Source organism: Vulpes lagopus, chromosome 13, assembly GCF_018345385.1.
Source record: "Vulpes lagopus strain Blue_001 chromosome 13, ASM1834538v1, whole genome shotgun sequence".
Taxonomy (NCBI): domain Eukaryota; kingdom Metazoa; phylum Chordata; class Mammalia; order Carnivora; family Canidae; genus Vulpes; species Vulpes lagopus.
The window spans coordinates 42,938,974-43,083,152 of NC_054836.1; the positions used below are offsets into that span (position 1 = coordinate 42,938,974).

A 144,179-nucleotide genomic window follows, 5' to 3' on the forward strand; every position below is an offset into this window, starting at 1 on the left:
CCCCAGTATATTTAATATATGTCTTTCTGATTTACCTTTTCTATATTAATTAGATTTTACGCATCTCTGAAAAATATATATGATTCCTTTGAGTATGTTTTTAAAATGTACATAAATGCTTGTCTTTCATTTGGATTATTCATTTTTTCACTATTTTTTGGAGATCTATTTATGCAGCTACCTATAAGTCTAATTCATCCCTCCTGATTGCTTCAGAATACTCCATTCATATTCATTCAACAATTTATTCTGCTGTGTACCAAAGACAAAAGCTTTCCTGATAATGTCATGTTTATTCTTTCAATTATTTTTGCTGCATAGTAAATCACCTCTAACTTAGTGCCTTAAGATAACAACAATAATTCATTTTATTCCTAAATTTGCAATTTGGGCTGGGCTTGCAGGGACAGCTCATCTCTGCTCCATGCGTTATTAGCTGGAGCTGGCAACAACTCCCTGAGTTGGAGCCAGAACCAGCTGAAGGCTCAATCTCTCACATTTGCTGGTCGGTGTTAGCTGTTGGTTGTTTGCTGGCACATTTACATGTGACATGTCCGTGTAGCTACGTGGCTTCCCCATAGTGCAGTGGCTCGATTCCAAGAACAGTTGTCCCAAAAGGACAAAGAAGTATATGGCTTCCTTGTGACTTTGAGACAAAGTCACACACAGTCACTTCTATGGTACCCTGTTGGTCAAGGAGGACACAAGTCATTCTCAGGTTCACAGGGAGAAGACATAGACTCTACTACCCAATGGAAGGAATGTCCATGTTACATGGTTTAAAAAAAAAAATGTGGGATGGAATATGTTGTATTATCTATCTTTAGAAAGGACAGTCTGTGACATTTGTGACAATAAAAAAATCTGATTTGGATACAAGATTATTTGAATATCAAGACTGATTAGCAAAGGTTTTAATTGTAAAAGTAATATTCCAATATGCTCTTTCTTCTTGAACAGAGTACTAGATTGTAGTCAACAAATGCTTGCTTCCTATATATCCTTAGACTTTTTTTCTAGGATTATCAATATCTTCCCTCTCAGTCCTTATTTTTTATGTGGACAGTATAACAGATGAGATCAACCAATTTATAGGACATGATTACAAATAATGTAATACAGAGAAATTGATTTTTTTTTCTTCAGAAAATGTATTCTATAGTGACATGATGGCAATCATCTTTTGGGATTGACCTGAAATGAAGAGAGTACTCATTGCTGATCGCTTGGCTATTTGGGGAAAAAAAAAAAATCTTACAGAGTAGTAGCAAAAAAAAAAAAAAAAGAGTAGTAGCTGTTCTCAACCATTTTTATTTTTTGCTGCTGACAAGAGGATCTCTTATGTACTGGATATTCTGATTAGATACCCTAATATACATGTGACTATCCTGAGTTTCTTGTCTCCATCACTAGAAAATAGATCTGTAATTTTTGTGGTTCTCATGCTTTTTTCTCTGATCTGTTCTCTCCTGAGACTATTAAATATGAAGGTGTTTAAGGAAAATGCTGCCAAGATATCTCTGCCTTTCTTAAGGTGATACAATGTGAGGAGAGCAGGGAAGTGTTTTAGCAATCGGTAAGGTCAAGAAGTAGTTGTAGTTGGATTCATCCAACCCTGTCAAGTCCTGATTTCTGTAGATCACTTTAGCCATTTCTCTCAAAATCCAGAAAAACCACAGCCAAACAGATGATAATGCTGATCATGACAGCATTTCCCTTTGTAGTACATAGAGTTTTCACCAAAGAAGAAAATTACTTGTAATTTAATCACACAATTAAAAGTGAGATGTAAACGGGCCAGTCAAGTCCATCCATCCTTCCTTCTTGAATCTCTAAGTCAAGATGAGACCAGTCTTGGGCTTCTGTTTTCTTTTGTTTGTTTGTTTAGTGGAAATTTTCAAATGTATACAAAAGTAGAGAAAACGGTGTGGTGAACTCCCATTTACCCATCCCCTAACTTAGCAATTACCAACTCATGGCCAATAGACACTCTTTAAAAATATAACCACAATAACCTTACCATACACTTGAAAATTAGCAATTCTGGAGCCTGTTGAAACATGCAAAGGGTGTCATTGGAGAAAGGGAAGCAAAGATATGTAAATGGCATATACATGAAAAAGGGAAAGAGTTCCAATCTCTGACATCTTGGAGAAGGTTCCAGTTTGGCAGGTCTTCTTTTGACGTGGAGAACTACACCCTGTCTTTCTATCCTAATAAATCCTCTTCTTTTTTTGATAACACTTGTTTGAGTTGGACTTCTGTGATTACACTTGGACATGTCATGACTAATGTTCTACTATCTGGATAGCTTAGTGTAACTCCTCATCTCCATGTTCTTTGATTTCTCACACCATCCAACTTAGTAACAGTAATAATGCTTTTATTTACTTTTGTGCTTTTATTTAGCTACCATTTTTTGAAAGCCTATCACTCTAACCAAGTGTTTTACATTTAATCCTTATAAAATGTAGCAAAAAGTTATTTCTCTGTGTTGTAGATGAAGATTTATATGGATTAGCTTCCCTGTATTCTTGGGCCTAAAAGCTAATATAAGTCTGTAAATCAGACTCTGAGTTCATCAGACTGTTTCCTTGCCTTCCTAGGCACAGAGAGACTCCTTCATTGCACTTATGGTTGGTCATGTGATTAGGTTCTACCTTTGAAACGTGAATAGAAGAGATGTGCCCTGTTTCTTGACCAGGCCCATGAAACATCCCATTTGCCTTCCCTCTGTGCTCTCCCTGTGTTTGCTATCTGGTTTACCATGCCTGGATGACCTTGGCAACCACACGTTGAAGGTGGCAAAAACTGATGGAGTGACTGTATGCAACAAAGCCCCCTACCACCAATCTGAAACCTTCTTGAGCTGCTTTTATGAGTGGTAAACTTCTATTGTATTTAAGCCACTGTGTATTAGCGGTCAATTATTACAGCAGCTAGCCTTCCTTAAATTTTTATATACTGCTTCAGTTATCCCTCACCAAGTAACAGACCATCCCAAAATTTTGTGGCTAAAAAGCACAGCCTTAACTCATAGTTCTGAGAGTCAGAAATGTAGGCTCCTGCCTATACTTGTTCATGCAGCTCCAGCCAGCAGATGCATCAGCTGGGGGGGGTGTTGTCTTAGTCGCACATTTCTGGAGATACGTGCAGGCTGGCTGCTGGCTGGACCATGTGTCTCCAGCAGCGTTGCCTGGGATTATTGACATGGTAGTGGAAGGGTTCCCAGTGGCAAGGGAGGACAAGCTGCGATCTGCAAATACTTTTCAGGCATCTGCTTGCATGTGTTTGCCAATGTATCATTTCATGACCCCTTGCAAGTCACAAAGGTAGAGGGAAATGTAATGTATTGGGGAAGCATTTGCTATAATGATCTACCACACATATTATAGTACTAATGCAAATCAAGTTAGACAAATCATTCACAGATCTATAACATCTTGGACACGTATTGATAATATAGTCCAGCTACGAGGCTGTTTTCATAACCTGACTCAAGTTCTAATATCAGTGTTGGTTATAGTAAAAATCATGTTGATTTTGTTTCAAAATTACATTTCAGGCCTATTTATAATGATGAAATATTTACAGATACATCATAAGTTTAGGTTAGTAGAATTGGCATTTAAAGAAATAAGCCTTGGGGCACCTGGGTGGCTCAGTGGTTGAGTGTCTGCCTTTGGCTCAGGTCGGGATCCTAGGATCCTAGGATCGAGTCCCACATCAGGCTCCTCACAGGGAGCCTGCTTCTCCCTCTGCCTATGTCTCTGCCTCTCTCTGTGTCTCTCGTGAATAAACAAATAAAATCTTTTTAAAAATTAAAAAAGTAAAGAAATAAGCTTTCATCATCATTTGTATTAACCACTCCAGTGATGTTTTAGCTTACCATCCAAGTTAAGGTGGCCCTTCGTACCTGATGCTTAACGGATCCACCTGTTCCTGCAGCCTCAAACTGTTCCTCGTCTCTCGCTGAAGGTCTCCTTGTTCCTGCTCATCTTGGGATTACTCTTTATTGGTGCTCAGGGATAGCGGTCGTATGGCGTAATGGTTGAGCATACAAACTGGAGCCAGATGGCTTGATTATCTGCGTCTCACGTACTGTGTGATCTCGGGCGAGTTACTTTAACTTGCAGTAGCTCAGTTTCCTTGATATCATCAGGTTACTGTAAGGAGTGGAAAAAAGTATATATAAATGATTAGAAGAGGGGCTGAAATACTGTGAACCTTCTATGGGCGTTTGGCACAATTACAGTAATGTTTTGGTGTCCTTGACTTTGTTCAGTGAAGTAGGCCCTGGAGGCTTCCTTCTGAGGAAAGACAGTTGGGGGAAGACTGTAAGTGCTGCCTACTTAACACCTTTTTTTGTCTTTTCAGAAACCAAAGGAATCAAAATGGGCAAAAATCCTCCCGAAAAAGGTTTCCACATTTAGAAGAGATGTATTCTATTCTACTCTGTTTGTGGTTCCCCTTCTCCATGAAGAGATGATTGTTTCAGAGTCTGGCATTAGCCCTGGTTGTTGACAGTGTGCCAGCATCCTCCTCCTAGCCTCACATACCCCTCTGGTCCGCACCCCACCTTAGCAAAGCCTTGCTGCTTGTGAAAGCCTCAGTCTCTCATTTGTTCTACAGGCTGAGGCCCAGCTCACCTCAGGAGCCTCGAGTTCTCAGTCACCACCTCACTCCCTCCTACACCTGCCACTCCTCCTACACCTGTCTCTCTCTCCCAATTAGCGTTTAACTCCTGGTCTGTCTTTAGATGAATGAACCCTCCCTAGATTCCATATCCAATTTGAGCACTGTCCTATCTTTTCTTTCATATATTTCTTGAAAGACCTCCTAAATTCAGTTACTTCTCAACCCACTCCAGTCTGGCTTCCCTGCTATCAGTTTACCAAAATGGCTGTTATCCAGGTGATGCTTAGCCTCCATGTCACTGAACCCATGGGCACTTTTCAGGACTAATCTCACTTTGACCTTACAAAAACATTCAGTGTTGACTAATTTCCTTATTGAGACCAATTTTATTCACTATCAGCTCTCTGCTGTCCTGTGGATGGTAAAGTCTTGTGTCTCTGACTCAGGAGTCTCTTGTGTCATGCCAGCATCCATGAAACAGTAACAGTCTAACTTATTAACTTGTAAATAGGGTAAAATGAAATTCCAGACATTAAATTAATCATTATATTCCTACCAGCCCCCCAAACACTTGGGATAAAGTAGGTCTTCAATATTTATCTCTGAGAGGGAGGAGTTGGGGGAGGACGGATGGAAGGATGGATGGGCGGGCCTTCTCAGCTCTGCTTAAGAGTTGCAAGGGTCAGCCCTTTCAAAAGAGCCCAATGTGTTCTGGAGTTTTTCTCCGTTGAGGATGCCGATATAGGAGTTAGGCACTCTGGGCTTGCAGAGAGGCTTGGGTTCTATGGGTCTCTTGGATGTGTTGTGAGGGTAGGGGAATTAGGAGGTGAGAAAGGGAAGTGGGACAACAGCAAAGGCAAATTTGGTCAGCCTTCAGTTCTGCCCACAGGCCTGGGGCAGTCAGTGAAGTTCAGCTCTGAAGCTGCTGGTGCTGGAAACTTCAGGTAGGAACCGTCCCCGTTAGGACAGCCTGTTCCCCTTTTACAATTAGCATTTTTTTAAAAAACAAGACCAGCAGTGTTTTTGCACAATGATTAAAATTGTTTTAGAAACAAAATTGCTTTAGGACAGATAAAAGTGAAGGAAGGAATAACAATGTTGTAACTACGAAAATTTATTAGACTAGAAGCTGAATAATGTGTATAAAGGCAGTCTTTAGGTGGCAGAGGGTTTTTTGAGATGGCAAGGGTAACAAGAATTATCTTGGGTTTGACTGGATCAAGCATTCTCAACCAGGAGGGTATCACCCCTAAGAGGGTGAGAACTGGTTCATGGGGGACCAGAAAGAACTTGGGTATTCAATGATTTGTGCCCAGGGGCCATAAAGAGAAATACAGTATAACTGTGGTGTTAGAATTTCATGGTGGGGAGGCAGATTAGGAAAAGATGTCTAAAAAGTCTCCTTAAAGGGACAATAATGGAAAAAAAAAAGGGGGTTGAAAACTAGATGAATTTCACTGAACTAGATGATTCAAATGGAAGAATGCTGTTGATCACCAATGAATCCTCCTGGGAAAATGAATTAGAAATAAGTGCATTATCTTGACGGAAGGAAAAAAGACCTTACACATTGCCTTAGGAATGTGGGAAATAGAAAATAAAACCCACTGGGAAATATAAAAGTAGCAGTGGGCAGCTGGGATATCCCCCACAGCTGCTCAACAGATAATGAGCCGCTGTCTCTGTAGATATCAGGGCCCAGGACACTGGGCTGATGGCCTGAGCCACACTGCGCCAGCCCCCGGACAAGGTGCTAGGAGCTGACACAGCTGGGTGCGAGCCAGGATTCAGTTCACATCCCCCCCCCCCACCCCCCGATCTGTTTTGTTTTCCCTTGTCTACCTCCCTTCCTACTGTCCTCTCACGACTCCCGTCATTCATTCCTTCAACAGGCTGGGGAATCAGGAGCAATGTTAATGAATGAAAGAAAAGAATGCCAGAAACAGAGAACCACAGGCTGACATCAAAGAAATGACCTCCAGCCATATGATTGTGCGTAGAAGGCCAGATAGCACATGCTGACATCTGTGAAATCAAATCATGATGCAAACAGGCTTTTGGCTTCCCTCATCCACATTTCTGGGTATGACACGGATAAATAAAAATGAAAGCAAAATAAAAATGAAAGACGATGTCAAGTACGGGGAATGCATCTTATCCCAGAGGTATTCAGCCTTGGAAATGGCTTCTGGCTCGAGGCTGCTTAACAGTCCAGAGCTTGTTATCAGTCTGAAAATGGTGGTGGTGTTTCAGAGGGGCTCTGAAGGACAGGGATGATGGCCCAGCACGGCCCCTCTTTTCTTTTGCCTTATCCCTGGTGCTCATGAAGGCAGTGCTGGAAGGAAAATGTTGTGATCAGATAATAAGAGTTACTATTCTGGAACCCTTACTACAGGTTAGGTACTGTCTTATGTGCTTTACGTATATTAATATACTCTGTTAACCAAACAACCCTCTGAGGGGAATACTGTTATTAGAGTGGGAAACCCAAGCAACAGAAAAGCTCAGCTACTTGTCCAAGGTCACATGACTACCCGGTAGTACTGAGATTTGAACCTCAATCCTGGGGCCCAGGGACTTGCAGTCAGTACTACTCTTTACTGAGCCTTCGCCAACTCTGCTTACCCATGTCTTTGAACACAAGGATGAATGGGCTTGAAACGAAATTGCTTCTTTCACTGTGTATTTGGTATGAAGTCTTCATTAAAGGACAATGTGTCGGTCACGAGGCCCCCAGCACAGGTGGACCCTTGGGGGCCACTGACAGAATGGATTAGTTGCTTGCTGGACACCTGCTGCCCTCTTGTGATGAGAACCATCCAAATAGGATCTTCTCCAGCTGTCTGGAATGCACCTACTTCCTTCCTTTGGTCCAGATCCATGGTTGGGGGGTTGGAGGATATGTGGCCAATGAGGAAGCTGTGGGCTCTGGAGAGTCAGACTCGCATCACCCAGCCTTCTCCAGAGCGTTCCGAACCTTGTGACTCTTGGTGACGCTTGTAAACATGACTCCAGAGTCTTGTAACTTTTAGCACCAGAGATATAAGAGACTTTTCTTATTGTAGGCTTCCTGAAGAATCCCAGGGACACTGCAGAGATCTCATCTGTGGTCTTAGGACGAGTTTATTTTGTTTAGGTTGCCCTAGTGGATTGGACCAGATTTACCTGATTTAGCAGGAAGATGGTGAGTTGCAGAATGAACTGAAGGTCATAAACTATTAGAACAGAGGGAGGGACGCCTGAGTGGCACAGCGGTTGAGCATCTGCCTTTGGCTCAGGGCGTGATCCTGGGGTTCAGGGATCGAGTCCCACATCGGTCTCCCTGCATGGAGTCTGCTTCTCCCTCTGCCTGTATATTCTGCCTCTATGAATCTGTCATGAATAAATAAAAACTAAAAAAAAAGGGGGGGGGGGACCAAACCACACAGACCTGTGTTCTAGTTCATGCTCTACCAGTAATATGCTATGTGACCTTGGGGAAGTTGCTTTTGCTCCAACACGTTTCCTCAGTGGTAGAGTGTGGGAATTGAATAAATGAGCTCAAAAGCTCAGGTGTTGCCAGCTGTGGCTTTCTACATTTGCCAAAATCCCTTTCCTGAAGGGTTTTTCTCCCCTACCCCAGCCCACCACACAGGCGCACACATTTTTATGCACATCCTGATTAGTAAGAAGACCTGCACCCATAGTCACAGGTTTTTAGTTTCCCTTGTTCATGAAGTCATTTCTACTTTGTAGGGTTGTTGGGGAGAGAGAGCTTCCGCTTGACCCAGTATTAATGGGTCCAGTCAGACTAGGTCTGTTCGGGCAAAGCAAGGACATAGATACATATATATAAATTTTTTAAAGAAAACTGATTTTAAAGATACTGATACCTACACTAATGAATTACTATCTTGCATGGTACCAGTTTCAAACAGATACTGATATATGGATCATTCATTCTTCCCTAAAGTTGTAGTGGTCACCAGTGCCAGTCTGTAGCTATAATCTGTTGGGTGGGGAGGCAGGGGCAGTGCCTAAACACTGTCTAGGGTCAGGGCCCAGGACACACTGCTGGCTTCATGTGACCTTGTTCTGTAACCTCCACCTGCTTCCAGACCATTTAGTACACCCCTAGACTCTATAGGCTGACACAGGTTGGAAAATGAAAATTTCATAGCAAGAAACTTTGATTTGATAATCCCACTCTGAAGAAATAATCCTAAAGAATTTTCTACTTCCACAGAAATGTTGTATAAAATAATCACCACCAAACCAATCTGGAAGACAGGATTTCTAACATTTGGAGCATAATTAAGCAGACCAACAATACGAATGATCATTATAAAGCCTATGTAACAATGTGGGAAAATGCACCTGAGGACATTATGCTAGGTGAAATAAGCCAGAAATAAGCCAAAATAAGTTTGTTTTGTTTTACAGAAACAAAAACAAACACTGTGTGATCCTACTTATTATGAGATACTTAAAATCCTTGAGACAGGGTGGTTGCCAAGGGCTGGGCAGAGGGGAGAATGGAGAGTCATTTAATGGGAGCACAGAGTTTCAGATTCTAAGAAAATTCTGGAACTGGATGGTGGTGTTGGTTGCACATTATGAATATATTTAATACCATTGAACTGTACATTTCAACATAGTTAAGATGGCAAATTTTATGTGTATTTTACCACAATAAAAAAATTGGGGGAAATGTCATAGAGTAAGCAAAACCTGGGAAGATGACCCGCAAAAAATTAAAGTAACTTAGTACTGTGTTATTTATAAGCATTATTTTAAAAATTTCCTTTAATATTGTGATACTGCTTTTTGTAATAAAAAGGCACTGGCAGGGAAAAAACCAAGGAAAAAACTCTGAGACCTTTTGATACTTGTTATTTCCTCCCCCCCCCCAAAAAAAAAACCACCCAAGTAGTCATGGGAAAAACTTGTTTAACATCCTTCCACTTATTTTATGATTTACTGTTGTTTAAAAAATTTTTTTTATTACAGATCACTGGGGACCCATAACCTTTTCAGTGCTTAGCGCCTCTAAAAGTTTTAAGCTGGTCTTGGGTGTAGTCAATTCCAGTTCGAGGCTGGGAGACTCATGCTGGGATGGCCCAGGGGGCCCTGCTGCTCTGCTACAGCACGTCTGTGGTACCTTGGCCTCCTCGCCAGCAAATTCCATTTTCATTGAAATTCCTCTCTCTGGACCTGGAATGATGATCCTGGTTTTGCCTTTCAGCTCCAGGGCAAGGGCTTTTGTCTGTAAGCGAGCACTCAGTTACCGGAAATAGACATGCAGCGCACCTGGAAATGGACCAAAATATCCAGGAGGCAAATGCTTCCAGAAGGGGACACCGGTAGAAGGCTCCTGGGCTCCTGCTCCATTCTTTACTGTGTGAGGACGACACGGCTGTGCCTCCCCCTCAGTGTGGTGAGTAACACTTGAATGGGTACAGGGCTCCTTGGTGATCATGATGGAAACTGAGGGCTATGCCTTTCTCTGTCAAAGCCAGACTATTCCAAGCAACGTGATGGGGAATATTCTTGGACCTGACCTGGAGAACTTCCAGGCCCATACGTGACCCCATCAGGAAGTTCCCTAAGCCTCCGAGCTGAGAAGGGCACCCCCCAGGGGGTTCTACTGTGAGCTGAAAGGAACAGCAGTGGTTACAGTGACGAGCATGGGCTGACCCAGGCCCCACCGCTACACCACCTGCTTTCCAGAATGTCTGAACCTCACAGCCACCCCGGGGATCAGTGCTGGGATTCCCAGTTTTCAAAATGCAGGTTGAGCTTCCCACAGCCTTACCACCCAGCCCAAAGCCACCTGGCGACTTGACATGGCTTTTCTTTACTTTCTTTTTCTTTCTTTCTTTCTTTTCTTTCTTTCTTTATGGCTTTTCTTTTCTTTCTTTTCTTTCTTTTCTTTCTTTTCTTTCTTTCTTTTCTTTCTTTCTTTCTTTCTTTTCTTTCTTTCTTTCTTTCTTTCTTTCTTTTTCTTTCTTTCTTTCTGTCTTTCTTTCTTTCCTTTCTTTCCTTTCTTTCTTTCTCTCTCTCTCTCTCTCTCTCTCTTTCTTCTTTCTTTCTTTCTTTCTTCCTTCCTTTCTCTTTCTTTCTTTCTTTCTTTCTTTCTTTCTTTCTTTCTTTCTTTCTTTCCTTCCTTCCTTCCTTCCTTCCTTCCTTCCTTCCTTTCTTCTTTCTTTCTTTCTTTCTTTCTTTCTTCCTTCCTTTCTCTTTCTTTCTTTCTTTCTTTCTTTCTTTCTTTCTTTCCTTTCTTCCTTCCTTCCTTCCTTCTTCCTTCCTTCCTTCCTTTCTTTCTTTCTTTCTTTCTTTCCTTTCTTTCTCTTTCTTTCTTTTCTTTTCTTTCTTTCTTTCTTTCTTTCTTTCTTTCTTTCTTTCTTCCTTCCTTCCTTCCTTCCTTCCTTCCTTTCTTTCTTTCTTTCTTTCTTTCCTTCCTTCCTTCCTTCCTTCCTTCCTTCCTTCCTTCCTTCCTTTCTTCTTTCCTTCTCTTCCTCTTCCTTCTTCCTTCCTTCTTCTTTCTTTCTTTCTTTCTTCTCTTCTTTCTTTCTTTCTTTCTTTCTTCTTTCTTTCCTTCTTCCTTCCTTCCTTCCTTCCTTCCTTCCTTCCTTCCTTCCTTTCTTTCTTTCTTTCTTTTCTTTTCTTTCTTTCTTTCTTTCTTTCTTTTTTTCTTTTCTTTTCTTTTCTTTTCCTTTCTTTCTTTCTTTCTTTCTTTCTTTCTTTCTTTCTTTCTTTCTTTCTTTCTTTCTTCCTTCCTTCCTTCCTTCCTTTTCTTTCTTTCTTTCTTTCTTTCTTTCTTTCTTTCTTTCTTTCTTTCTTTCTTTCTTTTCTTTCTTTCTTTCTTTCTTTCGTCAGCACAGACATGCCATAACCGCATGTCTGAAATGTGGGAGCTGTCGTTTCTTTCCCAAACGAACCAAAATGTCCCGTGGGAAGAGAGAGTCCTATCCTAGGTTTGTGGAATTTTTTTTTTTTTTTTTCAATTTTCAATGGTCTTTCTCTTGGTTAGGGAGTGTCTCCTCTTGTCTGCATAGAAGTTCACCAGTGAGTAATGGAGAACCCTTCTGGAAAGTTAGGAGACTGAGTGATAGAAAATCCGTTGTTCACCATCTAGAAGACCAGAAGTATTTCCAAGTAAAATTTAAGCCAACACTACACAAATTCTAATTTCCTTAAATTTAAATAATCTGTAAAGGCAGTACTATTTGGTAGTTTCTGAGTAAACTTTAGTCTCTCAAAAGTTTAGTTTTAGTGGTTTAATGAAATCTGAATCTATCAGCTGTGAAGTACAGTTCTTTGACTCAGGAGGTCATCAGCTCACCACGCTCATTCCATACCTCTTGCCCAAAATCTCTAATAGGGAGAGAGTTGCTGCCTCAGGGAGTGACTATTGAGTGAATACTCAGGTCTGGGGTGAGAGGAGGAATAGGTCAGAGCTAAGCCCCTTACTTAGGGGAACTTCCTCAGTCGCACGCTTCCTGACGGGCTGCTATACAAAGCCAGACTGGACCTCAGAATTCAGAGGTACTGCTGGAAGGTTCCCTCATCCCTTCCCCTCTTGTGTTTGGTCCTTATCAGCTTGGTGCCTCTTGCCACGGTGGGTGACAGGTCCACTCAGCAGTGAACAGCCACAGAAGGTAATGGACATTGAGCCTGGCCTGCCCTACCATGGCATAATGGTGAGGGCTGTGGAATTTGGCCCATGCAGTCGATCCTGGCCCTAGCCACCCCTGACCAAGTCTGCTCCCCTGGGAAGCCAGCTGTATGGATTCAGAGGTCAGATGGAGGAAAAGGCCACAGTTGCTTCCTTGGCTTTTTTTTTTTTTTTTTTTTTTGGTCCCTTGGTAGGTGGAGAGGCCTGCAAAGGACCATAACATTGACACCCCTGGCCTTCCTTCACCAGGCTCTTCACAGCACACACGCCAGGGCCCCACCCAACACAGTGATTATCTCTGAAGGGAGCCAGGCATGGAGTCCAGAGATGCAGTGTGCTTAAATTCCCTTTTAAAAGTCCCAGGCACGAGGGGTGCTAGGGTGGCCCATTTGGTTAAGCGTCAGCCTTTGGCTCAGGGGATTGAGCCCCGAGGGGGAACCTGCTTCTCCCTCTCCCTCTGCTCCTCCCCTTGCTCGTGCTCACTTGCTCAGTCTCAAGTAAATAAAATCTTTTAAAAATAATAAGGGACGCCTGGGTGGCTCTGTGGTTGAGCGTCTGCCTTTGGCTCAGGTCGTGATCCCGGGGTCCTAAGGTCGAGTCCCACATCGGGCTCCCCACAAGGAGCCTGCTTCTCCCTCTGCCTGTGTCTCTGCCTCTCTCTCTCTCTCTCTCTCTCTCTCTGTCTCTCATGAATAAATAAACAAAAATACTTTTAAAAATAATAAAAATAATAAAAATCTTAGACTAGGGCAATTAGAAATAATATTTTCAGTATTTTATTAAATGAATTGGCAAAAGAAACGAGTTATCTGGTAATATCACTGCCCCCTCCTCCATTTAACATCCAGCACATGACTGCCATGATGGTCGCTGTAACATGCTCTGCTGGCTGGGTTCTCAGCAACCGCAGCCTAAGTCCACTTGGGTCATCCTCACTACTACTCCGGGGCAGGGAAGAGACTGTCTTCCTCACGAGGGCAAGAGACAGGGAGAGAAGCTTCTGTTTAGACACCAGGGCCAACAAAGGCAAGCCAGGCCTTCTGCCTTTTGGAAGATGGGCACGGTTCTTCCTCAGGCCTGCCCTTATCAGCCTTCCTGAGCAGAAACTCAGCATGATGAGGACATCACCCTATCTCTTAAGCCTGCTTAGGGGGTACCCCGTGATCTCTATCAACAGACGCTGAGACTCCAGGAGTAAAACAAAAGCCTACGAAGAGCCCTTGTTTTGGCAAAACGGTGGACATATAAAATCCTGACTCTGCGCATTCCTCAGTATCCACAGCTGTGATGTGGGCAGACGGTCAATGTGTTGGGAAGACCTGAGGAGGAAGAGAATTTCCAGGTAAAACACTTGTTCGTTGAGTACCTTTTCTCCAAGAAGCTTGGCACTAACTCTAAACCATGTCCTCAACTCTTCCATGAAGGCAGCATGACCAACTCACTGCCCTGGACCTGAGGGCCGTGTTTGAGCTCAGTCTTCCTCTAATGTCCGATAAAAATAACCCTGGATGTGCCTTATGTCTCTTCATAGTGTATTTACAGTAACTAAAACGGCTCTCCAGGCACACTCCTGCCCTGTAAAATTGTAACAGCTACACAGGGAGGCTCATCTGGGTCATCGAGGCAGCGGGCTCTCCCGGACCCCCCACAAAGAAGTGGCCTCTCAGAAGCAGATAATCCTCTTCTCATCTTCAAAGACTTTGGCCTCCTCTGGCTTTATCAAGTTTCCATTTAGGCTGTTGGAGAAAAAGAACACAGGTAAAATGTTAAGAACTCGTAGGGAGCCTTGCCAGTGTGTGTTCCTAACAGACTCCGATACTTCACGTGGCCCCGAAGTGAAGGAACGTGCTCTACTCAGACACTTGTTTGATAACATTACTCCTTCCCAGCTATCATCACTCTTTGAACTGGCTCTCACTAAGGTCACCAATTAGCCTCTGTGACCCTGAACTTAATGACATCTCTCAGAACCCGTGTGTCCTTCACAGGCATTTGGCTGTCCTGCCCTCTGCCTCCTTGAAACCCCACACTCGCTTGGTTTGGTATTACGCTCTCTGGTTTTCTCCTCTGTCTGCCACTCCACCTCTGTCTCCTCTCCCATGTTCTCCTGCATGTAGCTTCTACATACTGGATTTCCTCCAGGCTCCCCAGCGATTGGTCCCCCAGGCGACCTCATCCCTACATCATTGGACTTGCAGCCCAGACCTCTCCTGTGTGGCTCCACCTACCTCAGCATCTTCATCTGGATGCCTTGCAGGCACCTTAAGGTGGCCATACCTGCCTAGGGCCCCTCACTCAGTGAGTCAGACCCCTCTTCATCCAGCTGTGCAAGTTAGTGACCTCGGGATCAGCCTTGACTCCTTCCTCCTCATCTTCACATTCTGTCACGGAGTTCTCTCTTTAAACATCCCCAGAATGCTTCCCTGGAACTGTCCCCATCCTCACCACCATCATGGTGGTCTGAGTGCCATCACCTCTTCTCTAGATGTCTGCAGTGTCCTCCTGACTGGTCCCTTTACTTGCATTCTTCTGGCCCGTTCCAATCCATTTTCCTGGAGGACCTAGAGTGCTTTTATATATATATATATATTTTTTTTAAGATTATTTATTTATTCATGAGACACACAGAGAGAGAGGGAGGGAGGCAGGCAGAGACACAGGCAGAGGGAGAAGCAGGCTCCATGCAGGGAGCCCGACATAGGACTCTATCTCAGGTCTCCAGGATCAGGCCCTGGGCTGAAGGTGGCCCTAAACCACTGAACCACCCAGGCTGCCTGAGTGCTCTTTTTATAATGCAAATCTGGTCATACTCTGCTTCAAACCCCTCCATGACTTTCCATTGGTTTTGGGATAAAGACCAGTATATGTAGCATGACCCACAAATGTCTTATGTTCTATTGTGCCTCATCTCCTCTGCCCCCTGTTGCCTCTTCTTCCATACTGTCTGAGCCCCAGGGCACATCAACATCTCGCTATTCTTCAAGGATACCGTGCTCCTCTGTCCTGCCTCGGAGCCTCTGCATATGCCGTTCCCTCTACCTGGAACACTTTCCCCTCACCTCAGCAGACTAACCCCTATTCAGTCTTCAAGGCTTAGCTTCAATACCACTTCCTTAGGGAGAAGTTCCCTGAACTGTCATCTGTATTAGGTTCCCTTCTTAGCTTTCTCCTTAGAGCATCATGAATGATTTTTTCTTTCCTGTGCCTGTCACTAGGTAGTGAACCTCTGAGGGCAGGTCCATTTCGGTCACCACTAGATGGTGCTAGCACAGTATCTGGCACTCAGACACTTGGTCATTCAGCCAATAAACTCGCTCAGCTCTGGGGACAAGAAGTGACCACTGTTTTTTTTTTTTAAAAAGAAACCACCCCAAAAAAAAAATAAATAAATAAAATAAAAATAAAAATAAAAAGAAACCACCCACAGGCCCCAGGTTAAGGCCCCATCCCAGGAAGCTGGGACTTAATACCTCATCTAACTGCAGTTCCACGTCCCCAGGAATACCACCTTTAGCCAGGCCACAGGACCAGGAAATTTCCTGAGAGACCCATTCTGCGCCCCTCAGGAGGGCAACCTTGCCTACACAATGCATTCCTGGCCAGTCAATTCCCTTTTTTTTAATGCTCTGAGTCCTCTGGGTTTGTGCCCTCCTTGCTGCCCCCTCGCTGCTCACCTAATGGGTCAACAGGGTGGTGTAGATGAGGGGCTCTCATGGAGCGCCAGGCCTGAGCCCTGGGCCAGTCCACACTGGGATCCCTCCCTTCCCAGCTCCCATGCACAGTCCCCACTTACTGGGCTTTGCTGTTCTCGCCCCTTCCCCATTTGCAGTGGGCAGTCCCACCATGGGGAGCGCTGGGCCAGCCCATGCTGTGGGCCAGTCGCAGGTTAAGGCCCCGTGGTGACAGCCCCGCTGGGTTAAGGTGCGCAGGTGCGCACGTTTAAGGGTCTTGTTTTGTGTAAACAAAGGCTTGTTAGCTAATGGGATCCTTAAATTCTGAAGTGTCAAACATGCCACCTCCCGGCACACCTGCTCATTTTATGTCTAAACTCTATGGTGCCAGAAGCTGTATCTACAGAAATGGCAAAAGTTTGCTAAAAACAACCTAGAAGTACAATGGCCACAATGGGGGACGTTCCCATTAGATAAATGGTTGTTGAAGAAGTGCATTTGAAAGCCTGGGTTCCCAAAATAAACCGAGCAGGACACCAGTTTACATTGGCCAGCAGAAGCTCCAGAAGTTTTCAAAATTCCAAAATCTTTTCATTAAAAGACATTTAAAGAAAACGAAAGGTGTAAGAGGTCCCTAAAACGAGGCTCCAGTAACTCCCCGCTGTCCTCTCATTCTGCTAATCCTCTGTCTGCTTTGTCTTCCCTCCCACCCCCGAAAAAATGCCACCAGAAACCAGATTCACCTTACAGGCGCCCCCCCATATGGACCCTTCTCAGAGTTAACGAAACCAGAGGATTTTTTTGGTGAACTGCTACATTATTCCCTTAGACAGCCAAGAGGAAACTCCGGTAGAGAGCAGAGCTCCCTCAGGGGACCCTGGAAGGACTGGCAGCGGAGGGTGAGGGTGAAAATGCTGCGCAGAATCACTTCTCCTGGATGTGCCACAGGGCCCAGTGCAGAGGGAAAAGCAAACCATCCATCACCCTTACCTTCCCGAACCCAAACCCCTTGTTCCCTGATCCCCTCCCTCCCAGGGGCAGCCGTCACCCTCTTCCTTCCTCATCTGGTTTTGTGCAACCAGGCCTGGCTCTCTTGCCTGCCTGGCACCGGCAGGTGATTGGTTCTTTCTTTTGACTATCTTCTGGGAGTGACTCTGGATTTTGGGAAGGTAATATCCTTTGCACCCTCTTTGGGAACCCAGCTTAACACCCAAGGGGAGTTGTTATTCAGGACTGCCAGAAATATCTGAAATTAAAATATGTGCCCAGAGGGAAAGAAATGGATGGAGGATAATGTAGTTGGGGTAGGCCGGTCGACCTATGATGTCATTCAAGTTGGAGCCCAATTTGAGAAATTGAGGGCAACTGTCCTTATCTGCCTTTTTTTTTTTTTCAAAGTAAAAGTTCACTCCAGACACAATTCAAAATTCACCTATTCCTTTACCTATTCCAAAACTTCCCTTATGTATCTCAAAAGACTCGTAAATGATTGGTCTTGGGAAAACCCAAGTACTTCTTCCAGGAACTTATATTCTTTCCCTGTCCCTTGAAGTTCTACATCTATCATGTCTTTGAAATGTAAACACAGCCCACAGTTACCTGAGACAGAGAAAAAAGGAAAAAAAGAGGCCTTTTGAAAGTACAGACTGCTTTAAAAGGGCTGTTGTGACCATATTCTAGCACAGCCTCCATCAGCTTGATTCCACGGACAAATACAAATCTTAAAACCTCTTCTCCACAGATAAAAGTAACCACAGGGTCTTTGCCTCTGTGTGTCTGTACGTATGTCATAAACGTGACATCGTGTTTCTGGATGATATTACTAAAATCAATTTGTAGAAGAGCTCTAGTCAGTTGCTTTTGTAGGGGCCAAGGGCAGGCTGCTCCAAAATGGGCCACTGTGGCATACTGATTATTTTAAATAAAACGTATCTAAGAGGCAACCTGTATAAGGATACTCAGAAAGCAGGGAATAATTCGCCAGGTGAAAGTCACCCTCTACGAGAGAGGTAGAGACCTTCTTATCACCAAAGTTAGGAAGTTTAGAGCCAAGAAAGCCATATAAAAACAACCCTTGTTAATTTTTTACAGATTTAATATCACACCCCAAATTCTGCCTAGAACTTCTTACTAATTGGAGCTCCCAAAGTTCCATTTTCTTGGTCCTATCAATTCCTCATGAATTTATTTCTGGTCCCTGTCTAAAAAGTATAAAAACTACCCACCTTACTCATTTCTTTAGCTCTCAATTTCATTATTGGCCCGCTTGTGCACACGTAATAAAACTTGGGTTTATTCCTCTGGTTAATCTGTTTTATGTAAATTTAACTCTCAGTCCAGCTGGAAGACCTTGAAGGGTAGGGGAAGAATTTTTCCTTCCCTTTGGTTGGCACAGTGGGCAGGATACTAATCTCCATTCTGCTGCAACATGGAGACCCTGGGACATCTGCCATCCAGCCAGCAGAAGGGACGATTTCTGATGGCATCAGCCTCCTGGCTTCTCTGCAGGGTCTGGTGGAATGAGAGGGGTAAGAATCTTTCTTTCTCTAACTTAGGTTAGCAGGAGAAAATACTATAGAACTGGTTCCTTGGGCTTAGCAACTGTTGGTGAAAATTTGGTAGCGTACTCTTTGGTTACTGATCATTCCCTCCCAGAGATGGTCACTGTTGTCTATTGTGTTGAGTGTCACAGAAAGGATTTCTCACAGGACCAAATGTAGGCTTCGGCCCTATAAGCCTGCTGTGTAGCCAGCCTCACAGGCTGGTGAGGTCACGGTTCTCCTCAGACCAGTGTCTGTTTAGACAAATTTTGCTGTGGGTTAACATGAACACGAGGTAAAGGATGTTACTGAAGAAACATCTTGGAAGCCCAAGCTACAAAATTGGTGGTCACGGGTCAGCACTTAGAAGCTGTTAGAGTGCTTATCATTAAACTCAAAGACTTCCCGTTAGGATAATTTGGCCATGGAATGGGTTAGATTGATGCTCGGTCCCCTGCTGGCCTCAAGAAAATGTCCATGCAGCAAGGTAGATGGTAAAACACCACACAGTCCCCAACCTCAAGGCATATCCCTTCTAGGTATTGGGATACCCAATACCCAAGGCTTAGGCAGGGCTGTTAATGTGAATATAAGAGATTTTTCCTTTTGTTCTGTGTCCTAAGAGCTTGGCCTTGTGACCAGTGAGAATATTTTCTCTGGTCTCTGTTAGTCGGGAGGGCATACTTACTAGGGTGCGTCTTGGTGGCCAGTCCAATAGACTGGGGACGCAAGATGCACAGTTACAAGCAGCACTCTCTGTCCAGCCATGCCAGCTCTAAGGAAAGTTTCTTACAAAAAGATCCCAGCCCATAATGGGCCTTTGTTGCTTCAATCTTCGTTGCTCCTTAGTGCTGGAAAAATCTCATCCCATTAGCACCTGCCTGATGTCACAGATTAATTAGCAGGTCTGTGACTAGAGGCATCTCACACTCATGGGAGACCAGAGGCACCGTAACACCACCTCGTTCTTATGGCCTGTAAAACGAAGGTGTTTGCTTTCTCAGACTATTCTTGGGAGTAAGCTGTTGGATCATGGGGGCTGCATCATCTCTGCTCTCTCTAGGGATGCCTCTTGGGTCTTTGTTTAAGCTGTTGGGTTTGAATCACTATTGAAATTGGTAAGATACTATTTGTCAATGGCCAGACACTAGGTCCTTTAAATTGGCTGTCTGAAAGCAGAAAATCATCTATAAAGAGCTCTCAATTGTCTTTTTAGTATATAATGGCTAGTCTTAGGGATTCCCTGGACAAGATAAAAGGACAAAAATTCAACTTAAGACAGATAAATGTCTATATCCCCTTCTTAAAATCCAGCCCAACCTCTAGATTCAAAGTACACAGGCTACTCTTATAAATCCTAAAAGCCAGAAGGTGAATTTCACAGAAGCACCTGGGACAAACAGAAGGGCATGGTTTACTGGAATTGACCCATCAGCCTCAGACATTTTTATATGCTGACGTTTGCAGGTGGATCCTAGACCCCGTCCCCCACCAAAAAAATTCACATCCACAGATCTTTTACAAAGCCCTTTTTCCTCTATTTTCAGAAGATCCTATCAAGCTTAGAGAAACATTTAAAAGATTTGACTATTCACAACCCCCCTTCACAGAGGAAAGAGATGACCAATACAATTTCTCCTAGGCCCTCCTACAAATGATCAGAAGGCTATGTTGAGAGGCTAAGAGAAGCCAAGGCTGAACTGTGTAACCGTGAAGAAGGCTTTTGTTAAAATGCTTTATACAGACTGTAAAAAAGCATAAATCTTTTGATTCCCATTTTAGTTAAAACTCCCCTTGATACAGAGAAGCAAATTTAGTTAAAAGGTTGGCCAGTCAGGCACCTGGGTAGCTCAGTGGCTGAGTGTCTGCCTTCAGCTCAGGTGGTGAACCTGGAATCCTGCGATTGAGTCCCACATCGGGCTCCCTGTGGGAAGCCTGCTTCTCCCCCTGCCTATGTCTCTGCCTCTTTCTCTGTGTCTCTCATGAATAAATAAAATCTTAAAAAAAAAAAAAAAAAGGTAGGCCAGTCCCTTGATATTCAGCCTGGAATCTAGTTTTATGGGGGAAATTAAAAACAACTGTCTTTGTCTTACAAATCTCTATAAAACCAGAAATGAAACTCTAAAAATAAGTCAAAACCCACCTCTCTTTACCAATCTCCAAACCTCACCTGTTCCTCTCAAAATACTTATGCATATTACCAAGGTCAGGATATTGGAACAAAATTGCCCTGTACTTAAAGAGAAAAAAAGGTAAAAAAAATTTCCCCCCAGAGGAATCAAGCATTTTATTTTTTTTATATTTTTAAGATATTATTTATTTATTCACGAGAGAGAGAGACAGAGGCAGAGACACAGGCAGAGGGAGAAGCAGGCTCCATGCAGGGAGCTCGATGTGGGACTCTATCCCGGGACTCCAGGATCACACCCCTGGGCTGAAGATGGCACTAAACTGCTGAGCCACTGGGGCTGCTGGCATTTTATTTTAAAAAGAACAAGGAAGCACTCACTTATTCTCTCCTTAAATCTACATTCAGGCAGAGCTAATAATATTCAGGCCTATATAAGAAAATACTGCCCTGATAGTTTCCAGAACATTATTTACCATTCTGGTCCCAAGCTGCTGAGATTTAAACTCACTTTTGGTAATGAACCACAGGATGGTAAATAAACAAGACTCCAACCACATCACTTTGAATTTCTTGATGTCTTGTGTTCTATCACCCATCAGAACAATTCAGCTTCCTTGAAACATTTGAATAGAAGTGTGTCCAAGAACCTAGCACCACGTTTTTAAAACTGAGGAAGTTACCTGTGCAAGTCAGAATCTAATATCCATTACATAGTGACAGCTTGGCCAATAAACAAGAATATGCTCTTTCGGGCAGCCTGGGTGGCTCATCGGTTTAGCGCCACCTTCAGCCCAGGGTGTGACCCTGGAGCCCTGGGATCAAGTCCCACATCGGGCTCCCTGCATGGAGCCTGCTTCTCCCTCTACCTGCGTCTCTGCCTCTCTTTCTCTCTATGTCTCTCATGAATAAATAAATAAAACCTTTTTTTAAAAAAAAGAATATGCTCTTTCATGGCTAGGAAGAGAGACTGCCACGCTGACATGTAAAAAAAAAAAAAGGTCGATTTTAAGTCACAATTACCCCAAAACTCTTAGAAATAAAGTATTTTTGCATTATTTTTCTATTCCTGTAAATCAAATCTTATCTCACTTTTGAAATGTGAACATAGCCCACCATTGCCTTATCTCACTTTTGAAATGTGAGGCTGAAGGAAAAATCGGAAGGGAAGAGAAGAGGCCTTTTTAAAATACCAATAGCTAACAGGGCTCTGGTGCCCACTCTAGCGCCTCTGATAAAAGGCAGATACGCTCCAAATTTCCACCTTGGACAAAGCTTGGATACCTTCTCCATACATTTTCCACCCCCATCTTCTCTAGGACTTAGGTAGGAACCGTTCTTTGAAATGCAAACTTGAGAGGGAAGTTTTTCATCAGAAAAAGGGAGAGAGGGAGGAGGTATTTGGAAATTGAGCACGTAATCTCTCTACAAACATTAGTAAAACCAAAAGCTAGAAGATTCTGTTTGCATCTGGTCTGTGTATTTGTTGTGTGTATGTGTCCACATGTGTTGTAAATGGGAGATATTTTCTATACTTCTGGATGGTGTGGCTAAAATTAATTTATAACAGAGCTCTATTTAGTTTGTCTAAAGGCAAACGCTAGTAAGAACTGGACATTCTAAAACTCAGAGAGCTAGGGGCTTGCCTGAGTGGCTCGGTCAGTGAAGCGTCTGATTCTTGATTTCAGCTCAGGTCATGCTCTCAGGGTCATGAGAGGGAGCTCTACGTCCAATTCACTGGGAGTCTGCTTGAGATTCTCTCTCTCTCCCCCTGTCCCTGCCAACCCACCCCCCACCCAGGCCTGCACACATTCTCTCTAAAATAAACAAATCTTCAAAACTCAGAAAGCTAGAAACTAACCCAAATGTTTTGTTTTTTTTTTAATTCACATGATCTGGGAAAATATTTGGTATTAAAACTAAAGTTATTGGTTTAATTAAAATAGACCTGTCTTTAATCAGCATTAAATATAAAACTTTTACCTGCCTGTGTTTACTGAAAGTCAAATGGGTTTCATATTCTCTCTATTGCAAAATCTGTCAGAAAAAAAAAAAAAAACAACCCAGAATAATGGTTAAGTTTGTCTAATCCCTGGTGAGGCTTTATGAGTGGTCCAGATATAATTATTAAGAACAAGTAAATTAAATAGACGTAAAGATTAAGAGGTTTCTAGGTAAACTTTCTAAGTAGCTTCCAAAATCTTTTGAGTAGTAACCCAAAAACTTTGAAGTTTTGCTAAATTAAATGGGTAGTTCAATTCATTGAGTATCTAGATCATTGCCAAATAAGAAAAATTAATACAAGATTAAGTATTAATAAAGGTTAACTACTTTCACCTTTAGTTTCTCTGTATAAGACAAAGTTGACTGTTAGCAAAACCTGTTTTGTGCTATTGTACTATGAAGAATCATGTTTCTAAATTACGAAATGTATTCATAAATTTGTTATTCTAGGGGTGCCTGCCTAGCTCAGTCAGTGGACCATGCGATTCTTGATCTCTCAGGGTCATGAGTTCAAGTCCCACATTAGGCATAGAGCTTACTTCAAAAAAGTAAGAGAAATTAAAAGTAATTTTTTTAATTTGCCAATCTAAAGAATTCTGATATAACAGTAAGCAGTTGTAAACTACTTACTTTTCACTAGAAATTAAGGTTTCTAAGAGTTAAGAATTCTAATAAATGTAATTAAGGCTACTGAAAATAAGAGAGACAAATCTATATACAGGACAAGTAAGATATGTGTTTTTGATAAGAAAAAATAGGAATAAAAGCACATTCTTTGTAGTGGAAAAAGAAATAAATTGGTCCTGAAGTGAGGTTGAAAACTTAGGGCAAAATCTGAATGTAAAAAAAAAAGTTGTAGAAGGTTTATGGAAAAGAAATCTTTGGAAAGAAGTTTTCTGTGTGGCTAGTACTGGGTAACGGTAAATTTAAGTAAATGAGTTTTATTATCAAAAGTACACTGGTACAAAATTAGAATTATTTTCTCTGTGTTAAAAAGGACAAAATTTTCTTGGTCTGCTCTTAGTAAGAAATTATAAGCAAAAGTTTTTCTTTACCTTTAAAGTTACCTGCCTAGAAAACAAGGATTCTGCGTTTTGCCAAAATAATTTCCTATGTTTGCCAGGCCTTTGATTACTTAAATAAAACTGAGTCTTAATATTAAAAGGGCTAAATTTTGCTTACAACTATGTAAACTTCTATTGGCCTTTATAATCTTTTATTGTCACTTTGGTTAAATGGATAATTAACTATTGTTTTATAATGATTCGTGTTCCTACTTAACCAAATGTCCAAACCTTTTATATTTTTTGACATAACTTCCCAAAATCAAATTCTAAAATGAAGTTGTTCCGACCACAATCTTAACTGAAATTTTCCAGAGGGCTCCTTGCACATTTCAGAGATTTTGTGAGTAATTAATTAGGCTTGTTTGTTATTGTGTTTAATCATATGGACAGCACTGTCAAATAAGTGCTACCAAAATTTATATAGATGTTGGTTATCAAAATAAGTGTTCTAAAAATTGTATGAAACTCCAAACAGTCTGATAAGTCCTGGTATGTTATTATCTTAAAGCATTATATGTCACAGAAATAACCAAACATCCTTGCCACTTGCATCATAATAAACTCTAATCATATCTTTAACCAAATGGCCATTTTTAAGACTTCTGTCATTTACAGTTCTACTTTCCACAGTCAGATGCTTTTACAGAAGCTTCCTGCAAATGTATTTTGTCTTAAATGAGACTCAGAAAGACCTCTCAATACAGGTTTCTGATAACCTTCAGCTCATAAAACTAAACTGGGTAAGAATTTCCAGAACTCATAGAAGAACTCAATTCATGCAGAACAAGAAAAACATGTGATTAAATGCACTAAAGGGGATAATTTTTATAACTTTTCATTTAAAATATCACTGACTTTTGGGGGATCCCTGGGTGGCTAAGCGGTTTAGCGCCTGCCTTCAGCCCAGGGCCTGACCCTGGAGACCTGGGATCGAGTCCCACGTCGGGCTCCCTGCATGGAGCCTGCTTCTCCGTCTGCCTGTGTCTCTGCCTCTCTCTCCCTCTCTCTGTGTATCTCATGAATAAGTAAATAAAAATATTTAAAAAAAAAATATCACTGACTTTTTAAAAATGTTTTGTTTTCTCCAAATTTAAGGAAACTTCTTTTCTTAAAATACTTAAAACAATTACCAAGCATAGGTTTATCTGCATTTGACTACTTATTACAAGGAAACTAAAAATTTAGATATCTTAGTGCTACTTTGGGAAACTGAAAAAGGCATCTACTTCTAGAAATTGTGAAACATACTCATAAGTCTGAAAATCTAAAGAATGCTGACATGACAGTTCACAGTTGCTTACTTACTAGCTTTCACTGAAAATTAGGGTTTTAAGAGTTAAGAATTCTAATAAAGGGGCACCGGGCTGGCTCAGTCACAAGAGCATGTGACTCTTAAAAAAAAAAAAAAAAAAGAGCATGTGACTCTTAATCTCAGAGTCATGAGCTGGAGACCCATGTTGGGTGTAGAGATTACTTAAATAAATAAAACTTTTCTTTTAAGATTTTATTTATTTATTCATGAGAAACACAGGCAGAGGGAGAAGCAGGCTCCATGCAGGGAGCCTGACGCAGGACTTGATCCTGGGACTCCAGGATCACACCCTGGGCCGAAGGCAGCGCTAAACCACTGAGCCACCTGGGCTGCCTCCAATAAATAAAACTTAAAAAAAATGCTAACAAATATAATTAAGGTTACTGGAAATAAGAGAAACAACGCTGTATGAAAGGAAAGAAGGTTGTGTGTTTTTTGGTAAGAAAAAATAGGAAAAAGGGAAAAACACCTTTGATGGAAAAGAAAGGACAAAATCTAAATGTAAAAAAAAAGTTCTAGTAAGTTTTTAGAAAAGAAATCACTGGAAAGAAATTTGAATGTGTGGTCAAAGTGACTTTGGTGCAAGACAACAGAATCTATAAAGACGTGTAATAACTCCATTCTCCTTCTCCTTCCGCAGAAAATGGCCCCTCATTGCCAGACTTTTGCCATCCTGGCGTCCTTAAAATATGGCAAAGATCTGCTCCAGAACCAGAGAAATTAAAGTTGGATGGACACTTGGTTCTTCCTTGCTCCTTGACAAACTCTGTTTTTGGTTTTGGCCTTCCTGTACCCATCACAGTGCATTCAAGATGACTCAAATCATATAGACACTGCTGAAAGACTCTTTTTGCAACTTTATAGAAGTTTCCCCACTAATGTCTGACTGATCAAGTCCCTATCCTGAAAAAGCTGTTTTGTTTGTCCCAGAGGCCTCTGACCTCCCTGCTCTGGACTCTTTGAACACCTGCTCTTGGTACCAGTCACCAATAGTCTGGTTATTGCATGAGCCTCACCCTCCCACAACACTTTTGCCCTCCCTGTGGGAAATTAAAAAAAGAAAAGAAAAGAAAAGATTAAAAGTGTTTCCCACGTGAGGTATACCCTATATAATCTCCAGTGATCAAGGTACCCTCTTCACTTAATGAAATTACAGGTTTCCTGGAATTCTATCCATGTGCAACCTTCTGCTGACCCCTTCTTGTTTTCATGCCAGTGTGACCAGCCACAGTGAGTCTTTCATGTCCTGTGCCCAATCGTTTTTTAGGAACGATTTAAGATGCCATCTGGGATCCCAATTTAAAGGGTCCTGTTGGGGATCTCTGGATGGCTCAGCGGTTTAGCGCCGCCTTCAGCCCCAGGCGTGATCCTGGGGACCCGGGATCGAGTCCCACATCGGGCTCCCTGCATGGAGCCTGCTTCTCCCTCTGCCTGTGTCTCTGCCTCTCTCATGAATAAATAAATTTAAAAACAAAAACAAAGAGTCCTGCTGGTCACAGTCTAGAGCCTGGAAGTGATCAGGTATTCGGGCAACATCACCAGAGAAAGACAGCTCTCAGGACCTGACCAGTGACACTGATGCACAAGTAGAAGGTACTGAGCCTTGAGTACCCGTCACATGGCTGAAGAAGGCTCTGCCGGAGCTCTGGTCCCTGTACCGACGCTGGAGACCTACCAGTACTGACCAGGGAGAGAAACAGCTGCCACCAAGGTAGACTGCTTCTGCTCATGCACCAGATAAGACTTTACCCTGGCATGAAAGTGACACCTGTTCTCCTCTCTTCCTTCTCTTCACTCGGGCACTAGGTTGGAGAGATAACAGCCTTATCTTTACTACCTCCCAAGCCATGCTCAGGGGGGGGCAACTCTGGACTTGAGAGCAACCTTTTATTTCAGGCTAGGAGGAAATCTAACTTTTATCGTTGGTCGGCTCTTGTGATTTTACATTGTGAGTTAGAAGGGAACTACCAGGAGGCTTTCTTGATTCAGGACTCTCCTTTTGGCAGATCCCTACTCCCAGGGATAAATATAAATGAAGCTACGATCAGGAGCTTCTTAATTCTTCAAATTTCTGCTGAATCGCCACTAAAGCAAGAACTGCCCAACAAAGATCCTCAGACTCTCGGGCCAAAGCTATTCACGATCACAGAATAGCCCTTGACCATCTTTCAGCTGAGCAAGGAGCCTGCTGTAGCCAATACCACCTGCTACACCTGGATTAGCCCTTCTGGGAAAGTTGAAACTCAGTTACGTCAAATCACAAAACAAGCCAATTTGCCTTAAAAAAATGACTCCATCCATGGGGTCTTTGACATATTTGATTTTGACTGGACTGGCTTCAAGGTATCCTGCAAACATGGGGAATTATCTTGCTTATCGTAATCATAATAATCTCCCTGGTGCATTATATTCTCAAAGATTTTATTTTTTTTTCCTCAAAGATTTTAAATGTGTGTTTGCAGCCCCTGACCACCAAGCAAATGGTCTCCCTCAGACTGGACCAACAAAAAAGGTACAAAGAGAATAACCGACTTAAAAGAATATAAATCTGGGGTGCCTGAGTGGCTCAGTCGTTTAAGTGTCTGCCTTTGACTCTGGTCACAATCTCTGGAGTCCTGGGATTGAGCCCCATGTCAGGGTCCCTGTGCTCTGCAGGGGGTCTGCTTCTCCCTCTCCCTCTTTCTCTACTTCCCCACCTCCCCACTTGTGCGCTCTCTCTCTCTCAAATTAATAAAAATAAAATATTAAAAATGCAAAAGAATATAAATCTGAAGTTGTAACCTGTGGATATCAGAGAGAGAAAGCCAAAGCATCATGACCTGAGAAGGCCAAAGATCAACCAAAGCTGTGAGAACTACAGAACAGTAGCGGAGAGTGGCACTAATGCCTTAAATTGTGATCACACCAAAAAAAAAAAAAAAATTGTTTTGATCACACCTCTCAAGCGGACAGTCTGGTCAGAAGGGAGCTACACGCACAGGCCCAAAATGGCATCACTTAGTTAAGGCCCCAAATCAGCAAACCAAAACTTAGTACCTATCCTAAATTTTAACACACCAGGAATCACTGTAACCTCTAATCAGTCAACCTAGAATTTCTTAGTCAATGCTAGGAAATTTCCTGAGAGGCCCCTTTAGCTCCCCTTAGGAGAGTAACCTTGCATAAAACAATGGATTCTCTGCTAATAAATTCGTCTTTCTTTATACCCTCTGACTTTAAGAACTTTTCTTTTGTTCGGCTCAGCAGAGCTCACCTGTATTTGCTAGATGGAATGCAGCCCAACTCATGAATTGCCTAATGAATCCAATTAGACCTTCAAATGTACCCAGTTGAATTTTTTTTTTAACACTGTGACCCAGGCCCCACCCTCAAAGACCTCATAGTCTGGAGCAGCAGCCTCACAGGATAAGTATGTGTGATAAATGCTGTGCACCATCAAGTCCTGAAACACCTGACCTGTCTTTAAAGGAGAATTCACAGCGGGACTTCAGACTGCAAGTTCTTTGGGACAAGGGCAAGGAGATGTCAGCACAAACAACGAGTGGCTGTGCCGCTGGTGCCTGCGGACTGAGCGTCTCCCTCACTCCCATGGCCCTGGACAGGACTTCATGGAGCCCAGTTCCATGAAGTCTACACACGTGGGGCCAGCCAGGGACTGAGGTGAAGCAGCCCCCAGGCCAGCACCTGAGCCCTCCCTCTTGCCTGCTCTATGAATCCACACCTCCCAGCCCTCCCAACCCCCCTGCCTCCAAACACACACAAAGTGCCTCCTTCACGCCCTGGGTGTAGCACGGTTTGCAGCTAAGGACACCTGGCCCTGCACACACAGTTCCTTGTGGTCCATCAGAGGCAGCAAAGGCACATTTTCAAGCTCAGCAGAGTTCAGTAAAGCAGCTGTGTATCCTTGCAGCTGTCCTAAGCACCTTCGAGAAAGGTTGAGGCCAACCACTGTCTGCAAACTTCTGCAGCCTGGCCTGCCTCCTCCCCCTCAGCCTGCTGTCCTGCAACAACAGAAGCAGCAGGACATGAAGGGCTTCTAGGGAGGGGACCACTGGCAGAAGGGGGGCTGGAGATGAATGCAAATTCAAGTTCCATTTGCTCTCTGGACTGAGGAGTGGGTACGGCCTCCCAGACACACAGGCCACAGCACCTCCCTGACTCCTCAGAGCTGGGCCTTCTCTAAGAGTTTTCCAGAAGTCTTTTTCAACCACCACCCAAATAAGAATTACATTTTGCATTGTGAACCAGCATCTGTGCATACACGCATACCTATATTATAATTCCGAAATGGGATTAAAAATATTACTTCATGCTGTACACAGCACTTTCTGGTATTCTGTTCAAGCTTGTTTTTTTTTTTTTTTTTAATGATGCTGGTTGCAACCCACCAAACTCCTTTCCAGATCTGCTAACAAGTCCCTAAGCAAAGTTCATCAAACACTGTTGTGGGAGCCAAGGTCAAGAAGCTGTATCGAGACTTACTTTTTTTCTTTCTTTTGGCTTGGAAGTCCCCCCCAGTCATGAAGAAATAAAGTAGTTAATGAGTCACTACACCCTGAGCTGAGGATCTGAGTTCATAGGCTGCCCTCTGCGTCTCAGACAAGCCACTGTGAGAGCGTGAACTCTCCCTCCTGGTCTGTGTCCTCAAGGGAGGTCTGGCTCTGCCCCCTGCCAGGTCCTCCACACATCACTCTGCGGGGCTGTCTCAGGCCTGAGGTGCAGCACAAATCCCAGGGCACTCGGGAACCTGCTGGGCACAGGTCAGCTCAAATCCAGCATGGAAGTATCTCTTCAAGCCCGGGGAGCCCAGAAAATGAGAAGAATGTGCCCCGAACTCCAGCTAGCACATCCATCTCTCAGCCTCATGAGTCCCCAAGTGATTCGCTTCCAGTGGGAATCCCTTTCCTGGGCTGTCTGCCCCATGCAACCCCAGGAAGGTGGATGAGGACAGGCGGCCTGGGATGAGAGCACTGACCACAGAGTCAGCCAGTCTGGACCAGATTCCAGTTCTCCTCTTAGGTGGTACCTTGGGCAAGTTTTACTTCACTGCACTGGGCCTCAGTTTCTATATCTGTGAAATGGAAATAATACCAGCTACTGGACAAGATGATGGGAAAGATGAGGGGTAAGTGCAAAGGGCTCTACATTGTGCCTGGCACACAGTGGTGCTGAGTACGTACGCAATGTTACCATTATGACGAGCGGTGGATGTGTCTTACCAAATCTCCATTATGCCAGTGTTCTTCTGTAAGGCATCCGCCAGCTGGGCAATCCCCTTGGCTGTGATCTGGTTCTGGATAAGCCTGAAAGAAGAACATATCTTGGAGCAGATACATAATCCTGGACTAATTGCCTCCTCCATGAGGGAGCTGTGAGGGATGATGGGAATGAGACACGGTCAGGGGAAGAATTGTGTCCACGTGGCTTTAATCTGGCTAAGACGGTCTAGATCAGATCTACGAGAATAAAGGGCATCCTTAAAAATGTTTAATTTTTTTTAAGAGTAAACAATGTATCTGTGCATTTATATGAAGATAACTTACTACATGAACACATTTCAGGGTGCACGCTGGCATTTTTTGCTGCAGAGGTGCCTAGTCAAAAATGTTTGGAGGCCTCCAGCCTGAACAACAAATTCTAGGAAATACCCAGGAGACAGGCGGCTCCTTCCAGCTGGCTGGGGAAGGCAAGGCAGTTTTCAAAGGGCGGCCAACTGGCCATTCACTTCTTTGGGGGAAATGAAGGCATCTAAGAACGCACCATGTCCTCTCCAACATCTGGCAGGGGAGGGAAGGGAGCAATCATCCTGCTGCCACTCACGGGTCCCAGCAGGAAAGCACCAATAATGGGTCCTCCAAGAGAGCACCCTATTATGTCAGGTAGCAGTGATCCAAATGAAACAAAGGTTTCTGATATCGCCAAGGAGCCCCGGCAGTTTCTCAAGTGCCCCCCGGGGCAGCCGTGCTTCCAACCCAACCAAGAACACGCTGCCAAGGCAGCCGTGGGTCTCTATTTCATCACAGACCCACTCCTCATTCCCGGCCATCTGTAGAATAAAGCTACTGCTGGACTTGTCCCTAAGAAACCCTCAGTGGCCCTGGAAAGTATGACCACAATGTAACTTGCACGTTTTTGCAAAAGGACCAAAGGTAGAACCTGCAAGTGGACACAGACCCGTGCATTTGGCTAAACTGCTGTGTTCTAATCACCTCCACGGCTGCTAGCACTGGCACCACCTACAGTTTGCGGGGAGAGCTGCTTCCAGCCAAGACCCGGCAAGAGACTGGGTAGTAAGAGGGCCCGAAAGTGTGGCAGTGCTCAGGCACACATGTCCCTTGGGGCCTTCTTCACAAGAGCCAGTGTGGTCTGTCCACGCACGGAGCAGCCAAGACTCCCTCTCCAACCCCTTTCTAGCTCTGGGCTGCCTGCAGAGGCTGGCATAGCACCAAGGAAAGGAGATAAAAGACAATCTACAGGCCAGAAAAACTACAACAAAACATACGTAAAGGGGCAGCCTGGGTGGCTCAGTAGTTTAGCGCCGCCTTCGGCCCAGGGCGTGATCCTGGAGTCCCGGGATCGAGTCGCATGTTGGGCTCCCTGCATGGAGCCTGCTTCTCCCTCTGCCTGTGTCTCAGCCTCCCTGTCTCTCGTGAATAAATAAATAATCTTAAAAAAATAAAAACATGTAAAAGCAGAGTCTGGCTGTTTTACCGAAACTGACAAGGCAAGCTAAAATTCATATGGAAATACAAGGGACCTGGAATAGCCCAAACGATCTGGAGAAAGGACAAAAGTTGGGCTACTTCCCACTTCCTGATTTCAAAACTTGCTACATAGAATTAATGAAGACAGTGTGATCCTGGCACAAGGATAAACAAATGGATCGATGAACTAGAATAGAAAGTCCAGAAATACACCCACACATTTACGGTCTATTGATTTTTGGCATGTGTCAGGGCCATTTAAAAGGGAAAGATAGGCTTTTCAACAAGAGGTACTAGGACAGCTGGAGAGCCACACGCCAAAGAATCAGTTTGGACCCTAGGCCTCATGCCGCACACAACAACTGACTCCAGAAATTAACATTTAGGATCAAAGACCTCAATGCAAGAACAAAACTGTAACACTTAAAGGAAAACTTAGGTGTAAATCTTTGTGACCTTGGATTAGGCAACAGTTTCTTAGTAAGACACTTAAAGCACAAACCACCAGAGAAAAAACCAAATTGGACTTCCATCAAAATTAAAAACTTTTGTGCTTCAAAGATCACTACCAAGAAAAGTGAAAATCCCCACAGTGGAAATATTTGCAAATATTCCATCTAGTAAGCGTCTAGTACCCAGAATATAGAAAGAGCTCTAACAGCTCAGCAATAAAAATGCAAATAAATTTATTCAAATTTAAATTAAATTTGGGGGAAGGATGTGGAGACATTTCTTCAAAGATACACAAAGGCCAATAGGCACAGGAGGGGCACCTGGGTGGCTCAGTAGGTTAAGCGTCTGCCTTCGGCTCAGGTCATGATCCCAGGGTCCTGGGATGGAGCTTCAAATTGGGCTCCCTGCTCAGCGAGGAGTCCACTTGTTCCTTTCTCTCTGCCCCTCCCTCCTCTCATGCTATCTCTCAAACAAAATCCTAAGAAAACAGGCACACGAAGAGATGCCCAATGTTAGTCACCAGGGAAATGCAGATCAAAACCACAATGAGATACCACTTCACACCCACTTAGAGTGACAAGATTCGAAAAATGGACAATGACGACTGTTGTTGGTGAGCATGTGGAGAAGTGGGAGTCTTCCCACATTACCGGCGGGAATGTAAAGTAGAGCAGCCACTTTGGAAAATACTTCAGTGGTTCCTCAAAAAGTTGTATCCAGAGTGGCCATTTGACCCAGCAATTCTAGTCCTAAGTTTATACCCAAGAGAAATGAAAACATGTGCACACACAGACATGCACAGGAACGTTCATGGTAGCATTATTCACAACAGTCAAAAAAGTAGATGCAACCCCAATGTCTACCAACCGACGAATGGACAAAATGTGGCCTATCTGTACAGCGGAACATCAGCCACACAGCAATGAGGTTCTGACATGGGCTACAGTGTAGATGAACCTTGAAAACTCATGCTAGTGAAAGAACATGGACAAAAAATCACATGTTGTAGGATTCCATTTCCATGAAATGCCCAGAAAAGGCAAATCCATAGAGATAAAAAGTAGATCTGGGGAGGGGGCAGAAAGACGGGGAGGCACTGCTTAATGCATACTGGTCTCTTCCGGTTGGGAGTGGTGGGGAGGTAAAACCATCTACAATTAGATGGAGGGAATGGTTGTGCAACCTTGTGAAATACTAAGAACCACTGACTTGTGCATTTTATTTTTTAAGATTTTTTTTTAAGTGATCTCTACACCCAACATGGGGCCTGAACTCACAGCCCCAAGATCAAGAGTCACACGTTCCACCGAATGAGCCAGCCAGGTGCCTCATCTCAAAAAATATTTTTTTTAAAGTAGCACAACCTGAAATTCTGAGGTTCTCGGACTTACCACAAATGTTTCAACGTCTGGTTGACTTTCAACATCTCTGCCAAGCTCTCTGCCACTTCATCATCAAGTTCATTTTTGGTGAGCCTAGAAAAGAAGTGTTTACTCAGGAGAGACCTACCTGGCACACATTTTTAAATGAGTTCTCAGAAGTGGGATCCCAGCCCAGATCTTTCCAGCTTAGGCTGCTAATCACTTGCTGAACTAAGCAAACAGCCAGGTCCCTGGCTCAGCCTCTGAGCCCCATAGACAATAAAGGGTGATTCATTTCTAGTGCAATCCTGTACCCAAGCTCATATTTCTTAGTCCTGCTGCTATAGAGGAGCACTTGCTTCTCCTCCCCATCTTTCCTGGGGCCTCAGATCCCAACACCTGCTTCCCAGGCTTCCTCCAGCCCCCAAGGTCCCTTGAACACTCCTGACAGCCTGTTACCAAAGTCAGTCATATGAAAACCTAGAAAAGCTTGTCAACTACATGTTAAAATGTGCTCAATGCTTTGCTCTGAAGCCCATTGTGAAGGACCCAAGTTCAGTGACTCAAAGTTCAGGAAGTCTCTCAATTGTTCTTAAAACCAAAAGTGGTCTGGATAAAGCACAGAGAACTAGAAGTTCCCAGATATAAATAGGATTGGACTTTGTCGTGCCAATGGATGGAAAAATAAATTAGGAAGGAGAATGAAGGGATCCCTGGGTGGCACAGCGGTTTGGTGCCTGCCTTTGGCCCAGGGCGCAATCCTGGAGACCCGGGATCGAATCCCACATCAGGCTCCCGGTGCATGGAGCCTGCTTCTCCCTTTGCCTGTGTCTCTGCCTCTCTCTCTCTCTCTGACTATCATAAATAAATTAAAAAAAAAATTTAAAAAAAAAAAAGGAAGGAGAATGAAATAGAACGTTAAAAAAATAATTCCTCAAAGGGCAATTTGGTAGCATCTATCTGAAGATAATTTTAAATGTGTTCTACTTGGAGCCAACAATGGCGCTTCTGGAAACAGACCCTACACTGTGCAAAGATGTGCACACCAGGACCTGTACATGCAGTATCGATGGCAGTGTTATCCGTTGTAATGTATGTGAGCCCGAGTAAATAGCAGTAGAAGCTACTAGGGAAATAAACTGCAAATATCCATTCAGTGGGACGTTGTGCAGCCTTTAGAGGGAATGAGGGGTAGAGAGAATCAAGCAAAAAAACACAGTAGATGAGAGGACCCTGGAGCCAGACATGCCATGTGCATGTCACTTTCTAGCAGGACAGCTTCGGGCAGGTGTTTTAACTTCTCTGGGCCTGAGTTTTCTCACAAGAAAAATAAGGATGAACAGTCACAGTACAGACATTATGGGGTGGCTGTGAGGGTGAGTTAAGACATACAAGAGGCTGAGAATAGGGGCACCTGGATGACTCGGTTAAGCATCTGACTCTTGATTTCTCTCAGGTCATGAGCTCAGAGTTGTGAGATTGAGCCCCGTGCCAGGCTATGCACTGGGCATGAGACCTGCTTAAGATTCTCTCTCTTCCTCTCCCTCTGCCTGGCCCCCACTACCACTTCATCTCTCTTAAAAAAAAAAAAAAGTAAAAGGCCAAGAATAATGCCTGGTGTACAGTCAGCACTCAAGAAATGCTGGGTGCTAACATTATTACTATCCATGTAGAGTAGTAGCTCTCATCTGGGTGCTTTTCCCTCTAGGGGATATTTGTCAACATCTGGAGACATTTTGATCATCACAGGTGGAGGCTACTGCTGGTATCTAGGGGCTGATGCCCAGGATTCTGCTAAACATCCTATAAGGAACAAGACAGCCCCTCACAAGAATGATTTGGACCAAAATGTCAACAGTGGAAGGTAGGACCGAGAAACCCTGATATAAAAGGATATGTAAAATGTGGACAATATATGGTTAAGGTTTTCTTTTTAAGATTTATTAAAAAAAAAGATTTATTTATTTTAGAGAGTGCACGTAGAGGGGAGGGACAGAGGGAGGGAGAAAGAGAGAATCTTGAGCAGACTGTATACTAAGTGTGGAGCCCCCCATGTGTGGCTCAATCTCTCAACCCTGAGATCAGGACCTGAGCCAAAATCAAGAGTCAGATGCTTAACCAATCGAGCTACCCAGACATCCCTTAAGATATTTTTTAAAAGCCACCTGCTAAATGCTACTCTATTTTGTAAGAAAAGAGACATATATGAATATGCATTCAAATACTAGAGGGCTAGAATATACATTCAAAGGCTAGAAGAAAAAGGTTATATCTGGAAAACATGAAGGAGGAAGTACTGTACTTCCTACTTTTTGGACTTCCTTAGTTTTTTTTTTTTTAATATTTCAAAATATTTTTAAAAATATTTTTTAGAGGAAAAGAATTAAAAATCCATTTACTGGCCAGCCCATCTAATAAGAGAATTCTCAAAATGATGGTGTTATATATTAACTAAGTCAGCTGATACCTCACATGCCCTGAGCCCTAATATAATTTCCTTACCCATAAAGAATTTATGATACAAGCAAGTAAATAAAAGTTCAAATAAATAGAGTAGATGACAAAAACAACAACAACAACAAAAGCACTGTCAGAGGGCAACATATACTAAATTAGTACCCCTAGAGGACAGGGAGGGGTGAGGAACGTGGGCTTCGGGTGGCCGGTGAGCTGGACCAGATGGTGCATGGGGAGAAAGGCAGCTCAGGAGGAAAAGGAAGCGTGAGCCGAGTGCACTGAAGTTGGACTCTACAAGGCATCTCGGAAGGTGTTCTGAGGATAATCCGGATAGAACCACCAACCTTCAGGTTTCCCTGAGGCCTGGGTTGGCAAAGGCAGCTACAGTCAAACATCATACCCCTGGGACACACTTCCCCCTTCAGTACCTGTTTGTGCTTCTAGAAATGGCTGTTTTCTTATCTAGGAGGAAATTAAATTACCAACTTGACACTGAGGAAAAAGCCTTTTCAGTTAAGAGTCAGCTTTTCAGTTAAGATTCCAGGCTTTTCAGGGAAGATTGCACATCCAGCGAAGATGCTGGAATAATGCATCTTTGGAATAATCCCTGAGACCCAGCTTTTCAAAAGGACTCTGGTTATTACCAGAATATTCTCAGAGAGGTGTTCCGCTGCAGGGCCTGCGCGAGGCTCTTTCCTCCTTCTGTGGAGATGCCGTTGAATGCAAGACTAGGAAGGAAAACACCTGGGGTCAGTATTTTAGAGACACGTCTACATTTGGCTTTGGCTTCAGCCACCGAAGCACCCAGAAGGTGCCACCTGGAGGCGGGGCCTGCCCAGGCTGACATGAGGCAGGAAGCAGAAGTACTCGGTCTTGCCAGCAGCCGCTCCAGCTTGGTTGCTCCAGAGCCCACGCTCCGAGCATGAGGATAGGCACAAGACCACTCAAGGAGAGGCCAGACAGGAAGTGAACATCAGGCCAATGTCACAGGCCAATCAGGGGCTACGAGGGCTCCACTTCAGGTGGCTGACATTTTCAAGGTGTCTGGCAATGAGACCTGGAGAGGTGCCCTCTGTTCTCATGAAGAAGAAACTCTGCTATTGCCTCCACTGTCTTGGATTCTTTTTCAGTGTTAGGAAGAACCCGGGCAACAGGAGACACCTGAGGCTCTGAGATTTGGCCAGAGGCCTAAGAGGCAGCCAGGGAGGAGTAGGTCTCTACAGAGATGAAGGTTCCCCTTCCTTCTCAGCATCATCCTGTGAATGAGGAAGGGCCAGCATCCCTTTCGGTTTTATCTAGACTCCCCACTTCCCTACTCCCAAGAGGCCTGGGGATACCATTGAGATGCTGGCAAAGTCCTACATCTGGGTCCGGGTGGTGGTTATGTTGGTGTGTACATATGGCAAGTGGCCGAGCCAAAGAGTAATGTACTTTGACGTAGGCCTCTTATATATCAATAAAACTGCTTACAAAAGAAAAATCACACACACACACACACACACACACACACACACATGCGCACACACACACGCACACACACACCCCTTCTCCACTGTGAAAGCCAACCGCTCTCTTCCCCCTGGCAAACCAAGAGGCCCACGGAGTGACCAGGTTGGGCCCCGGTGACAGCGGGTCTCAGAAGGCAGCAGTTACCTGAGGTTGGTCAGACTGGGGTGGTTCCTCAGAGCCTCTGCAAAGGCCTTTGCTCCTTCATCGCCGATTCTGTTACCCCACATCCTGAGGATAGAGGCAAGATGGTGAACATTAGCTAGTGCCCACCCCTTCCTTTCTGCTGGTGGCCACGCTTGGCGCTGCACTCATGGGCAAGGGTCTCTGCTCTGTCCCTGGAGCTCTGGCCTTGAGTAGATTCCCAGACCAGGCCCTTCATGAAGCTGCTCTAGGTTCCAAATTCAAAGGGAAAGGTGGGGTAAGGGCAGCAAAAAGGCTTGTGAACAGAAACCCAGCAGGTGGCTGCACAGAGACTGAGATATCCTGGGCTTTCGGAGAGCTGTCAGAGGGCCTGAGCACACGACGGTCCCAGAAATGCCCCCACCGAGGATGCAGGTTGGCAGCAGCCTAAACGGGAGGCCTATGGAGGCCTATGGAGGTGCAGACTGCCAGTGTCCATCTGACCCTCTGCAAGGGTCTGAGACATTCGTGAGGACACAGTGGGTCTTCCAAGAAGCAAATATCAGGAAGCACCCTCAGGAACCTCCCCAGCAATGCTGCTTTTAGGTGAAGAGGACCCTACTCTCATGGGCTGGTGCACTGTTGCAGTCTGGGGATCTCGGGAGGGAGCTGCAGTGATGAAGTCCCACACCCTCCCTCCCCACAGCAGATGACTTGTGAGGCTCTGGCAGGAGGAGGCTGGCCTCCTGTTTTAACTGGAATTTTTTTTAAGATTTTATTTATTCATGAGAGACAGAGGGAGAGGCAGAGACATAGGCAGAGGGAGGAGAAACAGGCTCCATGCAGGGAGCCCGATGTGGGACTCGATCCGGGACTCCGGGATCATACCCTGAGCCAAAGGCAGACGCTCAACCACTGAGCCACCCAAGTGTCCCTTTAACTGGATTTTTATCTGGATTTAAGATTCACTCTGGTGAATCACATAATGTCTTGGACCTTAGTCTACTTTCTGTAAAAGAGGGGCTACTAATAACATTCCCCCTAGAGTTGTGGGGATTAGGTTAGTTAATAGATGCACAGCACTTAGAACAGCGTCTGGCCTACAGCAAGCAACAGCTGTTTTCAACAGGCTGAGAGCACTGTCTGCCCAGCCCACACACAGCAGAGCCAGGGCCGCCTGGGCAACGTGCTCTCACCGCACCAGCGACCCACTGCCATCCCTCCCAGGGATGCTGGAGCCCAGCCATGAGTTCTCCGTGTTTTGCATAAAAGTGTACTCCCATGCAGAGAAAGGGGAACCTCTTACACTGCTGGGGGAATGCAAGCTGGTGCAGCCACTCTGGAAAACAGTGTGGAGGGTCCTCAAAAAGTTAAAAAATAGAGCTACCCTGTCACCCGGCAATTGCACTAGGTATTTACCCAAAGGATATAAAAATACAGATTCAGGGGCACCTGGGTGACTCAGTGGTTGAGCGTCTGCCTTTGGCCCAGGGCATGATCCCAGAGACCCGGGATCAAGTCCCACGTCGGGCTCCCTGCACGGAGCCTGCTTCTCCCTCTGCCTGTGTCTCTGCCTCTCTCTGTGTCTCACATGAATAAGTAAATAAAATATTTTTTAAAAATACAGATTCAAAGGGATACACACACCCCGATGTTTACAGCAGCATTATCAACAATAGCCAAACTATGGAGAGAGCCCAAATGATGTCCATCGACTGATGAATGGAGAAACAAGATGTGGTGTGTGTATATATATATAAATATTACTCCACCATCAAAAAAAATGAAATCTTGCCATTTACAATGAGGAGTATCATGCAAGAGAGTATCATGGAGCAGAGAGTATCATGCTAAATGAAATGTCAGAGAGAGACAAATGCCATATGATTTCACTCATACGTGGAATTAAACCAAAAAAGAAAAAAAAACAACAACAACAAAACAGATGAACATGGGGGGATAAAAGAGAGGCAAACCATAAAACACACTTAACTACAGACAGCAAACTTTGCTGGAGGGAGGTGGGTGGAGGATGGGCGAGATGGGTGATGGGCATTAAGGAGAGCACTGGTGATGCACTGGGTGCTGTATGTAAGTGATGAATCATTAAATTCTACTCCTGATATGAGATTAAATAAAAAAAATAATAAAATTCTGTACATATAGCTTGGCCTTTACTGTATTCAAAATATATTGGATATTTTGCACACACCCGTGTGTGAGAGCAAGAAAGCTTAACTGACCTCAAATGTTGACAATATTTCTGAGATGATTTTCAGATTTTTTGTATTTTTCCTAGTTTACAGATAAAATTATCATGTTTGTTTTATAATCAGATAAAAATGATAACAATATAAAAAGGTTTAGGGCAGCCCAGCTGGGTTAGCGGTTTAGTGCTGCCTTCGGCCCAGGGCATGGTCCTGGAGTCCCAGGATCGAGTCCCACGTCAGGTTCCCTGCATGGGGCCTGCTTCTCCCTCTGCCTGTGTCTCTGCCTCTCTCTCTCTCTCTCTCTCTCTCTCTCTCTCTCTCATGAATAAATAAATCTTTAAAAAAAAAAAGGTTTAAAAAGCCTCCTGAATCAAAACCACAATGAGATACTACCTCGTACCCGTTAGGATGGTTACTATTAAAGAACAGAGAGTAGGGCCACCTGGGTGGCTCAGCAGTTGAGCGTTTGCCTTTGGCTCAGGTCATGATCCGGGGTCCTGGGATTGAGTCCTGCATTGGGCTCCCAGCCGGGAGCCTCCTTTTCCCTCTGCCTGTGTCTCTGCCTCTGTGTGTGTGTGTGTGTGTCTCTCATGAATAAATAAATAAATCTTAAAAAAAAAAAAAAAAGAAAGAACAGAGAATAACAAGTGTTGGCAAGGATGCTGAAAATCCGGAACCCTTGTGCACTGTGGGTGGGCATATAATGTGGTGCAGCTGCTGTGACACTTCCTCAAAAACCTTAAAATAGAATTACCAGCCGATCCTACAGCTCCACTTCTGGGTATATAGAAAAAAAAAATCAAAGAGGTATTGGTACACCCACGTTCCTGGCAGCCCTACTCACGACAGCTAAAATGTGGAAGCCACCCAAGTGTCCGAGGACAGATAAATGGACGAAATGTGGCACATACACACCGTGGACTGTTCCTCAGCCTTAAAAAGGAAGGAAATTCCAATACAAGCTACGGCATGGGTGGATCTCGAGGAGAACACTGTGCTGAGTGAAGGAAGCCAGGCACAATGACCCAAATACCTCGCATGGCTCCATTTCAAGAGCTACCTGTGGTAGTCAAACCCCTGGGGACAGGAAGTCCAAGGGTGGCAGCAGGGGCTGGAGGAAGGGAGGATGGGGAGCTGTTGTGTGATGGGTAGAGAGCTGCTTTTTTGCAAGATGAAGAGAGTTCTGGAGATGGTGGTGATGGTCGCACAACTACGAGGACGCGTAATGCCCCTGAACTGTACCGCTACAAATGGTTCAGATGGTAACTTCTGTGTTAACAGATTTAACCACAATAAAAAAAAAAAAAATTGAGTGCAGCCCGGGTGGCTCAGCAGTTTAGCACCACCTTCGGCCCAGGGCGTGATCCTGGGGACCCGGGATCGAGTCCCGCGTTGGGCTCCCTGCATGGAGCCTGCTTCTCCCTCTGCCTGGGTCCACTCTGCCTCTGTGTGTGTGTGTGTGTGTGTGTGTGTGTGTGTGTGTGTCTCATGAATAAATAAATCTTTTTTAAAAATTGAATTTAAAAAAAAAGCCACAGGGCACTTGGGTGGCTCAGTGGTTGAGCGTCTGCCCTCGGCTCAGGCTGTGACCTGGGGTCCCAGGATCGAGTCCCACGTCGGGCTCCCTGCGTGGAGCCTGCTTCTCCCTCTGCCTGGGTCTCTGCCTGTGTGTCCCTCATGAATAAATACATAAAATCTTTAAAAAAAAAAAAAAAAAGGAAAAAAAAGCCCCCGAGGAATATACCGAACGTCGCCAAGAGGGATGTTAGTTGCCACACGGGGCTGGAACGGCTCCCTCTGTTGGCTGCGGCGAGAAAACCGGACTCTTGCACCAGGTGTCCCGGGCCTCGGGCACACGGGGCGGCGGGCGTGTCCCACGCGTGCCTTCGCCTCTACTCACCCGATTTCTAAGATGGAGCTGCTGTTCCTCACGGCCAGGGCGAGGCACTTCCCCCCTTCGCTCGTGATCTTGTTCTCCCCCAGCCTGCAGAGAGAGCGGGCGGGCAGCCCCGGCGTGAGGGGACCCCACCGGCCCCCCGACCCCCGGCAGGCCCCTCCCCGGGCGGCGACCCCGGCCCTGCCGGGGGTTCTGGAAACGGCCCCCAGAGGCTCGCTCGCACCCCCCAGGGGCCCGGGGGCTCCGCTTCAGCTGCCAGCGGCCCTGCCGCCCGTGCCCTGTCGCCTTCGGAGGGCAGCCCGGTGACAGGGCCGAGGCCGGGCTCGCACTGGCGACGAGGCGGGTGCTAGGCCCGAATGCCCGTGTCCCCCCAAGCCCACATGCTGAGAGCCGAACCCCTGAGGTGACGGGATCAGGAGGCCCTGGAGGCGACTAGGTCACGAGGGTGGAGCTGTCCCCTACGGTCCGTGATTCCTAAGAGGCCCCACAGCCGCTCCCTGGCCTCCTTTCCCACCGTGTGAGGACGCAGCAGGAGGGCCCCGGCCATGAACCAGAAGCCCGAGCCTGAGCAGACACCGGATCGGCCGGCACCTCGGTCCTGGGACTCCTCAGCCTCCAGAAGGAAGACCACGAGGGGCTTCCTTGGGGGGTGAGGAGGGGGAAGCCTTCGAGAAAGGGTGATAGTTGTGGCCTTTCTTCCCGTCAGTGATCAGTCAAATGGGAATGCCAAGCTTCCCCCAGGTGGCCGGCCCAGCAGAAAGCCGAGCCTCCCCCTCAGGCCGTGGTCCCTCCAGGCTGAAGGCCTACCTCCCAGCACAGGCCTCTTAACTTGACCAATGTGGCCCCGGGGCAAGCAGAAGGCTGTGGGGTGACTGCTCTTTATGGTGACGCCTATTCTCTGTCTAAATAATGAAGGGGTGACCACAGAGGCTGCAGGGTACCCTGCCATGCCCACCCCCACTTACTTCAGGTGTGTGAGGCCTTTGCACTCATCCAGGATTCTGGCGACGTACCTGGCTCCCACATCCGTGATCTGGTTGCTGTACAGGCTTCAAGAAAAAGCACAGCATGAGACTTTAGGACTCCCAGCCTTTTTTTTTTTTTTTTTTGTAGAGGTGACACAATGTTACATTAGTTTCAGGCATGTGACATAGTGACTCTACAAGCCTCTAAGCTATGCCATGTTCATTCTGAGTGTAGCCCCCACCTGTCACCACAGGATGCTCTTACAGTGTCACCGCCCACATTCCTTGCCTTTTATCCCCATGTCCCAGTGTCATCTTAATGACCCCCATTTTTATTTTTTTAATTTTTTAAAATTTTATTTATTCATTCATGAGAGACACAGAGAGAGGCAGAGACACAGGCAGAGAGAGAAGCAGGCTCCCTGCGGGGAGCCCGATGTGGGACTTGATCCCAGGACCCCAGGATCACGCACTGAGCCAAAGGCAGACGCTCAACCCCTGAGCCACCCAAGGCATGCCAATGACCCCCATTTTTTGACCCCCATTTTTAAAATGGGTATGTGCTGGCTGCTGATTTCTGAAGTCTGGGCTGAAAGGACAGAGGGACGACACAAGGAGAGCCGTTTGGGGCTCTGGGGTCTCGCAGGCCGCATTCAGGGCCAGCTCTGCCGTTTCCCCGGCTTCTGCTTCTGCGTCTGTAGTAAGGAGCAAGAATCCCAGCGCCCCACAGGGTCATTGGGACAATTCCGCACGGTCATTCCAAGCCCTCGTGTGCAAGGGCCCAGCCGGCGGCAGGGGATGGGTATTTTTCTATTAAGGTCACAAGCAGCAGGTTGAGGGGGAAATGTTTGTGAGCTGGAACCTCCTCCCCGCGGCTCCTTGTTAGCCACCTTACCACCTGATTCCAGTTCAGCAAGGCGGCAGAAAGAAGCTGAAAGTGGTAACCAGGCAGGTCACACCAAACTCCTGGGCCAAAAGGCCCCCCGGGGTCATGTGCTCCCTGGGCCTCAATCCAGGGATTAGGTCTTTATCCTAACTGCTTTGAATATTCACACATTTTGCTGCAGAAATATTAAATTATTAAATATTAAGTATTAAAGTATTTGAAACCAGGGTACTGCCCTTGACCTCCCTGGTCGTATCACCACGGAACAGCATGTCCACTCAATTCGGATTGGTGTCTTGCCCTCCGGGTTCTGGATAAGGGATCATGGGCCCAGAGTGGTGAATCTAACACATAAACAGTATCTGGCATTTATAAAACATATCCCCAGGGGCGCCTGGATGGCTCAGGGGGTTAAGTGTCCGACTCCCGATTTCAGCTCAGGTCACGATCTCAGGATCCTGGGATTGAGCCCTGTGTTGAGCTCCACTCTCAGCAGGGAGCCTGCTTATAAATTTTTTTTTAATTTATTAATTTATTTATTTATGATAGTCACAGAGAGAGAGAGAGAGGCAGAGACATAGGCAGAGGGAGAAGCAGGCTCCATGCACCAGGAGCCCGACGTGGGATTCGATCCCGGGTCTCCAGGATCGTGCCCTGGGCCAAAGGCAGGCGCTAAACTGCTGCGCCACCCCGGGATCCCAAGGGAGCCTGCTTAGAAGTCTCTTCCTCTTGCCCCTCTTTCTGCTCAGTGTGTTTTCTCTCTCTCTCTCTATCTCTCTCAAACAGTTAAAAAAAAATACCATATTCCCAGCTACTTCCTCAGCAACCCCAGATCACCACTCGTAAAATACTTGCCTATATTAAGATCCCAATATGCGACTGAAAAGGCAGCTCAGCAACATTTCCTGACTTGCTCAAAGAGTGGGCTGCTGGCGGAGCCCAGCTCATGAACCCAGGACTCCCTGCTCCCAGGCCAGGGCTCTTCCTGGCGCCTTGGCCATCATTCCAACCGTCCAGTGATCCCCACGAATGGCAGCTCCCCACTCCTCTGTGTTAGTACTACATCACTGGCTCGCCACTGTTGAGGAATACGTACCCTAAGAACGTCAGAATTTTGTATTTGGTCAGCTCTTCATATAGCACCTTTACCCCGCTGTCAGTGATCTGGTTTACGCTGAGTCTGAAACCAAACAGCAAAGAAAGTCATAAATCACCGCAGCTGTTCACATGCAGAAGCATTAATGCCACAAGGATCCAGAAGCCTGTAGGTCCAGGAGATTTCCCAGCTGTAAACAGCTGCTGACAGGACAGCCAGAGCAGTCAGCCGAATAGCTCCTAAAAAGCCCCGTCATTGTGGGGCCAACAGGCCTACCCAGAACCAAGGCGACAGCGCAGCCCTGACTCAACACAAGGGCTCCGAAGGACACATAAAGGACACACGAGGCCAGCCAGCCCTGACCTCCTGCATTTGTGGGTGATCTCCGGGTCAGCCAGGCCCCTCGATGCGGTTCTCACTGCACAGGAGGGGCCGTGGGATTCGGAAATGTGTGGAGCCGCTTCTAGTGATGACAAAGCTGGAGGAAGGAACGCTCCACCATCTGGCAAGTGGAGCCAGAGATACTAGGTGTCCTGCAAAAGGCAAAACAGTCCCCACAAGAACCGCCTCACCCACAGTGCCAGCAGCCTCCCCATCTGGAAGTCACATTCACAGAAGGGGGCAGGAAAAAGCCTTCAGGATGATGGCCGTCTCCTACCCAAGGGCCAGCCACTCGCTGGAACTGTTCTGCACAATTCATAGACTAACAGGATATTCTTATATGGCTAAATGTGACTTTTTTTTTTTTTTTTTACTACCAAGTAATCTGTATGACCAACTGCCCTCATTTTTTCAATCCTCCTCTCCATCATTTAGGTGAGGCTGCAGGACAGAGTAAAGCTCAGGGATAGATGAGAGTGAGGCATCAGGGGTGGGTGAGATAACAATCCAAGGGTCAGCAAACTTTTTCTGTAAAGGGCCAGAGAGCAAATCTTTTAGGATCTGCGGGCCATGTGGTCTCTACTGCAACTACTCAACTCTGTAGTGTGAAGCGGCTGATATGTATGCACGTGGGTATGGCTGTGTCCCAATAAAACTTTATTTTTTAAAATTTATTTTCCAATAAAACTTTATTTACAAATACGAGCCCTGGGCCAGACTGAGCCCATAAGCTGCCTCTGTAATATGTGAAAGGCTGAACAAGCGGAAGTTTGATTTTTAGGCCACATCAGGTCAGATACTCAGGAACTCTCCTCCCATGGTGCCCACTTTGGTGCTGGGGCACAAAGTGTACACACACTGCACGCCATCTCAGGGTGGCCATCTCAGGAAGGCTACTAGTCACTTTCAATATCTGTGCTTTCTTAGGAATAGAACCCCCCATTTTTTAAACTGGACACATGGGATTAAGTTGTGTCCCATGAAATCTAAGCAGACATCTCATTAGCAATAGCTGAAAAATTCTTCTTAGAAGAATGAGGTGTGTCCTTTGCCTTTCCTTCTTCTTGGTGGCTAGAATGTCAACTGAATGGCTGGAAGAAGTGAGCAGTCATCTTGGGCCAAGAGGCAGAAATCGCTAGTGAGGGCAGTAGGGTCACCACAGGGCAAAAGAGAGCCTGGGTTCCCAATGGTCATGGAGGCACCACGGCAACCCTGAACCACCCTCCTCTGTGCTTGGACTTTTCCATGAGACAAGCTTGTACCTATCTAAGCCACCTCTATTTTGAGTTTCCACTAACTTTCAGTCAAAATTAACCCTACCTGGTGGTCTCGGGGAGCTCAAAATGCTTCTCTGGAGTTGCCCATGGCCTCCTGCTCTCCCCTTCGCTGGTGTGGAGGAGAACTTCACCCGAGGACAGCCGCCTGAGGCAGGAGCATCACCCTGGTGCACTCCATCGCCTGAGATGAGCACAGGGGTGCCCAGGGTGTGAGCGTGCCCTGGGCTGAGAGCAAAGAGAACAGGCCAAGGCAGCCTTGGGCTCCCTACATCCCACTGTCCCCACCTAATGTACACTCTGGCATTGGTGTAACCGGTTCCAAATTCCCCCTGTTCTTCAGAAATACCTGAGCCAGGTTATGGAGAACTGAAGCCCTCGTGAGATTTACAAGGTGTATTTTATCCAGGAAATGCTAACAGAAGAAAGCAGACTAACCTCTTCTTCCCCTAAACCATCAAACAGGAAACCGTTTAGTTTGGACTAAGATCTACGGCAGCTCAGGGCTGCTGGCTTTGATCATGGAAAGTAACTGGGGCCAGTAAGCACGGAGTCTGCTTTTTCTGCAAACACAAAAGCTCCCAGAAACCTTTCACAGGCTATCTCCGAGCCTCCCACGAATCTTAAAAGGTTGGTGCCTTTTGATTCTGGCTCCACCGTGGCCCTGGCATGTGACCTTGAGAACATCTCTGTGCCTCCAGTTCCTCCGTCGCCAAAATGAAACTAGCAGTACCCACTACCTTATAGGGTTGCTAGTATTTGTAGTGCCCTTCACCCACTCCAATGAATGCTGTTGTTATTACTGTAACTGCTAGGATACCAGCATCTCCCTTTTTCAGATGAGGAATCAGAGAGGTTAAGCAATTCATTCAAGGACACCCAGCCAGGGCTGACCTGGAGCCGCCTGCCACGGAGGCACTGCTCCTTGCCCTGTGCCACCCTGAGATAGAACAGGTGTGGGTGTGCCAAGACCAGTGGTCACAGGTGCCAGGGTAATTCAGGAGGTCCTACCCCACGATGCTCGTCCTGGTGTCTCTGGGGCCTGGCCCTCCCCGCCCCACTGGCTGCTCCCTGTGCCTAGCCTCACCTGATGACGGTGAGGCGGCTGAAGCAGGGCTGCAGCTCCCGCACGCCGTAGTCGTTGAGATTGTTGTTGTCCAGGTCGAGCGCAAGCCGCTTGCGGAAGTGGTGCAGGACGAAGGAGAGGGCGCTGCAGTCGGCCGAGCACGCGTTGCAGTAGGTCAGCTTGAGGTAGTTGGCGCAGATGCCCTTGGCCGCCAGCCGGCCCACCTTCTCGCTCTGGGTCTCGTAGATGCAGCGCAGCATCCAGATGAAGGTGGGCATGGCCTGTACTTGGCTGAAGCCCCCGGACTGAGTTCGGGGCAGGTTCTTCAGGTGGGCCCGCAGGCTGGCAAGCAGGTGTGCCCACAGGGCCTTGCGCTTTCTGCGCAGGGCAGCGGGGGGCACCAGGTGCCGCAGGAGTTTCTCTTTGGCCTTGGACAACAGGCCGCAGAGGAAGAGGTTAGTGAACTGAAAGTGATCCTTGTTCTTGAAGGGGTCTTCCCCCGCCAGGCCACCGCCCTTCAGGCACTGGAAGGGGAGGAGAGGGGGATAGCAGGACTCTGCTCCCGCCTCCCCGGGAGGCGCCCACTCCTGAAAGAACCTGAGCAGCTGCTGAGTGCCCACCTGGTCGTCCACCACGAGAAAGAAGGCGGTAAAGAAGGCCTGCAGGGTGATGTGAAAAAACTCGTAAGACTGCTGGTCGCCGCCCACGCCCGGCTCTGGCACGGCCCGCAGGAAGCCCAGCTGCAGCTCCCCCTCCTGAAACTCGGCCGCCTGCACCTCCTCCTGGCCAAAGACAAAGAGGCTCTTTTCCATGCCCCCGTGGGCCACCTGCCCCAACGAGCGCAAGGTGCCCCGGCCGGCGCGGAAGGTCTCCACCTGGCTCCGCGTGTTCCGCTGCACCAGGCTGGTGGGCTGCGTCCTGTTCAGGTGGACCTCGGTGACCAGCAGGAAGACATCGGTCAGGGTCACCGTGCGGCTGGGCAGCTGCGCCGCGCTGTCCCACACGCTGTGGAAGTGCTGGAAACAGCGGAAGATGATCCAGCAGAAGAGGGGCACGGCGCACAGGCTGCAGAGGTTGGGGTTGGCCTCCAGCTGGGCCAGCAGGTGCTGCTGCACCGCCCGGTCGGGGAACATCCTCCGGGCGTAGGCCCGCAGGTGGCTGGGGGCGAAGCCGCGCAGAAGCACCTTCTTGCGGAGGAGCTGGCGCGGGATCTGGACGCCCGTGCGGGCCGTGAGCAGCTTGGCGGCGCCCTTGAGCAGCTTCCCGCTGAGCAGGTTGGCCAGCAGGACCAGCGGGTGGGCGGGCTCCCAGGGGGAGGAGGTGTCAGGTGCGCCGCTCAGGTCGAAGTCCGAGTGCAGCTCGTCCAGGCCGTCGAAGGTGAAGAGGGCCGTGTGCGGGCAGCGCAGCAGGAAGGCGAACACCTCGTCGGGGTCCTGCTCCGGGTAGCAGTAATGCTTGAAGAGCAGGTCCTGCAGGCACAGCGCGTCGCCCTCCTTGAAGCAGCTGAACACGCGGCAGCGGAAGTGGAAGAAGAACTTGAACTGGGCGTCCAGCCGCCGCGCGGCCCACAGGCTCTGCAGCCGCTGCAGCAGCATGGACTTGCCCACGCCCGCGTCGCCGCAGATGAAGATGGTCTCGCCCTGCTCGCTGAGGACGCCGCTGGAGCGGTCCAGGAGGCAGGCCAGGCTGCCCAGAGGGCCCAGGCTCTCGTCCTTGAGGCCCACCAGCTCCGCGATGGTGTCGGTGTACATCTCCTCCAGCAGCAGCTCCTCCTTCTGGGCGTAGCACAAGATGAACTTGGAATCCCGGCCCAGTTGCTGTCGCAGCTTCTCCGTGTACCTGCTTACTGGAGGGGTGGGGAGGACAGCCAGTTCCCAGTGAAATGCTTTTTGTTGTTGTTTTGAAGTGTATCTATTTATTTAAGTAATCTCTACACTCAACAGTGGAGCTTGAACTCACCACCCCCGAGATCCAGAGCCTCTTGGGGGCTCCCCGGACTGAGCCAGCCAGGCACCTGGAAACGTGTTTGGTTGACAAAGAAATAACCCTAACCTTTCTTCTGCTTATCAAGTTACTCTGAAAACAAGGCGTAGTCTCAAAACTAAATGCCAGAACTTTTAGTGAGAAAATACATTACACAGTAGCCTGGGTTACAAATGAGCTGTGCCAAAGCACAAAAAGAGAGTAAATTAGGGGGATCCCTGGGTGGCTCAGTGGTTTGGTGCCTGCCTTTAGCCCAGGGCCTGATCCTGGAGTCCCAGGATCGAGTCCCACGTCGGGCCCCCTGCATGGAGCCTGCTTCTCCCTCTGCCTGTGTCTCTGCCTCTCTCTCTCTCTCTTTCTGTGTCTCTCATGAATAAATAAATAAAATCTTTAAAGAAAAAAAAAGGACAGTAAATTAGGATAAAAACTACCTTATTGAACTCCACAGAGCACACTAGCCCCAGGACCCCAGCATCTGACACTTTAGCATCTGTCCACAGGGGAAGAGACACAGTAACGTGCTCACAGGCGCATGGAGCTCAGCAAACCTGAGCTAGAAACGGACCTTACCCCGCAGAGGGAGGTGGTCTTTCCCCAGCCAGACAAAAGGCTGTTCCATAAATGCCTTTAAAATACTTCCTAGCATCTGTCCACAGGGGAAGAGACACAGTAACGTGCTCACAGGCGCATGGAGCTCAGCAAACCTGAGCTAGAAACGGACCTTACCCCGCAGAGGGAGGTGGTCTTTCCCCAGCCAGACAAAAGGCTGTTCCATAAATGCCTTTAAAATACTTCCTGGATTTTAATTATAAGTCAGTTAACAAAAACGAGATGCACGTGCCCATTTCCAAATTCATCTGTAACCTTTTCCCATCAACTTAGTCTAACTTGGTTGTCTGCTTAAAATTTGTGAATTACATTTTTTATATCTTTAGTAAGGCATAATTGATGTACCATAAATTCACGTATTTTACAACAGGTGCTGTGTACTACTCACTGATTTTTAGTAAATTTACCAAGTTATGTGAACATCACTACAATCCAGTTCTAAAATATCTCGGACGTAAGCCCACTCCTAGCCAGTCTCTGCCCCGGACCCTAGGCCACTGCCAATTTGCTTTCTATATCTATTAATTTGCTTTTTCTGGACATTTCATATAAATAGGATCACACAGTATGTAGTCTTTCACATCCGGCTTTGTAGAGTGACTTATACTTTAAAAGCTACTGAAGTGGGCAGCCCGGGTGACTCAATGGTTTAGTGCCACCTTTGGCCCAGGGCCTGATCCTGGAGACCCGGGATCGAATCCCACGTCGGGCTTCCTGCATGGAGCCTGCTTCTCCCTCTGCCTGTGTCTCTGCCTCTCTCTTTCTGTGTGTCTCTCATGAATAAATAAATAAAATAAAATAAAATATGTTTAAAAAAAAGCTACTGAAGTAAAGGAACCAGTGGAGATGTCTTTTGAAAGAATTATCACAGGCAGGACCATTTTCCTTTTCTCCTGGGGAAGGAAACAGGATGAAGTGCAAAGGAGCAGTAGGAGTAAGAAGCTAACAGTGGCCACAGGTATCTGCAGGGGCGGCTGCAGAAGAGCTGGGCCCTGACACTGCTGGTTGGCCTGGTTTCCCCCAAATACACACCTGACTGTCAGGAACATTGTCCTTTGTCTCTGTGTTCAAGGTCAAACTGGATGCTTTAAACATCCCAGTTTGGGAGCTCAGTGTTGGTATATTGTCAACACGTGTCTCAAACTAGAGAGAACACGGGCATGGAAAGACCTCCTGGCTCCCAGGCCAGATTGTGGCACTGGTGTGCACTGCAGCTTCAACTGGTCTTGTCCTTGTCATCACGTGCAATCACATGTTCCCCTGATCATGTACCAGTGGGCCTCCTGCACTGGCATCCGAGCTCCCTGAGAGCCAGAACCATAACCAGTCCGCTCCACATTGTAACCCTGGCATCCAGCGTCACAGCTCGGCACATGGTGGGCACATCGTCAATACTTGACCTAATGGGTCAGCTAATGCGGTACCACTGTGCTTCAGAAATAAGGACTGGCAACTTGGGGTGACAGAAGAATACTTGGCCCAGGATGAAATTTGGAAAGATGTTCAAAGGGAAAAGAATGCAACCTGGAATTTGTGCAACCACTGAAATGTCTCTATATGTCAGAATGGCAAGTAAGCAAGAGGCCAGGAGAGAGGCCATGGCCGCACTTCCACAGGCCTCTCCATAAATCAAACCAGCCCCGTGTGGTCAGTTCAGTCATGCGGCGGGCGGCACCCAGAGGACCGGGATCTACTGGCTGAGGGTGCGCGCAGGGCTGCTGGTGCCGACCCCCCGCCCTGTGGAGCCCAGATGCCGCAGCATTTCCAAGCTGCAGGGCTTTGCTTGCTGGCAGTCTGCAGTCCCCCTGGGGGAGAGGGGGACTCATACCTGGGTCGGTGTTGACGACAACTTTGCTCTGAATAAGCTCTGACGGGGAGAAGCCAATCTCTGACAGCCAAGGCCTGAGATCCACATAAGCATCTTCGAGTTGTTGGAGCACGTAGAGGAGGAACTCGGATGCTTCTTCACCCTTGCTCTGTACCAGGTCCAGAATTTTGCGGACCTGGTGGCAGCGTAAGCAAGAGGGGGTGAGCTAGTGCTTGGGGAGTCTTGCCACCGTACAGGCCCACACAAGGGCTCCAAGCTCTTACTATGGCCTCGAACTTGGCTGTCCACCCAGAGGTGTGAGATGCTACCTATGAAGGCCTAGAATCTGGGAAGGGGACCCACCTTAAGAAGAAATTAAACCATGCAGCTCTAAAAAGCTGGGAGGCGGGGGATCCCTGGGTGGCTCAAAGGTTAAGCGCCTGCCTTTGGCCCAGGGTATGATTCTGAAAACCCAGGATAGAGTCCCACATCAGGCCCCCCGCATGGAGCCTGCCTCTCCCTCTGCCTGTGTCTCTGCCTCTCTCTCTCTCTCTCTCTCTCTCTCTGTGTGTGTGTGTGTGTGTCTCTCATGAATAAATAAAATCTTAAAAAAATAAAAATAAAAAGCTGGGAGGCTTCCATGAACTTAAAAGTACAAAGTCAGACTCACAAACCAGAGCTGTGTCCACCCCTGTTAAGCTAACACTGCTGCTGGCCAGGAATGAGCGGTGCTGGGACAAAGTAGCTGCATAGGGGAAAGACTACCCACTGGAAAAAGGACAGTCTCTTCAATAAATGGCGCTGGGAAAATTGGACAGCCATGTGCAGAATGAAACTAGACCACTCTCTTACACCACACACAAAGATAAACTCAAAATGGATTAAAGATCTAAGTGTGACACAAGATTCCATCAAAATCCTACAGAACACAGGCAACACCCTTTTTGAAATCGGCCAAGCAACTTCTTTCAAGATACATCCATGAAGGCAAGGGAAACAAAAGCAAAAATGAATTATTGGGACTTAATCAAGATAAAAAGCTTCTGCACAGCAAAAGAAAAGTCAACAAAACTAAAGACAACCTACAGAATGGGAGAAGATATTTGCAAATGATGTATCAGGTAAAGGGCTAGTATCCAAGATCTATAAACAACTTATTAAACTCAACAGCAAAGAAACAGACGATCCAGTCATGAAATGGGCAAAAGACATGAAGAGAAATCTCACAGAGGAAGACACAGACGTGGCCAACAAGCACATGAGAAAATGCTCCACATCACTTGCCAGCAGGGAAATACGAATCAAAACCACAATGAGATACCACCTCACACCAGTGAGAATGGGGAAAATTAACAAGACAGGAAACAACAAATGTGGGAGAGGATGTGGAGAAAGGGGGACCCTCTTGCCCTGTTGGTGGGAATGTGAACTGGTGCAGCCACTCTGGAGAACTGTGTGGAGGTTCCTCAAAGAGTTAAAAATAGACCTGCCCTACGACCAGCAATTGCACTGCTGGGGATTTACCCCAAAGATTCAGATGCAATGAAACGCCAGGGCACCTGCACCCCGATGTTTATAGCAGCAATGTCCACAATAGCCAAACTGTGGAAGGAGGCTCGGTGTCCATTGAAAGATGAATGGATGAAGAAGATGTGGTCTATATACACAATGGAATATTCCTCAGCCATTAGAAACGACAAATACCCACCATTTGCTTCAATGTAGATGGAACTGGAGGGTATTACGCTGAGGGAAGTAAGTCAATCGGAGAAGGACCAACATTGTATGGTCTCCTTCATTCGGGGAATATAAAAAATGGTGAAAGGGTTTAATAAAGGGGAAAGGAGAGAAAATGAGTGGGAAGTATCAGTGAGGGTGATAGAACATGAGAGGCTCCTAACTCTGGGAAACGAACAAGGGGTAGTGGAAGGCAGGGGGTGGGTAGGGGGTTGGGGTGACTGGGTGATGGGCATTGAGGGGGGACACTTGATGAGATGAGCCCTGGGTGTTATGCTATATGTTGGCAAATCGAACTCCAACAAAAAATATACAATAAAAAAAGTAGCTGCATAAGCAGAATGGGGTGGGTGCTGGGCCACAGAGCCAAGGGCTGACATATACCCGTATGTAAGCTATACCCTAAAAAAGGCTTCTTGTGTTATTAAAAATGCAGGGGGGAAATCACACAAGTCAGCTACTGTGCTTTCCCCCCAAAACCCTCTCCCCCCAAAACCCAGGTCTCCCCGGAGCCTGGCAGGAGCACCTTACAAACAAGTTCTATCACTCCTCCAACCAAAGAATTTTGGGTCTTGCCAATTCTATTTTTCAGGACATGACACAAAGCTAAAAGGGAACTAAGGGCTGTTTAGACTTCCCACAGTGAGGGGCGCCGCCTGGGTGGCTCAGTCAGTTAAGCAACTGCCTTCAGCTCAGGTCATGATCTCAGGGTTCTGGAATGGAGCAGGGAGCTGCTTCTCCCTCTGCCTCTGCTTCCCCTTCTCCCTCTGCTCGTGCTTGCACTCTCTCTCTCTCTCTTTCTCTCTCTCTCTCTCTCACACACACACACACACACATAAATAAGGGGAGTGTGGAAAAGTCTTCACTGTAGACCAGGCTGGGATGTGTTTGTTCCCAAACCAGAGGCAAGGCCATTCTCAAGAGTCTTACCCAGCAGTGAGCGGCTCTCTGGAGTTTAGAGGCACTGAATGAACATCACTTGCTAGTGTTTGATGGTCGTTACCTTTTTCCCTCCTCCTAATAGAAAGTGGATTGAAAACAACAGGCTTTGGAAGCCATACGTGCCCCAAGAAGAGAGGAGAGGTGAGAGGAGTCTGCTCCCCACACCAACTCAGAAATATGGAAGTGTATAATAAGCTGGTAGCTCAAGTGTTTCTGCTCTGTAGGTGACCCCAACGGGAAATCCCGCCAACCTGCTAAATGCCCAGAGGTCCTCCCTCAGGTCCCCCGAGAAGCCCCTTCTGGCTACCAAGACATGCAGGCCGCCAATGGCAGCCCCTGTCACCAGTACCTTGTCGGGCTGCGTGGGGCAGGCACCCACGATCTCCGCATCTTCGGAAGAGAAGTAGTCATTCTCCAGCAAGTTGTCCACCAGACACTGGGTGTTGCGGATGTGAGTGACCAGAAGTTCCCGGTTGATTTTCAGCAATTTAATGTGGGAGTGAGACTCTGATGGGATTATCCCCATCTCACCGTGACTCTGTTTTTCCATGGCTAAAGGAGCGAGGGACTGCTTTGCCCACACTCATCTTTGGCTACATGTGTCTTCCTGGCAGGAGGTGATCAGGATCCAGGGTGCCTGCCTCTCTCTCAGTGCCGCCCCTGAAGAGACCAATGAAATCACAGTGAAGCAAAAGTCACGGGAAAGATGCTTCCCCTCCTCTTTGGTCCTGGAAACTTACTTCAAGCAGGGGGAGTCCTGCTTCAGATGCTGATCTGAGGGGCACCCGGGTGGCTCAGTCAGTTAGCACGTGACTCTTGACTTGGGCCCAGGTCATGATCTCACAATCTTGAGATTGAGCCCCCCTTCAGGTTCTGTGATTACAGTGGAATCTGCTTTTTTCTCTCTCCCTCTGCCTCTGCCCCTCCCCTGGCTCTCACACAGTCTCTTCTCTCTAAAAAAAAAAAATGATAATAATTTAAAATAAATTTTAAAAAAAGATGGTGATCTGAGATACATTAAAGAAAAAATCATAATTGAATTGCTTCCGCTTGTGGGTTACATGCCTAGGGAGGGTGACCAGAGGTAGACACCCTTTTGTTTTGTTTTGTTTTGTTTTTAAAGATTTTATTTATTTATTCATGACAGACACAGAGAGGGAGGGGGGCAGAGACACACGCAGAGGGAGAGGCAGGCTCCGTGCAGGGAGCCTGACGTGGGACTCGACCTTGGGGCTCCAGGATCAGGCCCTGGGCCGAAGGCAGGTGCTTAACTGCTGAGCCACCCAGGGATCCCCTAGACACCCTTTTGTATAGCAAAACGTCTTTATTATCTCTTAAATAATAATAATTTTAAAAAGTGTGCCTCAATCCCAGCCTGGGGTAGAGATGGGAAGGTATATTATTTTTCATAAAAAGGAATTGGGAGCACCGTGGTTGGCTGAGGGTTGGGGAGTTGCTGAGAGAGAGGGTCTGAGCGCAAAATGGCCTGAGGAGGAAGATAGCCAGCATGAAGCTGTGTTAGCCAGAGTCCAGGAACCTGGGAACAGGGACGTTTCCATCACTTTTGCCCGTTCTGGGCTGTGCCGTAGTCCTCCTGCAGCCCTGCTCCAGCTATCCTCACACCTCTAGCAAAGTCTGCCATATACCAAGCACTCTGGGGCATGAAGGAGGAATAACAGCCATGTCTGGAGTGAAGCAGGACAGACGGGGAGCAGCAGACAAGGTGACATGGACTTCCAAGTGGCAGATGACCAGGAAAAGCCATCTTCCTGGAAACCCTTGAAAACCTTGTGCTGAACTTCCTTTCTGGGTACAAACAGGGACCCAAGCCATTTTATTTGGGTATTAAAAACTAATTTGAGGGATCCCTGGGTGGCGCAGCGGTTTGGCGCCTGCCTTTGGCCCAGGGCGCGATCCTGGAGACCCGGGATCGAATCCCACGTCGGGCTCCCGGTGCATGGAGCCTGCTTCTCCCTCTGCCTGTGTCTCTGCCTCTCTCTCTCTCTCTGTGTGTGACTATCATAAATAAATAAAAATTTTAAAAAAATTAAAAAAAAAACTAATTTGGGTTCATCTGAGTGACCCCCACATTGCACTGATTTTCTTTCTTGTACCGTAAGATCCTTCAGCCACTTCTCCACTCATCCTTGTGTATATAAAGTGGGTCATTATCTTGGAAGTAGAAAGGCCTTAAACTGGCCACTTAGTCCCTCCTTGAGGTAGGAAAACTCACACATCCCAGAGAGATCATTTTTATACTTTTTTGTTGAGCCCCGTCACCCCCAAAATGACTTGTAAACACTGTCACTGTCATTACTGGATCTCTTACAAGCCCACATCTGTAAACGTTCAAGTCCAGCAGTTCTTGATTTTACCCCCCCAAGTCACACAAGTCTCCTGGTCTTTTACACACATTCATTTTTCCTTCTTTTATGTCAATTTGCTAAACACTGCAAGCCTTACAGAGATTCTCAGTGGGACCCACGTAATAACTTTCCTTTTATAACCTGAGTGACTGAGCAAGAGAATAGTACAATTTAACATTCTAAGTAGCGGGAGGGCAAGACATCCTTATCAAAAAGAACTTTCACGGATGGAAATGACTGGTTAGTTAACTACCGTACTAGACGTATGCTTGCCTCTTAGATGTTAATTCAGCCTTTTCCACTGCGGTCAATCATATGACCTATTTTAGGATCCACAGCATTTGAAAAATGGTTCCCTGAAGGGATACAGGTAGATAATATTAAATTTAAATTAGGGGAAGGGGCAGCCCAGGTGGCGCAGCGGTTTAAAGCCACCTGCAGCTCAGGGCGTGATCCTGGAGACCCGGGATCGAGTCCCACGTTGGGTTCCCTGCATGGAGCCTGCTTCTCCCTCTGTCTCTCTCTCTCTCTCTCTTTCTCTCTCTCTCTCTCTCTGTGTCTCAATAAATAAATAAAATCTTAAAAAAAAATAAATACATTAGGGGAAAACGATACCGTTTTAAGTTTCCAGCATTATTCTCTAAAGTAAATCAGAATATTTTAAAACAACTTTCTCTTCTGAAATCTTTAATTTCCAATATTTTTCTGGAATCTGCAAAATTAAAAAAAAAAGGCAAGTTTCTTTGAAAATACCATTGTAGGGATCCCTGGGTGGCGCAGCGGTTTGGCGCCTGCCTTTGGCCCAGGGCGCAATCCTGGAGACCCAGGATCGAATCCCACGTCAGGCTCCCGGTGCATGGAGCCTGCTTCTCCCTCTGCCTGTGTCTCTGCCTCTCTCTCGCTCTCTGTGTGACTATCATAAATAAATAAATAAATAAATAAATAAATAAATAAATAAATAATACCATTGTAATGAATGGTGAATGAATGAATGAAATTGATGATGGGGTAGTTTTAAATCCAGAACTCTAGGATGCTGGAGTACTCTCTGTATCTTCTTCCTTCATGACAATGTTTTCTAAATGTCATTTGGGCAACATATTCACTTATATTATTTTCTGGCCACAATTGAGTGCCACCTGTACTTTATTTGCTTAACTTTGTGCTTTAGATTGACTTGTTTTGTTTTGTTTTTCATTTGTTTTAGTTCTAGTATAGTTAACACAGTGTTATTTATGTTAGTTTCAGGTGGACACTACAGTGATTCAATACTTCCATGTGTCACATCACAGCAAGTGTGCTCCCTATTCCCCATAAGTTGGCTATTTTAAAACTCGAGATTAATTTTTATAAAGATTTCATTTATTTAACAGAGAGAGCAAAAGCAGGGAGAGCAGCAGACAGAGGGAGAAGGAGAAGCAGGCTCCCTGCTGAGCAGAGACCCTGATGTGGGATCATGACCTGAGCCAAAGGCAGGCACTTAACTGACAGAGCCACCCAGGTGCCCCAAATTTTAAAGGAAATTTTATATCACCATTATAAATGAAAACCAGCACTTTCAATAAATAGGAAATAACACAAAAATAAATTCTCCGGAAATAAAGCCATGCTATTGTATTCCACCTCAACAGGGCTGCCTGGAAGCATCTGAGGTCTGGGGCCTGCTTGCTTGTAGAAGCATTTGAGGGTGCTAAAGACATAGCAGCACAAAACTGAGACTTTCCTTGCACTAATCCTTAATCTGAGAGAACTGGAAAGGGAACTGCTTGCTTATTTCATGAGTGTTTTGCAGGCATGGCTGCTCGTTGGAACAAGGCTTGGAAGGGTGTTCCTTTCACCTGTTCAAACCTCATCCATGTCCATCTACACTGAGAGCCCCGTGTCACTCACAGCTCTTGTCTCTTCTGAGCCTGAAACTCCCACAATACCAGTGATTTCTCCCCTCAGCCTGCCCACAGTGACCCTGCAGACATCTGCACCTTTTGCTATCAAAGGCAGAAACTGCAGCCTCTTGATTTATGGCCACCTAAGGAAAGCAACAAATGCCACGTCAGCCAGCTGGCAAGGAGGCTGTTGTTCTATAATTTCCAAAGCCCCGGTTTGAGATTTAATCATATTTGTGGAATTAGCTCAATCCAGTGGGAACTTGAGGTATGGCTGGTGGAAGAGGAAACAAAAAAAGTTGAACCTGCCTGGTAAACATGATCCAAGGGAAGACCAAATCTATACACTGGGGCACCATAGATAAATCCACTCCATGGGCATCTGGTTACCAAAATACCGAACAGAGCCAGGGATCTCCTAGGCCTGACAGGGGATCCATCATGGTCTTTACCCAGTAAAAGATGGGTCTGCCTAGTGAAGATGGTCAAGGTGTCACGTTCAGGCAAACAGAAGACCAAGGCTGGGTCAGGGTCAGGTTTGGTGAGCTGGACCTGTTCCAGTGGCTGGGGTTCACCTGGGGCCATAGTATTAGAAAAGACTCAAGGCAGATATCCTGGTGAGGCAAGTCCAGCAAACAACCAAAAAAACCATTAAGCCAATGGAGATGGCCAGAAAATAAGACTCATCACAGAGCAAAAGAGGAAGATGAAGTAGACAAATGAAGCAGAAAAGGTCAGAGGTGGGCTGGTCTACCACCAAAAGTCATCTCTTAAGACAAAGGCAAGTTGAGGTAGAGCCTATTGATGGGGAGGGAGCCCCTTGGGAGCTGAGGGGGTTAGATGGCACCCCCATCCCCTCCTCTTCTTCCTGGGTTTGTAATCTGCCCTCACAGACGTTTAGTCCCCAGGTAACAGAATCCCAGCATCAATCCACCACCTTAGGCTACTTAGGGAGATCTGTGCCCAGGTCCCATCTTGCAATTTGAACTTCTGAACTAAATATAAAGTCTGTAGAGTCTCCATAAAAGGCGCAGGGAAGCTTCTCTGAAGAAAACAAAGCAAGTACTGGGGGAGGGCAGGCAATCAAAGGAAAACAGAAATAGAGACAGAAGAGAGAAACTCTCTATGTTGAATATAAATAAAATATAATGTGTAATCTAAGATTTTCTAGTAGCCACAAAGTAAAAAGAAATTAATTTTCATAATGTTCTGTTTAACCCAATATATTAAATTTCTTATTTCAATATAGAATTAATGAAACATCTTACATTCATTTTTTTCATACTAAGGCCCTGAATTCCAGTGTGCACTTTACTTACAGCACTTCTCAGTTTGGGCCAGCCACACATCAAGTGCTCAACAGCTACGGTGGCCAGTGGCTACTGTGCTGAATGGTGTAGCTCTAGAGCAACCACCGGAAGCCATGGTAGAAGGGCACTGGAGCTCCTGCCCTGTCCACCCTCCATCTAAAAGACTGAGGCCAGGAATGACTCTGAATTGGCTCTTCAGGTTAGTTTCTCAGAAAGTCAGTGAGGCAGGTAGTTAAAAAGGTGAGATCACTGACAGTTTTGTGAACTCAGAAAGGAAATAAGTAGGGGACCCACTGGTTTTATAGTTGGTGTACAATTCCTTTCAACTATCGGTAACAGATTTACAGCTTTTCACGCTCGAAAAGATTAAAAATAAGAACTATTTTTTGCCAAGGCATTTTTGTCAAAAATGCTATTGATAGTATCATGAGACAGAGACTTCCGTCCGCCATGGGTAGGGATGCATCCTGGTGGAGACCATCTGGGAACCCATTTAACAGTATGTATCAAGAGCCTGTGAAAAGTTCAATTTAGTAACTTCCCATTCTAGAAATTTGCTTTCTGGAAAGATTCAGAGGTTCTGACAATTTTGTTCTTTTAAACAGATTTCGTCTGCTTCTAGCTGTGATATAGTAGTTTGTGACTCTCACAGAGGCCAACAACAAGTAACCAGTGTTGTTTAAGAGTCTATTATATACCATACCTATACACACACATATACGTATACACACATGCATTTTCAAAAGTCATCAATCTGTACACTTATAATCTGTGAATGTTATTGTATGAAATTATATCAACAATGAAGGTGATTTTTTAAAGGCAAGATACATTTCCAGGTAATAAAAACTGAAAGATTTTGTTGTCAGCCTAGCTGCAATATTTTAAAATAAATACTAAAGAGTTTCTCAGGTAGAAGAAAAATGATCCCAAGACAAAACAAAATGAGAGGAATGTAAAGTTTTATGTGAGTAAATAGAAATGTGTATTGACTGAACAAAACAATATTAACATCTTGTGGAGTCTAAAATATACATAGAGTTAACATGTATAACAGCAGTAACACAAAAGGTGGAGGGGAATAAATGGAATTAAAGTGTTCTAAAGTCAAAGCACTTTCAGGTACTAGGCAAGACTGTGACTTTGATTTATTCTGTTTGTTTTTTTTAAGTATGCCCAACATGGGACTTGAACCCATGATCCCAAAATTAAGAGCCATACGCTCCAGTGACTGAGCCAACTGGTTGTATTACTTTTAGACAGTAATAATTTAAAGATTCAGATTATTTTCTTTAAGACTCTCACTAAAAAAGTAGACAATAGAAGGAAGAAATGGAATAATAAATACACTTAATTCTAAAAGAAGACAGGGAGATTAAAAGGTGAAAGAACAGCCAAGACAAATAGAAACCAGACAGCAGATATAAATCCAAATGTATTAGTAATTCCATTACATGTAAATTTGCTAAATACACTAATTATAAAACAGTTTGTCAGACTTGATAGAAAAAAATTACATGCTGCTTAAAGAGACACATCTTAAATAAAATGGAGTCCCATTCATTCATTTCCTCAAACAGGAAAAGAAAGGAGATACACCCTTACCAAAAAAAAGAGCTGGCGCGACTATAGTCAGATTACAGAATTTAAGGGAAGAAATGTTACTGGAGATAGAAAAACATGTCGTAATGATAAAATGATCAATTCTAAAAGATGATACAAATGTGTTAATTTGTATGCGCCTAGCAACATTTTCAAAATAATAAAGCAAAAATTGACAGTCATAAAAGAACTAGACAAATCTACAATCACAATGGAGGACTTTAATACATGCCTCAGAGTAACTGAAAGAACAAAAAGAGGACAAATTAGCAAACAGTCAGAATATGGAGAATCTGAACAGAGTAACAAGGCTCCTCACTGACATCTATAGAGCACACACCCGACAGCAACAGTATGCTTAGCATTTTAAGTGCACGTGTAATATTAATCAAAACGGACTTAAAGCAAGTTCTTTACACATTTTCAAAAAGATTTTACTTATTTGAGAGAGAGAAAATGAGCAGGAACAGAGGGAGGGGCAGAAGAAGCAGGAGAGGGAGCCTGATGCAGCTGGCTCAATGCCGGGACGTTGGACTCATGATCCGCGTGGAAGGCAGACGCTTAACCGACTGAGCCACCCAGGTGCCCTGCAAATTCTTAACACATTTTAAAGGACTGAAATCATCCAGAATATATTCTCTGACCATAGTGGAATCAAGCTAGAAATCAAAGACAAAAAGATGCCTAGAAAATCCCCAAACCAACTGGTCAAAGAAGAAACAGAAATTAGAAAATAGTTTGAACCATATAATAATGAAAATACAACACAGCAGCATTTGTGGAATACAATTATAGAAGCCATAGAAATTTATTTACATGCATACATTAGAAAAGAAAAACAGGGGTGCCTGGGAGGCTCAATCAGTGAAATGTCTAACTCTTGATTTCAGCTCAGGTCATGATCTCAGGGTTGTGAGATTGAGCCCTGCATCTGCTTAGGATCCTCTCTCTCCTTCTACCTCTACCTCCCCCCCACACACACTCTGTTCTCTCTCTCTTTCAAAACAAAAACAAAAATTCTCTCAATGAAGTGGGTTTAGAGGGACCGTACATCAACATAATAAAGGCCATATATAAAAAACCCACAAAGAACATCATACTGAGAGCTTCTCCTTTAAGATCAGGAATTTATTTAAAACAAGCAGATGAGAGCAAGTACATGGTCAGTGCAGGTCCCCACGCTCTCTGGCTGCCACCACCCTCTCCTTTACTGGGCAGCAGCCAGGAAAAGCCAGAGGGGAAGTAGGTCTCTAGTAGCATGAAGCCACACCTTCCAGAAAGTGCTACTATAAGGCAGCCTTATTGCAAAACCGTCAGCAGTGGTGCCCTCCCAGCTGAAGAGCACAGGGGAGGTGAGCAGGCCTGCTGGAGAGCTGAGACCTCAGGCTCATTCATTTTTTCGTTTGCCTTCCTCATGCATAAAGGCCACTGTACCCCCCACCCTCAGGGGGCTCACAGACAAGAGAGGCAAAGCATCAACAGAAACCTAGCAGGCCACCAAACGCATGGAAAACACAGTAAGAGAAGAATGCAGGGAGCAAAGCAAAGACTTCTCCCCAAGGTGAACTTGGAACCCCAGGATGAAGGGAGGTCTGTGTGAGCCAGGAGTCTGGGGAGGGCAGTTGAGGCGGCGGCGGGGGGGGGGGGGGGGGGGGTGCTTAGCGGGGCCCTGCAGCTGGCCCACTGTCAGGATGCATGAGATGAGGTCACAGGGACGCATAGGGGAAAGGATCCGCTTAGAAAGGAGCCCCACTGGGGATCCCTGGGTGGCTCAGCGGTTTAGCGCCTGCCTTTGGCCCAGGGCATGATCCTGGGGTCCCAAGATCAAGTCTCAGGATCAAGTCTCAGGATCGAGTCTCAGGATCAAGTCCCAGGATCCAGTCCCACATCGGGCTCCCCACATGGAGCCTACATCTCCCTCTGCCTATGTCTCTGCCTCTGTGTGTGTGTGTCTTTCATGAATAAATAAAGGAGCCCCACCTGGGGACAGGGTGACTGGGACTCCAGCTCCCCCCCCCAGTCCTGGGATCTTGGGAAGGCCCTTCCCCCACACTCAGTTTCACTTTCTAAAGAGGGATTTTGCAGTGCTGTTGCTTTCTTCCTTCTCTACTATCCCAAGGGACCCTGAAAGTTAATGCGCATTCTTTGCAACTGAGATGCTAAGATAAAAAACACTTTATAAAGACATTCATCTCCACAGATGTTCCTTTTTATGTTTTAATAACTTTCCCCAAGTATAAAAGCAATTTAGCTGCTCACTGTGGAAACTTTGGGGAATGCAAAAAGTAAAAAGAGAAAAAGAAAGGAAAAGAAAATTAAAGAAAAAGCCAAATCACCTACACCACTGTTAACATTCTGGAGTATTCCCTTTCTGCTTTTCTCTATGTGCAGTTATGCCTACACCGCTCTTTTGCTTGCTTACATCACACTATATACATCTGCTGTAACTTGCCCAGTATCTTGTGTGTCTGTGTAACCACTAAAGCCCTCACTTGAGCTGCAGAAGCTGGTTCCTGAAAGATGCTCTACTTACTGGGTTTTTATTTCATAAAGAAAAAATAGGAGCTACCTGCCTCTCTTTGCTCTTTTAAAGCCTCGTAACTGAGAAATTCCACATGTCAAATTGGAGGACCAAAGATGACGTCCAGGGGTAACACCTGCCCAGCCTGGGCCTGCCTGCCCGAACCACCGCAGCAAACCCAGACGCCCCTATCTGCGGCGGCCAGTCGCAGGACAACATGCTATCAGCAATAGGACCCGTGGAAAGGCCACAGGGGACCCAGTAGGGGAGGGACACTGGAAAGACTCCAGGATGCCAGCCTCCTGCGTCCTTCTCCAAAGGCCAGGTGTCAAACCCTGTGCTGCATGGTGGCCCCACTGGGGGGGCACAAACACTGAGCAAGCCCTTTACTAGGGGCCCAGCATCCAGCTAATGCTTTCCACTCCCTCTGAGAGCTACAGTAACATAGAGGAGAGGTATGGTCCCTGGAGCCAGCCAGGCTGAGGGGCCCACCACTCATTAGCAAGTGAGCCAGCCTCTCTGGACCTCAGTTTCTTTTTTTCTTTCCTTCCTTTTTGTAATATTTTATTTATTTATTCATGAGAGACACACACACACAGAGGCAGAGACACAGGCAGAGGGAGAAGCAGGCTTCCTGCGGGGAGCCCGATGCAGGACTCTATCCCAGGACCCTGGGATCACACCTTGAGCTGAAGGCAGGTGCTCAACCACTGAGCCGCCCAGGCTCCCCAAGGGCCTCCGTTTCATCACAGGGGCAGTCCCTGCCTCAAAGTGCTGCTGCAAGGACTGAGTTCATATTCAAAGAGCCTAGACCAGGCACTGAGTAAATACTAGTAATTATCACCTGATTGAATCTTCTCTATTATCTCACTCGAGTCTTAGGACAACCCTAAGCAGCAGAGGAATTGAAAACGGAGGCCCACGAAGTTAGCCATCAGACAGATGCACAGAACAAGAGATTCCAAGCATGGGGAGCACATCAAATGGGAAATGAGGCAAGAGCGCCAGCACAGCCCGCAGCTCCCCCCAGGCCTCCATCAGTCCTGCTGGGGACAGGTGACCCGGAGAAGGGCTTAGAGCTCCTGTCCCTTCGGAGTTTGAACGTGAGCCACACTGAGTCCCAATAACCCCCACCTAGCACACGAGGGCTCAGCCAAGGCTGCCCACTGCTGAGGGACACAGTCTCCTCAGCCACCCAGGGGTGCCACCCCTTATCCCGTGGATCTTTTTAATAAGATTATAAAGAGGGACACCTGGGTGGCTCAGCCGTTAAGCACCTGCCTTCAGCTCAGAGTGTGATCCCGGGGTCCTGGGATCCAGTCCAGCATTGGGCTCCCCGCAGGGAGCCTGCTTCTCCCTCTGCCTGTATCTCTGCCTCTCAGTGTGTGTCTCTCTCATGAATAAATAAATAAACTCTTTTTAAAAAATTCTTTTAAAAAAATAAGATTATACAGATATAATAAATTTTAGAATAAACCTCTATGAATGGAGAAGGCCTCAGTGTTTCCTGTGAGTGAGACAGTGAGTTAGATGCTAGCAAACTCGTTCATTCAGCAGCAGCTTTGCTCTGTGCAGAATCATCCAGCAAAGCCGGGGTGCAGAGGCCACCCTGCCCAGAGTATAACTATGAATGTCAACACCCAGGATGAGTAGACAGGATCTGGTTTCCACCCCAACTGACACAGCCTAGATCAAGAACAGAAACCTCAAGAAAAATCATTTCCCATCAGCTACGCTGGCCTCAGGATTTCACTCTTTTCCCGGGAATCATCACTCATCCTGGGCCTGAATGATATGGATTTCAGAAAAAAATGACACAGCTTTTCACAAATTGGTGTTGCAACGCCAGATAAGATTCCTAACAGATCTGAGGCCTAGTCCTTCAAACGTTCTTTAACAATGGGACAGATGCTGACTTAGCATTACAACCCAGAGTGTTTTCAACAGAGCTCTGTGGAGCCAGGCCACTCGACAAGCATTTCTACTGTGGCAAGTGTCCACTTGGAGTCTGGAAACCAAACAAACACACGCAAAACCAAAGCCAGCTTTGCTAGCATCCAGGTGCTATGGAATCTGGCCAGGGCTGTGCACCTCTGCACCTACCCTGACCCCTTCGCCACCTGCCACCGCCCTCCCCTGTCCCGCTGCTGCCAAGTTCTGTTCATTTCTCGAAATGTGAGTTCTCCAACAGGTTGCTGCTCTCTGGAAACTTGGAGGCTGCAGGGGAAAAAAGGTCAATGGTTTTATACCTAGAGAGGATCTGCATATGGGATATGACTTAATTGACCATAGGACAGTTTCACAGACTTTCCTCCTGCTTACTTGAAAAACAACACAGTGAGAGAAGTAGGTGGCCCGTTAAATAGTTTTGGACTCGTGGGGCACCTGGCTGCTCAGTGGGCAGAGCATTTGGCTCTTGATCTCGGGGTTGTGAGTTTAAGCCCCATGTTGGGTGTAGAGGTTACTTAAAAATAAAATCTTTAAGAAACAAACTAATGGTTTGGACTCTTCCTAGATACCAGGAAGGGTTACACTTCCATACCCCCCTGGGTCACTTGCTTTCACTCATGAAATGTGAACAGAAGTGGAGGGAATTACTCCAAGTAGGAAGCTTTTTGCTGCCTCAGTGCAACGGAAATCAGCGTGCAACTTCCTCTGGCACTTGGACCAGCTCCTGCAAGAATGTGGCTGTTCCATCTGCCCAGGCCCACAAATCACGGCAGCGAGGACTGCCTCCTGCCAGACTGTAATGGGCAGGGTATGAGCAAGACACACACCTCTGTTGTTTGAGCTGTTGAGATTTTGGGATTATCTGTAACCTAGGTCAGAAGGACAGATACCATGCTTTTGGACAAGAAAAGCACTCATGTGTTGGGAAACTGAGGCCCAGAGGGGTGAAGTGAGATGTCACAGGCCAGACAGCTGGCTGGAGGCAGAGCAGGATGCACACCACAGCCCTCACCCTTCCTTCACAAGACAGCAGTTCCTCTCAGACACAACCCCATGGCATTAAAGGACCACCCTTAAAGATAAGCCACTACAATTTTTTTTCCAATACCATAAAATTGACCCTACTGATCAAGAGTTAAAATAAAACACCATTCTCTGCCTACCTCTGACTTACAGTCATCTATTAAAAAATAAGACTAATGTATCAAAAAGGAAGAAAGGCACACGAGAAGGTCAAGCATACTCTTGATTTGGACTGAGGTGGCTACTTGCTGTGGTCCCACATCCTGTCCTTTCACCCAGCTACCTGCCCCACGCCAGAACTGCACCTTAGTCCAGGCCACTGTCACCACTACTGCCAGTCAGGATGGTCGGGTCTGAACCATCTCAGTGATGAAAAAGAACGTGACAGGGCAGCCCAGGTGGCTTAGCAGTTTAGCACTGCCTTCGGCCCAGGGCCTGACCCTGGAGACCTGGGATTGAGTCCCAGGTCGGGCTCCCTGCATGGGGCCTGCTTCTCCCTCTGCCTGTGTTTCTGCCTCTCTCTCTCTCTCTCTCTCTCTCTCCCCCTCTCTGTGTTTTTCATGAATAAATAAAAAATCTAAAGAAAAAAAAACATGACAAAGCTATCTGTACTGACACAGAAAGATCTTCGAGACATAGCGTCACTTGAAAAATGCAAGTTGCTGAAAGAAATACGGGCAAGTTACATAAATGTTATACCCTATATCGCCTGGACTAGGAGTACACAAAATCCTATATATTTTCTCCAAGCGTACATCTATAAACATAAATGCAAAGAAAATATCTGGAAGAAGACACATTTTGTGAGAATAGAGATCACTTCTGGGCAGGGAAGGGGGGGCACCAGGATCGTGTACTTTTATTTGTAATGTTTTAACATTTGAGAAAAAGATTATAAACTTGTATAATTTAAAGTTACTTTAGAGCCTTTTACATTGTTTTTAAAATTTATTTATTTGAGAGAGAGAGAGAGAGAGAGAGAATGTGGGGGGGGGGGCAGAGGGAGGAGACAGAGAAACCCAAGCTGACTCTGTGCTGAGTGTGGAGCCTGATTCAGTGCTCATTCCCACCACCCCGAGATGAGGACCTGAGCCAAAACCAAGAGTCAGATGCTTAACCAACTACACCACCCAGATATCCCACTTTAGAGCCTTTTTAATCATCAAGGCATCTTAGGCTGTTTCGAGACAAGTCAGTGAAACATTCTCAGCAATCACTTGGTCCTAAGGAACTTTGACTTTCACTCAAAGAGCACATCCCCCTAGAAAAAAAAGGCTCAGTCCCCATTAAACGAAATGACAGTTCATTGAAACCAAAGGAACTCAGGTGGGATGTTACGACTCTCTCTGTGCACCTATAAATAAATGAGATCCTCCTTGTTTGATGAAATATCACAGTCAAGCTGACAGGGTTGTGAGTAGGAACAGTTTTATTCTGTCTTCAATTTAATAGGAGGCTGTCCACTCGTGGCATTGCCACGAAGTCTGGTTTGAAAGAAGGAATCTAAAATGAAAATATCAATCCTCACACACAAAAAATCCCACAGCAAAAGAATCAACAAAACTGACTTTCAAGTAGATTTTTTTTTCAATCTCAGGACCTCAAGCAATATCCTATTGAAGAAATGTTCCATGATCACCAAATACTTCGTTTCCATTTGTATTTTCCCCTTTCTCTCAGGTAGCACAAACCTCTGCACAGTTTAAAACAATCTCAACTTGGGCAGCCTGGGTGACTCAGCAGTTTAGTGTTGCCTTCAGCTCATGGCCTGATCCTAGAGACCCGGGATCAAGTCCCACATCGGGCTCCCTGCATGGAGCCTGCTTCTCTCTCTGCCTGTGTCTCTGCCTCTCTCCCTGTGTCTCTCATGAATAAATAAATAAAATCTTTTTTAAAAAAAGTAAAAATTTTAAAAAATAAAACAATCTCAACTCAACTGCCTTCTGTGGAATACTTTGATCCCAAGTGATGCTTTCATTTTGATGGATGATGCCAAAGGGGCCTCGCACTTTCCCACTCAATATATCTCCTCTCCACCCAAAAGATATCATTACCAACAAAACCATTTTAGATTCCCCTTTCTGTGAAAAGCACATCCTATCATGAAGGTCTACTGAGCAAACACCATCTCTGGCAAAGCCACCAGCTGCCATGTACAACATGGATTTCTAAAACTCCCACAGACCTGGACAACAGAAATTGATCGTTGATATCAGATAATAGATAATTAAGTATTTACTTGTTGAATTCAAAGTTCAGACGAGTTCAATAAAGCCATCATTCCCTGCCTACTTCAGAGATATTACCTGGGTTGTAAAACACTATTTAGAATAGACCCGGTCAACCTGATGCTAAACCCCAGCAAAACTTGAACCCACACACCTATGAGCATCGAGGGTCACATCTGGACTCTCCTCAAGGAAATTTCTCTTCTCTTGAATAAGATTCATTTTGGTGAATAGGATCCACAGCCTCCTCAGACCAGTTCTAAAATGATGAAGGTAATTATACTGTGTTTGTTGACTTGAACCAAATGGGTATTCATGGCGCCCAACAGCAAGTGGGTGGCCTAACCCATCCCAACAGCAATCTCACAGAAAGCGAATGCCCAGCAATTTGCTACACAGTATCGGCAGAGCTGAGCAGAGAATACACCCAATGGGTCAGCTCAAGTTGGCTCCCACTTTCCCTGCTGTACAATCCACAAAAAACACTAGCTCCATTATGCTCCCAGGCTTCTGACATTACATAAACACAAGCCGCCGTTCTTTAATGGGTCTACACAGATTGATCTCTCTCTCTCTTTCATGGGTTTCCTGTTGTTCTTTTTTTTTTTTTTTAAGATTTTATTTATTTATTCATGAGAGACACAGAAAGAGGCCAAGACACAGGCAGAGGGAGAAGCAGGCTCCCTGCAAGGAGCCTGATGTGGGACTTGATCCCAGGACCCCAGAATCACGCCCTGAGCCCAAGGCAGATGCTCAACCACTAAACCACCCAGGTGCCCCTCCAAGAGAAATCTCAGTGTTTCTTCTTATATGCCCAGGCATCCCTGTTGTTATCATTTTTATTCACTTGCTTTATTTTGTTTTCAAATTCATATCCTGGAAAACAAGCTCACTCCTGTATGCCTCTGTCACACCAGGAAACTACCAGTTCCCCCTAGAGAAAATTTAGCAGATGGATGAGGCTACAATTATTATTGGAAGCTTTTGAGCTCCATTAACACTCATTTAAAGTATCTGAAAGCCCTTAATCCCTCAGCATTTCAAAGCAGATACAGAAGTCTCCCATAATCTCCCTTGCCTTCCTCCCTCCCCCCTCTCCCCTCCCCCTTCCATCTATCTCTTTGCTATCTTCCCTTCTTGTGAAAGCACCACAGGACTCCAGACACAGACACTGCCACCCTCCCTACAAAGGAAGGAATGCAGCCCCAGCTGATGTCATCACTCAGGATGGGTGGACACTGATGGAATGCAGACGTCCCGTCACACTGCCGGGGCCTTCTGGGAAGTCAAATGTCTGCCTCCACATCCCTCAGAGTCAGGCCTTCTGGTCCAGAAACCTTGGGTAGAGGGCACCTGGGTGGCTCAGTGGTCAAGCTTTGGCTCAGGTCATGGTCTTGGGGTCCTGGGATCCAGTCCCACACTGGGCTCCCTGCATGGAGCCTGCTTCTCCCTCTGCCTGTGTCTCTGCCTCTGTGTGTTCTGTGAATAATAAATAAAAATTTTTAAAAAAGAAAAGAAACCCTGCGTAGAATGCATGCAGAGCCAGTCCTTCCCTTCTCTGCTGGAACCATGGACTTCCAGAGTGGAACAGAATGTCGTTCAATGCCCTCAATTTTAGAGGTGAGGAAACAGAGGCCCTGGGCCGAGTGGATCAAACAGAACCAGAACCCAGGTCTCCCAGCACCGAGGCAAATGCTTCTTTCGTATTTAAAATACGGGCTCGTGTGGCAGGACCTCATCTCCCCACCCAGCAGGGGCTGAGCCTGTTGGAATGGGGGAGGTGGGACCCCCTCACCCTGTTCCTCGGCTCCACCCCTCTCTCCCCACCGGGAACTCCCTCAGTACTTTATTCCCATTTCTCACAGAGGATGGGGAACTTCAGCTTTTTCTTTCCTGACTTCTCCCTTCACATTGACTGATGGTGGCAGTGAACGGCCAAGACTCTGAAACCAGCTTACCTGATTCCAATCACTAACTGTGCGATTAGGACAAATGACATCATGCCTCCCCCTACGCTTTGGTGTTAAAATGCAGATAATAACAGAACCTAGCTCCTAAGGCTGCGGAGGGTTCACTGAGGGGATATACACACAGTGTTTAGAACTGCACTGGTCTTCACTTATCCTGGTCAAGAAGCGAGACTGGGCTAGGACTTCAGTCTGGTCCATCCTGGAGGCCCAGCATTTGACTTCGGGGCATGGGGTCTCTCGGGTTAGTCACCGTATCTCTAGATAGAAGACGCAGCTAAAAAACTGCTGAATGAATGAATCTGGCACATGCACTTTTATAGCAGGTGCTTCATTAACGTGCATTGGACGTTAATCCCAGAGTTCACACACTCACTTGCTAATAAGTTTATTAGTGGGTACGGTCAGATTTGCAGGCACCAGTACTTTCCACTGCTCAAAGGCATTTGTATTAGCTGCTGTCTTAAAAAGTTCAACCAGAACTCATGCCTTCCAGGGCACTGTCTATATACGCTCTCGGCACAAAATCACTTATGCTTTGTGACAATGACCTGCCAGGAGGCCTTATGAGACTGATGTGCAATTAACTGTTGCCAGACATTTTTCTGGTGTTATCCAGGCTTTGAAAAACAAAGTTCCAAAAACACCCTGCTTGCTATTCATCTCTGAGGGGCCAGCGAATAGAAATATCTCAAAACAGAAGACAACAGAGGCCTGAATCGGAGACCCAGATCTGGAACTTGGTAAGTGGATTTACGTATTCAGGGAAGAAAGTGCTCCAGAAGCGTCAGATCCAGAAGCCCCACGACATCTGGAGATGGCATTAAGAACCAGCAGAGAAAGTGTCTGGGGCTTCTCAAAGGAAAGGCACTCCATAAGAACAGAATATATTAGTCACCTCGAGAGGCTGAAGTTGAAACTTGGCCTTGAGTAAATAAACACTGCTGATTGCTGGCCAAAACACTTAGCTGGAGACTTTTATTCACCCCACTTGAAGATGCAGCCACAAGTCAGAACCGCCTGAGATACAAATCTACCCTGGAGCTTGGCCACGGGGTATCTGGGATGTACTAGGGTGGCCCTGAAGGGTGCTGAGGGGTTAAGAGGATGCAAAGTACCCCAAGAGGCAGCAACACTCTGGGCCTGAGCCCTCCAGAGTTCTCACCCAGTGCGTCCTACCTGAGGGAACAGGCCCACCCACCAGCCCAAATACACCTGACCTGCATGGCCTCTCATTCTGTGACCTCATCACAGGAGTACGGAGAAAGGGGGCAGTACGGGTCCAGTCCCCCAGCCCCTGCCCCCAAAGCAAGCTGGCATGCCGTGGTGAGGTCTCAGCCTCTTATGATTAGGAGGCTTTTTCTGTGACCTGAAAGCTCCAAAAAAGAATTTTTTTTTCCCCAAAACCCTGTGTCTTTTAAGTGTATGCACTCCCCAGGTGATGAACAGTGTGGAGAAAGCACATCTTTCAGGGCTTTTGGGGAAAAGCCACAGGGAGAGCAGACTAGCATGAAGAACTGTCCAATGCCCCTTCCCTTGGCCAGGGCGGCAGGGGCGGGGGGACCAGATTCCCAGCAGCTGTATCTGCAGACCCTGATGCTCTGACACCCACACTTCCAACCTGCCTCTGCTCTTCGGGGCCTTTTGTTCCTGTTTCCAAGGAGCCAGGAAGGACTGGAATCCACCCACATCCATCCACTGAGGCTCCTGCTGAAGGATGCTCGTGCCTAGGAGGCCCACGCGCATCTACACATCTGCCCCGCAGAACCACAGAGCCGGTGCTCCGATTCCTGGTCCTGCCAGCTTTTACTTTATTCTGAGCTTCAGTTGGTTCATCTAGAAATTGAAAACCATAATTTCTGCCTTCAGAATTGTCTCACACATTAAGGCTTATAATGCTTAACAAATAGGAACTGTTCATTACTTTTTTTTGTAGATTACTAACAGGTGGGGGAGGGAGGATCTCCTCAAGGCCTCCCAATACCTTTTTTTTTGTTGTTGTTCTATTTACTTATTTGAGAGGGAATGATCAGAATGAGAGGCAGAGGAGAAGCAGACTCCCCACTGATCATGGAGCCTGACACAGGGCTCGATCTCAGGACCCAGGGATCATGACCCAAGCCGAAGGCAGACACTCAACCGAATGAGCCGAGCACCAACCAAAGCACACACACACACACACACACACACTCCCTACCCCATTGCCTTTTAGAATAAAATTCCAAATCTTTTCCAGCCTGGGAAGCTCTGCTTGGCCTGAGTTTGGTTCATTCTTCAGCTCTCTCTACATGTTCCCCCACACAGCCGGCTCATTCCCGCCTCTGAGCCTTCAACCTGCTGTTCCCTGTGTCTGGCAGGCTCTGGCTCTTTTTCGTCCCAAGTCCTAGCTGAAAAGGCTCATTCTTGGAAAGGCATACCCCAGTCTTCCCTAATCCTAGTACAGCTCTGGTACTTGATCTCATGACATCCTACTGTTTTCCCTTGCAACACTTAGCACAGAACTATGTATTTGTGCGGTACATCCCCCTTACTCCTCCGGTAGCCTGCAAACTCCATCTGGCCAGGTGCTGAGACTGTTTCATTTATTCCCAGATCCCAAATATTTTAATAGGCTGGCACTAGCCAGGTCTTCTGATAATACTTGTTGAATAAATACGTTGAAGAACCGAAGCCCCAGTGAGCCAGGAGGAACCGGGAGCTACAAATAGCTTCCTAACAGCCCTCAACACCAGGCTGGGGAGCCAGCAGAGCACTTCACACCCAGGGGAAAGCCAGAAAAACAATTGCCACCTCATTATCTGAAAGGCGAGAGCATCCACAGTTCACTCAGTGGAGAATTTGCTTATCTGGGCCCAAGTTTCACTGGCTCAGGCCTCTCCAGAGATTGCCAGATCCCCCAAAGAGGCAAAAGCTGCTGAGGTGTCCAGAAGAGAGAAGATGAGTAGGAAATTTAAAAAAAAAAAAAAAAAGGCAATCTACTTGGAACAGGCCTGGCACTTTGGGGTGGGAGGGGAATGTTCTTTAAATACTGTTGTGTCCTCTTGCCTGAACCCCATCTGGAACTTCCATGCCTGGTTTCTGTCTCCCCAGGGATCACACCTGTCCGGGGGAAGGTAGGTTTTATTACACCCAGGCTCGCAATCTCAGTGCACCGAGATGACGTTTTTCTCAAAATAAACATCATAACCCATTCTGGTAACAGTCATCAATGTGAGTATCAGGGCTCCCCCAACCCCACCACACCCGTCACCACCCACTGGTTCAGCCACTGGAAGCCACAGTCGAGATTTAAAAGCTGCAAATCTGGGGTGGGGGAGGAGTCTTACTTTCACTTCATAAGCAGACAGTTGTTTGGAAGCTGGGGCCCTGCATCCAGAAACAGAGCCCTTCCAGGAGCATAATCACATCTGCCGGCCAATTACAGAAGGCGGGTATGGAAACAAGGAGGAGGTGAGCAGAGGGAGGGGTGCTCCTGGACCTCTGGTTCAGTGGGGTCTGCTTCAAATCCTGGGTGCAGCATGGACTCTCTGTTGCCTTCGAGCTAGTTATTTCATCTCACTAAGCCTTAGTCATCTCATCTGTAAAATGGGGGAAATGATAACTAGCGCAGAGGGCTATTGGCTCAGGGCTGTGCAAAGTAAATCGATGTACCTGTTTGCTTTTATTTAGGGTCCACCGATCAGATGCATCATCATCTCATCAGGCCTCAAATCAATCCTTCCACATAGGTAGGTAGAGTTATCCCCATTTTACAGATACAAACACTGAGGCTCATGAGTGTCAGTCACCTTATCCAAAGCCACACAGCTCGGAGAGGGCAAGACCAGCACTCCAACCCAAGCAATCTTCAGCAGCAGCATCGGAGCAATTACCATTTCCTGAAAGCCAGGGGGTGTGCTAAGCACTTTCCACCAATTACCTCACCAAATACTCAAAACCGCTCTGTAAATTAAGAATGCTTTTAAGTATTTGACAAAGGAGGACGCAGGGTCCGAGAGGTTAAGTCTCTTGGCTGAGGTCACACAGTTAAGGAACCAAGCAGAGGCCTGAGCTCAGTTCTGACCCCAAAACCATAGTCTCCTCCATTTTCGTCCTGCCTGTCTATATTTGTTACAGATCTCCTACCTCAACTCAAAACCGCAGACATGCCTGAATTCATATTAAAAGTAAAACACTCCCTTGATAAATGGGGTGGGTCCCTGAGTGCCTCCATCCCAACGAAAGAGCCCACTGTCATGAACTATATGAAGTAAGGGTATCCCCAAAGAAAAGCCTACCTTTCCACCAAGTTCCTTCTAGAAGGTTTAGTTTGGGGTCATAGGTAGCAACTGGGGGATGCACACAGAAAGTTCTTAGTCATGAGACTTTGATTTTTTGAAAATTAGAACAGCACAAATATTTTTTCAAGTAAATCATCATCTGCTCACAGCTCTTGCCATGGAAGGATTTTCCCTAGCAATGCACGACTGTCCTACCGGTTGCATGTGGCTCTGAAAATACCTACAAATCCTCACAACTATTTACTGCCTCTTACCTGCCTGGTGATGAAGACACGGAAAGAAGGCAACTACCAACATCCTGAAACAAAAAGAATGTGGTGAGTTTTCATGTTTTATTGAAATATCAACCTACTAGGGATGTCTGGGTGCCTTAGTCGGTTAAGGGCCTGACTCTTGATATCAGCTCAGGCTTTGATCTTGGAGTTGTGAGTTCAAGCCCCATGCTGGGCTCCACAATGCGCATGGAGCCTACAAAAAAATAAATAAAAAACAAAACAAAATAAAATAAAATACCTACTAAAAGCTGGTGCTTAATCTGGTGCTCACTTTGCAATTCCCTGGGCCCTTATGATAATTTAGGACCTATTTATCAGTCCTTTAAACTATAGTTTTCTATAATTTAGAGGAAAAGGACTATTCAGCCAAAGTCCTAAGTGGCACCACTGAGCCACCCAGGTGCCCGGAGCATCTGCCTTTGGCTCAGGGTATGATCCTGGAGATCCGGGATCAAGTCCTATATCAGGCTCCCTGTGGGGAGCCTGCTTCTCCCTCTGCCTATGTCTCTGCCTCTCTCTGAGTCTCTCATGAGTAAATAAATCTTTAGAAAAAAAAAAAACATAAATCAATTGAATGGCAGTGACTACTCACTTCTTATATAAAAGGCAAGTTTGGAAAAAATGCTTGCCCTCAATGAGCATTTGATGCACCAAAGGCTTTTCCTCCGAACAAGTTCAGACTTGTGGATGGATGAAAGGAGGCCCTTTGTGTGGCACACAACTGACTTCGCCCGGACAATAAAAGAAAACAGGACTTCTAGAAACATGCAAAATATCTACAGCTTCTGCATGACAAAAATTCAGCACAAGTACAAATTTTAGCTTCTCTAATTTCATCTTGCCTAAAATCCTCCCCAAAAAGAGAATGGTAAAATAAACCAGTAACTTAAACCTCAAACCCTAGGCTTAGGTCTCAGGTTTTGAAGAAATACTGAACTCTTCTCTTAGATAAAAAGAATTTGATATCCTCGTGTAAGTAAAAATCAGTGATTTTTTCATATACCATGTTTCATATACCATGAAACACTGATCTTCTTTTTTACATGACATCACTGTTTATGTTACTAATATCTAAACAGTGCTGCTGTTACTGTAAGTGATCCTGATCGTCACTGACAAACACAGCAGGTTTCTGGGTGACAGGTTCATCTGGGATGTTGGCATGACAATTGTAGGATCTGAGTCCCCCTTCCCCAAATTCCTGACTGTTGGTCATTGAAGAACGGTTCATTGTCCCTAGGCTAAGAGTCAGAGGCAAAACAGGAGCAGCCCAGGTGTAGGGTGGGGACACTGCCAACAGGAGAGCCACATGTGTGCCCACATCAATCCTGAGACCCTATAAACAGCCCAGTTTTCTTGGAAGCCCATTTTTTATATATGTGGCAGTGGGGTGGAGATGTCTCAAGATGAGGGACTGCTTTCTTTTATCAAGAAATTCATTCCCCAGGGCACTTGCGTGGCTCAGATGGTTACACATCTGCCTTCAGCTCAGGTCATGATCTCGGGGTCCTGGGATCGAGCCCTGTGTCTGGCTCCTGGCTCAGCTGGGAGTCTGCTTCTCCTTCTTCCCTCTACCTCTCTCCCCTGCTTGTGCGTTCTCTCTTTCTCTGTCTCAAATGAATAAATTAAAAATCCTTTTAAAAAAATAAAAAAATGCATTCCCATCATTCAGAGTGAGCCATATTCCAGAGCCATCAACTAGCCCTGGGGGAAGGAGGTGGGAGGAAGTGGAGGCCGGAACGTTTAGACCTCAAAGCACCCAGAGGCCCAAGGGGCAGGAGAAGAGCTGGGTTACGGAGTATTGAGGGAGACAATTTTGGACAACCCCCATCCACCCGCACATCATGTCTGTATTAAGAAAATTGTCAGACACAAATAACCACCACTCACAGTGCACCTGCCATGTGCCACCTGCCCTGCCAGGCACACGTTATCTCATTTAATTATATTAAGTTAGCATTTGTAGTCCCAGTTTTCAGGTGACTTATCTATGGTCACATATCACAGAAGTGAGAGAATCTGAATTTGGGTCCCAGTCTGATGGGACTCCAAAGCTCTGAACTTCTTTCCCCACAAAAATTAAATGTACTCTTCTTAAAACCTTTGAGAGTCCTTTCTTCTACCTCTCCGCTGTTGTTTGTTTCAAATCCAGCTTTTTTTTTTTTTTTTTTCTTTATCTGCCCTGCACATGTGGTAGAAGTCTGTGTCTTGTGCAATGTCCCTGCTTCTGGGTTGGTAGCTACTTGCCCCCAGCATCTCCCCCAGGGTGAAGAGGGGTCCCTCCTGTGAAATCCGCCCCTCTCAGATATTCGCAGTCGAGGTACCCTTGGCTGGATAGGGCCTAAGCCGGATGGGGGCTTTTAGCAAGGGGGACAAACCCAACCCTGTGGCAAGCACAGCCGGCCTCACCCTTAAAGCAGATCACCCACAAGTGTCAAGGCCTCGAGTTTCCTGATTTCCCCCAACTTCATTTCAAATGCAACAATGGAGCCGTTTTCCAGAAGGCAGAACCAAGCGGGGGTCATAAGGCAGCCCGAGTTTTCACAGCGTGCCAAAGGCTGTACGAATAGGTGAGGTTCTGACCCCGCAAGTCCCATTCCCCTCGGGGCGGCGCGCACAGCCCGAGCGAAGGCCCTGCCGCCCCGGGGCCGCGCAGCGCCGGGTGCACCGGCTCCGTCTGCGGCCGGTCCCCATCGGGGGTCGGCCCGGCCGCCCGCCCGCCTTCCCTTCCCAACCGGGGGAATTTAAACGCAATTGAGGCCTGGCTCCCCCCCACCCTCCCCCAGACTCTGATGTAGGACCGGGGCCTTCTAAGCTGCCGGAAGGATTTAGAAAATTCCCCAAGGAGGGATCGATGATCCCGCAGACACTGAAGTTCATCCGCCTGAACTTTTTCTGCATTTCTCCTCCCGGTTCCACCCGGAGCTCTGCCCGGGGAGCTTCGCGCTGCGCCCACAACCCGCCCCCTCCGCTCTGCGCCTCCTCGCTCGCCGCGCCCAGGGCCCCTGGGAAACCTCTTCCCCGAGCGAACCGTCGCGCGTCGCTGAAACTTACTTGGGTTCGTCCCGTGCAGACCTCGAGGCAGCTGGGACCCAGAGCGAGACCCGGAGCGCGGAGACCCCCGGAGCGCGGAGACCCTCGAGAGCGCGGAGACACCCCCAGGAGCGCGGAGACCCTCGAGAGCGCGGAGACACCCCCAAGAGCGCGGAGACCCTCGAGAGCACGGAGACACCCCCAAGAGCGCGGAGACACCCCGGGGAGCGCGGAGACACCCCCAGGAGCGCGGAGACACCCCCAGGAGCGCGGAGACACCCCCGGGAGCGCGGAGACCCTCGAGAGCGCGGAGACACCCCCGGGAGCGCGGAGACCCTCGGAGCGTGGAGACACCCCCCCGGGAGCGCGGAGACCCTCGAGAGCGCGGAGACACCCCCAGGAGCGTGGAGACACCCCCCCGGGAGCGCGGAGAACCCGGGAGCGCGGAGACTTACCGCCGAAGCGCGGAGACCCCCCCCCCAAGTGCGGAGACCCCCCCACCAAGTGCGGAGACCCCCCCACCAAGCACGGAGACCTCGGAGCGCGCAGACCCGGGAGCGCGGAGACCCCCCCACCAAGCGCGGAGACCTCGGAGCGCGCAGACCCGGGAGCGCGGAGACCCCCCCGCCAAGCGCGGAGACCCGGGAGCGCGGAGACCCCCCCCAAGCGCGGAGACCTCGGAGCGCGCAGACCCGGGAGCGCGGAGACCCCCCCCAAGCGCGGAGACCCCCCCCAAGCGCGCAGACCCGGGAGCGCGGAGACCCCCCGCCAAGCGCGCTGACCCGGGGAGCTCGCGGCGCGGGCGGCGGCGGGAGGCTTAGGGCGGGAGCGGCTGGGCCCCGGCCCGGAACGGGAACTGGCCGGGAGGGCACCGGCGGCCGCGCCCACGCGCCCCAGCTGGCGGTGCGGAGGGGGAGGCGGTGCCAGGCGGCCGAGGCGGGGTCTGCGCTTGGGCCGGGCTGGCGGGAGGTGGGGACACGCGGGGCGCGCGAGGGGCGGGGGGCGCGAGGGGCGCTCGGCGCAGGGCGGGGTGAGCCCGCGGGAGAGCACGCTCGGGAGCGACGCGCTCGGGAACTCTCCTGGCCAGGCGGGCCGCGGCGGCCCAGAGCCCGGGCCAGGCCTCTCCAAAGCACCCCCCAGGGGGCACCCGGGTGGCCGTCGGCTCAGGTCCTGACGCCGGGGTCCAGGGATCGAGTCCCGCGTCGGGCTCCCTGCGAGGAGCCTGCTTCTCCCTCCGCCTGGGTCTCTGCCCCCTCTGTGTGTCTCGCATGAATAGATAAATAAAATCTTTAAAAATTTTAAAAATAAATTTAAAAAATAAAAGTACCATCCCAGATCCTGCAACCAGAGTCGAAGTCGGTGAAACTCTTTTAAAATGGAACCCGTGTGCCTGGAGGAAAAGCTTCTCAAAGTAATCAGACTTGTTGCAACAGAGCATTTACTTCGATTTATACTTTTAAAAATCTAAGCTTTTCTTCCTGTTCTTAAATCTGTTCTTGGCTGCATCTTACACCGTTTACGTGAATCCGTGATTTCCCCCAACCAAATACATTTTCAATAAATTTCCCCAATAAAATATGTATAAACCTTTTAAACGGGGAAAGTCTACACAAGACATACTGATGCTATCATGTGTTGTCATTCACACTAAAATGCACTCAGTCTGTGACCGCAAATGCTCAAGAATATTTAAGTTCCTATCAAAGGTTGCCTTCTGAGAAAAGTATGTTCAAACTCAAAAGTAAAACTTTATCAATGTAAAATTGATAAGATACACCAAAATGAAGACAATAAAGATACTAATTCTTTCCATTTACCCTTATATTAACCTCTGGTAGAAAAATTAGAAAGATTCTCTTTTCTCCTAGGATTCTTAATTTTATGTTCCATAACTTTTAAACTCATATTTTATATATCCTGTTTCTTTGGCTCCATTCTGAGTAACCTCTTCATTTCTGTCTTTCCATTCATTAATTATTTTGCAAATATTTGAATCTGCTCTTTAACCCATCTGTGGTAGGCAGAGTAATTAATACTCCCCCCCCCCCCCATGATGTCCATGGCCTATACCTGGAAAATGTGAATATCGCAAAGCAGAATTAAAGTAGCAGATGGAATTCAGGGTGGTAATCAGCTCACCTTGAGATGGGAAAATTGTGGTGGATTATCCAGGTGAGCCCAGTGTCGTTATAAGGGCCCTTATGAGTGGAAGAGAGAGGCAGAAAAAGAAGAATCAGAGATGGTAAGCAGGAAAGGATTTGGCCTGATGCTGCTGGCTTTGAAGATGGAGGAATGGGGTTCTAAGCCAAGAACTGTGGTGGTTCCTAGAAGAAAAAAGGCAACAAATTGGGTTCTTCCATAGAGCCTCCGAAAGAACAGTCTTGCTGACACTTTGATTTTGGCACAGTGAGACTAATTCAGACTTCTGACCTCCAGAAATATAAGAAAATAAATATGTGTTGTTTTAAGCCACTAAATTTGCAGTAACTTATTACAGCAGCCATAGGAGACCAATACGCCATTAATTTTAACAATGTATTTACAATCTTTTTAAAAAAGATTTTATTTATTTATTCATGAGAGACACAGCGAGAGAGGCAGAGACATAGGCAGAGGGAGAAGCAGGCTCCCCACAGGGAGCCTGATGCAGGACTGGATCCTCGGACCCCAGGACTGCGACCCGAGCCAAAGGCAGACACCCAATCACTGAGTCTCCCAGGTGCCCCACAATATATTTATTTTCTAAGCATTTTGGTTCTATTTCTAGTTTTCTTGGTCATTTTTAATAGTCTCCTGTTATTTGCTAATTCCATCACTTTAAAAAATACATATTGTTTTCCATTAAATTCTTTATTTTGAGATCATTACAAATTCACATGCAGCTGTTAGAAATAATGCAGAGAGATCCATTTACCTTTAACCCAATTTCTCCCAGGATTAACATATTCCAGAACTACAGTGTAAAATTACAACCAGGGTGTTGGGGATCCCTGGGTGGCGCAGCGGTTTGGCGCCTGCCTTTGGCCCAGGGCGCGATCCTGGAGATCCGGAATCGAATCCCACATCGGGCTCCCGGTGCCTGGAGCCTGCTTCTCCCTCTGCCTGTGTCCCTGCCTCTCTCTCTCTCTCTGTGACTATCATAAATAATAAAAAATAAAAAAAAAAAACAACCAGGGTGTTGGCACTGACACAGTCAAGATACAGAACATTTCCAACATTATAAAGATCCCTCATGTTGCCTATTATACCATACCGCTTCCTCTTTAGTCACTGGCAAACACTAATCTGTTCTCCATTTCTATAATTTATCATTTCAAGAATGTTATATAAAAAGAGGCAGACAGGGCAGCCGGTGTGGCTCAGCGGTTTAGCACCGCCTGCGGCCCAGGGCGTGATCCTGGAGACCCGGGATTCAGTCCCACATCAGGCTCAGGCTCGTCAGCCTCCCTGTGTGGGGCCTGCTTCTCCCTCTGCCTGTCTCTCTCTCTCTCTGTGTGTGTGTGTGTGTGTGTGTGTGTGTGTGTGTGTGTTTCATGAATGAATAAATAAAATCTTAAAAAAAAGAGGCAGACAAGGTGGCTCAGGTAGCCTGGGTGGCTCAGTTTGTTAAGTGTCTGCCTTTGGCTCAGGTCATGATCCTGGGATCCTAGGATCAAGTCCTGCATCAGGCTCCCTGCTTAGGAGAGTGCAGAGCTTGAGCTCCTTTTGCCGCCTGGCTTGTGCTCTCTTTCTCACTCTCTATCTCAAATAAAAAATAAAATCTTTATAAACAAACAAATAGGAGCCTACCATATGTAACATTTGGGGATTGGTTTTGTTTAGTCAGCATAATTCTCTGGATATTTAAGGTCATTGCATGTATCAATAGTCCTTTCCCTTTTATTGTTGAGTTGTATTTCATTGCATCACCACATAGGTTACCACAGTTTGTTTAACCATTCACATGTTGAAGGACATCTCGGTTTTTCCAATTTGGGACTATTATGAATAAAGCTGCTGTGGACATACACATAGAGGTTTATAATGTGAACATCATAAATGTCCAAGAGCGCAACTGCAAGGTCATGTTTAGCTTTTTTTTTTTTTTTTTTTAAGAAGGGATAGAGGTGGGGAAAAGGGCAGAGAGAGAGAGGGAGAGAGAGAGAGAGAGGGAGCCTACGTAGGCTTCATGCTTAGCACAGAGCGCAACAGAGCTCCGTCTCACAACCTGAGGTCATGACCTGAGCCAAAATCAAAAGTCAGACACTTGATTGACTAAGCCACCCAGGTGCCCCACATATTTTAGTTTAGTTTCTTTTCCTTTCTTTCTTTCTTTTTTTTTTTTTTTAAGATTTATTTATTTGAAAGAGTGAGTGAGTAGGAGGAGGGGCAGAGGGAGAGAATCTTCAAGCAGACTCCCCACTGAGCAGAGTCTGATCCATGGGTCCATCTCAGGACCCACAAGATCATGACCTGAGCCAGAACCAAGAGTCAGTCCTACAGTCAACTGACTGAGCCATATGTTTAATTTTTTAAGAAACTGCCAAATTGTTTTCCAGAGTGGATGTATCATTTTACATTCCCAGCATCAATGTATGAGTAATCCAGCTTCACAGCATCCGCATCAGCATTTGATGCTGTCACAATGTTTTATTTTAGCCATTCTGATAGGTATGTAGTGACAGTGATATATCATGGTGGTTTTAATTTGCTAATGATGTCGGATAACTTTTCATGTGCTTATTTGCCATCTGTTATCTCCTTTTGGGTGAACTGTCTCCTTATATCTCTTGTTCATTTTCTAAGTGGATTGTTTGCTTTTTTACTATTGAGTTTTGAGAGTTCTTTATATTTTCTAGATACCAGCCCTTTGTCAGATATGTGGTTTGTAAATGTTTTCTTCCACTCCCAGCTTGTCTTTTCATTCTCTTAATAGGATCCTTCACAAGGCAAAGGGTTTTAGTTTTGATGAAGTTTAGTTTATCAATTTTTCCTTATGTAAATCATGCTTTTTGTATTAAATCTAAGAACTCTTTGACAAACCCTAGATTTCAAAATTTTTTCTCCTTTTTTCCCTTAAAGTTTTATAGTTTTATGTTATAGTCATATAGTTTTATAGTTTCAGTTATAGTTTAAGTTATAGTTTTATAGTTTCATTTAAGCCCATGATCCAAGTTAAATTTTGTAAGGGACTTAAGGTTAATTTTTTTCTTTTTCTTTTCTTCCTTGTGTTGTTCTTGGCCTATTGATGTCCAGTTGATGCTCCAGCACTATTTGTTAAAGTTTCTTTTCCCTCTATTCCTCCATTAAATTACCTTTGACCCTTTGTGTGGGTCTATTTCTGAGTTCTCTGTTCTGTTCCATTGATCTACGTATTTATCCCTTTGCCAATACCATAGTCTTAAAAACGGGTAGATTCTTCTCACGTTCTTCTTCTTCTTTTTTTTTTTTTTTAATTGCTTTACATAGGGGTGCCTGGGTGGCTCAATTGTTTGAGTGTCTGACTTGATTTCAGCTCAGGTCACGATCTGAGTCATGATCTCAGAATCATGAGATTGAGCCCTGTATTGGGCTCCATGCTCAGCATGGAGTCTGCTTGTCCCTCTCCCTCTGCTCCTCCCCCTGCTCTCTCTTGCTCTGTCTCTCAAATAAATAAATTTTTAAAATCCCTTGAAAAATAAAAAATAAATAAAATTGCTTTACCTACTCTAGTTCCTTTGACTTTTAACATGAATTTTGGAAAAATAATCTTACTGGGATTTTTATAGGAATTGTTTTAAACCTGTACAAGGAAGAATTGACATCTATCCTGTATTGACCCTTCCAATACACAAACATGTTATGTCTCTCCATTTGTTTTGATCTTTGATTTCCTTCATTGGTGTTTTATAGTTTGTATGCTTTATAAGATTTACATTTTAAGTATCCAATTTTTTTTAAAAAGCAATTGTATACATCACAGATAGGAATGTAAAATGGTTCAGCCAATGTGGGAAATAGTTTAGTGGTTCCTCAAAAGTTTATACATAGAATTACGATGTGATCCAGCCATTCCACTCCCAGGAATAAACCAAAAATAATTGAAAAAAGATACTCAAGGGGTGCCTGGGTGGCTCAGTTAGTTAAGCATCTGCCTTCAGCTAAGGTCATGATCCCAGGGGCCTGGGATCAAGCCCCATGTCAGGCTCCCTGTTCACTGGGGAGTCTGCTTCTCCCTCTCCCTCTGCTATTCTCTCTGGCTCTCTCTCTCTGTCAAATAAATAAATAAAATCTTTTAAATACATCTAATAAATATATTTTTAAAATTTTCTAAAAATAAAGAAACACTCAAGTTCTGGGAAGGAAGTGGACTAATGGGAATCTAAGCTAACCTTGTCCCATGGGCACACCTAGATTACAGCCACATCAGTGCATCCAACCCAGAAAATGACCTGAAGGCTGGCATAACAGACATTCCACAGTTAACCCTAGAGAAGAGGATATATTGAAGAGGGTAGGAGGGGCAGAGATAGGGTTGGGAACCAAACTCCTGGAGAGACTAACCACAACAGGAGGAACGCTACATGCACAGAGGAGAAAAAGAAGCAGACTTACATCAGGCACTCTGGACTTGGGGGACAAGTGCTGGGAAGATGTATCCCCATAGCATTGGGTTTTGAAAACCCGTGGTGTTTAACTTCATGAATTTTCATAACCAGCAGGGCTTCACTCTTTAGCATACTTTAAAAATCAACAGGCTGGAGGGTGATAGGAAACTGAGTCTCCACTCTTAAAGAGAGAGCATAACAAAGAACCCCACTGAGACACAGCATAAAAGCAGCAGTTTGAAAAGTGCCTGGGGGGATCCCTGGGTGGCACAGAGACCCAGGATCGAATCCCACATCGGAGCCTGCTTATGTCTCTGCCTCTCTCTCTCTCTCTCTCTCTCTCTCTGTGACTATCATAAATAAGTAAAAAAAATTTTTTTAAAAAAATGAAAAGTGTCTGGGGTATGCATGAAGGAGGTTGATTCACTAATCCTGCCATGTGTACTGGAGGGGCAGGGATCTTTAGGAGAATTTTCTAAGAACAAAAGAGTTAGCAGGAGCCATTCTCTCTGTCTCTCTCTCTCTCTCTCTCTCTCTCTCTCTCTCCCTCCTCAGGCTAGATAGCTAGACCCCTGCGAGACATAGCACAATACTCTCCACTTACTTGCTAATGCCATATGACCCACCCTCCACATTCTCTGGCAGATCTGCCCCATCCAACCTGCCCACTAGGTAGGAGTGCCTCAGAAGCAGCTCCTGCCACATCTCATCCCGCGAGCAGCCCCTGAAAGACCATTGCCACTCCAAAGTAACTCCTGCCCCAGGGAGAAGGGAAGATAACAATACACACCAGTACACTCACAGCCCCAGCAGCCCAACCTTATAACTGTCAGTGCAGAGAGAGTGCCCTGCTGATCAGGGCATCTGCAGCCCCTGCAGGCTAGCCTGCATCTAGCCTGATGCCAGACCCACCTACCAGCAAAAGCCTCTCAGGGGATGAGTCAAGAAGAGCACCCAAAAAATGGGTTGAGGACAGGTATCTGGCCTAATTGCTGACACCACCCAACTACAAGCCCACGATGGTCTCAGGCTGGCCCTTTAACAGCACAGTGATCAAACCTGGCCCACAACAGACAAAGTGGGCCTTTGCAGCCAACTGCACTGAATACAAACAAGGCTTAGCACATGAAATCCACAAAAGGAACACCCTGAAGCACCTGGTTCTGGTTGAGAGGGGATATTGTGCCATATAGGACACCACAGGAACTCTTCTTCATAAGGTCATTACTTTCAAGATGAGGAGATATAATTGACTTTCCTTTTTTTTTTTTTTTAAATTTTTTTTTTAAATTTTTTTTATTTTTTTTATTTATTTATGATAGGCACACAGTGAGAGAGAGAGAAGCAGAGACACAGGCAGAGGGAGAAGCAGGCTCCATGCACCGGGAGCCCGATGTGGGATTCGATCCCGGGTCTCCAGGATCGCGCCCTGGGCCAAAGGCAGGCGCTAAACCGCTGCGCCACCCAGGGATCCCCATAATTGACTTTCCTAATACATCGAACAAATACAGAGTTAGCCAAATGAAGAGACAAAGGAATATGTACTAAAGGAAAGAACAGAACAAAAGCATAGCAATATAGCTCAATGAAATAGAGATAAACAATATGCCTGATTAAAAATTCAAAATAATGGGGGCTCCCTAGGTGGCTCAGCAGTTTGGCGCCTGCCTTTGGCCTGGGGCATGATCCTGGAGTCCTGCATCGGGTGGGCCCCCCATCGCTCCCTGCGTGGAGCCTGCTTCTCCCTCTGTGTGTGTTTCTGCCTCTCTCTCCCTCTCTCTCTCTCTCATGAATAAATAAATAAAATCTTAAAAAAAAGAATTCAAAATAATGGTAATAAAGATACTTACTGGTCTTGAGAACAGAGTGGAGAATCTTAATGCAACTCTCAATGAAGAGATAAAAAATATTAAAAAGAACCAACTGGAGATGAAGACCTCAATAAATGAAATTAAAAATACAGCAGAGGGAATTGGTAGTAAATTACAAGAGGCAGAAGAATGGACCAGTAACCTAGAGGACAGAGTAATGGAAAATAATCAAGCTGAACAGCAAAAAGAAAAAAGAATATTAAAAGTGAGACTAGGTTAGGGGAACTCAAGGACATCATCAAGTGTAATAACATTCACATTGTAGGGGTCCCAGAAAGAGAAGAGAGAGAGAAAGGGGGGCAGAAAAGTCTTTTTGAAGAAATAATAGCTAAAAGTTTCCCAATAAAAACAACCCCAACAGGTCCATACCAAGACACATAATAAAGAAAATGGCAAAAAGTAGTGATTAAGAGAAAATTTTAAAATCAGCAAGAAGAAAGAAAACAGTTACATATAAGGGAAACCCCTTAAGGCCATCAGCTGATTTTTCAGCAGGAACTTTGCAGGCCACAAGGGAGTGGAATGATATATTCAAAGTGTGGAAAGAAAAAACCTGCAACTAAGAATATTGTACCCAGCTTGGCTATCATTCAGAATAGAAAAAGAGATAAAGAATTTCCCAAACAACAGCTAAAGGAATTTATCACCACTAAACCAGACTTATAAGAAACATTAAATTTATTTATTTATTTATTTACTTACTTACTTATTTATTTTAGTTTTTAAAAGGTAATATCTGGGATACCTCGGTGGTTCAGTTGGTTAAGCATCTACCTTTGGCTCAGGTGACGATCCCAGGGTGCTGGGATGCAGCCCTGCATCTGCGTTCCTGCTCAGTAAGGAGTCTACTTCTCTCTCTTGCTCTGCCTGCCACTCTCCCTGCCCGTGCTCTTTCTCACTCTGTCAAATAAATAAATAAAATCTTTTTAAAAAATAAGTATTTTGAATGGCAATGGACTAAATACTTCAGTCAAAAGACATGAGGTGATGGAATTGATTTTAAAAAAGCAAGGCTCATCTATATGCAGCCTACAAGTGACCCACTTCAGATCTAAAGACATATGCAGATTAAAAGTGAAGGGATGGAGAAACATTTATCTTACAAATGTATGTAAAAACAGCAGAATATTTACATTCTTTTTTTTTTAAAAAAAGAATATACCTTATTTTCAAGTGCACAAGGAACATTCCCCCAAATAGAACACTTTTTAGGTCACAAAACAAATCTCAACAAATTTAAAAAGACTCAACTCATATCGTGCATCTTTTCTGACCTCAACAATATTTAATTAGAAATCACATTTAACTAGAAATTTAACTAGAAATCAATCACAAAAAAAAAAAAAACTATAAAGAAGGAAAATACATGGAGACTAAGTAACATGCTATTAAACAATGAATGGGTCAACCAAGAAATCAAAGAGGAAATCAAAAAATCATGGAGACAAATGAAAATGAAAACAGGGATCCCTGGGTGGCGCAGCGGTTTGGCGCCTGCCTTTGGCCCAGGGCGCGATCCTGGAGATCCGGGATCGAATCCCACGTCAGGCTCCCGGTGCATGGAGCCTGCTTCTCCCTCTGCCTGTGTCTCTGCCTCTCTCTCTCACTGTGTTCCTATCATAAATAAATAAAAATTAAAAAAAAAAAAAAAAAAAAAAGAAAATGAAAACACAATCAACCAAAATCTTTGGGATGCAGCAAAAGCTAAGAGGGAAAATTATAGCCATGTAGGTCTACCTCAAGAAGCAAGAAAAATCTCAAATAAACAACCTAACTTTACACTTAAAGGAACTAGAAAAATAACAATAAACAAAGCTCAAAACAATTAGAATGAAGGAAAAAATAAAGATTAGAGCAGAAATAAAGAAATAGAGACTAAAAAATAGAACAGATCAATGAAACCAAGAGCTGACTCTTTGTTTTGTCATTTTTTGTTTTTTGTTTTAAGTAGGCTCCAGGTCCAATGTGGGGCTTAAAAACATGACCCTGAGATCAAAAGTCCCATGCTCCCCTGACTGAGCTAGCTAGGCATCCCAGGAACTGTTTCTTTAATTTTTTTTTAGTGATTTTTTAATGTATTTCTTTATTAGAGAGAGAGAGTATGTGTGCGAGTTGGGGATGAGCAGAGGGGGAGTGAAAAAACCTCAAGCAGACTCTGCGCTGAGCATGGAGTCTAACACAGGGCTTGATCTCACAACACTGAGATCATGATCTAAGCCAAAATAAAGAGTCAGACACCCAACTGACTGAGCCACTCAGGTGCCCTATGAACTGGTTCTTTAAAAGATCAATGAAATTGATAAACCTTTAACTCACCAAAAAGAAGAGAAAGGACTCAAATATAATCATAGATAAAGGAGAAGAAATAACCAACATCATAGAAATATAAAGGATTTTAAGATAATATGATAAAAAAAAACCTACATGCCAATAAATTGGACAACCTAGAAGAAATGGATAAATTCCTAGAAATATATAACCTTCCAAAACTGAATCAGGAGGAAATAGAAAATTTTAATAGACTAATTAGTAATGAAATTGAATTAGTAATCAAAAAACTCCCCAAAAACAAAAATCCAGGACCAGATGACTTCACAGGTGAATTCTACCAAACATTGAAAGAAGAGTTAATACGAATTCTTCTCAAACTTTTCCAAAAACCAGAGGAGAGGGAAAGCTTCCAAATTTATTCTATAAGGCCAGCATTACCCTGCTACCAAAACCACATACAGATACTACAAAAAAAGAAGACTACAGGCCAATATCTCTAATGAGCATAGATGCAAAAATCCTCAACATGATATTAGCAAACTGAAACCAACAATACATTAAAAAAATCATTTGGCATGATCCAGTGGGATTTATTCCAGGGATGTAAGGCTAGTTCAATATTCACAAGTCAATAAACATGACACATCACATTAACATGAGAAAGGATAAAAACCATATGATCATCTCAATAGATGCAGAAAAAGCATTTGACACAGTACAACATCCATTCATGATAAAAACTCTCAATAAAGTAGGATTAGAGGGAATGTATCTCAACATAATAAAGGTCATATATTAAAATCCCATAGACAACATCCTCCTCAATGGTAAAAAAAAAACTGAGAGCTTTTCTTCTAAGATCAGAAACAAGACAAGATGCCCACTCTCACCACTTTTATTCAACTTAGTAATGGAAATCCACAGTAGTCAGACAAGAAAAATAAATAAAAAGTGGTAAGGAAGTGGCATCCAAAGTGGTAAGGAAGAAGCAAAACTTTCATTATTTTTTTTTAAGATTTCGTGTATTTATTTGACAGAGAATGAAATACAGAGAGAGAGAGAGAGAGAGCACAATCAGGTGGAGCAGCAGGCAAGGGAGAAGGAGAAGCAGGCTCCCCGCTAAGCAGAGAACTCATGGGGCTTGATCCCAGGACCCCAGGATCATGACCTGAGCTGAATGGCAAACACTTAACCGACTGAGCCACCCAGGTGCCCCAAAACTTTTATTATTTACAGATGACAATGATATGACACTATATATCAAACCTCAAAGACTCCACCAAAAAAATTACTTGAACTGATAAATCAATTCAGTAAAGCCACAGGGTACAAAATAAACATACAGAAATCTGTTGCATTCCTATACACTGATAATGAAGCAGAAATGAAATTAAGAAAATAATCCCATTTATAATTGTATAAAAAATGATAGGATACCTAAGAATAAACCTAACCAAAGAGGTAAAAGACCTGTACTCTGTAAACTATAAAACATTGATGAAAGAAATTGAAGATGACACAAATTTTTTTAATTTCTTTTATTGGAGTTTGATTTGCCAACATATAGCATAACACCCAGTGCTCATCCCGCCAAGTGCACCCCTCAGTGCCCATCACCCAGTCACCCCAACCACCCGCCCACCTCCCCTTCCACTACCCCTTATTCATTTCCCAGAGTTATGTGGATGACACAAAAATTGAAAGACATTCCATGCTCATGGATTGGAAGAACACATATTGTTAAAATGTCCATACTACTGAAAACAATATTCACATTTAATGCAATCCCTATCAAAATATCAACAGCATTTTGGGGGCACCTGGGTGGCTGTCGGTTAAGCAGCCAACTCTTGACTTCGGTTCAGGTCATGATCTCAGGGTTCTGGGATTGAGCTGTGTGTCAGGCTCTACACTTAGCAAGGAGTCTACTTAAGGATTCTCTCTCCCTCTCCCTCTGCCCCTTCCCCACTCATGCTCTTTTTTCTCTCTCTCTAACATAAATAAATCTTTTTTTTTAAAGATTTTATTTATTTATTCATGAGAGAGAGAGAGAGAGAGAGAGAGACAGAGACAGAGACAGAGGCAGAGACACAGGCAGAGGGAAAAGCAGACTCCATGCAGGGAGCCTGACATGGGACTCAATCCCAGGACTCTGGGACCATGCCCTGGGCTGAAGGCAGGCGCTAAACTGCTGAGCCACCCAGGGATCCCCCAAATAAATCTTTAAAAACAATATCAACAGCGTTTTTCACAGAACTAGAATAAACAATTCTAAAATTTGTGTGGAACCCCAAAAGACCCTGAATAGCCAAAGTAATCTTGAAAAAGAAAAGCATCACAATTCCAGACTTCAAGTTATATTACAAAGTGGTAGTACTCAAAACAGTATGGTATCGGTACAAAAATAGATACATAGATCCATGGGGCAGAATAGAAAATCCAGAAATAAACCCACAATTATATGGACAATTAATTTTTGACAAAGCAGAAAAGAATATCCAATGGAAAAAAGATAGTCTCTTCAACAAATGGTGTTGGAAAAACTGGACACTACATGAAAGAATGAAACTGGATGACTCCTACACAATACACAAATTCAAAATGGATTAAAAACCTAAATGTGAGAAGTGATACCATAAAAATTCCAGAAGAAAGCACTACAGGTCAGTAATCCCTCTGACAACAGCCATAACATTTTTTAAGATATGTCTCCTAAGACAAGGGAAATAAAAGCAAACATAAACTATTGGGACTACATCAAAATAAAAAGCTTCTGCACAGTGAAGGTTACCATCATCAAAACAAAAGGGCAACCTACTGAATGGGAGAAGATATTTATTACATTTTGCAAATGATATATCCATCATGGGGTTACTTTTCAAAACATAAAGAACTGATAAAACTCAACGCCAAAGAAATAAATAATCGGATTAAAAAATAGGAAGGGACATTTTTCCAAAGAAGACGAATGGCCAAGAGACACATCAAAAGATGCTCGACATCACTAATCATTAGGGAAATGTAAATCAAAACCACAATAAGATATCACTTTAACAATATCAGAATGGCTAGAACAAAAAAGAAATAATAAGATTTCTTGTTGCAGCAACACAAGTGGGAGCACCAGGCACTGGGCTCAGAGCAGAACTCCAAGGATCACTTTACAAAAATGACAGACAAACCAGACATGGATGGGGGAAATTGCCAGCTTCCATAAGGCCAAGGTGAAGAAGACAGAGATGCAGAGAACACCCAGCCAACCAGAGACCATTGAGCAGAAGAGGAGTGAAATTTCCTAAGAACCTAGAGGATTCCCCCATCATCTCTAAGACATCCCAGTCAAGATGTGGAGGAAAAAGAGCCACCTGCAAGATGGACATGAGTGACAAGCTGCACTGTGAACCCCGGGCACTCTGTGCCTACACCACTGGCTTGTGGGTCTCTGAGGGGATCCCACAATAAGACTGCCAAATTCTCTGGTTTGCCTGGGATATTTTAGCAAGTTTTTTGTATAATTAATGAAAAATAAAACACACCTTGTGGCAAAGAAAAAGAAAGAAAGAAAGAAAGAAAGAAAGAAAGAAAGAAAGAAAGAAAGAAAGAGAAAGAAAGAAAGAAAGAAAGAAAGAAAGAAAGAAAGAAAGAAAGAAAGAAAGAAAGAAAGAAAGAGTGTTGGTGAGGATGTGGAAAAAGGAGAACCCTTGTTACACTGTTGGTGGGATGTAAATTGGTGCAGCCACTGTAGAAAACAATATGGGGGTTCCTCAAAAAATTAAACATAGCATTGCCATATGATCCACTAATTTCACTGGGTATTTACTCAAAGGAAACAAAAAACTAATTCAAAAAGATATATGCACCCCTATGTTTATTTCAGCATTGCTTACAATAGCCAAGATATGGAAACAACAAGAGTTGGATAGATAGATAGATAGATAGATAGATAGATAGATAGATAGATACATAGATACATAGATACATAGATAGATATCCATAGATAAATGGATAAAGAATATATATAAATAATACAATAAAATATTAGTCATAAAAAGAATGAAATCTTGCCATTTGCAACATGGGTAGACTTAGAGGTTATAATGCTAAGTGAAATAAATCAGACAGAAAGACAAATTCCAAATGATTTCTCATATGTGAAATTTAAGAAATGAAACAAATGAACAAAGAGGAAAAGAAACAATCCAAAACCCTATGCTTTTCGGTGGTGGGGGAATGCTGAAATAGATAAAGGGAATTAAAAGCACACTTTACTTTCTTTAAGATTTTATTTATTTATTCATGAGAGACAGAGAAAGAGAGACAGAGACAGAGGCAGAGGGAGAAGCAGATTTCATTCAGGGAGCCTGATGTGGGACTCGATCCCCGGTCTCCAGGATCACACTCTGGGCTGAAGGCGGCGCTAAACCACTAAGCCACCTGGGCTGCCCAAAAGCACACTTTTCTTGATGAGCACTGAGAAATGTATAAAATTGTTGAATCATCCTTTTGTACATCTGAAACTAACATTTATATTTAAATAAAAAAGAAGATACTCAAATGTATGTGTGCATGTGTTCACAATAGCACTACTTATAATAGTCAAAAGATGAAAACATTCCAAATGTCCAATAATGGATGAACAAATTGTAGTCTACACATATAATAGGGTATTATGCAGCCAGAAAAAAGAATTGAGATACTGATATATGCTCAATGTTGGTTAACCTCAAAGACATGCTAAGTGAAAGAAGCCAGACACAAAAGGTCACATTTCTTTTATTCGAAATATCCAGAATAGGTAAATCCAGAGGCAGAATGCAGATTGGTGGTTTCCGGGGAATGGGGGGTGGGGAGAGAAATGGAGAATAACTGCTTAATGGATATGTGGTTCCCGTTTAGGGTGATGAAAACATTTTGGGAGTAGATAGAGGTAGTAGTTGAACAATATTGTGAATGTATTAAGCGCCATTAAAATTTTCACTTTAAAATAGTTAATTTTGTTGTATGGATTTTTTCTTAATAAGAAATATTATAGTTTTACAAAAAGCCATTGCAAATGGTTATTACATTTTAATTTCACTGTCCATGTATCTCAGTTTATAGAAATACAATTGATTTTTGTACGTTTAACTTGTATTCGGAGACTTTGCTGGATTCACTTATTGGTTCTAGGCAATATTTTTTTTTGTAGATTCCTAGGAATTTTCTGCATGGACAATCATATCACCTGTAAATAGGGACTGTTTCATTTGTTCCTTTCCAATTTGTAAGCCTTTTTTTCTTTTTTCCCTTATTGCACTGGCTCGAACTTCTAGCACCATGTTGAATAACAGTGGTAAGAGCAGGTACCCTCGCCTTATTCCTGGTTTTAGGGGAAAAGCATTCAGTCTTCTACTATTAAGTATAATGTTAACTGTAGGTATTTTATAGATGCTCTTTATATTTCTGAGAATTTTTAAAAATATTTATTTATTTATTAGAGAGAGAGAATGTGCAGGAGCAGAGGGGAGGGGCAGAGGGAGAGGGAAAAGCAGACTCCCCGCTGAGCAGGGATCCCTATCTCTTTCTGAGCAGGGACACCAGGATCATGACCTAAGCCAAAGGCAGATGCTTAACCACCTGAGCTGAGGCACCCAGGCGCCCTGGAAAAGATTCTTAAGCAGGTTCCATGCCCCCAATAAAGAGCCCTGTGTGGGGCTTAATCTCACTACCCTAAGATCATGACCTGAGCTGAAATCAAGAGTTGGATGCTTAACCAGCTGAGCTACCCAGGTGCCCCTCTATAATGTTTACGGGTATCTGTTTTTTTTTTTTTAAGTTTTTATTTATTTATTCACGATAGACATAGAGAGAGAGGCAGACATACAGGCAGAGGGAGAAGCAGGCTCCATGCCAGGAGCCTGACATGGGACTCGATCCTGGGACTCCAGGATCATGCCCTGGGCCAAAGGCAGGCACCAAACCGCTGAGCCACCCAGGGATCCCAAGGGTATCTGTTTTTATACCTTTTTTAGCTGTTTCTCTAGCTATTACTATATATACACAATTTTTAGTCTACTAGTGTCATCATTTTACCAGTTCAAATGAAGTATAGAAACCTAATGTCCCTTTACTTTCCTCCTTTTATAATTTTTTAAAAAGATTTTATTTTATTTTATTTATTTTTATTTTATTTATTTGTGAAAGAGAGAGAGAGAGAGAGAGAGAGAGAGGCAGAGACACAAGCAGAGGGAGAAGCAGGCTCCATGCCCGAGGCCCGATGTAGGACTTGATCTCTGGTCTCCAGGATCACGGCCTGAGCCAAAGGCAGGCGCCTAACCGCTGAGCCACCCAGGGATCCCCTCCTCCTTTTATAATTATTTTAAATGCTACTTCTACATATATTTAGAACCACAATGTCATAATTTTTGCTTCAATCATTATTTCAGAAATTCAAGAGGAGGAACACGTCGTATTTACCCATATTTTTGCCTACCAGTTTACTTTTTTCCTTTCTGATGTCCTACTTCTTTTGATTTCTTCCTTCCTGTCTAGAAAACTTTCTTCAGCCATTCTTTTAGGGTAGGTCTGCTAACAACAAATTTTTCTAGTCCTCCTTTATCTAAGAATGTCTTGATTTTCCCCTTTATTCTCATAGGCTATTTTAAATGGATTCTGATTTGACAGTTTTCTTCAGCACTAGAAAAATATGCTACTTCCTTTTGGTTTTCATGATTTCTGATGAGAAATCTGGTGTCATTTGAATTGTTTCTCCTGCAGGTGAGGTGTCATCTGTCATTTGCTGCTCCCAAGAACTTTTGTCATTAGCTTTTTGTTTTGTTTTTTAAACGATTTTACTAATTTATTCATGATAGACACGCAGAGAGGCAGAGATACAGGCAGAGGGAGAAGCAGGCTCCCTGCAGGGAACCTGATGTGGGGACTTGATCCCCAGACCCAGGATCACGCCCTGAGCCAAAGGCAGATACTCAACTGCTGAGCCAACCAGGCATCCCTTGTCATTGGTTCTTACAAGTGTGATTATAAAGTGTCTGGTACAGATTTCTGTTTGTTTGGGGTTCACTCACGTCCTCCTCCCTCTAATGTTAACTACTACTTACTAGGCAACAGCTGTATATCAACGTACTGTGCTAGGCAATAGTGTTATTGTTAATTCCACCCACAAACCTGGGAGTTAGATGTTTGGGTTAAACAACATGAAACTGTCATGGCTTCATTCAATTTCTTGAATCTATAGGTTTATGTCTTTTAACATATTTAGGACATTTAAACTATACTTTCTTTTTTTTTTTTTTTTTAAGATTTTATTTATTTATTCATGAGAGAGAGAGAGGCAGAGACACAGGCAGAGGGAGAAGCAGGCTCCATGCAGGGAGCCTGACGTGGGACTCGATCCCGGGTCTTCAGGATCATGCCCTGGGCGGAAGGCAGCACTAAACCGCTGAGCCACTTGGGCTGCCCTAAACCATTACTTCTTTGGGTATTTTTTCAATCTGCCCTCTTTTTTTTTTTTTCTTCTTTCTTTCTGAGACTCCCATGACACAAATGTTAGATCTTCTATTATAGTCCCATAGGTCCTTGAGGCTGTTAATTTTTTTTCCAGTCTGTTTTTTCTGTGCTAGATAGATTTCTTTTTTCTTTCTTCCAGTTCACTGCTTTTTTCCTCTAAGATAACCTGTTTTGGCATCTACTGATGATCTTTTCTCATTTAGTTTGAGATCTTCCTGGCTCTTGGAATTAGTGATTTTCAATTAAAACCTGGACATTCTGGAAATTATAAGCCTCTGGATCTTATTGAAATCTACTTTAGCTAGCTTAACCTGAAACCACTCCAGCAGAAGGCAGCAAGGGTCATTGTCTTGATATTGCTAAATGGAGGTAGAAGTTCAGGTTACCACTCAGCTACTATTGTCACTCAAGGGAGTATAACAGTGTTACTGTTGAGTGGAGGTGGGAGTTCCAACCTCCCAATAAGCCTCCACTGGTACTTCCCCAGCTCCTAGGAGTAGGAATGCCTTATCACTGCCCCCCTAAATGGCATTCACTGATATAATAGGAAAGGATGGCTTTTTTTGTCATTGGGTGGTGATGAAAGTCCTCAACTACCACTTGGCCTCTGACACCACCTCAGCAGAGAGGGAGGCACCTTGTTAATGCCCAATGGCCAGTCTAAGTCCAGGCTCCCTGCATGGTATCCACTAACATGATGTGGGGTAGGCAGAGACAGGGCCTGTTATTGCTGGGGGCGGGGGGGGGGGGGCCTTCTCAGCCTTTTCTGACACTGTCCTGGTAGTTGTGATAGGGGACAGTGTTAATTAAGAGTGCCTGGTGAGGGTAGAAGTCTAGGCTCCCCTCTTGACCTTCCTTGGAATGGATTAGAGGTAGGAGTGGGGTCCATAATTTTTCCTTGTGGTAATTGGCTGGAGAACATTTATTTTCCCAAAGTTTTGTCGGATTAGATAATACATTTCCTAGTCCTTTGACTACAGAGTAGGTTTTCCTTATTTTGCTTGTCTGTGCTCATAGCTAGATTGCTGGCTTCTTCAGCTACACATTTGAGCTGTATGAGGCAAGAGAAAACTCAGGGAATTCAGTACCATCTTGTGTCTTGGTCCTGAGGTCCCTGGCTAGCCTGCTTTCACTCCTCCTTTCGGAATCTTGTTTTATATATAATGTTTTAGTTGTACGTAACAGAAGGAATAAGGAAGATTATGTCTATCTTTCCAGAAGTCAGTCTCCAGATATAATTATTTCATACTGTTTTTGATCATTTCAGTATCTCAAAACCCTGAGGATCTAGATATTTTTTCTGTTCTCACTTATGATACATCATTTTCCTTATTATTATCTTTTTAAATTTTCAGGTGGACATTCTGAGGACCTAAATAAATTAAAATTGCTTTCTCCAGAGAGGATTTGCATATACCTCTGCTGGAAGCCACGAGGCTTACTAGAGATCACTTTAATTCTCTTCAAGGGTCCTAGTTTCATATAGAATTCTCAGGTTGTTTTCCTGTCCTGCAGCAGGATTGCTCAAGGGTTAGTAGACAAATTCCAGGGCTATTACTGGCATTTGTACCCAAAGTTGTTAGCTTCACTTCTTTACCAGTGCTAGAAAATACTTTATCTTCTTTTTGTGAGAAAAGGATTGGTACAACTTGAAGGTATTCCTCATTTTTCTGCAAGCCCAGAAATGCTTTTCAAAAACTGTTTGTTAAGAGTTTTATGCAGGAGCTGGTGGTATTGTGGTTAGAGGGCCAAAATCACTGGAGGAAATGCAAACCCCTGCATAGGACATTTGGTAGTACTACCTTGAAAACTGGAAAAACAATATATTTCATAATTACCAGATTTACGTTCAAAGGCCAGACATGAAGTCTTTATTGTTAGTGTTTTAAATTCCTTAATAAAAGTTGTCATTTTAGGTGGATGAGATAGATTATGAGAATATTGTTTTTACACCAAAACTAAGCCTTGTTCACTATATTACTGTAACTGAGTTCTGGGTACTGACAAACTCAGTCTTCTTGGGAGGAGTTAGGAACTGATGAAAACTAGAATATTAGAGAGTATACTTGAAAACAGTGAGGTATACCAGCTATAAAACATGATCTAACCTGAAGTCTATGGTTCAGTCCCACTATAAAAGCTGTAGCTGAAAAATTCTTTGGTTATTTTTCCCAAGAGAATAAACCAAATCTTTATGTTTCTGCAGCTAGCTCACTTCATTCCAATAACCTATTTCAAAAGTCTAACTCCAGAGACCTGAGTTTTTGATAATCAGTGCTGTTTTATTCATGACTCTTCTTTCTTCATTTGTTCAGTAAATTCAAGAAGCCAAGAGTCAAATTGGAGCTTCCATAAAATGTTTTTCTCCTCATAATCCCTCATAATCTGTACAGCCAACACCATACCCAGTATGTGTGATGATAGGAGTCTCTAACAAAGTGAAATATAGTACTTTAGAAGGAATATAGGTTAAACCACAAATACATTTATTTCTCTAAGAACAGTATATCATTTTTAAATTAAAAAAAAATTATCAACTGTCCCTGCAGTTTCCTTGCTCTTAGTAAACTGATTTTAAAAATCCAAGAGCAGAGCAATTCACCCGCACGATCGTTAAGTTGCAAATCTCTCCTTTGTCACAGAGCAAGAACACATTCAACTCCAGAAAATAACTTTTAAGTATTCATAGATGGAGTACCCATATCCACTTGTCATGCATTCCAGTGCCTCATGGCATCCTTTTCAATTATCTAATTTCTAACCTAGTTTCTTTTTATAATCTGAAAACAAAGAATCACCTAAGTAAGACACCCCTTCAGAGCACTGCTGAAAATATATTAAACATAGAGATATCTCAAATCTCTGTTCTAAATGTTAAAAATATATTAGCACATATAGAAAATATCTGTAGATATATTCTATTAGGTCCTAACGAGTTTTTATTTCTCCCTTTTTGATAATGTCTTCAATTTCTTCTGAGACTTCTCCTTTGTAGTCATTTGGTTCTATTGCATTTAACTTCTTTTGATACTCCAGTGGCAAACCGTTTTCTTTTGCACCTAGGCAAATGACCTAGAAATGGTTAAAATAAATAAGAAATACCTTTTAGTTGGGAACATAATTAAATAGACCACAGCTTCATGTACAAAATATTAGCTTTCAGATAACTCTAGAATAAACAATTATAGAACAAAATATAGACAGTCATTGCTCTCACAATGAGCATGAATGTGCAGGGAGTTTTCAATGTCACAAGATACATCCTTATGGGAGTATCAATTCTACTCAATAACATATTCAGATGTTTTTAAAAACTGAAGTAGAACATATAGTGTTATATTAGTTTCAGGTATACAATATAAGGACTCAAGAATTCTTTACATTACTCAATGTTCATCATAGTAAGTATGCTCTTAACCTCTTTCGCCTATTTCATTCCCCTACCCACCTCCCCTAAGGTAACCACCAGTTTGTTCTCTGTATTTAAGAGTCTATTTTTTTTGTCTGTTCATTTGTTTGCTCATAAATTCCAAGTATGAATGAAATCATATAGTATTTGTCTTTCTGTCCGACTTATTTCATTTACCATAATACCTTCTAGGTCCAGCTGTGTTGCTGTAAATAGCAAGATCTCATTTTTTTTTTTTTATGGCTGAGTGATATTCCATTGTATGTGTGTGTGTGTGTGTATGTGTGTATACCCACACACACCATGTCTTATTTATCCATAACTATGGATGGACACTTGGGTTGCTTCCATATCTTGGTTATTGTAAATAATGCTGCGGTAAACACAGGGGTGCATATATCTTTTCAAATTAATGTTTTCATTTTCTTTGGGTAAATACCCAGTATCAGAATTACTGGATCAAATGATAATGCTATTTTTAATTTTTTGAGGAACCCCTATACTGTTTTCCACAGTGGCTGTACCAGTTTGCATTCCCACAAGCAGCACATCAGGGTTTCTTTTTCTCCACATTCTTGCTAACATGTTACTTCTTTTGTTTTTGATTCTACTCATTCTAATTTAAAACATTTTTATTTTATGACAAAAACTTTTTGTATAGAATTCACATGATCTATTAAGAAAAAACACCATTCTTTAAAAAAAATTAAAGTTTTCAGGGAGCAGTTTTAGTTTAATCTGAGTCTACTCTGCCTCTGAATTAGAACTGAGGTAATAAATGACAACTATGCTTAGTGGGTACTTCTCAGATTCATAGCAGTTTACTTCTTCTAGGCTCCATACTAGAAAATTCCAGATTAGCCCAGGAACTGGTCATCCACTCCAGGCGCTATGTCCTGATTAGGCCTTCCACAAGTACCTAAGTTTAGGTTTCTAAAAAGGGATGTTGGGGTTTCTATCCCACATTCTTCTCCTATGCTTGTGGGAGTGGTTTCTCTGGTTCTGAAAGACAAGATGACTTTTTTTCCCTCCATTTTAGGATGGAAAACATTTCAGCAATAGGAAATATATTTTTTCTCCATAAAAATGAATCTTACTACTATGAAATATTCTTTTGTGGAGGAAAAAAAATGATTACAAAAGCCTATGTACAGAATAAATCCACTAAAAATACATGCATATATGTTATTTTCTACTTGAGGAAAGAAAACACACACCTGGAATTATGGCTTTATATATTTCCAAAGTTTTTAAAAATAAATGTGGTTTAGGAACATGGTTCTTTCATTACAAATAAATCTGAACATTTTTCAATTTGCAAGTTAGGTAAATAACTATCACCTTTGCATTAAAAACATTTTGATTAAAATGAAGTGTCCACAGGGGTAGGACAGGCAAAAAAAAGAATGAAGTATTCAGGTAGAATTTAATGCATACAAAGTCTTTTTAAAACAAGATCTTTTTTAGTTTAGCTCATTGAAAAATAAAAAGGAATCACCAAAAGTCTTTGCAAGTAGTTTACCTTTTTATACTGGGGAGATGGGGGAGCACTCTCATAATTTTTCATCTGATAACTTCGACAGGTTATTTCTTTTCCTTCTTGAGTATAAACATCAACTTCTATTGGAACATACGTCCCGCTTTTAACCCCTTCTTGCCTGAAACCAGAACAGCCACATTTTAACCATATTTGACTTAACCAAGTTAGTTTACTGGATTAAAAATTTACCTATATATGGAGGTACTTGCTCCCTACGTATTTTGGGATATGCAGAACATATTATAAATACTACTACAACAAAAGTAAACTTAGTATTTCAATTGGAAAGCCTCTTAGTATTACTTGGTATACTTCTAACAGACCTCTATATTTATCCTATCTAAGCACATGCTTGAATATAGTTATTTCAATCTTTATACCCTTCAACATTGCCATCTAGGCTATAAAAAATGACTGTGTTCTGACAACAATATTCATCCAAAGAAAAGTAGAAGGAAGGGCTCATTCTCATTCACCAGTGACATTAAGGTATCAAGCATATCAGATAATGTGTTCTTCTAAAGTCCTACTCCTTTCTGCCAACTTTCTTTGTATACATGTTCTGTCACACAACTCTTGAGAGTTCTAGTTGTAAAAAGTATCAAAAACATTTCTAGTATGTTGTCAAAGTTTTCACAAGTTATTCCTTTTTTGCTGACTCCACTGCAGCCTTAAAGAATTACTTTTTAAAAAAGTGACTCTAATAAAAATTGAACGGCTTTTGAAACCAATAAAAAGATGCAACAATTACAAATATCTTTAGGCATTTTCACAATATGAAACTACAAAGATCTTTTATAAAAGATAAATAGAACAAAAATAAGGACTTCCATTTTTTGCATTAGAGATTATAAACGTCCCCTCAAATCTCAATCAAGATATGTGAGCCTTCTAGGCATTTTCTTTTTCTTTTTTAATGTAGGCTCTACACCCAACATAGGGCTTGAACTGACAACCCTGAGATCAAGAGTTGCATGCTCTATGGACTGAGTCAGTCAGAGGCCACTAGGCTTTTCTTTTTAGGATGTGCACATTATACCTTTTATGTTAACTCTAAAGTGTAAAGAACATAGTATATGGTTTTGAAAAACCAACACATATATACACATCTTTGCATATGATCCACTTTCTGAATTAGTTATTATTTAACTTATAATTAGAAGCCACCTACTTATCCAGAGAACTTAAATTGCTTTTGTTCATTTTCCATACTACTCCCCATACTTCATCTCCAGGACTTTGAAAAATGGTGGCTATACCTCCATGCCAAGTTTCACTTGTTTTGCCTTGGGAATTGCCAAAGTCAAGCTTAAAATCCTACAAAGGAAACCAAAATGATATAATCAATATCCACTTAAACCCAAATTTCCTTCCTTAAAATAAAAAAAAAATTACCCTGAACTCCATGCAATTAAAACATAAACTTTGAGTTCCTTCTCTGCATAAGGAACCGTAAAAAATACAAAGATAAAACAAGGACCCAGATCTCAAGGACTGTATTTTTTCATATTCTTCTTTAAAAGTGAAATGTACACTACATATATAATATGTATACATCTTACCATAAACAGGTTTAAAGGTTTAAAAAACCCTTGTAATTCCAATGCCTTAACATAACTATTTTCATTTTTGACCAGTCTACCTACATACACATAGATTTTAACTTAGAGGCAACCATAGTATATATAATTGTTGAGTCTCAGTAGCTACATAGGGCTTATAACCTACTTTTATGTATGTAGAGAGTATCCTACTAGCATCTATCACCATGTCTGCCCTCAAGGAGCTGGCATTTGACGGTGATTTGTATACTTACTAACAGTAATTTAACATTCATGAATTATATCTATAATAAGCTTAAGAGCAGCTAACACTAGTACGTTACTAGTGCTATAATTACACTATGAGCTTTATATGGACTCTCATTTTTATCCTGCCAACAACCTTATTATACCCATTTATCAGTAAGAAAAACTGTGGCTTCTAAAGATTAAGCAACTTGCCCAAGGTCTCACAACTAATGGGTAGTGGAGCCAGGTTTCCAGTTGGGCCGATTCCCTATAGAGATGGGTAATCAGAGCAGAGAGTACTGGGAAAGATTAAAAACCCTTATTTGGCTGTTTGGTATAGAAAATTTCTTTTCATCTCTCCAGAGCTTAGTTTCCTTAATAATAAAAGGCTGGACTAGATACTGAATCTAAGGTTTATATTTTATCCCTGTCACCTTTATTTTCTTAGAAATGTCAGACGTTTCAGAAGAAAGGTTGGTATGAGTGACCAGTATCTTCTTCAATTGGTATACTGGACCAAGTAGCCCTGTCAGGACATCAGGAGAGCGGATAAAAAGTCACAACCACATTAGGTACTGGCTGTCCACTGCTAAATCCAATAGACAATTTTCATTCCTCTGCTTGCTCCACATTTTGGCTGCTTCTAACATAGTTAACCACCCTGTCTTGTTCTGTCTCCTTCCTGACTTTCAGACTGTTGTTCCCTGATCTTAATTCCCTTTGCTAACTCTTCCTCCATACCTGGCCTTTAAATGGTAGAGTGGCTAAGGGCTCAGTTTAGGTCCTTTTCCCTGTTCATCAGCAATTTGTTCAAGACAGTCTATCCGCTCCAATGACTTTAAATACCATCCAATATTCCAATCATGTTTTAATTCAACCCAGATCTCTCTTCTAAACTTCAGAAGTGCTTAGAACAGGGCCTACCACACAGTGAATAGTTAATAAATGCTCACTAATATTTCACTGCTCACTTGGATGTACGACAAGCATCTCCAACTCAGTATGTTCAAAAACTAATTCTCCTCTTCTCTTTACAAATACACCATCATCTACCCTATCGCATCAAAAACCTTAGTCACCTCTGTTATCTCTTCCTCCCTTCACAATCAATCACCAAGGCCTAACACTGGTATCTCCTAAATCTCTCTCTAGCCTATTTACCCTCGGCTGCTATCAGTTCAAGGTACCATTATCCTTAGCATGCATTGCTACAAAAGCTTTCTAACTGGGCTCCCTACAACCACTGCTGTCTCCCTTTCCAATCCATTTTCTGTAGCAACCAGAATGAGCTTTGAGGTTGTAAATTTCACCTTTCATTTGCTTAAATTCTGCAATGGATCTTTTCATTGCTCACAAGATAAAGACCAAAGTCTTTGGCCTCTATGGCCCTGTAACATGTGGTACTTCCCTACCTCTCTAGTTGCCATGCTATATCCTCCTCACACATTAAACTCCAGCCATAGCAGCTGGATGATCCAGCTTCTTCTTTCCTGAGGTCATTCGTACATGCTGTTCCTTCTCTTTTCTTGGTCTCCCCCTGCCCAATCATTCAAGTCTCTGCGTAAAAGTCATATTTTCAGGAAGAGCTTTACTAAGCTCTTAGGTCAGGACCCCAAGTCATACATTCCCATAGTATCTTGTAGGTTTTTTTTTTTAAGATTTTATTTATTTATTAATGAGAGACAAACACAGAGTGAGAGAGGCAGAGACACAGGCAGAGGGAGAGGGAGAGAAGAGGCTCCATGCAGGGAGCCCGACATGGGACTTGATCTTGGGTCTCCAGGATCACACCGTAGGCCCAAGGCGGCGCCAAACCGCTGGGCCACTGGGGCTGCACCCCCGCCCTTTCTTTTTTAAAGACTTCACTTTTTTATAGCAGTTTTAGGTTCACAGAAAAATTCAGAGGAAGGTACAACATGTCTCCTCTTTAAACTCACCATATCCGTAACTGAATAATCATTTGCTTGATAGCTCTTCCACTTGTCCCAACTATAAGCATCTGAACTTATTTCCCACAGTTGGGCAACCTCCGCCCTCAGGAGTCTGGGGGTTAGAAAGTGCTAGAGCACAACTCCCATTTTTGAGGCTTCAAATGCCAGCAGTTGCTTCTCCCAGGTTTGCTTGCAGTCAGGGCATGGGCACATGGCCAAGTTAGCCAATCAGGACACTCACCTGGGACTCTGAATTAGAAGCCAGTGCTAGTGCCCAAGAACCGCGGAAATGACCCCCTAGAGGTGGAGGACGCATCTAGTTTTCAGGAACTGCCCTGAGCTGTGACAGTAGCAGGTAAGGTCCAGAGCAGGCGGGGTCAGTGACGCACGACGCAGTGTCCACACTCATCAAGTTCAGCAGCGGTGCACCAGCGGCCCCCTGAGCTAGTTCTATCTGTGACACTGGCTGTTACGGTTGCTGTGCTCCCCTTTATGCCTGCCTGTTCTTCATTTTCGTTTTTAAAGTAGGCTCCGGGATCCCTGGGTGGCGCAGCGGTTTGGCGCCTGCCTTTGGCCCGGGGCGCGATCCTGGAGACCCGGGATCGAATCCCACGTCGGGCTCCCGGTGCATGGAGCCTGCTTCTCCCTCTGCCTATGTCTCTGCTTCTCTCTCTCTCACTGTGTGCCTATCATAAATAAATAAAAATTAAAAAAAAAAAAAAAAATTTAAAGTAGGCTCCATATCCAAAGTGGGGCTTGACCTCACAACCCTGAGATCAAGGGTCCCAGGCTCCATCCACTGACTCAACAACGAACCCCTCCTCTGCCTGCCTGGCCTGTTTGGTCAGCTCTGTGGTCCTACCTTCCTGGTCATTCTGTGAGTCCTCCAACAGCCTTTCAAACAGACTCTTTTTTTCTGCTGACATCAGCCACTTTCTGTTGCTTGCAACTAAGAAACCCGGACAACGACAGCAGAGACCGTGTTTGTCTAATTCAACAATGTCAAAAGATTTCGTACATAATCTGTTTTGGGGTGTCCCTCTCATTGACCTGGAGGTCCTCAAAGGAGCCAACTTTACCAACTTTTGTTATCTGCAGGGAAGAAAATCCGAAGAAATGAACTGGTTGTACCGCAGAGCAATTTTTTTTTTAACTTAAAAAAAAAAAGTTACTTATTTATTCATGAGAGAGAGAGAGAGAGAGAGAGGCAGAGACACAGGCAGAGGGAGAAGCAGGCTCTACGCAGGGAGCCCGACGCGGGACTCGATCCCGGGTCCCCAGGATCACGCCCTGGGCTGAAGGTGGTGCTTAACTGCTGAGGCACTGGGGCTGCCCAACTTTTTTTTTTTTTTTTTTTTTTAGATTTTATTCATTTCAGCGATGTCTACGCCCAACAGCGGCGGGAACTCCGACGCCGAGACGAGAGTCCCAGGCTCCCCGCAGAGCAGCGCCCTCACCCAGGTGGGCTGCGGTGCGAGCAGCCCCCGACGTAGCCGGGCACAGCCCCTCCTACCGACCCGTCCCCGACTGGGGGCACACACGTGGGGAGGAACCGAGGCGGGGAGGCTGTGCGCGCGCCCCACGTCGGCCACGTCCAGGCCCAGCGTCCCGGGGAGGGCCGCCGACCCCGCGGGGCGCCCCGACGTGCCCCCGCAGCAGGCTGCGCCCGGCCCCGGGAAGGCGACTCCGCGGAATGCGGCCCCGTCGGCGGCGGGGCGGCGGGGCGGCGGGGCGGCGGGGCGGCGGGGCGGCGGGGCGGCGGGGCGGCGGGGCGGCGGGGCGGCGGGCAGCACTGACCTGCAGGCGGGCCACGCAGCAGAACGCGGCCGACGGGTTTCGGAGGTGGATCCGCTCGGTCAGCAGATTGCTACCGTAGGCGAAGTACAGAAAACTCTCCCCGTCCTGGCCTTGCGGGTCCTCACAGCCCGAGTCCGCCATGGCGCGCCACACACCGCGGCCCGGGGCGCCGGCACCACGGCGAGGAGACCACCTGCGAGCGCCGCAACTCCCGCCGCCAGCCAGCCGGCGCCTCGGGAGGGAGCCGAAAGGCGGGAAGCGTGGGCCGGGCGAGCCGGATGCGACCGCTCTTCTGATTGGCTGTCGGTCCCAACTATAGCGTTACCCCCCCGATGATTGGCCAAGCCCGCCACCTCCTATCCACTCTCCTGTTAGGACTCTGAAAGGCTCAGTCCTGAGGCGACCGGGAGCCGATTCCTCATTGGACGTGCTCCTCTATTGTCCCGCCCAGATACCCGAGGCTCCCTGTGATTGGCGGGTGGGCGGGCGCTTCGGAGAGGCCGGTCGGGTCCGGTGGGTTCGGTTTTGGGGGTAGCGCCGCGCGGGTGCGGACCGGGGTTTCTCCCCTTCAGGTGGGGCAGGTGTGGCCCCCTGGAGCTCCCGGTTCGGCCACGGCGGGCTGTCCCCCCACATGCTGGTCCCTGCATCCCCGGCCCTGATCACTTCCGCGGAGAAGCCCCTCGGAATGTCCGGGACTCCTTCCTGGACGGAACTAGCGTGCGGGGTTCAAATCCCGACGCTGCCCTTTACTGCCCCCCGTAAACCTGGGCACCTCTTGTCTGTTTCCTCCTTGTAAAACAGCGACTTGCACGTAAATCACGATCGCATGCTATACAGCTTGTGATCCCCTATCTCACAGGGTTGCTTTAAGTATGTAAAGAATGATTTTGTTCATGTTATTAGGTGCAAAAACTCCAGGGTAAGATAAGATATGAAAGGGTAAAAACGAGAAGTAAAACCTTATATTTGTTAACTTTGAAATGAAAATATTAATTTGAACTCAGGGCAATGGTTTTCCTTTGCACCCAATTTTTTTTGGGGGGGGGGAGGGGTGTATTTTACTTTTTCATGAGAGACACAGAGAGAGGCAGAGACACAGGCAGAGGGAGAAGCAGGCTCCATGCAGGGGGCCTGATGCGGGACGCGATCCCAGGACCCCAGGGCCCCAGCCAAAGGCAGCCGCTCAACCACTGAGCCACCCAGGCGCCCTGGTGCCCAGATTTTGATCTCTAAACACCACTCTCCACTAAAAGGTCTCAGGGCTCTTTGGAGAAATGGTTTCTGCGGGGTCAAAAACTGAGAACGAATAGGAGTGCCTGGGACATCTTGTGACAGTAAAGTCTGAAAGTATCCAAGACAAACAAGGTCCTTTCAAAATGACATGGGAGCCAACTTGAAGGAATGCCCACTGGCCAAAATTAGAACAACTTGAGCACCAAAAATAATGACTGCAATTGATTGAGAATGTCAGACATAAAAGCCCCACCAGAAGAGTAAACCAAATATATTTTTAAAAAAAATTTAAAGCCTCATTTGCCATGGTGACTATTACAGAAACTCTTTACTCTGAAAAGTGGTAATCTAAGAAAATAAACATTTATCTTGCCCTTCTACTTGCAGCTGTATTTCAGGGTAACCAAATAGTCCCAGCTAATGAGGAAACAGTTCTCTTTACAAACGTATGCCAGCTAAATAATGTAAGATGAATGATAGAATTGGAAAAAATCACCAATTTGTAGCCCCTAATGAAATCACTGATTCACGCCAGGATCATCAATGAAACCATTTGGTGACAGGGTGATGGGGAAAAGAATATTCACCTAGGGCCAAATTAAGCCCCAGGGATTGCTAGCTGTGGTGCGAAGAAAAACATAATGACAATGAAGGAATCTGGTTCCTCCCACTTTAACCTAGATTGATCTTATAATCACTAAAAGTGGACCAACCCGACATTATGTGTGTCCTGATGTGATACAATATGAAGCACTAGTATTGTCTGTGAAGCATTGTTTCCCAAACTCTTTCACTTCTATATAATCAAGCTCAAGCAGGAACAACAAGGGTAAAAGAATAAAATGATACTGAGAGGAAACCGTCAGAAAAATTCTGAACAAATGGTGGGACATCCTGTAGAACAAATGGCTGTCTCTTAAATTGAGTCCCTGTAATTACAAAAAAAAAAAAAAAAAGACTGAGGGCAGAGTGTTCTAGATTAAAACAAATCTAAGAGACATAGTAACTGTGCAATGGCTTGTCCTTGGTTCTGGTTCAATAAACCAGATATAAAAGATATTTTGGGGACAATTAAATCTGTATACAAACCAGGGCATGAGATGATATTAAACAATGGCTTTTTTATTAGGTATGACAATAGCATTGTGCTTATGTAGAAAAATGTCTCTCTTTTAGATATACATATTAATGTATTTAAGGATAAAATGTTTTATATCTGTATCTTAAAATAATTTAGAAAAATTAAAATATGGAAAGTGTTAAATGTTCAATTGATGGATGTGTATATGGATGTTCATTTTATTATTCTATCTATTCTATATATTTGACCATTTTCATGTTAAAAAGTCAGAAAAAAGGGACGCCTGGGTGGCTCAGCAGTTGAGCATCTGCTTTCAGCCCAGGGCGTGATCCTGGAGACCCGGGATCAAGTCCCACATTGGGCTCCCCATGTGGAGCCTGCTTCTTCCTCTGCCTGTCTCTGTCTCTCTCTGTGTGTCTCTCATGAATAAATAAATAAAATCTTAAAAAAAAAAAAAGAAGAGAAATATGGTGATGTATGTACAGCACTTGGCATACAGTGAGCACTCAATAGGCAATAACACTGTTAGGTAATTGGAAAAATAGGAAGGCTCATGCCTTTTCCCATCCCTCAGACATCAGAGTAGTCTTCAAGTAGAACTTGAAATACATACTTGGTTACTTCATTGAGCCATTGAGCAAGCTGTTCTTCTTGGCAAGATAGCGCTCTACGGCACCATGAATTTTTAAGGCCTCTGCTTTGGGGCATTCCCACTTAAAATGTCCTTCTGCATTTTCAATCGATTTTAGACATTTTAAATGTATTTATTATTGAATTATTTTCTAAGGTCTTTGACTTTTTTTTCCTCTTCCTATGTTTCTCACTAATTGCTTACTTTTATGGTTACTGATTTCTTTTAACACCATTTTACAAAAATTTTCTGAAGCACTAAGTTTTCCTCAAACTGAAAATAGTTTCTTACACTCATCAAGCATTTTATTTAGCTTCCCCATGTAAATTGCTGTGTACTGACCCCTGTTGGCCAAGGCAGTAGATAGCAAGGGTTTTTGTTCCAAATTTAATCAAAGCTTAATATTTAGTAAATATTCACTGAGCACTTACCAAACACCAGGCACCAATTTAAACTCATAAATATTAACTCATTTAATCCCAAAAATAACCTTATGCAGAAAGTACTAATTTTATTCTCATTTTACAGTTGAAGAAACTGAGATGCAGTAGGTTAACTCATTTGCCCCAGGTTGTAGCTAGCAATGGCAAGCTAGTTTAACAGCCAAACCCTCCTGATTCTACAATCATTCCTGGGTACTGACTACCAAATTTCTCAAACTGTAAAGCGCTGGTGGCCTAGGTAGCCCACTTTCTAGTACAATCTCTACCTTATCTATAAGGATATTATTTCATAATAATTCTAGCTTTTGGGGCACCTGGGAAGCTCAGGTCGTGATCCTGGGTCCTGGGATTGAGTCCCGCGTCAGCCTCCCTGAATGGAGCTTGCTTCTCTCTCTGCATATGTCTCTGCCTCTCTCTTCTGTGTCTCTCATGAATAAATAAATACAATCTTTAAAAAAAATAATAATTCTAGCTTTCAGTCACTTGATAATAAGTTAGAGGTCAGATTTCTCCCAAGCGCCATTATTCAGTCTAGTGGTCTTTAAATTTTTTATTGAATCATTAAAATTTGTGAACACACATTCATACACTATGTATATAGTATTCTACCTTCAAAATGGCAAATTAAAAATAAGTGCTTTAACTGACATGATAATGCAAACATACATGTAGGGTCAAATTAATTATAAATAATAGTGGATAGAAATCCATATTTCAAATAGTCTTCTTGCAAATTTCCATTTTTTGACTGACCTTGTTGGATTATAGTAGCTTACCATTATTTTTATACCAGAATGTAAGTGATAAAAGAGCCTATATCAGAAGTCAGAAATGTGACCTTGGTCTCTTTTTTTCTTTTCTTGTGCTTGTCATTTTATTTTTTAAAGATTTTATTTATTTACTTATTTGAGAGCAAGCGTGTGCATATGCATGTGCAAGTAGGGAGGGGCAGAGAGAGAGGCAGAGAATCTCAAGTAGACTCCCTGCTGAGTGCAGAGCCCGACATGGGTTTTGATATCATGATTCTGAGATCATGATCTGAGTCGAAATCAAAAGTCAAGCACTTAACCAACTGAGCCACCCAGCTGCCCTGTGCTTGCAAGTTTAGTAAGAGCTTTAGTCCAGTTTTTTCACAGAAATCTTTTTTTGTGAGAATTAGTTAGTTCTCTGTAAATCTACCAGTAAGTTGCAGTAAATCACAAGACATGGAAAGTAAATGAATGAAGGTGTCCCCAGCACCCTCTCCTCAAAGGGGCACTCCCACTCCTCCCCAGGATACCTCACCTCTCATGAGACAGGTAACATCTCCCTGACTATGAGTTCTAGTGTCATAATAAAGCGAAATTCTTCTTTTAAGATTTAAGTATATTTACTAAATGTAGTGAAGGATTTCAAAGCAAAATTCTAATTTTTTAGTTTAAAAATAAAAATAGGGATCCCTGGGTGGCGCAGCGGTTTAGTGCCTGCCTTTGGCCCAGGGCGCGATCCTGGAGACCCGGGATCAAATCCCACATCAGGCTCCCTGCATGGAGCCTGCTTCTCCCTCTGCCTGTGTCTCTGCCTCTCTCTCTCTCTCTCTCTCTGTGTGACTATCATAAATTAAAAAAAAAAAAAATTAAAAAAAATAAAAATAAAAATAGAATTTTGTTTCTATCCACTTTGAATACTATTGCTGTAATTGATTTTAGCATTATCATTTTAAAAAGTATACTCCAAGCCAAAACATCTGCACATTATGGAAAGTTTCACAAGTTGTATAATAAGAAGGCTATGTGTCTCATGAGCAAGGCCAAGCTGGCTGCTTTGGCAAGGCCATTTAGGGCCATTTAGTACTTTAGTGGGACAGATAGGGACTGGTTCTCATTCTTAGCTCTGTGGGCTAGGAAATTTAATCTTGACTCTGGGAGTAGATACACAGTAGCCAGATTCATAAGAGATAGGTGTACACATCAGAATGCCAATTAGTTGATATACAATGAGAGCTGTAAAAAATAAATAAATAAATAAATAAATAAATAAATAAATAAATAAATAAATAAATAAACAAGGTATGTGTGTTCAGTGATCAATGCATTTTCTTCCACTAGGAAAATAAATCCACCTGAGAAGGCTCCAGATAAGAGTTGAGCATGTTTGAGGAACCATAGATCAGGTGGTTAGAAAGGAAGGAATAAGAGGGAGAGTGGTGGGAGATGAGGCTGAGGCTGCAAAGCCCAGCTCATGCAACACCTTGAAGGCCATGCTAAGAGTTTTATTTTTTATTTTATTTTATTTTTTAAATATTTAATTTATTTATTTATGAGAGAGAGAGAGAGAGAGAGAGGCAGAGGGAGAGGGAGAAGCAGGCTCCATGCAGGAAGCCTGATGTGGGACTCGATCCCAGGACTCCAGGATCACGCCCCAGACTAAAGGCAAGCACTAAACCACTAAGCCACCCAGGGATCCCAGAGTTTTATTATAAGAGATAAAAATTGATTAGGGTGTTTTAGGCAGAGATGTGATATCATGTGCTCGTCGATAGGATAATTGTGGATGCTGAGCAGAGAATCGATCCCAACGGGGAATTAAATTAAGAGTTAAGAGACACATCAAGAAGCTATTACATAAGTCTTGACAAAAGTGGATGGTGGCCTTGGACTGAGGTTGCGGGAGTGAAGTGAGAGAGAAGAGGACTGATTGAGGGTGCTATTTATGGTAGAGAAGACTGCACCTGCTGAGAGGCTGAAGTGTGAGTCTATGTTTACCAAACAACTTCCCAGTTGTAGTCTGTTGTCTTCTTTTTTCTTCCTAATTTAAATTCAATTAGTCAACATATAGTACATTATTAGTTCCAGATGTAGTGTTCAATAATTTGTCATTTTTGTATAATACCCAGTGCTTATCACATCATGTGCCCTCCTGTGGTCTGTCTTCTTAGTAGATTTTCCTTCTAGAAGGAAGCACTGATCAGGGATTACAGGGTTGTGCTTTTCGTGCTAATTTTCTTTCCTGAGAACTTGAACTTGGGTCTGGGAAGGTGAGGCTCTTCACTGGGCGCCTAGACTACAGCTTGTGGCTCTTGGAGCTGGTGTCAGATGGAATGGGAAGAGGAGGCAGGTGATCTGAGTGACTGAGAAGAAAGACCACACCTAAGGAGAGAATGGAGCTAGAGAAATCCAAGCCCTGAGCTCACTGAAGTGCTTGGCTCCAGCTGTTAACAGATCCAGCTGAATTTCTCACTTTTGTTTTCACGAGATAGTCTCATAAGCCTTATACTCCAAACCACACTGGTAATGAAATGAAAGATTCTATTAAGTGCACAAAGTTTATGTGAAATGAGGCATATTTAATCCCACAATAATATTTTACATTTTTTTTTTAAATTTATTTATGATAGTCATACAGAGAGAGAGAGAGAGAGAGGCAGAGACACAGGCAGAGGGAGAAGCAGGCTCCATGCACCGGGAGCCTGACGTGGGATTCGATCCCGGGTCTCCAGGATCGCGCCCTGGGCCAAAGGCAGGCGCCAAACCGCTGCGCCACCCAGGGATCCCCCACAATAATATTTTTTTTTTTTCCCCACAATAATATTTTAGAGAGTGTCTTGAAGACTAGCTCCCAAAGTATTTTGCTATGCCTGTATTATTTTTTAAAAATAAATATTAGTGACCTAAAATATAGATAAATCATTAATTATTTGTGGTCCCAGGTTACACAGGCAGTATGAAATAAACAAACTTCCAACAACTGCAAGGATGTGGAATAAGCAGTTATGGAGAAGGAATTGGTTTGCTGCCTAAAGCCTAAAATGAGTTACCTTTGACTCATCTCTTTCTTTCAAACCCTGTGTCCAATCAGTCAGGAAGATCTGCTGCCATCAGCCATCCTCTGCATTCTCACACTCACTATCTTCTCCCTGGTGACATCAGCTCACACCTGGATTTCCTAGCTGTTTTCCCTGACTCTGCTTTTCTCTGGAGATAGGGTAAGGGTGGAGGATCACATGAGGACAGCACGGAAGGGGTTTGGGGGAATGGTAAGTAGTTCAATTTCAGTGGAATAATAGGTTTGTATTAGGGAATGGGAGACAAGTCTGGAAGGAGACTAACATAATTTACAGGAGGGTCTTGAATTTTGCACCAAAAAGCTCAGACTATTTAGTGGTCAAAGGAGAGACATGTTTGACTTTTGAGCAGATAGGGGCTCTCCTGCACATTTAGAAACTCTTTCTTGTGGCTGAGTGTAAGATGGCCTGGGAGGGAGTAGGATGTTGAGATGGTTGAATGCTGGACACAAGTTCATTGCAATAGGCAAGGTCATAAAAGTCAGAGCTAGGGCAGTAGTGACAGAAAGGAAATGAAGGGATGGAAAGGAGTGGCGACACCTTTTTCTTCTTTCTTTCTTTCTTTCTTTCTTTCTTTCTTTCTTTCTTTCTTTTTTCTTTCTTTCTCCTTCCTTCCTTCCTTCCTTCCTTCCTTCCTTCCTTCCTTCCTTCCTTCCTTCCTTCCTTCCTTCTGAAGGAGAGAAAGAGAGGGATGGGGGAAGGGGCAGAGGGGGAGAGAGAGGGAATCTTAAGCTGGCTCCATGTCCAAAGTGTGGAACCCAAAGTGGGGCTCGATCTCACAACACTGAGATCATGACCTGACCCAAAACTAAGAGTTGGATGCTTAACTTACTGAGCCACCCAGGCACCCCAAAGACATATTCTTTTAATTTGCTTTTTTTGTATCACTCCTCCATGCAGAAACCTTGTGAGGTTGTCTGTTATCTATTACTTTATCAAGTTCAAGCTCTTGTGCAAGCTTTTTGCTTCCATTCTATTTGTCCAGTCTGATTTCGCAGTTAATGATAAACCCTCTGGAAGCAGGAACTATACTTTATCTTTCTATACACCTACAGTGCTTACCACAGCATAGGTGAATAAAAAATACTTGCTGATTAATCAAACCAGAGTCAAAATCTCTCCTACCCTTCACAGAGGCTCCCAAACCCTTTTTTCTCTATAATTTTTTCCAGCTTTCCTTGACTTACTGAGAGGCATTTGTCCTTTAGCTCTAACTTAAGATTTAAAAATTTATATTAATCCTTAAACATACAGGATTCTGCATATATTTTATTAGCCATAGAGTATTTATATTTATCTCTCCTCCCTGCTCATGGCCACATGACTGAATATATATATATTAAATCAGAAGTGTTCTGGGGGGAAAAAAGAGTAAATTCTGGTGGGCAGTAATTTCTCAGGGGGTTTGACAGATAATCCATATTCTTGTTTTGAGATTAACCCTGAAAAGTAGTTCCAATATAGTTTTTTAGTGCTTAGTAAATGGTCTCCTTTGTATTTCTATATCTATATGTATTTATATCTATAACCATATACTTTAGAAAGGCATATACCAAACTGCTAACAGTGCTGATCTGTGGGAAGGGACATAGAATTGGAGGGATGGGGATTAGGGGAGCAGGTTGGACAAAAAGCTTTCATTTTCCTCATTCTGTATTCTTTAGTATTTTTTCCATGTTTGAGCATTCCTGTATTACTTTTATTATATAACAATACATATATTATTATATTCATATCCTGTGGACTTTTAAGTCAATATCTATAGATCTAATATCAGGAGGGTAAAAAGAGGATGTTGACTAAATAAGCTGTCCAAAATAAAAACAGATGCAGCAAGCACGTTCCCAAATGGGTCTGTCTCTCATCATGTCAGATAATGAGGCCAGAGCAGGTTAACCTTCTCCGTGGAAGGATACAACCCCATTCTAAGAGGCCTACAGCAGTAGAATCTCAGGGGGTCTATCTGGATATTCCATCTTTGTCCTGTGAGATGCCAGTGGATACAAGACCCAGAATATTTTTTTCCAGTCTGGTTTAGGAGAAGGCCACACATATATTCTAGGACAATGACCTGTGAGATCTTACTGCCAACCTTAAGTCCCTTTCAGAAGATTCTGGAAATCTAGCAATTCAGGCATCCCCGTGTCATTTACCATAGCTACATTTTATTGAGATGTACCAGTCCCAAGATGAACTACCATTAATGTTAAAGTCTGACAAACTGAATCATAAATAATATATTCATCTCCTCCGTGTATATGTCCATGTAATTTGTAATCCCTTAAGTTTAACTGAAATTAAATCGTAAAGGAAGAATATTGTTGCATGTTTCTACTGCCAATAATAGCAGTAATATAAGCAATAACACTGTAGAATGTAGATTTACTTAAGTGAGAATCCCAATGCTCCCCTTGATAATAGACCTCATTCTTTTCTTCCTGGAAATTTAAACTCAGTAAATTCTTAATATCGTGTATAATAATTAGATGAGAGCCAAGGTTTTCTCCATGTCCCCATAGGAAGAATGGCTTTGGAAGGTGGCCTAGTTTAAGCATTTGGAAACATTTATGGAAAGTGAGAACTATGCGTGAATTCTCTGCTTAATTAATGTGCTTGGATTTCATGTTTTCAGTCTATTCAACAATATTTAATCAACAATTAACACTTCTCAGAGACATACACTGAAATGAAGCGTTTTACTTGACTATAAAACAACTCTGGATGTTTGGAAATCTTTCCAGAATAGCTGATCTAGTGCTGGTGTCAACCTTTTTTCTTCTTCATTATTTTCTGCTTTCACATGAATACAACACACCCCAATAATAGAGCTCCCAAAAGGCATCTCTACTTATTGTCTTTGTTAAATGCTTATTGGCTGAGAAGACAACAAAAACTCTAGATAGCTGAATAACAGAAACTCAAATGGCTCAATGAAAATGACAGTTGTTCATGGGAGAAATAGGTATGTTTTGTGTGGAGGAGAAACTTGCTTCAGTAAGTCATTCTCTAAGCCTCCTGAGGATAGTGCATTTTATAAGCATATTTTTTAGATGCATTAAAAACTGTCTCAAGGTAGCTAAATCATACAAATTTTATTAGAATTCATATGCTTTAGAATTTTACTTCTGTGATCCAACAACTCCACTCTTGAGCATATAACCAAACAAAGTGAAAATAGGTATTAAATAAATACTTGTGCACAGATCTTCACAGCAGCACTACTCACAACAGCCCAAAGGTGGAAATAACCCAAAGTCTATCAGCTTGATGAATGGGTAAATAAAAGGTGGTATGTCCATACAATGGAATATTATTCAGCCATAGAAAGTAATGAAATAGGGGTGCTTGGGTGGCTCAGTGGTTGAGTATCGATCTTTCGCTCCTGGGGTCCTGGGATCGAGTGCCGCATTAGGCTCCTGCAGGGAGACTGCTTCTCAGTCTGCCTATGTCTCTGCCACTCTCTCTGTCTCTCATGAATAAATAAATAAATAAAAGCTTAAAAGAAAGAATGAAGTACTGATACAAGCTACACCATGGATGAACCTAAAAAACCATTATGGTAACTGAAAGAAGCCAGACATAAAAGGTCACAGATTGTATGACTCCATTTATATGAAATATCCAGAATTGGTAAACTCCATAGAAACAGAAAGTTGACTGGTGCTAGGCAGAGGAGGAGTAACTACTTAGTGGGTACAGGGTTTTATGTTGGGGTGATGAAAATGTCTTGGAACTAGAAAGAGGTGGTGGTTGCACAAATTGTAAATGTACTACATGACACCGGGTTGTTCACTCTGAGAGGGTTAATATTAGATTATGTGGATTTCACCTTAGTAAAAAAAGAAAACAAACAAACAAACAAACAAACCATTTATTTTTCAAGGTTTCTCATCAGTGGTGTGAGAAATAACAGTAGAATGTTGGTGGATCAAGGAGTGGGTGTGGGAGGCAAAAAAAGAAAAAAGAATGTTGGTGGATAACTCGGACATCAAGTTCCTCTGATTTGAGATGACAGTGAAGAGTTTAACAGATTTGATGTGTGTCCCTGACAGGTCACTCCAGTTCCCACATATACTCACTGAAGGAATGTGATGTCCTTACTATTTTCAAGGGATGATGGTAGAAGCTTTGCCTCCAGTAAGTGCTTGGTGGATGTTGTGGGAAGTGAAAATCAATTATTACTAATATGCTGCTCCTTCCCTGGGGTCTCCTTACAGTGTCTGATGTTCTATTAACAATAGGGGGGTGTTTAAGAATAACAACTATTTTTGAACAGCAATATTTCCCAAAATATGATGCTTGGGACATGCTTGGGACATTGGCCCCACTAGATGGTCCTCCATCTAAAAACAGCTCTGTAGTCGAATGAGCTGGAAAATAGTATATTCTGTATTCCCTCTTAAGAGATTCATGATGTCTGTTACCACACAAAGGAGTTTGAGAATGCCTGTAGTGAAGAAACCTGGTGAAGTGTTTGTCCTGATTTTCCCACACCTCTTTGGTCACAGAACCCCTTGGGTGTGGAAAGCATATTACTCAGAGTATGGAAAATGATGCTCTGTTGATAGGCTGACCTGATTTGTTTAGGATGACTATTCAGTTCTTGAAGAATCATATTAAATAAATCTCTAAATTATCGAGAAAATTGAAGACAAGTAACGGTGTGTTAGCTAGAAAGGGAAGATTCTAAATCCTTATACTGTTCTGGTCTGCTACTGCCTGGTTTGGTGGGTGATAGATAACCTTTTATCACAGATTGACGCATGGAAATGTTGCATGCCTTTGCTGGCTAAATACCTGATAACCAGAAACTGAAGATACCTGATAATCTGAACTGTAGAGTCATGTATAAAACTAAATACCCATCAACCATCAACTTCTATTAAAAGCAATAATGGTTGCAAGCTGGTGAAAATAAGAATTTGATTACAAGGCTGAAAGCAAAAGTGATAGAGTCCCCAATTCTCAAATTGGAAAAAGATTTGGCTCCTTGGTTCTTTTTTTTATTTAAAGCCTTCTACTTTTTAAAAAATTTACTCATGAGAGACACAGAGAGGGAGAGGCAGAGACACAGACAGAGGGAGGAGGAGGCTCCCTGTGCGGAGCCCAATGTGGGACTCCATCCCAGGACCCCGGGATCATGACCTGAGCTAAAGGCAGAGATGCTCAACCACTGAGCCATCCAGGCATCCCTGGCTCCTTGCTTCTTTCTTCTATTTGCCAACTTATTTTGTTCCTTTTTAATTCCTTTAAGATTGTCAAAGAAGTTTATAGGCTTAATAAAACAGGTTAGACAACTTCATGGAAATGTACCTAATTACCATTGATAACAATGGCAGGTCTTGTTAGGCCAGTAGCTTCTTGAAACAAAATGCTTGAGCTTACTCATTAAAACATTTTAGTAAGTGTCAGTACTGATTCATGTTTCCTGCTGCAAATAAGAGTTCTTTCTAAATTCCCATTTGGAGAAAATCGTTGGCTTAGCAAATTCTACTCCCTGATGTAATATGATTTTCCAAGCTGTCATGCAATTAAGAATTTTTTCAATATATAAAATCACTAATGAATTGATAATGACAAATTAGATTTACTGCATTTGGCTGCTGCAGGTCCTTCTGCCAATCTGGTTTAGTGTGTACAATATCTGATGTTCTCCAAAGTCAGCAAATGACATAAAAACACCAGTGAGGCACAGAACAGAGGTGCTTTCTGGGTTCTCAGCCAGGTATCAGAGAGGAAGGTTTGGAAGTGACAGGGAGACTATTTTTAATAAGAATATCTTCCATCTGGCTTAGCAATGTGAATATTTCTCAGGAAGAAACTTAGAATACATCCTTTTTTCTTGAATCAATTTCATTCACTCTGTCAAATTTAATCTTTTTTGTAGAATTGTTTTGAATCTTACTTTGCCAAGCTATCACTGCCTAGGGAACAAAAGTAAAAATAAATTCAAAAGACTGAAACCCAGCAAAATGTTGGTTAATATTTACATTAGCAAAGTAGGATTGGACTGGAGTGAAAGAATCCTGCATGCAGTTTCAGTCTGCCTGCAAAGACTTTTCCTACTTTTCTGGAAAACTCTTATTGTTCTTTAAGATCAAACTAATGTTACCCATCCCTAACTTCTATCTAAGATTCAGTCTTCAATGTTTATAACACTTCTTTCCTTCACTCTTGCACTAAAACCATTTTATTTTAATTGATTCGCTTCCTTACCCTACTAGACTAGATGCCCACAGAGGGCAAGAATCATTACTCATTCAGCACATATTTATAGAGTACTTAGTATGGACCAGCAGGCCATTTTGCTACTCCTTAAAACCACAACATTCATCTTTTCATTCCCAAAACTTAGTACATGCCTGTCCCATTATTGAGTAGACACCCAGCAATGAGTTGCCAAATAATTGAATAACTGAGTGAAAGGATGAATGAACGAACGAATGAATGAATGAATGAACTCAATTGTATAAGGCAGAAAAGACGCCAGTTTTACAGGGAAGTTTTAGCTTCCCAATTTGCAAACAGAGTCAGTGCAGGGAAGTTAAGCTCCCAAGGAGAGAGGGCTTATTATCCTACAAGGAGAGCAGTGACTCAATTCCTGGTGGACCTTAGAGGTTTAAAAATACCAGGGCTATAAAGTGGTATAACTTTAGAAGGCAGAAGGCCTAGCCTGATGCCTTCTATGAGCTGGATCTATTCTGAGATAAGATTGAAGGCTGGCTACATCAGGAGAATTCCCAGAGTTCCCCTGCTAATAACCAGAGTTGAGAGAGAGAGGTGTGGGCTCTTGACTAAGGAGGAAAGAATAATGCAAATTAGACATTTAAAAGACTGTGGGTGTTCTCCCTTATTGCAATATGCTTGTTGCAGAATATATAATGCTTGTTGACCTTTCTCGTATAATACTTTCCTCTGATATTCTCTCTCTTCATAAAGAATGTGGTAGGCCCTTTATAGTTGCTGCAAATCATTTTTGACAGCAGGGAGCATTTTTCCATCATGAGCCTGAGCTGTTCTGACCCTTGAACTTGCTCATCAGCAGTTTGCCAACATGGCCATCTCTGTGGCTGGCCCAGACAGGCTACAATGCCTCTGAATTTCACACTTGAGATGACAGTTCATTATGTGGAGTCTGATCTAGCTCTAGTAACAAGTGTGATCTCTGTGGTTGGGTTTGGCATAAAGGAAGACAAGCACAAAAAACCCCCATCAATCTTACGAATGTTCCTAGTTGATTTCTTTTCCTGTTTTCTGCATGGCATTTCAACCTCCTGCCAGTCTTGTCAAGCCACCATATGCTCAGCAAATAGCATCCCTCATATTTTAATTTACAGAGAAAAGATAGACAGTCAGGCATCTGCTTTCTATCCTTTTCCATATCATGCATGTCTTCACCTGTCATTCTTCAATTTCCTTCTGACTCAGAGAAAGAGGTAGCAACAAATTGCTGTGTAACAACCCTAAAATTTAGAGCTTAAAAAACAAACATTCATTATCTTACAGTTTCCATGGGTCAGGAATTTAGAAGCAGCTTAGCTGGGATGGTCTGGCTTAGATCTTTCATGAAGTTGCAGTCAAAATAACAGCTGAGGCTGCATTCATCTGAAAGCTTGACTGGGGCTGAAGGACCAACCTCCTAGATGTATCATTCACATGGCTGTTAGCAAGAGACCTCAGTCCTTGGTCCATGGGCCTTTCCACAGGGTTGCTTGCTTGCATGTTTTCATGAAATATCAGCTGGCTTCCCCTAGATTGAATGATCTAAAAGAAAGAGCACAGGAAACATGGCAATGCCTTTTATAACTTCCTTTTAAAAGTCCCACATTGTCACTTCCACCTCATTCTATTAGAGTCACTAAATACCACCTAACTCAAGAGGATGGGGATTAGCCCCCATATTTTGAAGGAAGGGGTATCAAATAATTTGTGGTCATCTTTTAGAACCATCACAGAGGGATCCTCTTCCTTTTCATGGCTAATTCATCCACCTATAAGTTTGATTCTATCATTTCCCATCTGGACTTGACTAATCAGTTATGTTCTCTCTTAATTCCTTAATAGTAATCCAATTTATGGAACATTTGATATCACCTGGCTACTGTGCCAAGCACTTTATGTGGATAATCTCACTTAATACATATAACCACATGAGGTAGGGGAATGATAACTCCATTTTTATAAATGAAAAGATCCAAGCTCAGGAGGATCCAAGCTAAGTGAGACACCCAATGCCAGATAGCTAGTAATAAGTAGAGAAGTTACTATTTACATCCAGCCCAGATTGACTCCATAGCTGTGCTTCCCTCCACTAATCTATTTTACATTGCCTTGCATGGACCTTTAATCTCTGCCTCTCCATCAGCGTCTTCTCCTTAGCTTTCAAAGAGGCTCCATTCTTCCTCATACAAACATTACCTTCCCGTAAACCTTCCCTCAATTCCAGTTTCATCATATCTTTCCATCACTACAAATTTCTCAAAATGGTGGTCAGCATGTGGTTCCTACTTCCACACCTCCCATTTGCTCCAGCTTACGGCCATCAGTTCTGCACTTACCGATTTCTCTAACTAAGGCAAGCAATGCCTTCCTAATTTCGAAATCCAGTGCTTTCTTTTCAGCTCACATTCTGCTGTATTTCATCAATTCTAACACACACAATTTTCACATTTCTGAGGTCAGGATGTCTTAAAATCAGTGGTACCTTGTATTTGGTAAATTCAATTTCTTCACTCTTTACATTTCATACCATGCCCATTCCCTTCTCCTGGAAACTCTCTGCTCCTGTGCCATTGACATCCCTGTGAACATCCTTCCCCTCTGATAGCTCTATGCAGTCTTCTTCATTGACTCCGCTTCCTCGGCAAACCCTTAGATGATGGTATAGATAATCTGGTGGTGATTCACTCTTTTTCCTTCTGCATTGTGGGTAATCTATTTTAAAATCATACCAATTTCATGTTAATACTCCTAATTTTGTCTCCAGCCTCCATCTTCTCTTTTAATTAATTACTTACTTCCTGTATGTCTTACAATTACCATAAACTCTGCATGTGCTAATCCTTAACCCCTTTCTAGCCTATCTGCCCTGCTTTTATTGCGTATCTTTGATGTTGACATAATCACTGTCAAAGAATGTCTCACAGACATTTAGTTTAAAGCACAGATGACATTTACTCATACAAAGGGGAGATCTAGTCACATATAGGTTGTCACCAAAGAGGCAAAACAGGAACCCTTAGTCGGTGGAAGAGTAAGAACGTTTTTTGTTTTGTTTTGAACTTAAGCATGCTTAGTTGGCTGAAACTATCCAGGGGGCAATTTGTACCCAAGCAGACTGTATTATTACCAGAATAGACAATTTTAGTTTTTGTGATTTTTCTCCAGAAATCCTGTGACTTCAGCTGTGGAATACGTAGGAAGTACCTATTTTCATTTTGATATTGGCTGCTAACGTCCTTCCCTTGGTTGGTATCTATACCATAGTTAAGCTAGAACTATTTCATTTCTTCCCTCTTATGGCCAGACTCAGACCCAGGACCATGGCTGACCATGAAGACTTTAGTGTCTTCCTGATGCAGTATCACCCACTGGATGCTGACTTGAGATAATAGCTCATAGTAATATTTAAGTGGCTGGATATCAGACATGGAGGAGCTCATAAAATATGAGAACAATTACAAATATAATAAAAAAAAAATTTGAAACCAGTTTGTATCCTAGTTGGCTTAGCCCAAACTAGGCAAATAAGTCTCTTGTCTTTTTTTTTTTTTAATCCCTCATATTCCTTGAATTCCTTTGAGGCTTATGTAGATTTCAGTAACAGCAGCTAGTTGTTAGAGGCCAATGGTTCAGTTAAGACATAGATATATTAGGGGGTCTTCTTAGAGGAGTCTAAAGCCATTGATAAATCCATCATCATTTTTAAAAAGATTTTATTATTTATTTGACAGAGAGAGAGAGCAAGAACACAAGCAGGAGGAACTGTAGGCAGGGGCAGAGAACAAGGCTCCCCACTGAGCAGGGAGCCTGATGCAGGGCTCCATTCCAGGACTCCAGAATCATGACCTGAGCTGAAAGGCAGATGCTTAACTGACTGAGCCACCCAGGCAGCCAAATCCATCCATTATTAAAATTGGCAGCCATTGCAATTGTTTGAGATAGGTGAATTAGAGAGTTCAAAGGGTTTATGGCAAAGAAGACAGCTGAGAGAAAAGCAAACAGGACTATGGCAGTCATTTTACAATCTCATCCTTTGACCCACACAAAGGGAGGCATATAAGTAATAAGGTAATAACAAAATATAAATCCTAACCACAATCTTAATCTGGAAGTCTTGGGTAGAAAATGTCTACACCTCATATCATCATTTTGATTCATAGATCTTGAAGTAGTGATCTATTTCCAGAGCTGTGTGCTTCTAAAAGCTTTTTACTAAGCCTCAGGGTTATATATCTCCAGTGGGACTGGATGTCCAAATTGTAGAATCCTTAGCACGTTTACAGCAGGAATCATGAATCCATGAGTACGCACCTTAGAGTTTAAGAGCAATTGGCTGATCAAAGTCCATGATATGACTTTTCCAAGGCTGATGTCTTGGCATCCTTCTCAGTATACCCAGTTTCCTGGTTTTATATCATGTAGGAATGTGTTTGATGTTGTCATGTTCAAAGTGCAGCTTGAACCTAATGGGCATGTGATTGAGTACATGGTATTAGTTTTGACTTTTTGACAACAGATTACAAGATTGGATTGTAACAAGGTAAAATCTGTTGGAGAAGGAGTCAATCTGAGCTTCACTGGTCTTCTTTTTCAAGTAAACTATGCTTGACATGGGCTTGCACTTACAGCCCCATGATCAAGAGTCACACTTTCTACTGACTGAGCCAGGCGCCCCCTTCATGGGTCTTCTTAGATGAATTTCTTATGGTAAGAGTTTGAGGTTTTTGTAGTGTACATCACATTACCATTAGGTCATTTCTTGATCTTTAAGTCAAGAAAGGTTAAGTTCTGGAAATTTTGAGTTTTGATTTTAAAATATCATTAATTAGAGCACCTGGGCGGCTCAGTCAGTTAAGTGTCTGCCTTCAGCTCAGGACATGACCCAGGGTCTTGGGATCAAGCCCTGAATCAGGCTCCCTGCTCAGCAGAGCAGTCTGCTTCGCCCTCTGCCCCTCCTCCTATTTGTGCTCTCTCTCTCTCTCCCAGATAAATAAACAAAATATTTTTAAAAAAATCATTAGTTTGCTTTACCTTTCTAGAACTTTGGGGGATAAAATGGGCAATAAAGTTTCTGCTTTATTTGAAGATTTTGCACAGATTCTTAAGTACAGAAACTGTAAGCTCCTCCTTCTAGGTAGAAAAAAATAAAATCCCAAGTTTGTTTTTTAAAATCAATTAAAGTATTACCCTTTTAGCAGAATAAAGCATTTGTCCCAATTAAAAAAAAAACTATAAGAAAAGTCTACTACTGAAACATATTTAAAATTTTATCACTTGTGTTTAAGTGAATCTTTAGGTGGGATTCTGAACTTTGCCCTTTCTTTACAGTTCTTGGATTTTGATACTTACAAAGAAGTTTCAGTCACCTATTGGGCCTCAGATAGAACTTTTCTCAACCATATTTTTGTATTTTAGATGAATTCATCCTTGGCAGGGTAGATGCTTCCTTGTAACCAATGTAATAAAGGCTTGTAGGTGTACTTGAGAGCCACCAGGTGGCCATCATGGGAAGTACAAAACCCAAAACTGCATGAGAGTTTTGATACAGAATCTTTTCTCCTTCTGTAGGGGCAGATCATTGTATTCAAATAAATTCTTCTGGATTGATGAAATCATATTAAGTAGCTCTCCCTATAATAACAAAAATGGGTAAATCAGTAAGGGCTGTTTGTTTTATGTAGTAAATGGCTGGGGCACTTCCTTTAGCTTCAAAAGTATTTTTAGTGGGATCCCTGGGTGGCGCAGCGGTTTGGCGCCTGCCTTTAGCCCAGGGCGCGATCCTGGAGACCCGGGATCGAATCCCATGTCGGGCTCCCGGTGCATGGAGCCTGCTTTTCCCTCTGCCTGTGTGTGTCTCTGCCTCTCTCTCTCTCTCTCTCTCTCTCTCTCTGTGTGTGACTATCATTAAAAAAAAAAGCATTATTAGTATGTATTTATAGTAGTATTTAGTAGTATTTAAAATAATATTTCTTTCAGGTGTTACCTCGTCTCTAGTTAGTTATTAATTCATTTCCATCTTTGATTCAGGTGCCCAAGGAAGTTAGAAAACCTATTTGCTTTCAAAACATGCCAAGATCTTAAATGATCCAAAGGCATATCTACCATCAGGGTGTTTTGAACTCTTAAATCTTTAAAAGGATGGCATGCTCTTGTTAAGAGGCAGAGTTCTGAAGTTATAATTTATGCAGCACAGAATGTACTTGCTTATTTTTAAAATCAGAACCATGAAAAAATAATACACTAGCATTGGCCAAGGGAGTATCAGTCAGGATGGGGAATACTAAGAGTCTGAAGAGCTGTTCAGTAGTCATGAGATTCACTTTTATTAAGAGGGGGTGTTATTAAATGGATTTCCTTAGATTGAATTATTGAGGTTGGGGTGGTGCTTGACAATTACAAGGGAAGTGGACAATGAAAAACTATCACAGGTAAAAAACACAAATAACTGTTCTGCATTGTTTTGAAGCAATTAGGTTTGAACGACAAATTTGAAGAGGGTAGTGAGTAACAAGTGGAACTAACATAATTCCTACTGAGGTTTAACTGTCTTAGCCACAGGAAGAAACAAGGTACAGAAAACTATCCAACATAGGCCATAGGCTTGTGATATGTTTTTAGCTTTTGCATAGCACTTGCCTTTTCTGTACAAACAATGCAAAAGATGTAGCATGGTCAGGTTGTCTGAAGGCAGGAGCTGCTATATAAAGTCTGCTCAGGAAAGGAAAAGGCCTATTTAACATCTGGTTCCCAAGGGAGGGGCTCTGGAACATGTGTTTTAGATAGCTCTTACAGTGATTCAGCTAAGAGAAATATGGAAAAGCCAAACATGTCTAATTATCTCCAGTAACTCTCCTTGAAAAGGTAAAGAGACAAAAGGTGGTGCTATTCAGTAGCCATCTGAAGAATGTCAAGATTGCATAAGGTATCTTAACAGCTTTACCATCTTGAGTTAGAACTTGAATATGGGAATAAAAGAGTTGTCAAATGAGATATGAACATACATAAAGATAAGAGCACAAGTAATAGGTGCCTAAAAATAGGAAAGTTATGACAATCTCTGTCAAATGGACAATTTATAATAAAAACAGTAAAAGCAGTAAAAGGCAATAATAATTCCTAAGAATTCTAACTTTCTCAGAATTGAAGAATTAAAAAAAAAAATGATTCCAAGGTGCCTGGGTGGCTCAGTTGGTTAAGCATTAAGATCATGATCCTGAGGTCCTAGAATCAAGTCCTGCATCAATCTCCCTGCTCAGTGGGGAGTCTGCTTCTCCCTCTCTCTCTGCTTCTCCCCATTGCTTGTGCTCTCTCTCTCCCAAATGAATAAATAAAATCTTTTAAAAATTAAAAAAAATTATTCCAAAGTATGGCAAAACCAAAATAAAAGATATTCAAAGATCATCTTTTTCTGAACTATTTTTACCATTTATAAACTTTGTTTAATTCACATGACTTTAGGTGTATATATTTAGACATACACACACAGTTAAGTGATAAATTTATAGCCTTAGAAGGTAAAACACACACCACATTGAATTTACCATCTTAATAAAACGATAGCAATTTTCTTTAAAACCCAATAAAACATACCTATCATGTCATATATTTGCATCTCTTTGCAAATACTATTTTGGTACTCATTTTATGATAGTTTTTAACCAAAGAAACTAACTTCTGTTCCCTATCAGGTGCAGAGAAAACTGGGAGGGAAGTAACTGAGCCCTGTCTGCCATAGTCAACTGCCTTAGCAGTGCTCTACAAGGACAACCTGGTTGTGTACTGTAAACACATATTCCACATTCATTCATTCTGCAAGTCCTTAGTGGGGCAAATGGTATCATGCATGCTAATATGACCTGAAGGCATCGGTATATCACTTATTAATCTACTAACTGATGATCATTCTCTAGAGAATAAAAGTAGGAGGCAACGGCAGATATATTAAAACTATGCTTGTTTGTTTTTATATTCTCTAATTTTTTGAATTTTGATCAGCCAAAGGTTATAGTCCAGGGTCTCAAAGTCAATTTAAGATCTTGATGTTACGGTTTAAGCTGAGGCTATAGAATAATATGATCACTGTTGCCATCAAATATTATCAGAGGGGTGATATAGTGAATTTTATGTGGAAGTGGAGTAACTAATTCTAAATAGGTTTTAACGTTGCTTGAAATTCTTTATTTTTTTATTTTTATTTTTTTTTATTTTAAAATATTTTATTTATTTATTCATGAGAGACACACAGAGAGAGAGGCAGAGACACAGGAAGAGGGAGAAGCAGGCTCCATGCAGGGAACCCAACATGGGACTCGATCCCGGGTCTCTAGGATCAGGCCCTGGGCTGAAGGCGGCGCTAAACTGCCGAGCCACCCGGGCTGCCTAACATTGCTTGAAATTCTTAAAACCAAATCTTTAAAAGAGATATAATTATAACTCAGTGTAGCTGGGCATATACATTTCTTAATATTTCTATATTGTCAAATAATTAGTAACATAAGGTTATTTGAAGAGCAAGGCTAGTAAATGATTCAGGAAGTTCAGATTAGTAAGACTTTACAGGAATAAATAAATCCAGATCTTGCAAAAGCTAGAATATTAGCTGCCAATATTTTATTTTTTTCTTTGTTTAAAAGAGAAAACGTACTATTGTTTTTAAATCAAAATAGTCAAATCAGTAGATCTAAAGCATATGGGATTAAATATTTTTTTCTTTTCTTGAATTCTCCTAGATTTATATGAAAGATTATTAGTTTCTAGTTCTATGTTTATGGATTGGAAGAACTGATCTTGTAAAAATGTCTGTACTACTCAGAGCAATCTACAGATTTAATGCGATATCTGTCAAAATACCAACAACATTTTTCAGAGAACTAGAATAAATAATCCTAAAACTTGTATGGAACCACAAAAGACCCAAATTGCCAAAACAATCTTAAGGAAGAAGAATAAAACTAAGGTATCACAATCGCAGATTTCAAGTTATACTATAAAATCAAAACAGGCATAAAAATAGACACAGATCAATGGAACAGAATAGAGAGCCCAGATATAAACCCATTCTTATATGGTCATTTAAGCTATGACACAGGAGGCAAGAATATACAAAGGGCAAAAGACAGTCTCTTTAACAAATGATGCTGGGAAAACTGAACAGCTACATGTGAAAGAATGAAAGTGGACCACTTCCTTATACCATACACAAAAATAAAAATGGATGAAAGACCTAAATCTCAGACCTAAACCGTAAAACTCCTACAAGAAAATATAGGCAGTAATTTCTGACATTGGCTGTAGAAACATTTTTCTAGAGGTCTCCTCAGGCAAGGGAAACAAAAGCAAAATTAAACAGTTGGGACTACACCACAATAACAATATTTTGCACAGTGAAGGAAGCCATTGTCAAGATGAAAAGGCAACCTACCAAATGGGAGAAGATATTTGCAAATGATATATCTATCCAATAAAGGGTTAATATCCAAACTACATAAAGAACTTATAAACTCAACACCAAAAAAATAAGTAATCTGATTAAAAGGTAGGGAGAGGATCTAAATAGACATACAAAGAAGACATACAAATGGTCAACAGACACATGAAAAGATGCTCCTCATCATTTGTCCTTAGGTACATATAAATCAAAATCACAGTGAGTGGGGTCGCTCAGTGGGCTAAGCAACCGACTCTTGGTTTCAGCTCAGGTCATGATCTTGTGGTTGTAGGATCAATCCTGGAGTCAGACTCCACACTGAGTATGGAGCCTGCTTCAGATTCTCTCTCCCTCTCTTTGCCCTTTCCCCTGCTTGTGCACTCTCTCTGTCTCTCAAAATAAAACAAATAAATCTTTAAAAAAAACCATAATGAGATGTCATCTCACACCTATCAGAATGGCTAGAATCACAAAAACATAAGATAACAAGCATTGGTAAGGATGGGGAAAAAAGGAACCCTCCTGCACTATTTGTGGGAAGGCAAAGTGGTGTAGCCAGTTTGTAGCCAATTCCCAAATACTCTATGAAAAACAGGATGGAGTTTCCTTAAAAAATTAAAAATAGAGAGATGCCTGGGTGGCTCAATGGTTGGACACCTGCCTTTGGTTCAGGTCATGATCCCGGGATCCAGGATTGAGTCCTACACTGGGCTCCCTGTGAGGAACCTGCTTCTCCCTCTGCCTGTGTCTCTGCCTCACTCTCAGTCTATATCTCTCATGAATAAATAAACAAATCTTTAAAAAAAATTAAAAATAGAATTACCATATGATCCAGTACTTCCACTACTAGGTATTTACCCAGAGAAAAGGAAAATACTTATTGAAAAAGATATATAGGGCACCTGAGTGATTTAGTTGGTTAAACGTCCGCCTTTGGCTCAGGTCATGATCCCAGGGTCCTGGGATGGAACCCCGTATCAGACTCCCTGCTCAGCTGGTAGCCTGCTTCTCCTTCTGCCTGCTGCTTCCCTGCTTGTGCTCTCTCTCTGTCAAATAAAATAAATCATAAAAAAAAGGATATATACACCCCTACATTTACTGCAGCATTTACAACAGGCAAATATGGAAGCAACCCAAGTGTCCATTAATAGATGAATAAAGATGTGGTATATATATATATACAGTAGAATATTATTCTGTCATAAAAAAGAATGAAATCTTGCTATTTGCACAATATGGATGAACCTAATGGGTATTATGCTAAGTGAAATAGGTCAGACAGAGAAAGACAAATATATATGATTTCACTCACATGTGGAATTTATGAAACAAAACAAAGAAAAAAGAGACAAAAAAACCCCAGACACTTGAATACAGAGAACAAACTGATGGTTACCAGAGGGAAGGTAGATGGGGGGATGGGTGAAATAGATAAAGGGGATTAAGAGAACACTTAATGTAATGAACACTAAATAACGTACAGAATTGCTGGATCACTGTATTGTACACCTGAAACTAATATAACATGCTGTGTCAATTATACTTCTATTAAAAAAGACAATTAGTTTCTAAAAGTCAATCAAAATAGAGGCACCTTTAATTTTAAGGTGTTTTATAATGCAATTTATAAATCCTCTCTGGAGGTAGGCAAAGATATACCAATCCATTTGTTTAGAAATTATTTATACCTTGTATTTATGAAGGTTCTCCAGAGAAACAAATCAATGGGATGTGTCCATATAGAGAGAGACTTATTCCAAGAAATTGGCTTGCACTATTATGGAGACTGGTAAGTCCAAATCTTCAATGTGGCCCAGAGGCTTGTGACCCAGGAGAGTGGATGGTGCACGTGAAGTCCAAAGACAGTCTGCTGGTGAATTCCTTCTTGCTCAGGGAGGCTGGTCTCTCTCTTTGTTCTCTTTGGGACTTCGAGTGAGTGGGTGAGGCCCATCCACATTTTGGAGGATAGTCCAGATTTAAATGTTCATTTCATTCCCAAACACCCTTTAAATGGACACAAAATTAACCATCACATATCTGTACATTGAAAATATCGAACTGTCAGGAAAGCTAGGTAACTATTGGAGGAATCGATGAGATATGAGTTCCTTCATACCTTAACAGGGCTCATTTGCATGTATTTCTATTGAGCTTCCCTATTTCTTCGGGTAGAGAATGGAAGAAGAAAGAGCCTTGTACTCAGAACCTTTACAATTTCATGGGGTGGAAAAAAAAATTTCATGGTGTGTCATGAAGCTCTAAGAAGCCAGAAGCAATTACTCCTACTCCATCTGCATTCCCAAAGCACACATTCAGTATATTTATACAATTGATATCAGCTAGAGTTCTTTATTTTCCAGGTCATGAAAAACCAATTTCAATTGTTTCTTTTTTATTTGTATACATTTCCCTCCTCTTTGATAGAAGATATGCATGTTTGAATTAGATATAACCTATGGTGTTCACAAATGACAAAAAAAAAGTCTTGTGGCTGATTAATCTCCAATAATTAACAACCAAAAAAAGGTGTCTGATAGGACTCCTGGGATGCGGGTGTGAGTGGCCAGAATAATTTAGAAAAAAAAGAAAAACAATATAATCAGAGGATTCACACGTCTCAATTTCAGAACTTACTACAAAGCAAAGAGGATGTGGTTGTGGTGTAAAGAAAAACTTACAGATCAATAAAGTCAGAGTCCAGAAACAAACCCTTGTATTTGTAGTTAATTGATTTTCAACAAGGTTAGCAAGATAATTCAATGGGAGAAAGTATAGGTTTTTCAGTAAATGGTGTTGGAACAATTAGATATCCACATGCAAAAGAATGAAGCTGGACTCTTTTCTCATATCATATACAAAAATCACCTCAAAATGGTGATAGACCCTAAACAGGAGGGCTGAAACTGTAAAATTCTTAGATAGAAACAGTAAATCTTTATTACGTTGAGTTAGGCAACTCTTCTTAAATGTGACATCAAAAGCACAAGTGAAAAAGAAAAAAATAAGTTAGTCTTCATCAAAATTAAAAGCTTTTGTGTTTCAAAAGACACTATGAAGGGACACCTGGGTGGCTCAGTGGTTAATGGTCTGCCTTTGGCTCGGGGCATGATCTGGAGTCCTGGGATGGAGTCCCACATTGGGGTCCCTGCATGGAGCCTGTTTTTCCCTTTGCCTATATCTCTGTCTCTCTCATGAATAAATAAATAAAATCTTAAAAAAAAAAAAAGACACCATCAAAAAAGTGGGGAAAAAAATCCACAGAATGGGAGAAACTACTTGCTAATCATATATCTGATCAAGATAAGTAGCCATCATGGGATCCCTGGGTGGCGCAGCGGTTTGGCCCCTGCCTTTGGCCCAGGGCGCGATCCTGGAGACCGGGATCGTGTCCCACGTCAGGCTCCCGGTGCATGAAGCCTGCTTCTCCCTCAGCCTGTGTCTCTGTCTCTCTCTCTCTGTGTGACTATCAAAAAAAAAAAAAAAAAAAAAAAAAGATAAGTAGCCATCAGAGAAATGCCAAATACAATGAGATACAACTTCGTACCACTAGGATTGTCAAAAAGACAGTAATAAGTGTTGGGGAGGATATGATTGGAACCCTCATACACTACAGATGGAAATGTAAATGGTGCAGCCGCTTTGGAAAACAGTTTGGCAGTTCCTCAAAAAAGTTAAACATAGAGTTACCATATGACCCAGCAATTCCACTCCTTGGAATATTCCCAAGAGAAATGAAAACACGTGTCTACACAAAAATTTATATACAAATGTTCAAAGAATCATTATTCATAATAGCCCCAAAGTGGAAACAACTCAAATGCTTATCAACTGATGAATGAATAAACAAAATGTGTTATATCCATACAATGGAATATCATTTGGTTTTAAAAAGAAATAAAGTACTGGTATGTGTTACAATATGGATGAACTCTGAACACATTATGCTAAATGAAAGAAGCCAGCCACAAAATACCACATATTGTATGATTCCATGTATATGAAATACCCAGAATAGGCAAATCTATATATAGAGAAAATAGATTAGTAGTTGCCTAGGGCTTGGGGTAGGGGTAGGGGCACAGCTGTTAGGGAGAAAAGGGAGTGACTGCTAATAAGTATGGGTTTCTCTTTGGGGTGAGTATACATGTTCTAAAAGTGTGGTGATGGCTGCATAACTCTGTGGCTATACTAAAACCTACTATATTTATGCTTTAAATTAATGAATTTCATGGTGTGTGAATTACCTCTCAATAAATCTGCTTAAAAAGATTTCCACAAATATATGGGGTACCTAGGTGGCTCAGTCAGTTAAGTGTTGGGCTCCTGATCCCAGCTCAGGTCTTGTGAGTTCAAGCCCTGTGTTGGGCTCCATTCTGGACAGAAAGTCTACTTAAAAATTTTTTTGGGGGGATCCCTGAGTGGCCCAGTGGTTTAGCCTTCAGCCCAGGGCATGATCCTGGAGACCGGGATCAAGTCCCACATCGGGCTCCCTGCATGGAGCCTGCTTCTCCCTCTGCCTGTGTCTCTGCCTCTCTCTCTGTATCTCTCATGAATAAATAAAAATCTTTAAAAATTTTTTTTAAATTTCTATAAATACAAAAGAAATATAATTATTAACAAACTGCTAAAAAATATTTCCTTCCTTTGCAAGGAAGCATAAGGCTTGTTCATTTATAGATACTCAGAGAACTGGCAAAAGTAAATATAGGGCATAAGACAAAGAACACAAAGGGTTCTATTAATAGTCAAAAAATATAATAAATCAACAGTGTTGGATATGACATAACTGAATTTTCAGCTTTATAGTTGAAGGTGGCAAGTGCTTGATAAAACCCATTGTCTTGTGATCTCAAGGCATACATACAGGTTTCCCAAATATTAGAATCTTCAGGAAAAATAGGAACAACAACAACAAAAAATCCAAAGAGATACGGGGCTCCCAGTCGTTTGCCACTTGACAGAGATCAGAGATAATCAAGGCTTAACCACTGGCTTTTCTTCCACCAATAGGGGAAAAGAAAAAGGGGGCAGCTACTGTGGAGCTAGCACTACTCAGAGACCAGTTTTAGCATCCAGGAGTCATAAATCTTAATGGTTACCCAAAGAGATCCCCCAGAGGGGCCGAAGGAAGACAATTCAGAATCAAGGTGTCCAGAAGAGATGCCACATATAGGCTCCAACAAGGGAACTAAGGTGGACTGATCTCAATGGAGATTCCAGAAATAACTATCAAAGAATAATTCAGAGACACTCATCACAGCTGATATTTACTCATATATGCGGGAGACCAATCGAGCACAGACCATTAGAGAATAAAGGCAGGGCAGAGTTATCAAAGCAAACTCCACACAGGAGGTAGTACAGCGAGACTTCCCTTTGTGCCTGTTGGCAAGCTGCCTGCCTGAAACTACCAAGGAGAGCAGTTTGCACCGCAGGAGCAGAAGAGAATTTCAGTGATTTACAGACTTTCAGAGAAACCTTGTGATTTCGGTTATGGAGTGTATGTGGTGTGCTCTCCTCTCTGTAATGGCCACTGGTGCCCCTTCCCCGGGCATGCCCATCATAAACCAGCACTGAACCTCTCAATTATAATTCCTTACCACGAATCCAGTAGTCTAAAATAAGAGCCTAGCACCCTCAATTCGTCTGTTTCACTCCCTCTGACATGGGAAACAAAGGCAGAAGGAAATGTAGATAAAGTTAAATGTCCTTATAACCTGCAGCCCATTGACAAACACTTGAGGCAAGCAGAGGGTAACCTTCCTCCAGGACGCTCCCGACTATCTTTTTTTTTTAAGATTGTATTTATTTATTCATGAGAGACAAAGAGAGAGGCAGAGGGGATCCCCGGGTGACTCAGCGGTTTAGCACCTGCCATTGGCTCCAGGCATGATCCTGGAGTCCCGGGATTGTGTCCGCATCGGGGTCCCTAAATGGAGCCTGCTTCTCCCTCTCTGCCTGTGTCTTTGCCTCTCTCTTTCTCTCAAGAATAAATATATAAATAAAATAAAATAAAAAGAGAGAGAGAGAGACAGACAGACAGATAGACAGGCAGAAAGAGAAGCAGGGTCCCAGCAGGGAGCCTGATATGGGACTCAATCCTGGGACTCTGAGATCAGGCCCTGAGCTGAAGGCAGATGCTTCAGCTCCCCCAACTCCTAAGTATATCATCAGCCAATCATGCCTCACAACTCCAGTGTAGCAGCTCTTTCTGCCCATGAGTCCTGCTCCGTGCTTTAAAAAAATCACCTTTTTTACACCAAAGACATCACAAGAATTCTTTCTTGGCCATCAGCTCTGGACCTCACCAACATTCCAAAACTACATCCCCTTCCCAAGCCCCACTAATTCTGCTTCCTTAATACATCTTAAGTCCACTCTTCCTTTCTACTTTTTGTCCTCATCATTTGTCCTACTTCAGGTCCCTACAACCTGCAGTCTCTTAACTGGGCATACCCATCCATCTGCCACATGGATGCCAAAATTATAATAAAACACAGATGTTTGACATTCCTCTGCTTAGCAGCCTGAATAGACTCTACGTTGCCACTAGAATGAAATCCAAATGCCTATAGAAATGGCAAACAAGGTCCTTCACAACCTTGTCCCTGTGGAGATGGGCAGCTCCATCTCCACCAGCCCTCCACCTGTCTGCCATCCACATTCCCAAACCTCTCCCTCCACCTGGATGTCTCACCCCTTTTCTGCAAGGAGAACCTCCTGTCATCCTTCCAACATTAGCTCTTCTGTGAAGCCTGATTTGCCTATTAAAGCAAGTCACCTCCTTTTTTTTGCGTTCCCAAGGTACTTGGGACTTCCCAGTCCTTTACTTAGCACTTACCACATTGTATTTAACTACTTGGTTGCTCTTCTCACTGCCTGAGGTGGTGCCTGTCTGGTCTTTGTGTCCTCCAGCACCTGTCTTCTGCTTTGGAAGGAAAAAGCCTCTCTGTACAGACTGGGAGAATGAAGGTGTTCATCTGTCACAGAGACACAGATCAGCTAGTGTCTTTGTAATGCCTATACCAGCCCTGCAGGTGATAAAACAGAGAGAGCTTGCAGTCTGGTGGAGGTTAAGGGAAGTTAATATGAATACAACAAACCATACAGCAATCATAAGCCCTATGAGAATCATAACCAAATCTTACGGGGTCAGGTGGGAAAGGATGATTCTCAGAGATGCTTTAAAAAAAAAAGATTTTATTTATTTGACAGAGAAAGGGAGAGAGCAAGCATAAGCAGGGGGGAGTGGCAGGCAGAGAGAGAAGCAGGCTCCCCACTGAGCACAGAGCCTGATGTGTGGCTCAGTCCCAGGACCCTGGGATCGTGACCTGAGCCAAAGGCAGACAATTAACCAACCTAGCCAGCCAAGGGTCCCCTCAGAGACCTTCAGATATCTGAAGATTTCTAGTTAGAGCTTGGGGCCAACTGAATGTGGGAGAAGGGAAGCAAAGAAGCTGTTTATAAGTCTGATGCTAGGACATATTGTCTGGTTTACGTCACTTTCAATGGCAAACTCTGAAATAAAAACTCAGGGATATTAGGGATTTTATCAGGATTGCACTCTCTGGGAATACCCTTATTTTAGACAACATAACTGGAGTGCTTCCTTCTACTGTCAAGGTGACCTTCTTCTTCTACATTTGGGAAAGGGCTGTCACTGTGACTTCTGAGCTGGCTCACACTGTGGACGTGGCTTCCCTGTTGTTACCTGCCACTCCTTGCTTTCCATCTTGGTAGTAGCCACACCTGGAACTTCTGGACCACTATCCCCTTTGATCTGATACTGCCATTACCACTTTGGCCTGAGCAGAGGGGGAGCAAAGAAAGCTGCACTACCCTCGGTTGCCCAGCTTTTGTATTTCTGCAATCCACCATCACTGGACTATCGGGCTGAAGCACCTCAAGGTTTGGTAGGGAGAGACTAAATATACAAATGGACAATGGCCAGGTCACATATGCAAGAGAACTCTAACCTACACCCTGCAGCAACCATCCCAGGCAGCCACTCTACTCTCTGTAAGTCAGACTTGTAGGAAGTCAGATCTCTGTCTCTACCACCCAGTCCAGGAAGTCAAGCAAGAACTCCTGTAACCATTAGACCCAAATGGTCAGCACTTTATTCATAACTGTCAGCCTCCTTAATTCTTGCCCCTAATTTTTCCAGAGAAAGCAAATATACATTCCTGACCAGTCACATAAAATACCCCACTTCTAGTTAGGCAGCCAATAGTTTGCACCTGCAAACAGCCTCCAACAGGAGCATGGACATGGCCTTCCCTTCTTTCCATGATAAAGCTTTCCCATTCCTCTGTCTGCTTCTGAGTCTCTGCCAAAATGTGTGATGGTGGCTGACTTCTTTGCTATACAGCTAGCCCTGAATAAATAATCTCATTTGGTTGGTCCTTGTTGATCTTCACAGAAGAAAAAGTAGATGCTAACTATTGTTCCTAGGATTGAAAGGGGGAAAATGTTAAATACAATTTAAGAGTCCTCTGGAGGGCATAAGGAGCTCCAGCCTCACTTTCGGTTTCTCAAACTTAACCCTCTTCAGTTCTGTAGGCTGCCCAGGGAAGCTTACACAGGCTGTTGTTGCTCTAGTATCTGTACCTTTACCCTGAGTGGCACAGTGGAAGATGGTAAATAAAGCTGATGGTGAGTTTCGTTTAGAATCCTGTGGCCAAAGAGCTCCAGCAAAGGAGCCCAGGATGAGCATTGCTCCAGGTCCCTCAGACCCTGTGAGCTCTCTTCCTCAAGGCCAGGTGATATCACAGGGCCCCCTTTCCCCTGGGATTCCCCAGCCCCTCTGAGGGTGACTCTTGGCCAGAAGCCCACATATGCAGCTCGCATGATAAACACTGCTCAGAGACAGTAGAGTAGGGACCCATGTCAATGAAGAACACTTTCCTACAGCAGTACCAATGGCAATAACATCCTCTTCCTTCTGCCTTATTATGCAGAGAAGTTTTACTTCCACTTTTCTCCTCCTCCACCCTGCCCCAGGTTGTCCCTCCCACGACAGAGTCCTTGTTGGCTTCCTTCTGGACAGCTGAGCCTCTCACTCTAGACACCCTCGCTGACCACATGAAGAATTAGCAGAAGCCTGCGAAGTTGTTTTCCTTTTCCAGTTAGTTCATGTTCTTAAGCCCAGTCGGATCTTCCCACCAGGCCAGGTTAAGAAGAAAGGAAGATAGTAAGATTTGTTCCCCAGTATCCAGAGCAAGCCTAGGGGTGGGGCAGGAGGAAGACTGAGTTTCTCTTGTCTAACGTGTGTACAAAGGTATAATGTGAACTATTTAAACATTCCTGCTTTAAAAATGTGCTTAAATTGTAATATACAGATAAAATTTACCATCCTAATCATTTTTAGGTATGGCGTTAAGACATTGCTGTGCAACCCATCTTTAGAATTCTTTTCATCTTACAAAACAAAACTGATGCCCTAGACCTGTTGAACAATTCTCCTGTTCTCCCCTCCCCCAGCCCCTGGCCACCACCTTTCTATTTTGTCCCTATGAATTTGGCTATGTAAGTCTGTCATGTAAGTGGAGTCATAGAGTATTTATCCTTTTTGTGGCTGGCTTGTGTCACTCAGCATGAGGTCCTCATGGTTCATCCATGTTGTAGTGTGTGTCAGACTCCCCCTCTTTTTCAAGGTTGAGTAGTATTCCATTCACACACACATCACACTCTGTTTATCCACCCATTTGTCAGTGGAAACTACCTTTTGGCTATAGTGAAAAATGCTGCTTTGAAATATTGATGTTGCTTTTCTCTATTCCCTTGTTCTTGACTCTGCTCTGGCCAGAGATACTAACAATACCCCAAGTGGTGTTATTAGGATGAAATTAATCAATGCTCAATTTTTAAACTGAACTATTTTGCTTCTGAAATCCACTTTGAAAGGAAGGTCTAAGGATAACGAAGCCCCAAGTTTATGCCAAAACAACAGATTTTGATAGAAAACAGAGCAGAGCTTCTCGGCTCTGGCTGTACTGGGGAGATTTGAAAAAATACCCAGGCCTACATCCCTGAGAGTCTGAAATAATTGATCTGGGCCTGCTGGAATCTCCTGAGAGCTTTTAAACAGCACCTATGCCCAGGCTGCACCAGAGACCCATTAAGTTAGAACTTCTGGCGGCGGGGCCCAGACACTGATGTATTTTAAAGGTTCCCCAGGTAAATTGATTGCTCACTGGGACTGTCAACCACTGACAGAGCCCACACCTCCACCCTCAGAGGGACTAAGGATGGGCTACCTGAACTAAGATGGAACACAGAGGGGGCTGGAACATAAGCTTACATAAAGGGTGGGGACCTCGGTGGGGTCCAGGTGGAGGGGAGCCATCTCTTGAACCTGTTCGCATCTCTGTTGAACGGTCCTTTAATTAAATTCTCTTCAGTTACCTTGTTTGAGTGAGTCACCTTTTCCTGCCAGATCCTGACTTATGTAGTGTCCTCACCTAGATAAGGTTGTTAGGTTAAGTTCCTAGTTGCAAAAATCAGAGATGGTCAGTTTGCCATAAGCAGATGCTCTAAGGTTACGCCTTTACAAGACCTTTGTGAGACTGGCTAATGTCACTTAGGATGATGTTCTTAAGGCTCATCCTCATAATAGCAAGTGACAAGATTTTCTTTCTTTCTAAGGCTGAATAATACTCCATTGTATGTATTCACATATTTTATTTTTTTAAAGATTTTATTTATTTATTTATGAGAGACATACAGAGAGAGAGGCAGAGACATAGGTAGAGGGAGAAGCAGGCTCCCCATGGGGAGCCAGGTGTGGGACTTGATCCTGGACCCCGGAATCATGCCCTGAGTCAAAGGCAGACACTCAGGTCTGAGTTGCTGAGCCACCCAGGTGTCCCTGTATTCACATATTTTAAATGTGGAATTTAAATTCAATGAAATGAGAAAAATCTTAAGTGCATATCCATTAACGTTTTGACAAATGTACATTCCCGCATCATCCCCAAATGTTCCAGTATTCCTTCTCAGCAAATCTTTACCCTCACCCTACCTCCTAGAGGGAGCCACCATTCTTCTGCTCTTCTGCCATAGATTAAATTTGCTTTTTCCAGAACTTCATTTAAACCCAATAATCTTTAAATGTTTTCTTTCATTAGATGTGTGGCAGTGTGGAAAGCAAAAAAAAAAAAAAAAAAAAAAAAAAAAAAATGCGAAAGAAGCCCCTGTTAACTATCAATGAGAAATTCAATTGAAAAGGAAAGACACAGGGGCTCCTCATTCTAGATTTAATTTAAATCGATAGGAGATCTGACTAGGTCATCCAAGTTCAATTTAAACACAACTTTTTTTCTTTTTTTGCAAAATCTTCCTTAAGAATGTTAGTTATCTTTTTGAGTGTCAATTCAATGACTCACATGATCATCCAGAGACAGTAATTTTCATACTGTGCTCCTTTGGAGCCCCTAGGACTTTCAATTTTATTTCATTTTATTTTAAAGATTTTACTTATTTATTCATGAGAGACACACAGAGAGGCAGAGACATAGGCAGAGGGAGAAGCAGGCTCCTTGTGGGGAGCCCAATACTTTTTTATTTACTTTATTTTTTTTTTAATTTTATTTATTTATGATAGGCACACAGTGAGAGAGAGAGAAGCAGAGACATAGGCAGAGGGAGAAGCAGGCTCCATGCACCGGGAGCCCGACGTGGGATTCGATCCCGGGTCTCCAGGATCGCGCCCCGGGCCAAAGGCAGGCGCCAAACCGCTGCGCCACCCAGGGATCCCTTTTATTTACTTTAAATTAAAAAAAATTTCTATACCCAACATGGGGCTTACACTCACAACCCCCAAGATCAAGAGTTGCATGCTGGGCAGCCGGGGTGGCTCAGCGGTTTAGCGCTGCCTTCAGACCAAGGCGTGATCCTGGAGACTTGGGGTTGAGTCCTGTGTCAGGCTTCCTGCATGGAGCCTGCTTCTCCCTCTGCCTGTGTCTCTGCCTCTCTCTCTCCCTGTGTGGCTTGTGAATAAAAAAAAAAAAAAAAAAAAGAGTTGCATGCTCTAACAACTGTGCCAGCCCGGAGTCCCCAGATGGCACTTTTTGATCACTTACTCTGTGCCCTATTCTTGATGTTAGATGCTGGCCAACCAACTCTTGAAAATGACCTAGTAGATCTACTTAGTATTTAAGGTGTGTGAACATCAGAGGTAATTTCATTATAATAAAGTATAGAAGAAAATATTTTTTGTGATTATATATAGGAAAATATATAGAATCTGAGTTTCTTCATCCCTTTATCAGGAAATGGAGAGAATTAGGGGGTGACATTAGCAGTTATAACTCTTGTCCCTAATTGCTAATGCAAGACTTTCAACTTCTTGTAAAGTTCTCTCCATGTATTTCTTCTCCTCCCAGGGAGTGTTTCAGGGTTGGTCTTGCTGGACACAATGTCCTATGTCACCAATTCCACCAGGTGGCAGCACTATACTAGCAGGCACAGCCTTTTTGATTTGTTGCCTTGTTCCCACAGGGCGGTGACAAATCTTCTTTGCCCCTTGCATTACTTGTAGAGTTCCCAAAGAGACCAAGATTTTCTGTTTTGTTTTGTTTTGATTTTTAGACAGTACAGCTAGTTCAGCCCTTCTCTCTCCATAGGAATTGGGCATTCATCCTCTGAAAGTCAGATCTGAGTTGCAGCCGGGGGCTGTATTCAGAACTGCCTTGCCCCTCTGATGACAAAGCCTTGGCTGTGGGGTTCTTCTGGTCCCTGGGCTGCTTGAGAGCTTGAGAATAAACAAGATAAGCCTTGGATTAATTCTGCCTCTACCAGGTAATTTTGAGCTGATTAATCTCAAAACTTGTTTCCTCATATGTAAAATGAGGATGACTATGGTACCACTTCATAGGGCTAATGATGAAATGGGAGTCTGGAACATGGAATGCATTTAATCAATGTCAGTGTTTATTATAACCACATATACCTACAGAAAACATTAACAGTGATTATTTCTGCTGGTGGCATTAGAGACAATTTTAAATCTCTGTTTCCCAAATTCTCTTCAATAAGCATATAATATATGAAGTAAATAAATTGCCGATCCCAGTTCCTGATGATTCCTCAGAAACAAAGACTTTTTCCACTGCTCAATGAGTTCTGGGCCTACGTCTTATCTATTTTGGTACCATTAGTATGAAGTACATCATTTGGCACCCAGTAGGTAGTCAATACTCATTTCCTGAACAAAAAACTCAATGGTAATTGCTTCAGGTTTTAATTTCACTGTGTAATGAAACATCTTTTTCTTCTCCATGAATTCCTTTTTCTTATTTAGGTCCAATTTCTAATCCTTTTATTGATTTAATTGAATCTTCCCCAAATTTAGTCCTCTCCTACCTAATCCTTCCCATCAGAATTCCTCTTAGACTGCTGAGTTGAGTTTAGGCAGGTTTTCAGCAAGCATTTCATCTGAGCTCCAGTGTAACTCATGCCAGTAGGTGATATGGATGGGGCTGAGTTGAGATCAAATCTTTTTAGTAACTAAATGAAGACCCCAAAGCCACGGTAACCTATTACATAAAGATTACAAAAGGAAACGGACATTTCCAAAGGAATACCACATTTTAATTTGAAACCCATAGTGAAATGAGTGGTTGGCTGGTTTTTACCCAGGGTAAAGAGTATAGGGTTCTTGACAATTAAGTGCAGCCATTGCTATCATTTGGTTCCTTTGATCTTAACTGAATAAATGAAATGG

General features: G+C 43.7%; 2 protein-coding genes, 2 long non-coding RNA genes and 2 other non-coding genes across 11 annotated transcripts; 2 read left to right on the forward strand and 4 right to left on the reverse strand.

Moving 5' to 3' along the window:
- Nucleotides 1-273: 273 nt before the first annotated feature.
- LOC121474616 lies at nt 274-4,045 on the reverse strand. The gene is made up of 2 exons (XR_005983435.1): nt 3,917-4,045; nt 274-685 (listed from the first exon to the last, which is right to left on the reverse strand). It is a non-coding gene; the product is annotated as an uncharacterized LOC121474616 (long non-coding RNA).
- Nucleotides 676-13,607, forward strand: LOC121474615. Its single transcript, XR_005983434.1, has 3 exons — nt 676-6,721; nt 9,863-10,054; nt 13,473-13,607. It is a non-coding gene; the product is annotated as an uncharacterized LOC121474615 (long non-coding RNA).
- LOC121475210 lies at nt 1,160-1,228 on the forward strand. Its single transcript, XR_005983672.1, has one exon. It is a non-coding gene; the product is annotated as a small nucleolar RNA SNORD2 (small nucleolar RNA).
- On the reverse strand, nt 13,058-79,412 carry NOD1 (nucleotide binding oligomerization domain containing 1). Of its 6 annotated transcripts, XM_041727575.1 has the most exons (15): nt 78,934-79,412; nt 75,859-75,902; nt 55,215-55,427; nt 54,824-55,134; nt 51,817-51,991; nt 47,418-49,242; nt 44,676-44,759; nt 42,694-42,777; nt 41,732-41,815; nt 37,646-37,729; nt 36,637-36,720; nt 33,566-33,649; nt 30,237-30,320; nt 14,770-14,864; nt 13,058-14,031 (listed from the first exon to the last, which is right to left on the reverse strand). In XM_041727575.1, exons 4-14 carry the CDS (start codon nt 55,022-55,024, stop codon nt 14,777-14,779), a joined length of 2,877 nt encoding a protein of 958 aa, XP_041583509.1. In that variant the 5' UTR covers nt 55,025-55,134; nt 55,215-55,427; nt 75,859-75,902; nt 78,934-79,412; the 3' UTR covers nt 13,058-14,031; nt 14,770-14,776. The 6 variants fall into 6 exon arrangements, with proteins under 6 accessions (XP_041583509.1, XP_041583507.1, XP_041583512.1 ...); XM_041727573.1 differs by having other exon boundaries at nt 13,058-14,864; XM_041727578.1 differs by lacking the exon at nt 14,770-14,864 and having other exon boundaries at nt 78,934-79,410.
- LOC121475202 lies at nt 21,309-21,393 on the reverse strand. The gene has a single exon (XR_005983665.1). It is a non-coding gene; the product is annotated as a small nucleolar RNA SNORA24 (small nucleolar RNA).
- A 20,179-nt stretch (nt 79,413-99,591) lies between the features above and the next one.
- Nucleotides 99,592-107,851, reverse strand: GGCT (gamma-glutamylcyclotransferase). The gene is made up of 4 exons (XM_041728291.1): nt 107,594-107,851; nt 103,247-103,392; nt 102,058-102,193; nt 99,592-100,198 (listed from the first exon to the last, which is right to left on the reverse strand). Exons 1-4 carry the CDS (start codon nt 107,732-107,734, stop codon nt 100,055-100,057), a joined length of 567 nt encoding a protein of 188 aa, XP_041584225.1. The 5' UTR covers nt 107,735-107,851; the 3' UTR covers nt 99,592-100,054.
- Between the last annotated feature and the right edge of the window lie 36,328 nt (nt 107,852-144,179).

What these genes read in the sequence shown, in the direction of transcription:
- GGCT (XM_041728291.1), bottom strand. Translation starts at nt 107,734, where the DNA reads ATGGCGGACTCGGGCTGTGAGGACCCGCAAGGCCAGGACGGGGAGAGT. An exon ending in GCTGCGTGGCCCGCCTGCAG is followed by an intron (nt 103,393 to 107,593) that starts GTCAGTGCTGCC and finishes TTTCCTTTGTAG; the next exon opens with GATTTTAAGCTTGACTTTGG. An exon ending in CATCTCCCCAGTATAAAAAG is followed by an intron (nt 100,199 to 102,057) that starts GTAAACTACTTG and finishes AACCATTTCTAG; the next exon opens with GTCATTTGCCTAGGTGCAAA.
- NOD1 (XM_041727577.1), bottom strand. Translation starts at nt 55,024, where the DNA reads ATGGAAAAACAGAGTCACGGTGAGATGGGGATAATCCCATCAGAGTCT. An exon ending in CCCAGTCTGACCAACCTCAG is followed by an intron (nt 36,721 to 37,645) that starts GTAACTGCTGCC and finishes TTTCCTTCCTAG; the next exon opens with TCTTGCATTCAACGGCATCT. An exon ending in ACCTCTCTGAGAATATTCTG is followed by an intron (nt 33,650 to 36,636) that starts GTAATAACCAGA and finishes CTTCTTTTCTAG; the next exon opens with GCTCACCAAAAATGAACTTG.